Source organism: Rattus norvegicus, chromosome 19, assembly GCF_036323735.1.
Source record: "Rattus norvegicus strain BN/NHsdMcwi chromosome 19, GRCr8, whole genome shotgun sequence".
NCBI lineage: Eukaryota > Metazoa > Chordata > Mammalia > Rodentia > Muridae > Rattus > Rattus norvegicus.
Window position 1 is genome coordinate 35610916 of NC_086037.1, and position 143879 is coordinate 35754794.

The 143879-nt window shown below is 47.3% G+C and overlaps 2 protein-coding genes and 1 long non-coding RNA gene across 12 annotated transcripts in view; 2 read left to right on the forward strand and 1 right to left on the reverse strand.

The window, feature by feature from the left end:
- LOC120098541 (uncharacterized) overlaps positions 1–6836 on the forward strand; it is a 25140-nt gene extending 18304 nt beyond the window's left edge. For all 4 annotated transcript variants that reach the window (XR_010060132.1, XR_005496850.2, XR_005496851.2 and 1 more), the window contains one exon: positions 5825–6836. The gene's annotated coding sequence lies outside the window, so the exon portion shown is untranslated. The remainder of the gene's footprint in view (positions 1–5824) is intronic.
- Positions 6837–46729: 39893 nt separating this feature from the next.
- On the reverse strand, positions 46730–72104 carry C19h16orf78 (similar to human chromosome 16 open reading frame 78). 4 transcript variants are annotated; one of them, XM_039098307.2, is made up of 6 exons: positions 71803–72104; positions 67795–67902; positions 67103–67226; positions 53765–53800; positions 50494–50537; positions 46730–47511 (listed from the first exon to the last, which is right to left on the reverse strand). In XM_039098307.2, the coding sequence occupies exons 1-6, from the start codon at positions 71947–71949 to the stop codon at positions 47326–47328; spliced, it is 645 nt and encodes a 214-aa protein (XP_038954235.1). In that variant the 5' UTR covers positions 71950–72104; the 3' UTR covers positions 46730–47325. The 4 variants fall into 4 exon arrangements, with proteins under 4 accessions (XP_038954235.1, XP_006255384.1, XP_038954236.1 ...); XM_006255322.5 differs by having other exon boundaries at positions 50285–50537; XM_063278851.1 differs by lacking the exons at positions 46730–47511; positions 50494–50537; positions 53765–53800 and adding an exon at positions 66730–66877 and having other exon boundaries at positions 71803–72103.
- LOC102551322 (uncharacterized) lies at positions 69908–113387 on the forward strand. Of its 4 annotated transcripts, none has more exons than XR_005497074.2 (4): positions 69908–70125; positions 70493–70728; positions 96929–97454; positions 113157–113387. It is a non-coding gene; the product is annotated as an uncharacterized LOC102551322 (long non-coding RNA). The 4 variants fall into 4 exon arrangements; XR_597166.4 differs by lacking the exons at positions 69908–70125; positions 70493–70728 and adding exons at positions 79589–79774; positions 87901–88037; XR_001842261.3 differs by lacking the exons at positions 69908–70125; positions 70493–70728 and adding an exon at positions 79591–79774.
- Positions 113388–143879: the final 30492 nt, after the last annotated feature.

The window sequence follows — 143879 nt, forward strand, 5'->3', positions numbered from 1 at the left end:
AGGCCAGTCACAGTGGGTCAGGAGCAGGGTGCTTGCGGTCCAGCCCACCTTCCCAGAGAGTTTAGATCTCTTAGAAAATGTACGTGATTAGTTCATTGCGAGTGTAGATGGCTCTGCAAGCAAACACATCCTTCACCTGATGCCGGCGAGGCCATTAGCAGGTTGTGGGCTGCACATAGGCAAGAGGCCGGGTGGTAAGAGCATCTCCTGGCAACGCTCCCTGAGGATTCTGCCCTTCAGAAGACTTAGTCTTGGCCTGGAGCAGGACAGAGGCCATCATGGTGACAAGGGGCCAAAGGAGGGGACCTCTGTCTCCTGTCAAGTCAACAGCTGGAATGGAGCTCTGCCTGTCTGTGCACTGGAACTTTAGGGCAACACTGGTCCCCAGAAGCTGGTACCTGCCAGAAAGTACTGGTTTCACTGGAATTGGACCTGGCAACAGCTCCAAGAATGTTGCTCTCTCTCTCTCTCTCTCTCTCTCTCTCTCTCTCTCTCTCTCTCTCTCTATCTCTATCTTTATATCTATCTATCTATCTATCTATCTATTATCTGTCTATCTTTCTATCTATCTTTGTATCTATCTATTATCTATCTATCTTTCTATCTATCTATCTTTCTATCTATCTATCTATCTATTATCTATCTATCTTTCTATCTATCTTTCTATCTATCTATTATCTATCTATCTATCTTTCTATCTGTCTTTGTATCTATCTGACTATCTATCTATCTATCTATCTATCTATCTATCTATCTATCTATCTATCTCTTGGTTTCACTGAATATTACAGTTCCCCTGAGTCCCCCTTACAATGTCACCTAATTGTTTGGGGGCTCGACCACGCTTGTCTTGTATAACCTTGTAAACATACCTCTCAGATGCCAAGTGGCATGTGGAGACCTTTCCACTCACCTCAGTACTTCAGATAGCCCCCCTCACCCCCTCTTCTGAATAGTCCCTGGAGGCTGGAGCCATCTCCAGTGGCCCATTGTGGGCTCTCAGAACTTCCCCTGGGTCCCACAGCTGCTCAGGCACCCACCCTGCTGGCTGCACACCTGGGTGGCTTTCAGCTTTGGTTCCTCTTCCCTCCCTTGCTCCCGGTGTTTGAATACTTGTTTATCTTGCCCCATGCTAAGCCTTTATGTTTAGCTAAATTCTATCTTCTGGACGGAGGCTCTCTGTTCCAGGGGCTTCTCAGCTCAGCAAGCTGGAGGGCCACGTGTGTCTTGTTCCCCCTTTCTGTCCTAACATGTGCCTTGTTTTCTTTAGGACACAGGAGTAGGTCAAGCTGTCTCTCTAGTCCTAGACTGCTGAACGACGAGCTTCTCTGGGTAGCACTGGTGGACAGCTGCACCAGCATCTTCATTTGTTCTGCTTCTTCATGGTCTATCCCTCTTTTTATCTTCCGTTATCCTCATGTGGTCCTGGGAAAGGAGAGGACCATTGCCCCAGCATGACTTCCCCTTCTCTTTCATTGTCTAAAACCCCTCTTTAAGCCATCACTGTTGGTGTCATGGACAGTCCAGCCTCAGGGAGGAAGGAAGGTGATGAACCACACAAGTCCCTCTGTTCTCAGGCTTCATCTCCTGAAGCTAAATTGCCCCACACTTGGTCACTTAGAAAATAAAACTTAATTTTGTCACTATCTCGCAGGGCATAAATTAAAAGTCAAGGTGTTATTAGGGCTGCCCCCAGACCCCCAGGCTCTAGGGGACAGTCTAGCTTCTGATGACTGCAATAGTCCCCTAGCTTGTAGCCATGAGCCCCTCTTCTCAGTCTCTGAGGCTCCGTGGATACCCCCTTTGTTTTCTGAATAAAGCAGGCACATATGGGTATCCAAACAGAAGGAAGAAACGGTCACAAGGTAGGCTATTAGCACTGTAGTCTGAGAAGACACTTGTCACTGGATTAAGCTCCCCCTCCCCACATTGAGTAATCCACAGTGGCTTCCACTTCTCAAGATCCTTAATTTAATCTACAATGAGCAACCAATTTTTCAAGCCAGGCAGTATTCACTGAACCCAGGGGTTAGAGAGTAAACATATCATCTTGAGGTTCACCATGCAACCCAGGCCACTGTTCCTTACCTCTGTCAGCATCAGAGATGTCGGTGATGCAGACTGTTCTCCACTGTCAAACGACAAAATCCTTGAGTGTAATTATAGGGTGGGGGCTGCAGTGGCTTTGAAAGGTGATACTGTGCACCCTGGCAGCGTCAGACGAGCCTGGAGAAATAAGAAAAGTTGGGTCTGCTCCTGGGTTTACTCTCTCGGGTTCATTTTCCTACCCTCCCCATTTGGTCTTGACTACCTGGATTTTTGTGTGTGTGTGTTTGACTGCAGAATTCTCTCATTGTGCCTTGCCCGACATCTGAGAGCAGCAAGTGGCCTGCCTGGCATTGAAAAGGAAAAAGTTTCTGCAAGACCCACCTGGGGCTCTGAGCCTTGAAGTTGCTGTGGGTCTGGGGCTTGTGAAGGGAAGCTGAGACGGGGGAGGGCTGGATGAAGGTAAGGGCAGTCCCTTGAAGGCCAGAGAGGGTGGCCCGAGAGACAGGTTCCTGGACCGTGACATGGAATGGCACAGGTGTGAGGACAGGTGAGTTTCACACCAGGGGCACTTGTAGGCGCCAGCAGGAAAACACCCCACCCCTCGTGGCTGCCTTTCCTAAGCCCCCAGGCCTGAAAGCTGGAGCCCCAGGGAGAATGAAAGGGTCTAGGCAAAAAGGCTCCAAGGCAGTTCAAAGACACAGAGAGACTGAGGATGAAGTTTCTAGCCACATCCAAGGGGAGGGCTTTCATCTTCCAGCCTTTGAATCAGGAACCAAGGTGGGCAAAGTTACTACCAGGTTAAAGTTTAAATGGTGCAGAATGGGGAGACGGGAAGATGAAACACTGGCTGGCCGGCCAGGGGAACAAAGCCGGAGACCATCCTGGGCACCTGGCTGTAGGGCAAGCATTGCAGAGTCCCAGGCAGGAGGGGCCTCACGCCATCATTGTTCCACTGAAGAATGAAAGTAATTGAAAGGAAAGGTGAACCAGGGAGTGGCTCAGGCCTGAAACGTTAGGAGATGATTTAAAGGGAGCAGGCTCATCAAGCAGCTTCTCTTATGGAAATGCCTCATTGAAGGGCCGGGTAGGGAGGAGGGACCGAGCATTCTTTGACTAAAAGCTGCCGTCTCCCCACCCTCCAAAGCCCGGTCAAATACAGACCAAAATACCATTTGAAATCAGGTCATTTTGTAGACTTTGGTCCTCTGACTGCCCAGGCTGGGACCTCCTCCGTGACTTTGGGGGTTGGGGAGCCTGGAGTTCAGGAGGAAGAGGTGCTAGACACCCACAGAGTTTTCCACTCTGTGACTAGGTTCCCTGTTTGCCCGGGAAGCCCAGCCATCCCGTCCTCCTTGGTTCTGCATGGCACCTTTGTGTCCAAATTGCCTCTAGTCAGTGCTGCTTGACTGATTGCCATCTGTGACTTCTGGGGTCTCGAAGGCACAAATCGGTGAGTTAGTATCCTGTCTCTAGGTGCACATTATTAATCGTAAGTTTCCTGTCCCCAGGAAAGCCTGGGCTCACCCCCATGCTGTGTTATGGTCCGTTTGACTATCATCAGGCAACAGTAATACAGACCGGTAAGAGATATACTAGAGGAAGAATGAGGTGTCTGTAGGTAACTCCTGGGAACTTCTGCTTCCACCCGAGATGGAATGACATGGTCCAGATTGAAACAAAAAAGCTGGTGAGATGTACAGGACGGTGCACTGGGGGCTGGAGAGACGGCTCAGCAGTTAAGAACCCAGGCTGCTCTTCCAGAGGACCTGGGTTTGACTCCTGGCACTCACTCACATGCTGGCTCACAACCATCTATAACTCCAATTCCAGGGGATACCAAGCTCTCTTCTGGCCTCCTGAGATTCCAGGCATGTGTGAGGTACACAGACATGCATGTGGGCCAAACGCCCGTACATAAGAAATAATAAAATTATTAGAGCAAAGGTTTCTTTTCAACGTTGATATAGAAATGAAGGGCTATGTTCCTTGAGAGACGAGAGTCAAATGAAGCAAGTCCTTTGTCTGCCTCAGTTTTCTGCCTCGAGGTTGCCAGGGAGCTGGACGGTCAGAGCACTGTGCAGGGGCGGAGTGAGGAGCTGGGCTGCCAGAGCTCTGGGCACAGGCATAGTTTGAAGAGGCACTGTCAAAGTATGATGCAGCGGTGGATGAGAGCCCTGAGCACAGGGGTAGAGTGAGGAGCAGTAGATGAGCCCCTGAACGGAAGGTTAGACAAGCTAAGAGACCTTGCTGTGCTCAGAGAGAGCGCAGGTGGCCCTGCGTGTTTCACCACAACACCGATGAGCCTATTCATGGGAGGAGGCTACCCGAGGCCAAGGAATGAACACCAAATACAGAGAGGAGGATCTGAAGGCACAGATGCTGCCTGTTCTGAGCAGCTGGAGGGGAAGACCTAGGAATTCACAGGACGATGGGCAGAGTGTTCGGCAAGGCTGAAATGGTTTGGGTCTTTAGGTATCCCCATGTGGTAAAGGCTTGGCCCCTGAGGAGGCAGTTTACTGTGTGCTACCCACCACAACATTCATTGTAGACCCAGCTAACCAGGAACTGTGGTCTCCCAAATTGAGACAAAGTGAACCTTTTCACTTTGTAAATTGATCATCTTTTATTTGTTTCAGTAATGGGAAAGCTGCCGGGCACAGGGGTCTTGTCTCAGAAGTAGGTGGGGAGGAGCCCTAGGCTGATCTCTCTCTCTCTCTCTCTCTCTCTCTCTCTCTCTCTCTCTCTCTCTCTCTTTCCTTCCACTTAATGAAAGGATAAAACTGGTTCTAAGTACTTTAGCTGCAGCAAACCTTAAGAATGTGTACACACACACACACACACACAGCACCTAGAAGAAGGTTAAAATTCAAGTTGGTGTAATTACTTGGTATGCAAAGAGGCAGGAAAATAATTCCATCAAAACTGACACAGCATGGATACAGATGTTTGTGTCAGCAGACAAGGACATCACGTAGTTCTAATGACTGTATCCCATGTTTAAAAAGTTAAGTCAAGGCCCGGAAGACACACTAGGCACAGATGAAGATATTTCAAGTGGAGACTGCAAGTTTGAAGTAGAAACGTAGATTAGAGCTAGCGGGTGATTCTGTTCTGCAGAGTGAGAGAAGGGTTGACTTGCAGGCATAGTGCTAGAAGCTAGCCCTAAGTGAAGGAGCAGAACCAGAACGAGAAGCAAGGCTGTGAGAGCACACAGGGAAGCTGCAGGGAGTCTCAGCCTCTCCACAGCTGCTCTAGGCTTCTCCAGGGCGGGTCAGGAAGAAACAGTGAACAAGATTTTCTCCAATGTAATGAGAATATGAACTCACACACCCAAGAGCTCAGTGACCCTTCAAGGACAAGAAAACAATAGATGGTGTCTTTCAAATACTCAAAGGCTTTTCAGCCCATGGTTTACAGGTAGGATTTTTTTTTTGAGATAGGGTCTCTTTGTGTAGCCACGCTGTCCTGGAATTTGGTCTGTAGACCAGGGTGGCCTTGAACTCACAGAGATCTGCCTGTCTCTGCCTTCCAAGCGCTGGGATTAAAGGTGTGCTCTACCACTACCCAGTAGGAAATTTTTTTAAAATAATACTATTTAGACGGAACATGTACAGAACCTTCAACCCAAAATGTGTCCTGCCTACAAGATGGGCGGGGGTAAAGATGGAGCAGTGATTGAGGGGACAGCTAACCGATGTCTGGTCCAACTTGAGACTCATCCCATGGGAGAGAGCCAGCCCCTGACACTATTAATGATTCTCTCCTATGCTTGCAGATAGGAGCCCAGCATAATTGTCTCCTGAGAGGCTCCACCCAGCAGCAGATGGAGACAGATGCAGAGACAGCAATGAAACAACAGGCAGAGCTCCGGAGTCTTGTGGAAGAGGAGGAGGGGAACATTGAGGGAGGAGGGGTCAAGGACAGCATAAGAAGACCTACAAAGTCACCTAGCCTGGGCCCATAGGAGACTGAACCAACAACCAAAGAGCATGCATTGGGCTGGACCTCGGGTCCCTACACATATGTAGCAGATGTGCAGCATGGTGTCCATATGGGTCTCATAACAAGTAGAGTACATGGGGCGGGGGTGACTCTGACTCTGTTGCCTCCTGTCCGATCCCTTTCCCTGTCCCCGCCAGCGGGGACCCAGTTATTCAGGGTCCCGAAGAGGCTTTCTACCTGTGGGCCAAATGGGGGTGAAGAGAAGAAGGAGACCAAGCAAAAGTTCTGTTGTCAAGGTCTCGTTTATTGGGGTGAACGTTACAGCTTTTAAGGCTTTCAGGTAGGGGGAGTGTCCTTTGTGAAACACGAAGGATGGAGGGGCGAGGGTATAGGCAGTGATAGCAGGAGGCAAAGAGGTCAGGCGGTAGAGGCATCCCTTGAATGTTATCTTCCTGTGCCGTAAATTCATGGGAGAGGCTTTTGTCCAACAATCTTAAGACTTATGGCAGTCATCTTAGGGGTGAATATCTGTGGCCAAACAGCCCAGAGTCACCTAGCCACTTTGAGCCATGCAGTCAAAAAGCGGCCAGGCCCAAATCCAATACGGCTCCCTACATTTCCCCTGCTCTGTGTAGCCTTACTGGGAGAGGATGCATGTAGTTCTAGTGCGGCTTGATGTGCCAGGTGGGTTGGTACCCATGGGCGGGGAGGCTTCCTTCTTAGAGGAGAAGGGGAAGGAGAGATGGGGAAGGGGGATGTGAGGGTGTACCTGAGAGGAGAGGAAGAAGGGCTGTGATCGAAATGAAAAGTGAAGAAATAAATGGAGGAAAGATCCTGTTTGCTTATTCACTTATGTATTTATTCTACGTGTGCACTTGTCCTTTTCCTGTTGCTCTGATAAATCACCATGACCACCAGCAGCTAATTAGAAGAAGTGTTTCATTAGGCTTATGTTTCTAGAGAGTTACAGTCCATCGTGATGTCTGCACAAAGTAATAATGAGCGCTCCATACGCACCCTCTCGTAAATTGGAACGAAGAGTATCTCTGCCTTAATGCGTGTGGCTTAGGTCGTCGCCATGACGGTATCAAAACCAAACCAAGGCAATGCCAGCAAAGAAAGCTACAGGCTCGTTTTCTTCATGAACGTAGATTGGAAAGTTCTTTCAGAAAGGTGGTTTAAAGTTGAATCCTGAATCCATAACACATACAAAGGGTGACTCTTCAGCAGGTGGGTTATTAGTCTGTGGTGGTTGGATGGAGAAGTCATCCTCTCCTCCGTTCCCCCCCCACTCCCCACCCCCACCCCCTCCACCCCTCCCACCCCCCACCCCCCTCCCTCGATTCAGGAACTTGAGTGCTTGGTCTACAGTTAGTGGCTACATTTGGGAAGGTTCTGGGGAGGAACAACCTGGATGGAGGAAGTCCATCACCAGGGCTGGACTTGAGTTAAAACCCTTGCCCCATTTCCGGTTTGCTCCATGCTTCATGCCTGCAGTTAAGGCCGTCACCTCTCAGCCTCCTGTTCCTGACTCCATCTTGCCACTTTTACCACACCTGCCGCGCCATGATGGACTCTGACCTCTTTGGGACGGTAAGCCAAAATAAACTTTCTTTCCTGCAGTGCCTTTGGTCAGGCCGTTTTATCTCAGCAACTTTACAAAGTTACAAAAAGTAACTAACATGGCGTCTAGCCCGGTAATTCATTCCAGTCAAAATCCAGGAAAGGCGCTGGAGAGATGCTCAGCCGGTGGAGGTACAAACTGCTCACACTTGGCACCGGAGCGCAGGTCCCCTTATCCATGCTGTGAAGTCCACAACCAACCACCTATATCTTCGGTTCCAGGGACCCAACACCCTCTTCTGGCTTCTGCAGGTCTCTGCACAAATGTGCCCATACCCTCCAACAGAAAAAGATATGCACGAAATTACAAATAAAGTTAAGTTTTAAAAAATAGAGAAGAAAACCATCCATTTATCTCAACAAACACAGAACATCCTGACCACAAAGACCCACTGGTAACAGTACTCTAGTGACAACAGTTAGAGGATCCTGCCAAGTCAAGTGAAGCCTGGACGTCTCTCTCTGCTTTTATTCAGCATAGTCTAGGAGGTCCGAGCTCCCAAATGTGTGTGGATATAAAGAAAATAAAACCAAATAAAACAGAATACTTTTGTCTGCAGTATACATGCTTGTTGATGTAGGGATGTGATAAATCTATAAAACAACCATTACAACTAGTGATAATGTTGAGCCGGGTTGCAGGACACATGGGAATATATAGAATCCACTGTGCTTTGGAGACCAGAGAGGAAGAGTCAGGAACTAACACTAAAAGCACCGCTTATCACAATACATAATTTAGAATGCCGGGAACTCAATTCAAAAGAAAGCCTGAAAGAAAGTAGAAGTTGTCCCCTGAAAAGCTAGCATGATACTGAGAAATTAAAGAATATCTGGTAGACAGGCCTGACGTGCCCACAGATGCCAATTCAAAACAACCCTAAAACGAGGGCCAAGCCCCTGCAGGCTGGGGACTAACTAACATGATCTGACTTCGAGACTGACAGTGAAGCCAAGTGGTGAGCAGGGAGGTGTAGCTGTCAGTGTAGAGGTGGACAATGGAACAGAACCCAGAAGTAAGCTCCCCATGCATGGGAAAGCCGGGTTTCCTTGAAGTTTGGAGAATGATTGTACAGGTTGGGTTGGAGTGACTGGGGAGCTAGGGACAAAATAAACCAAGTTCTATGCATCACTTTACAGCACTGAGCACGGGCCATAGGCCCAGATGCGAAATGCAAAAACTATCACAGATAACCAAATAAACTAGGAGAAAAAAAAATCTTTGTGACCTTGAGGCAAGCAAAATTTCCTTACACGTAGCACCAGAATCATGGTCCTTCCAAGAAAAAAGCAGTGAATTTGGCCTTAGGAAAATCAAAAGCACCCTCCTGGAAAGATGATACAGTGAAAGTGAGAGGAAAGGAAGCAGAGAGACATTTGCAATCAGACATCAGGGGAAGGATTTGTCCTTAGGACGCATGTCTAAAACTTTCAACAGTAACAAAATAAAAAGATAAGTCAACAGAAAATGACAAAGAAGGGGAGGTGGGCTACTCAGGAAAGTGCCTGTCACACCAGGACTGTGTGTGTGTGTGTGTGTGTGTGTGTGTGTGTGTGTGTGTGTATGCTCTCGTGCGCGTGTGTAGATAAGTGGCTCTCCTGGGATCACTAAGTTGGTGAGCCCCAGGTTCAGGGAGAGATCCTGCCTCAAAAAATAAGGCTGATAGTGATTGAGGAAGACACCTGATATCGACCCCTGTCCCCTACACACAGGTGTACATATGTACACACACATCACACATGTATGCACACACTCAGAGGGACACATGCATGCAGGTAAGAAAGAAAATGGGAAATGCATCCGTAAAGTAGATGTTCAATGTGGACGCGAAAAGCTGAGGAGCAGGGGTCATCAGGGTGCAAACGTGTGTCACAAGTAGCTACCCTGGACCATCTAGTTAGTGCCTGACATAAAGCCCAAAGGTCTCACCGGACGTTGCTGAGAATGGGGACAAACAAGAGCTCTCTTAGACTGCTGAGTCAAAAAAAAAATCCCTCCATCTTGTTACATTCTGAAAAGTTTAAACTCACACGTGTTCCACAACCCAGCCACTCCAATCCTAGTATTTATTAAGAGGGATGAAAGCCTATGTCCACCTAAAACCTAGTGCATGAGCATTCACGGCAACTTTATTTTTATTATGTTGACAGTCCGCCAAGGGGTAAATGAATAAACTGTGGTACGTCCATAAAACGGGATATCACTTAGCAAAACAAGGGCACGAGCTACTGTTCTGCTCAACAGCTCGGATGAATCTCAGAGGTGAGAGACTTCATGCAAAAAGCCAGATATACAAGCATCATACCAGATGACTCCAAGACTACACAGCTGTAAAGGCTGTGAGTAAACTGTAGGCTCGGACATCCCGTCAGTGGTCGTGGGTATCTGGGGACAGTGGATGAGAGTGTTAACAAAGCATCAGGTGGCATAAGGACAGGTGCATTGACTTGACTGGTTTCATAGATAGATATGTGTGTGTGTGTGTGTGTGTGTGTGTGTGTGTGTGAAAATTTATCTCATTGTGCATGTTAAGCGTGTGCCATTTGTTGTGCACAAACCATATTGAAGCAAAAGGAAGAAAGGAGAGGGGGTAAAGTCACACCCACCCAGATAAAGGGACCAACTTGGGCAGGGGCCAGTTATCAGGATTCCACCAAGTAGGCCTGGCTGGAAAACGTGGGCATGAAGAGGGGAGTGAGATTCAGATATTGCTGTCCCCGTAGCCTGCTTTCAGTACATTCTGCGGTCAGTGTCTCTAAGACTCCTGACAGTGCCTAGCACGACCATCTCTGATCCTGTGTCACTCATCCTCCTGCTAGAGAGGTTCAAATGAACCCCATGGTAAGAGTCTGGGGTCCTGGATACTGAGGCAGGGCCTGAAGGAAAGAAAAGGGACTTCCAGAGAATCGGGCCCCACACCTCCCTGCAGCCAGAGGAAGATACGTATCGAGTCACGAAAGGCAGGGTGGATGAGTTGTTTGAAGACACGGTTCTCTCGAATGAGTCATCAGATCGACATATTATATACCGTCCAGCAGGGCCTTCTGCAACCATCCAAAACCCAGTGCCCATGGGGCTGGGGAGGCGGCTCAGTGGGTAAAGGTGCAAGCCACAGATGCATGAAGACTGAGTTTAGACCTCTAGCACCTATGTAAAAAGCTGGCCATGGTGGCTCCTGTCTGTAATCCCAGGCTGAGAAGACAAAGACAGGTGAATCCCAGGAGCCCCAAGGCCAGTCAACTTTCCTGAATTCATTCATGAGCTCCAGGTTCAGTCGAAACCCTGTCTTAACATGGATAGTGTTAAGTAAGGTGGGTAGTGACTGAGGAAAACAAATGAGGTCAAATTTGACCTGCACATGCACACATGGGCACATGAACACACACACACACACACACATACACACACACACATACACACACACACAAACACACACACACCCCACACACATACACACACAGGTACACAGGCATGAACACATACACATACAGAAAGAGAGAGAGAGAGAGAGAGAGAGAGAGAGAGAGAGAGAGAGAGAGAGAGAGACTGTCTTACAACCTACACACACAGGCATACAGGCATGAGTACACATATACACAAACACACACACAGAGGGACACACACACAAACACACATGCACACATTTATACTCACTCACACAAAAGCAAATTCAACAGCCGGGGATGAACGTAGAATCTGTGGACAGTTCATTGATTTGGAATAAGAATAGCTAGAAGGGTCCACTGAACACAGACTTCCAAAAGCAAGCCCAAGAGGCTGGGTCAGAGTGTCACCCGCTGAGCCGGACTCCTGCCATTTCTGCAGCTCAGTCTGCAAACTGCAAAGCAGTTTTCCGTTTCTCCTGGGGAAGCGGACAACTGTTGGTGTGGTTTTCTCAGGGAGAGCAGATGTTGAAGCCAGAACATGCTTTTATAGGGAGTGATGGGCGTAGGGTGTGGTCAGGAGCCTACCCAAGGTCCTTGGAGACAAAGAAGGAAAAGCCACACAGATCTGTCCCTGAGGGCTTCGGCTGAAAGTAATTCTTTGTGAACACCTTCTGGGGAGACGTGGGTTTGCAAGGTGAATTTAGATTTGGATTGAGAAGGGAGAAGAAATGTCCAGCAGGCGCTGTGTTCTGGGACATGCAAGCTGCAAGCCTTACTTGCTTTGAAATGTCCCTCGTGGCATTAAAGTCACCCTGGACAGGAGAAGTATGAGGTGGGTGACGGTGTTCACGTGCTTGCTGGCATCAGTGTTTGTCATGTGTGTTTGGAGCTCTCCATCACGGATATGTATTACCTGTGTGTTTGGAAAAAAAAAATGGCTCACAAATGTAAGCACTTTTCCTTCCAGTGGGAGGATGAGCCTTTCTTAGACAGTAGCTTGAAGACAGACGGGATCTCCTAAGAGATATAAGCCACAGGGTGTCCAGCCCTCAACGACTGGAGGCTACTCAGAAGTCCTGTGTGTTCTACCAGGCCATGGGCTCTACTGGACACGGGCCAGGGGTGGAAAGGACCAGGAGAGCACTGCAAGGTGCCAGGCGCACCTGAGCAGCTGGGCAGGTGTGACAGCTGCCCGGACTGCATGGAGCTGGCTGTGCCCACCAGTCCCTGTCTTGCCTCCCACCCCTACCTCCCCACCTTCCCGGCTAGCTCAGGTGTGGTGCATCTGCGGCCCGTTGGCAGCCCTCGTGCCTGCAGTGCTGGGGAACTGTCAGGTTAAAAGCTGGCTTGCTCGACTTGATCCCACATGCGAGCTGTTTTATTTCCCCTCTCTCCCTTACACAGCTTCGGTGTGCTTTTATAAATATTTCACTAGCCTTGCTAAAGTCTATTTCATCTCTCTCTTAAATTTATTAAATATAAATGCGGCGACAACTCTACCATAAGTCTCTCTTTGCTGTCAAAAATCTCAGGCTCCTGTGGAAGTAAATAGAATTTGCCTTGTTTACCACGTGTAGCTTGGAATCCTATCTGCTTAACAGGTTTCCCCCAGCCCCCCCAAACCTCCTCATTTTTGTTGGCAGGGGTCTGTTCCATCCCCACATAAGGTACAGGAACACAGTCCCATTTTGAAGATAGTACGACAAAGGACTTACCAGGGCCTCTTGTCTGCAATGTGGACTCTGAGGACCCGGGTCCATCAACCCCTTCATAGTCCCTTGCATCAGCAACCATGGCTGCCTTTTGTCACCAATCAGATTTGATCAACCCAAAGGCCCATCTAGGCAGAATTCTGCCCTCGCCTCTCCTTTGAAATAGAGGGCCCATTTGTCACAGCAGGATACCCAGCCACAAACCACACAGGCCCCTATGAAATGCCTGAGAGGGCTGACACCCCTTCCTACCCATCCGCATATCTAGAGCCAAAATAGCAAGGGGTGAGGCAGAAATTCCAGTCCCCCCAAAACAACCCACAAGCACCACCCCCGAGCCCCCTGCCACTTCCTTTGTTTTTTGTTAATTATAAAATAAACACAACCTCGCTCACCGACTGTGGGAAGAGTTGTCTGCCAGCTGGGGACCAGCTGGCACTGGGCAGACTGTCATACCTTCTGCCATTTGCCCTCTGTCCAACACATGCGATTTCATCACGGAGCCAGGGAGCAGGGAGTGAGGCTGGAAGGACCTAAGCTTCGGGAGGGCAAGGAAGAGAGCTCCTACTGTATTTGTCCCTGAAGCCCTGAAAATGATTTCCTTTTCCACAAAAGAACGTTTTGTTTTTTTTTTCCCCCAGGTGAAAATGATCCTCTTGGCATATCTTGTTTAACTCTTGTTTTGACCAAGGCATGGGTATTGGATCCCCATCATAAACAAACAAACAAACAAACAAACAAACATCAGAACACAAGGTTTAGGCCCAGACTCAGGTGACCAGAAACTTCTCTCAAATTTGCAGATTCCAGACAGGGGCTATGAAGTTTCAACCATAAGAGAGGGTGCTAAATATTTATGTTAAATGTTTAGAATTAGCTTCTGAATGCACCTGAGGGACACAGGTTAGTGGCCAAATCCTACAGTTCAGGGCTTTCCTGGGGTCTCTGGGTCCATTCTGTAGAGCCAGTGGGGACACTCTGTGGACTCACCTTGTGTCTGCCACACTGTCTGTGTAGATGCACTTGGAGGTGAAAGGAAGTTCATGTTCTGGGCTGACTGAAGTCAGGGGGCCCCTTTCTATGCCATGTATCAAACAGCTCAGCTCACACTGAGTGTAATAGTTCAATAAAATTATTTTGCTTGAAAATGTGAAAAAATAGGTTTGCACTCTTGAAATGACTAATAGTTTTGATTTTATAGTTTTCTTTCCATATTCTAAAAGCACAGCTCCCTAAAAAAGGATTTCAAGCTGTTTAATGGTCAGGGAGGGGAGCATTTGGGGCTAAGCTCACCCACCTCCCCACCCCCTCCCACCCTCCGGGCTTAAGATGGAGGACCCACAGAGGAGAAAGCTTCCAGAGCCCCTTACCACCCACTGCCACTCTGGCTCCCCAGAAGCTGGCTGGTGTCATCCCATCTTGGGCAATGTGGGCGGCCGAGAGTCCCCAGGGGAGGGACAGGGCAGTGGGGGTTCCCTGTGTTAGTCACAGGATAACGCTCTGCCATGGGGCTGCAGTTTGCTGTCTCTGTTGGGAGCGAGGCTATTTCAGGCCGGCACTGCTTCCCTCTGGCTTGGCAAAGGGGCGAAAGGGAAGTCTGAGCTTCCACCAGGTGTTTCTGAGGCAAATGCCCGTTTCTGCTGCCCTCTGCTGGTGGGATGTGTTTGTCACGGTGTCACTCTTTGGTAGGCCGCTAACACACTTTCTTCTTGGACTCAGACACAAGAACAAGCAGGATCTACCACTTGCTCCATTCAAGGTCGGGATGTGTCATCATGTAAGGTGAGGTCTTTCTGAATCGAAAATAAAATTCCTGGGCTCTTCAGGGTTTCATGGGTTCTGAGAATTCAATCTATTTTTGTCCTCTGAGCATTTTTATCTGTGGCTTCCCTTTCTCTGGGCAAGTGGGAGCTGGGAAAGACAGAATGTAGTAAATAAAGGCAGGTTGTCTGTCTGTCTGTTTGCTCATCTTTTAATCCCACCCCCAATCCACAGCCCCGCCATACTGTGTTCCTGATGTGTTGAACATGTATGGCTACTCCCGTGTACTTGTGCACAGCACTCCAACCACACCCAGCTCACTTGTGCACAGCACTCCAACCACACCCAGTGCACTTGTGCACAGTACTCTAAGCACACCCAGTGCACTTGTGCACAGCACTCTAACCACACCCAGTACACTTGTGCAGAGCACTCTAGGCACACTCAGTGCACTTGTGCACAGCACTCTAACCACACCCAGTGCACTTGTGCACAGCACTCTAGGCACACCCAGTGCACTTGTGCACAGCACTCTAGGCACACCCAGTGCACTTGTGCACAGTACTCTAGGCACACCCAGTGCTCCTATGCATCCCACCATTGCTCTGCAGCTCCTCTGGGAGGGTGTGGGTGTTCCCAGGATGGTAACTGCTGTCTCCATTTCTCACCTGATGCTGTAGAGCCGGGAGGAGAAAATCTGTTGTCCCGGCTGCTGGATGAGTCTCCGGCTTGGCGTAGTGTGCCCAGTCTCGCACTTCACACCACCAGTTTGGCCAGTCTTGAGATGGTATTTCCCTGTGAAGGGTCCTGGTCAGCTCTTGCCTCCCCTCCCATCTGTGGCTTCTGTGTGCCAAGGGATGTTTAGTGAGTCATGGTACAGGTTCTCAATGACAAGCAGATTTGTCCTCAGGGGACATTAGAAGGTGTTCCCCACCGGGCGTGGGTTCTTAGCATCAATTAAACATAGCTTGTTGAACATCCTCCAACCTCTGGGAACTCCAGTTCTTCACGGATACCCATGTTGGGTCAGCAGTGCCGGGTAATGACACCCTGAGGCTCTGATTCGGGAGGTTTAATTTCACGTGGCTGGTCATCCCAGCCACTCTTTCTTACTGTTCTCCGTGTTCTCAGACCATGCCACAGACACACAGACACACAGACACACAACACAGGGTTACCCAGTACTTGCTGCAGGCAGGGCTCTAGCCAAGGGATCACATGATTCTTGTGAAGGATGTGATTAAGGGGGTAACCTGTAACGGGTGAGAGTACTAGGGGTCAAGAAAGTCTTCTGATAGGAGGTGATTAGGCTTACAAGGGAGATGAGGGACTGAGTTAGGCCAAGGTGGTGCCTACCTCATCCCCCTGGTGCCTAGTCCTCACTGACCACTGGAGCCTTGGTGTACTCATAGTCCTATGGAGACAGCCCACATTTGGGTGAGGAACCGAAGCCCCGCGACATCACCCCTAGGTACGGGTCATCTCCTAGAGGAAGTGGTCAGATGCAAAGTCTGTTTTGGCAGAGGGCAAGGCCAGGACGTCAACTTATGCCAAAGCATAGCTCTTGACAGGGAGCATCTAGGTTTGTGAGTGTACCCCTCCCTCCCTCTCTACTTAGCATTTTTAACCTCTTAAGTCCCGGCAGGATCTGTCTCCTGTAGCAGGAACCATGAAATTTTATAGTACTGCAACACTCTAAAATCAGGAGGTCTCAGATAAAGTTCCGAATTCTAATTTTCACTGAACACCAGGAAGTCTTGTCATGTGGGGCTTGTCTGGCTGAGAAGGGGTGGTGGCCTCTTTTAGACAGAATGTCCCCATGACACTCAGCCACTTACTCTTGTCTTTATTTTCAGTGCAGCCCCCACTGGGTCCTGATGTCCCTCCCCCCACCAAGTGCTGGTGTCTCCCTTACCAGCAGTGGGCTTTCTGCGTTCTGACCCCAGCATTTCCCTCTGCCTCCTTTCCCACAGCGGACTTTGAAGCAAATGTCAGGAATCACAGGGCAAACTTCTCAATGAAAACTGATGGAAACCAATCTGTCCTTTGTTCTAGGACACCTTCCCCTTCTAGCTGACTCTCAGGGTCCCCCCCCAACCCCCCGCTCAGTCACACTTCTGCTCCTCCACGTAGCTGTGGGTTTTGTGGGTGATTTGCTATTGGGAGCCAGCCTGAGAGTGGGGAAAGAATTGTTGGCAGGCTTTGGAGCGAATGCTTCCGATGATACAAGGTAGCAGCTTCGTCACGGGGTGGAGAGTGACCCATATTTCCTAACGTGATTTCCCTGCTGTAACTCAAATTGAGTTCATGTTATTCTAATGATATCAGTTGACCTTGAGAATTAGACCAAGAAGCCTGGGGTTATTTCTTCCAGGTTCCACTGCAAATTCTTGCGATGTGTTTGGAAACATGATCGGCTCTTCATTGCCCTCAGTGGGCAGGGGGAAAAAGCAAACAAAGATCTGACCTGCTCTTATTTCTAGAAAATGCATCTGGGTGGTTGCAGATCATAGGAGGTTTCCTGTCTCTCATTAAGTTCTGCGCCTGCCTGGTTCACAGCTTGTGTTTTCTGCCTCCATGCGGCCTGGCCCTTGTCTGCTCAAGTCTCTCCTTAAGGCTTCTCACTCACTGTTTATTCCTGTTGGTGAAGCCCAGGCCCCTCGGTCTGGTGACTTGTTCACACCCTTGGTCCCTCTTGTCCTCGTAGCCCCTGCCATGCATGCACAGTGTGGCTGACTGACTTCTTGCAGCCCAGACGCTGTTACAGTCCACATGCTGTTCCCGGCACACCTCCATTTTGTGGTCCTTCTCAGAACCCACCAATCGCTTCTTGTGTCTTCTCTGTTCCAGGCTATATCACCCTCCTGTGCCCACATTGTGTGGCTCAGGGTACTTTGGATGCTGAGTTTGTAGCTAGGAAAAAGGCAGCTGAGCGAGGGAGCGAGCATCCGTTGCAGGGGAGGGAGCGAGAGAGATACAGAGTATCGAGGGACTTTCTCTGTGTAAGGAACACTGTGGTGTGGGGCAGCTTAGGGAGAAAGCTCTGAAGAGAATGTTTGAGCTGATAGCCCCTACACTGAGGGGAAAGGTCTTGGATGCCCTCCTAGGTACCAAGCTGGAGTGGGTTCCGTACAGTGTCCCGTGGCTAAAGGGAGCCCAAGTGCCAGCCAGAAGGGGCTGGAGTGTAACCCTGGAGGTCAGAACCCAGCGTGGATGGCTTTGTGACCCTGGCTAGCTGCCTGGCTTTCCCGTACCTCAGTTTCCTTGTCTACAGAAGAGGAAGTGTGAGGAACTAGCTGGCCACTCCTGCTGGTGAAGAGTTTAAAATCATTCATGCATTGAATTCACAACTGTTTCTGTTTCCCCCAAATTGTAACCAGATCCAAACACAAGTGCAAGCGCCGTGCACTCGATCTCAACAGAGCAGAGCCCTGTGTGAGGCCTGGGAGATGGAGCCGTCTACCCATGGCCCTGGCTGCCGAGCAGGTGAATTGTTTGGGGCTCCCCAATCTTCCAATCCAGGGAAGCAAAGCCATTGACAGGAGGTCCAGATGCATCCCCTCCTCGGGGAACTCCAGCCCTCAAAGGAGAAGAGAGCATTTGAGCCAGCCGGGCAGAGTGCAAGATAAGCCAGGATACAATGGGGCCTGAATCTTTGCCCTTGCTGAACAGGAATGCAGAATTAAGCATTCAGACCTGGAAACCATGTCCCGGAGGAGTCGCTCAGCTCATTTGGAAGATGCAACTCTCCTAGCACAAAGGAAGAGCAGGCAGACTCAGAGGCTGAAGGAGAGACTTCTTGTGGCAAAGGAGGGCACTGGGATCACAGGGGGAAGGACAGAGAGGAAAGGAACTGAGAGGGAGTGGGAAGGGAGAGCAAGAGGATAGAGCAGGATAAGACCCTGAACAGGACAGACAGACAGAAAGAATCTGAGAACAAAAGAGCCCTCTCCCCGACAGAAAAAGACAGCGGGGAAGATGGAACTAAGACAGGAGCAGAGGGTGAACCCAAGGCCAGGGTGGGGCACCCCAACTGACCCCCTTTGCCATCATGCACCCAACGTGGTTCTTGGAAAAAACTTCCCCTTTCATTGTCACATCTAGCACCCACGGCGGCAGTCAAGTACACATGGGTGTGTGTGTGCATGCACACTTACATACACTCCTACACATCCAAACACGTGCTCATAACACACACTGACACATACGCACACTGACTCACACACATACACTCTCCCATTCACAACTCATACTCAATTCACTCTCATACCGCTACAGAAACACGTTCATATATATTCAGTACATATGTACACTCACTCACATACACAGTCACGCACATGCAAACATTCTCTCAACTCACATAGTCATTCTTGTGCTCACACTCACACGTGCATCCCACTTACACACACACACACTAAAATACACATACACACACTCACAGTCACACATCGACACACATGCACACTCACTCACGATTCACACCTACTTCACTCTCACACTGACACATACGTTTTTCAATCACACTCACACACATTCGTTCACAAGCCATTCACACTCACCCATACTGACACATCCACACATACGAACTCGTGTAAGCTCATATAGACCCTCACACACATTCACTCAACACACATACATACACTCACCCACACAGTCAGCCATATGTATTCACACACATTCACACACACACGTGATGTCACATATCCATTCACACACACTCATATATACCCTCTTACACATATATAAATACACTCGTGTACTCTCACATGCATTCACACCCATTCACACACACATACATGCTTTCACACATGTTCTCACATACACACACACAAACACACGATGTTCCAAGAAGCCACATGTACTTCTCTCTCCTCCAGAGCAGTGGTTCTAAACCTTCCTAATGCTGCTGCGACCCTTTAAGAAAGTTCCTCATGCTGTGGTGACCTCCCTGCCATAAAATTATTTCATTGCTACTTCATAACTGTAATTTTGCTTCTGTTTGAATTGTAGTGTAAATATCTGATATGCGGGATATCTAATATGTGACCTCAAAGGGGTCAGGACACACTGACTGAGAACCTCTGATCTAGAACTTGGCACCACTTAGATGTCACATCTCCTCTGCTTCATCCAGCCTTGCACCTGGAGACTGCCGTTGAGCGTGGAGATTTTCTTCCTTTGGGGTCTGGATTTTCTGTGAGCCTTTGCTGCCCCCTGCCCTCCAGTGTGCATCCTTGTCCTCGGTGGCAGTCCCTGGGATGTTCCCGCTGTCACTGAGGGTCTTTCTCCCTGGAATGGTTGTGGCAGATTTGGCTGGAGGCATGGTCCTTGGGAATCCCAGAGCCTGAGGCAGGCAGAAGGACCAGATCTCACTCTCTGAAAGCCGATCCTGCTCTCTCCGTTTCCTACCAAGGTAGCTTGCCCTCTCTGGCATGACCTCCAGCAGCTGGGTTCCTGATCCTGACTGTGACCTTGGATGTAAGGCTCCATGCTGGGCTGGCTCAAGGAAACGGGACAAGAATACCTCTTCTTCCCAAGTATCCCCCAGCTCTGCAGAGGCAGTACATCCCTCACTCTTGGCTCTGACGTCACCAGGACACAGGTGCCCCTGCTGGACTGCTCTACAATGCACCAGACAGGCTCACAAAGCTATTGTATTGCCCAGGCAACCTTGATCTGAGAGCTAACCTGGGCTCCTCACAAATGCATCACAGCGACCGTGTCTGTGAAAGAATCCATCCTCGGAGTACCTGTAGGAAAGTCACATAGCCCTGGTTCATTCCTTGTTCTAGCTGCTGTGCTATGCTGGGGGTGGGGGTGGGGGCTCAGTGGCAGAGGTTTGCCTGGTGTGTATTAGACCTTTGGTTCTACCCTCAGCACTGACACACACACACACACACACACACACACACACACACACACACACACACACACACACACACGCTGTCAGGTTGTGCTCATGACCAGAATTGTACCTGACCCGCAAACCATTAACTGAAAAGGAAACGCTGCTTTCTGTTTGAAGAATAAGGGGCTTGAGACCCAGGCGTGGTCACCTTTAGAGTGGAAACAAAACCCTGGTCTTCAAGGAATCTCTGCGTCTAATCCCGAGACAATTCCCTCTTTGATGCAGATACCTGTCTGCCTGGCCCCCAAAAGTGGTTTTTCTTTTTTCTCCACAAGCTTCTAAAAGAATCTCTTGATGCTTCCACCTACCTAAAAGCTCTGTGGTGGTGGTGGCGGCGGTGAGGTGGCTTTTGTGTCAGGACGGAATCTAACCTGATTTCCTTTTGCTAGAGCTGGACTGTGACTTGGCTGCCCCAGGTCCGTTGTAGTTGGCACTGTGGCCGGAGTGTTAGCAATGGGAGGTGGCGTGCCACTCACTGGTGGGGATTCCACCCTTGGGATGAAGCTTTCCAGATGGAGCTCTCTGGTTCTTGTACACATTCCTACCCTTGTGATCTACCACAGTGTGACCAGATGTGAAGGTTCTGTTGGAGCTAAGTGGATGGAGGGACCTCACCCTTGAACCTTCAAAACAGCTGACCAAACCTCCATCTTTCCTAAGCCTCAGGCATGTTATTATAGACACAAAACGCTAGTCCACTTCTCAGTGGCTGCAGGCTCCACTAGGGTAAGGGATGCGTCTGTGTTGTTTAACAAGTCTTCCAGGGGCTTTATCTGCAGCCCGCTGTGCGGCCCCTCTCTCCACCTCCCCTGCTACCACTGGCCGGTCCTTGTGGCTGCTGACTTCTCTACCCCTCAGCTCTTACCCGCATCTGGACCTTATCCCGCAGTCCTAGCTTCCTTTCTGTTGCTGGGATAAACACCAGGAGCAAAAGGTTTATTTATTTATTTTTTTTGGTTCTTTTTTTTCGGAGCTGGGGATCGAACCCAGGGCCTTGCGCGCAAAAGGTTTATTTTGACTTGCCCTTTACCGTCTACCAGCATGGGAAGCCATGGCTACAGCGATGAGCTCTAGAGGCAGGAACCTGGAAGCAGGAACCGGAGTAGAGCAGTGGTTACTGGCTTGCTTCTCTTGGTTCTCACTCAGCTGGCTTTGTAACACAATTCAGGAACACCAGCTCAGGGGTGGTGCCTTCCACAGGGAGCTGGGTCCTCCCACGTCAACCAACAATCAGGACAACCAGGCTGGAGAGTTGGCCCAGTGGTTAAGAGCACTTGACTTGCAGAGGTTCCCAATGCCCACATGGTGACCCCCTACTGTCTCTAACTCCAATTCCAGAGTGTCCAACTTCCTTTCCTGACCCCTGTGGGTGTCAGGCATTCACACAGTACACACGCAGGCATGCAGGCAAAGCACTCATACACATAAAGTAACCGATTCTAAAAAAACAAAAACAATATGCGGATGAGGGAGGGAGAGCGAATGCATAACTAAGATCTCTGTCATAGAAGGAGCCAAGGGTCTGCCCTGTCCAACTATGACGTCATTGAAATGAGCGAGCCATGGGGGGAGGGGCGCATATGATAAAGTCACATCGTACAAAATTGTCAAAGGACTACTCACCACAAGAAAAAGATGATGAATCGCTTAGTGTGTTGGCTAGTTTCTTTTTTCTTTTTTTTCCAGAGCTGGGGACCGAACCCAGGGCCTTGCGCTTGCTAGGCAAGCACTCTACCACTGAGCTAAATCCCCAACCCCTGTGTTGGCTAGTTTTTATGTCAGCTTTATACCGCTGTCTGTAGGCAAGTCTGTAGGGCATTGTCTTGACTGATGATTGGCATGAGAGAGCCTAGCTATTGTGGGCTGTGCCGTCCCTAGACAAGCGGTCCTGAATGGTGTAAGAAAGCAGGCTGAGGAGGCCCTGAGAGCAAGCCAGTGAGCAGCACTCCTTTATGGACTTTGCATCAACCAGGTTTCCACCCTGACTTACCTCAGCTGAAACAACCCCTTTGCTCCCAAACTGGTTTTGGTCATAATGTTTTATCACAGCAACAGAAATCGTCTTTTTGCCCCTGTAGTCCTGGACTATCCCCCGTACCCATCACTCCGGCTCTAACCACACCTAGAACATTTACAGATGACAAACAGGGTCTGGTTCTGAGGGATGTGTGCTGGGTCTGGAGGTGGGAGTGGCCTCAGCCCCGCGCAGTTGAGATAATGGGCCCCCTTTGTCTTCATGGGCATCAGGGATGAGTACGTTCCTTAGAAGAAAGTGGTGAGGATTTCAAGTGTTGAGCTTAACACCCTGAGACTAGTTGGGGTCAGGCACAGAGCAGATACTTGGGCTGTGGGTCCCTCTGATAGGCTGGTGGGTGAGAGAGATTCTCTCTCAGGGTACTGCTGGCCAGCAGCCAGCTGTAGGACTATCAGTGTGGTGACCAGGTACACTTGACCCAAGATGCTCCTTCCTAAGGCCCCGAATCCCGATGGGAAGTGGGCTAGCCACAAGCAGTCCTAAAGTTTCTACCCTCAGAAGCAAGACGTAGTACGGGCTGATGTGGGAAACATCTCTGGCAGATTTCCTCTGGGGTACAAAGGTAGAGAATTCGATTCTTGCCATCTAGCAAATTAAAACAAAACAATTTCCAACGTCAATAAACAAACAAGACAAAAACAAATGAAAACACAAAGCGAAGGGAAACAAACAAGAGGAGATTAAAACAAAACAGAACAAACCCCAACAGGCCAGTGTGCCCACAGAGCCCGGGGCCCTGAGCACCGACATGCAGATGTCCTTAGTGTGGGTGGTCTGGGTTTCGTTTGGTTCCTCTGTATCTTATAAATATCTCTGCGTTGCTAGCTATCCGAGGAAGGCTTTGTGTGAACACAGCATACCCTGTAGTGCTTAGGACGGCACACACTCTTCTGAAATATTTCAAACCATGTGTGTCATAGGCCAAAAGTTCAGAGGCATGAGTGGCAGAGGTCAGAGTAGGTTTCCAAAGGAGAAAAGGGAAGGGAGAGAAGGGCAGGGGGGAAGAGGTAGCAGGGAGGGGGCAGAACCAGGGAGGGTTCCGTGTGTGGGGATATTCCAGTGTTGAGGAGCAGAGGCAGAGGCTGGCTTCCACCTTTCTGACACCTACACATCAAGTCCCTCTTTGCCTGAGGCCCTTTGAATGGTGAGAGCTTCTGGGGGACACAATATGTCTTCTCTGATGATGAATTCTGAGCGCGAGGCACAGAGCGGGGTTCCAAAAACATCATATATGGAGGAAGCAAAACTCCTGTCATGAAATTGCTAATCCAGATGGAATGGTTGGGTTGTACCCAGTCACCTGCTCAGATCAGTCACTCTGCCTGTTCCTGGTCTAGTCTGGAGCAGAGGGACACAGGCCTGGCAATGGCAGGCAGACTCACACCTGGTCTGACAGGACTGATGAAACTGTCTGGGGCTTAGTCCAGACTGATGTCAAGAGACCACAATGACCAGTCACTTTGGCCTTCATGGGCCAGGTAGACTGAACTGAGAACATCTGTTGTCCTCTAGGTGGCCCAAGCTTGGAGGATGTTTTTGGAATTGGAAAGTGGATGTTTCCCAAGGAGAACCCTAGCTAGGTGGCATTAGGTGTGGGGTACCATGATCCCCCCCAGGGAACTCTCACTGCTTTGTCCATGGTGTTAGCATTTCTCACAGGTGACAAGTCTGGGGTCAGGTTAGTCAGCAGAGAGTATGATCCTTTCCTGAATGGGAAGCCAGCTCCTTCCTTTACAACCCCGGCTAAAACTTAGGTGCCCAAGTTCCAGAATGAACCAGCCAGGCATTAAGCTAACAGGATGGGATAAGGCAATTACCTCCCTGCCCCCCACCTAATCTACCAGTAACATGGATCTTCAGCTATCTACACTGTGGGACCACATATATCATGCATGGGATAGGTTGGAGAACAAATCCCCACTAAGCTGCCACCTTCCTGCGTTGTAGAGCCCAGTCCATCCTTTCAGAACCTCTGCCTTGAGTGTGAGGGGGATACCAAGAGCCTACTTGCTGCATTGTTGACGTGAGAAAGTGAGAAAGACCACTGTGCTGCCCGAGGTTAGCAATCTGTATTGACCTATTCTGAAGGAGATGCAGCTTCAGGGTACAAAGAACACATAACAGAGAGGGACAGCAACAACCTTGGTACATGTGTGTGGTCACAGGGACCTGTGCACTCCTGATGCAGGGTCGCGTGGAAGTGTCTTATATGATGACTGTGGGGCACCCTGGGCCTGTCTACCTTGGGACAATGATCTGAATTAGTGAAGGAGAAGAATGCAGAGTTCACGGACTGAGCAAGACCCTGGTGTTGTATAGAACACTTGATCCACCTGAGTTCACAACGCTTAGGCACACGCCGAGCAGCATGTGCCTCTTAGTTGCTGTGGGGCAGCAGGGCTTCCTAGCCTGAGGGCCACATGACAGAGAACTTGATGCAGCCGGCCACTGAGAGCAGACGTTCCAGGAGGAAGAGGCTTACTAAGTAGCTGACTAAGGTGTCCGCAAAGGGGACAGGCAAGCACGGAGAGCAGATCGCAAGTGCCAACTGCCCTGTTGAGGTGTTCTCCACTGGAAGAAGGAGGGGCAAGAAGGAATGTGGCCTGGGAGAAAAGCTGAGGACAAGGGGAGGTTGCTAATGGTCCTGCATCCGCATCTGCTCTCGGCCAGACACGCGTGTATGGCGGTATAGCAATCAGCTTTTTGTGACGATTGCAAAATACCTGACATTAGCTACTTCATTAAAAAGAGTAAGAAGTTTGCTTTGGTGCATGGTTCTAGAAGCTCAGAGTCCCAGCAGCAAGCACAGGCCATCTTGCAAGGATGCATCCTGATGCGCCAGGACCCCATGAGTCTTTGTGGTTTGTCTCCCTCTCCCGGAGGCTCTACCCTAATGACCTAATCGATCTAACGAGTCTTCCAAGGCCCTACCATTAAACACCACGGTGGGATTAAGGTTCTAATTTCTTAACTTCTTCACATCAGACTCTGAGGACCAAATTTCAGGGGGAGTTTGGGGACAGTCATATTCAGATCCTAGCAAGCAGATGACCACAGATTTTTTTTCCTCACGGTGCGTCCACCTCTGTAGCCTGAGGAGCCCCTGTCATCACAGAGCCAGGAGAGGCTTGTGTGTGGTGTAGGACCCCTTTCTTGAGCTGTGCACCCAGGGCAGGGGTTCTGCTGCGAAACATTTAGTGTTCTAAAGCCGACGAAGTTACCCGGAGAGCACAACTGAGTTCTGTAAACTGGATGGGGAGGTGAACGGTTATGATGGAAGGAAGGTTAAGAGCAGCCAAACCCCGTTTCCTGTCCCAGGATGGAGCCCTGCTCACTGCAGCATCTCAAACTGTAGTTCCCTCTGTCAGACCTCCGCAAGGGCACCAGGGTAGTCCACAGTCACCACGAAGAGATGAAGGATATGAATATTTTATCTCCTTTCCCTTCCTGTCAAAAACCTATAATATTGCTTTCCATAAATCAATTTCACCCGAGCATGCTGTTCAGGGTACAGCATGACTTTATGCACTTAGTCTTTGATTTGGTCTCTGGTCTGCCTTATGAGCAGCGGCCTCTCAGAGACCCTTCAGGGCTGGGACATTCTGATGGTGAGTGGGTTGGTGACTTCTCGTCAACTTCATTGCTTTTACATTAAAATAATCATTTCTGCCGGGGCAGCCAAGGGCTGAGCACAAGCTTCTTAATTGCACCCACCTTTTAGACCTCTTCTCGGAGATTGATTCCACGGCTTCCTTAGCATAATACACGGCAGGATGTGTAAAAGCAGAAAGCAGCAGCCCTCTTAGCCGGAGCGGCAAAGCCAATTGACGCGTTTCTCCTGTTAAATTTACTGGCTTTATTGAAAGGCCTTTGGGGAGTTGCTTGCTCATTAAATACACCAAATACAAAACCTCGCTTAATATAGTATTATCTTGGTAATATGGAAGATTCCCCGGACGTGAGCTCAGAGAGATGGAATTGCCGATGCTTTAGTGGAGGTTCATAAGCAGCCCCGAACGGCTGCATTTTGGGGCATCGTATTCTGCCTCATCTAGTCCAGTATGTCACCTTTCCGCTGCCCTCTCTGTCCTCTTCATGGTCCCTGTCAAATGTGGCCGTGGTCTGGCAGCTCACAGAATTGTAGAGGGTTCTAGGTCAAATCTCCTGCCTGACGTTTTGAACTGAGCATGTGAAATGTCTTAGAAAGGGACCCACAGACTTTGCCAGTTTAGCAAGGGGTTGGTCAATGGTGGCAGGGGGTAACTGGGAGTAGGCGGTGGGAGTAAGAGGTGACAGTGGTCATTTTTTTTCTAACCCTAAATACCTGGGAGGGTCCCTAACCTCGGTGAGCATTTGAGGCACATGTGATCCTTACTGATCCCTGGTGCACAGAAGACATGCATGGTGCACCTGGGGTCAGGACGCCAGCCCCAAGGCAGGAGAGCTGAGCCTGTGGTCTGTCCCCACTGACACGCCATTCAGACATTTGTTAGCTCTGTCTGCCAGTTCCTTTCTGAGTAAAATCGGGTTAGTAATGCCTTGGTTTCTGTTGCAAGTTTGGCTCAAAAAAAAAAATTCCATCCGTTTTCTTGAAGAATATGGGTCAGTGAACTGCACAGGAAGTTTTGGATCATTTTGACAGAACAGAAATAGAAGGGAAAGCCTATCACAGAGGGGGAAAAGCGAGCACACAGTCAGCGGAAAGGGCACAGGAGTAGGAGGGATCTCCATAAGGGATGGTTGGAGCCGAGTGCCACATCTTGGCTCACGCAACTCCAGCATCTTTCCTTCCTCTCAGACTCCTGTTGGAGCCCCATTTTTATGTTTATAGGTTAACTCTTTGGGGACCCCTAGTCTATAGAGCCTCCGTATGGTTCCTTCCCTGACCGCCTGGAGTGGGCAAGTATCTGGAGTTGGACAGGAATCCATCCACTACTCCTCCTTCCTTCCAGCATCCTGCCTGCATATAGCAAAACAGGAAAGAAATCAACATTTACACATCAGTGTGATTCAGTGTGTGTGTGTGTGTGTGTGTGTGTGTGTGTGTGTGTGCGTGCGTGCGCTCGCGCGCGCGTGTGCGCAATTGTTATCTTAGCACTGCTTAGCAAAATGCTGGTACATTGTGACCGGAGGCATATCTTACAAATACGTCTCCCTGAAAACTGTGGCACGTTCATGGAAGGCAGGTCCTTGACGCTTGGCAGCACGTGTCAGAGGGAGCCAGCATGGTGACAGCAACAGGGGCAAGGGGAGTGAGGTGTATAGGGACAAATGTTCCAGATCCTGGGTCAGGAGGGCCAGCACTGGGGGACAGTTGAGGAACAAGAAGTTAAGGGAACCAGGGTAAGGGAATTAGCTGTACTGTGGTGTTGGCAAGGGTGGCGGGGCCACAGAGACCACACTGAACATAAGGGAGCAGAGACCCAACAGATCATGTGCTGCAGAAGCTTCTGTTGTGCCTTCTGGGGGCGGGAATAAGGGTAGGAAGCTATGTCAGACAGGTCAGGTTACTACTGACACCAGCCACTTCTGGTCATCAGATTAAAGACAGCAGGTTGCCTGATTGTTCTCACCCACTGGAGAAGGAGATCTTAACCCTTATCATGCCAGGGACCCTTTGGCAGTTGCAGAGCGATGCCTTTAAATGCAGGAATAAATGGAAGAGCATTGCATTGGAAGCACAGTTGCCTAGGTATTTTTTATTTTTTATTTGACATAGTAATGTGGGCACATTGCACAACACCTGTGTGGGGTCTGGTGACTCATGCCATTTGGAAGCTGTGATCTTCGTGGTGCCGTCTTGAGGGCTCTGTGACGTTGTTGCCAGTACTTCTCATCTGAGGGGATGGCAGCTCTCCCTCAGAGGTTAGTGGAAAGGAAGAGAGCTTTTTCTTGTTCGTGTTAATACACAGTGTAGCACCAGGCCTCAGTTTCCTTGATTGAACCTACGTATCATGGTATCATGCTTGCTTGCAGGGTAGGGACCAAAAGCCATCTCATCTCAGAGGCTGACACAAGCTTCCTCAACCCCAGGAGACATGTGGGCTCCAAGTTAGAGCTCTGCTGTCCTTTTCCTCCCCTCTTGGCTCAGCTCTCTGACTCTCTGCATGCTGCCTCTCCCTGGCGAGAGTCTACTGGGGCCCTGGCTTCATTTGATCCCTCGCCATCCTCGATGCTTGTCCCCAGACACTGCTGTCATCATCCTTCCAGCTTGCAGTCACTGCTTCCGCAGAGGCTCCTAGCCCTGTGACATGCCTTGGGCCCTTGGGGAGCCCACTGAAGGAGTCGAACAGCTTCGGGGAGTTAAAAGGACAGACAGGCAAAAACCCAGCTGCAAATCCAGTCTGTGAACAGGCTTGGCTTTCCAGAGAATGGAGGTGATTTCTAACTTGTGGGAGTCTCTGGTGTAGACGCATTTCAGTTTAGATACGCAGACATGTAGCATAGACACAGTCAGAAGGTGACCCTGTTTCTGATGGCACTGGCGAGGGACCCCAGGAGGGAGATTAGCCCACTGTGTGCTCTAGAGCCTACTATGTGCTCCAGAGCATATGCCTATGGCTTCTGTGTCTCTCTTTGCACCTTTTGGAGGAGCACTGGCGTGCACCCTGCTAATCCTCCTGCTGGGCTGGACTATCAGGAGGCTTGCTAGTCAAGTGAAGGCCCAGTCCCACTGTATACTTGCCTAGACTCTCTTCACCTGTGAGAGCTCAGATCTAGTATATAAATTGAAAAGGCAGTAATAGTTCACCTTCCTGCATCTTTAAGGTATCAAAACCCAAACCCACCCAACATGTAATTTTTGCCTTAGTTTTGTTTTTGAGACAGTGTCTTGCAATGGCACCCAGGCTAGCATGTAGTTCTCAATCCTCTTGTCTCAGCTTCCTTCAGTACAGGGTCATAGGAATATGTTATCACCATACCTAGCTCCCTCATTTGAACTTTTGATACAGCATCCGTGTGTCCATACCGGGCACGCCTTACTCTGTCCAACTGTCCTGGGCTTCCTATCATACTAAGACTCTTGAGAGTCCTTTGTGATATGAGCTAGTGCTCCCCTGCTGCTGCTGAGGCTAGCTTCTGAGCTCCTTTCTGCACAGGGTCCTTGTACCTGCTGTTCCCTCTGTCAGTGCCCTCCCCCCCACTTGCCTCTTCTTTCCGATCAGTCGGTGCTCCATGTCATTTCCTTACGGAGGCCTGATCCACTTGTCACAGCCTTTAGTTTCTCCCCCAAATCTGTCTTTGAATTGTACTCTGGTTCTTGTGGCTGTACTGACATGTGACCTCCATCTTCTAGACAATGTTCCATGAAAACATGGTCTCTGTCTTTCTCTGTCCTACCCTTGTCACATGCACACAACACACACACACACTCACACTCACACAGACACATACACTTACACACACAGAGACACACACTCACACACTCACACACACAGACACACACACACAGACACACACACACTCACACACACAGACACACACACAGACACACACACTCACACACAGACACATACACACACACTCACACACACAGACACACATACACAATCACATACACACACAGACACATGCATACACAGACACACATACACAATCACATACACACAGACACACACACATGCACACACTCATACATGCACACATACTCACACACATATACACACTCACACATATACATACACACATAGACACACATAAACAATCACATACACACAGACACATGCATACACACTCACACAGACACACACACATGTACATATACATACATGCACACACTCACACACACATACACATGTGAGCTTTGCTTGATGAAAATATGAATTCATGATAAAAGTGCATTGGGAAAAAATGAACAAGAACAGGGTGATAGGGATTGTTAAGAGATCCCTAATGCTAGGGTGGCCACCACCCTAAATCTCTGTGCTCAGGGGCCAGAGGCAGAAGGATAGGGTGTGAGGTCAGACAGGGCTATGTGATATCCAAAAAAGCAGTGAGGGAGTTCCTTCAGGGGAAGAGTTGAGAGAAGCCGGAACCACGAAAGACAACCCAAGTGTCTCTGGAGAAATAACTTCTCTGGCATTTGCTTTCGATATCCAAGTTTTAATGGAACCCAGGTTGGGGTGGGAGAACCAACACAAAAACTGGCCCAACTGTGGACACTGTTGAGCTAAGAGAGAGTACACCCAGGTCTCTCAGAGGTCGCTGTTGGCTCTCTAGTGGCTTCCAGCCTTTTCATAAAAATAGGTTGGAGGTGTGTGGAGAGTCACTAATGAGGAACTAGGTTTGGTACGGACTCATTGCTGACTGTGCATTTACTGTCACTGCCTTTTTACTCCGACGAACACGGAGACAAGGGAGCAGTAAGGAACCATATAGAAGAGTGTCCAGGTCTTCGGCAGTTTCGAGAAGCTGTTCTGGTGGCCAATGCCACCCTAGGCCAGGGAAGACAGAGGTCCTTGCTGGCCCTGTCACGGGTGCTAGGCAAGGCCGAGGCAGGACAAGATGGCCTTGGAAACAGACAGCACAGAAAGCTGCACCTGTCCAGCAGCCTTATCACCCTGATTTGCAGGCTGGGATCAGGGGGCCAGGCCCTGACTCCCCAGGATGAAGGAGTTTGCAAACAGGGCAGCAGGCAACGGATTCCCTCAGGGGGACTGCTAGGTACTGCCAGAGGACCGGGGCCTCTTTCCATCAGGTTTTCTCTGACCCTCACACCCCCTGGCCCAGATCTGTCTTGTGTGTGGGATTCCCAACAGTGTCAAAGCCCCACTGGTTCCTAAGTGTTCTCCTATAGCACAACTTTTTGAGCGCTTGATCCATGCTGACCTCAGGTTAATACTTTAAACACATGACTGTAATTTTGACAATCTCATAAATTTGGGCTTGTATGATTCCATTTCGGAAGCAGGGTGATTGAGGTGAAATATCTTTTCCTAAACCAAACCAGCTTTGCTGTAGTCTGTCTTGAGCTCCTGGCTCCCCACCACCTATTTGAGCCACAGCAGAGACTTGCCCTAGGGGGCTCTGACCTTCGAGGAAGGGCATTGACAGGCATGGACGTTGAATCATGAAGCTGGAAGGGAAAAAGTTGAAAACCTACTGGACTGTTTCTTCTGAGACCTGCTGGCCTGGCTTCATATAAGCAAGTCTGGAATGAAATGTCAGACAGCTGGCCCAGCCAATCAGGGGCAGCAAGAGGCTCTTTGAGTGACTAGGAAACAGAGTGCCAGCATTTTCTGGTCAGGCTGGAAGCCATTGGAGGGCAACACTGGGCAGTTCAGCTATTTTACTGTCCTCAGATACCTGTCTGAGAAGGAAGCTTGCAGAGGATAAGTAAAAATAGGAAGAGAACCCGGACCAAGCTAATTCTGATGACAGACAGGCTGTAGACTTTAACTACGTGACCCTGGTTGCTTAATCATTTGAGCCTGGTTGTCAAGTGCTGCTGAAGAAGCTCTGTTAACTACAATGTACAGCTTTTAGAGTTACAATGTAGACTAATACTTGGGACCTTGAAATCCCAACCCGGAGGGCCTTCAGGAGCCACTGAGAGTTTCTGAGTAGAGGAGGGGACAGCGCTCATCCTCACTCCAGGCTTCTGAAAGAAGGTGACATTCCTCATAGGGAATTGCCATGGAGGAGAAGGGTTGCGGGGTTGGGGGTGGGGAGTGGGGGGTGGGTGGGTGGGATATGACTAGAATCTGAGCGTCTAGCAGCCCCATATTGGCTTTGTGTCTGCAAGACAATAAACTTCACATCAGAGTGGCCGGACAGTGTTCATTCCTTAAGCAAAACCGCCCTGCTCCTCCCTGCTGCCTGGCCCAGGCAGGATGCCTCATTTAGCCGCCCACTAGTTTCCTTTCATGGTCTCAAGCCATTAAGGGAATGCTTTGATGTGGCTGGGGCCGGGTGGGAAATCATGTTCTATCATTGCAATTAACTTGTTAGGGACAATGACTCCCAACCAAGGCCTCTGTCTTGCTGGGTGTTGGGTGGGTGTGAAGAAGGCAGGGCCTACCTTACTGAGATCTGCCTCTTAAACTTTGTGGCAAGTAGCCCCACCTCAGGCTTTTTGGGTGGAGACCTCTGAGAGAGGATTTATGTAGGAAGTAGTCTCAAGGCTGAGGGCAGTCTGGTTGCTCCATGTTGAACGGCAGTCATCACCCTCTCATTGCTGTGATGTAGGGAGCCATTAGCCCATCACTGGCTAGACGAGCTTGCCTGCTCTGGGCTGTTTCAGCAAGGGTTACTTTCCTGAGCCTGGGTCTTTTTGGGTTGCAGCCTTGGATTTTACATCCTGGGTCCTGTGAGTCCCAGGCAGCGTTCTGTCACTAGATCGGTTGGCCAGTGAGTTCCAGGATCCACCCATCTCTGTGACCCAGGGCTAGGCCTGCGGATGTGTGTAACCACACCACACTCAGCTTCTTTCTATGTGGGTTCTAGGGATCTGAGGTTTCCATGCTCCTGTGAAACAAGAACGTTATCCAGGGCATCTCCCCAGAACACTCTTCTGTTTTCCAACTTCCGGAGGGGCCTCTCTCCATGGCCTTTGCACATGCTCACACACTGTTCTCACTGCTAGATGCTGCGTTTCTTTACTCCCACCATGCTGGGTCTAAAAAGTCTCTTCCTTGTCTTGCCAGCCAGCAGCAGGGGCCTCTACACCTTAGGTGTCCCCTCCCAGGCCGTACTGGCTCACATTCAGGCCCTCCCCTGCATGTCAGGAAGGCCACAACATTCCTGATCCAGGATCTCACTGGAATCTGGGGAAATCATTCTGGCTCATCTGTTCACAGGATTGCAGCTGAATATTTAGTTCTCTAATGAGAGAGAGAGAGGGGGGATCGGGTGAAGGCTTAGTTCCAGGCTCGGTGGAAACGAGGCTGTTCACAGAAGGGCCTCACCTTCCTAGCACACTCTCAGGTGCTCCCCACCATCTTGGTATAACCTTCCCCCAGGGCTCAGTCTCTCACCCTCCAGCCCCACCCCCCAGGGCAGCTTCTTGGTGCTGGGGCCAATCTGCATTGAGGGCAGCTTCTTGGTGCTGGGGCCAATCTGCATTGAGGGCGCGCTTCTTGGTGCTGGGGCCAATCTGCATTGAGGGCGCGCCTAGTCCTCCACCCTCATCCTCCGCGGCTTCTCTGACCAGGCAGGGCTCTTCCTTCTGCAGCTACACCAATTGGCGCAGCCCTTTTGGAAAACCTTCAGGTTCGCGAACGTGAAGACTTAATTGCCTTATGGACATCGGAAGAATGGAGGGGCTTCTCCAGGGAGCCAGTCCTCGCCTCGCTCTGCCTCTCTCCCCCACCGGATAATGACAAGACTTGCGGCTGATTAAAGGGGGGAAGACGAACTCCCCTCTAGGGGGCCTGTGACAGTTCCACCTACATTGAATGTCTATCCCCTCCCGGCTTCCCTCCTCCTCCCACCGACTTTCCAGAGGTGATTTTTAATTGCGTTTTCCCAGGTGGAGAGAGGAAGTGGAGATGAGAGGGGTGGGTCAGGGATGTCTCCCAGCATCCTCCTGCTTACTGGGGCGAGCTTCTGTGGGGCTCCAAGGCTCAGCCGGCTTGTGACCAGGTCAGTGAGGGAATTCATCCTCTGACCTCCCCTCCCTCCAAGAACCTCCTGGATCTCTGCTCTGGGCCCACTGGCTTCTTCCCTTCTCAGACCTTTGTTCTTGGGACTCCCTCCACACCCCAAGAAGTCATACTAGATCTCCCCACGCCCTTCTTTTCTCCTTCCTCGGACACTGCCTCAGGCAATCCTGACCCCAAGTCCTGTTGGATGTCAAAACATAGTCCAGGATGTGTCTGCTTCGGAAGGCTTCTTGGGACCACAGTGCTTAGACGCCTTTTATAATGTGTCAATGCATTTGTGTACAACCTGGGCATCTCCAGATGACTTGTAATTCATAATGCTGGGTAAATCCATGTAAGTCATTGTTTCTTTGCATTGTTTAGGAGATTATGATCATAGGGAAAGTTCGTGTATGTCCAGGGTAGACCCATTCTTAAAACAAAACAAACTTTTGTCCATGCATGTTTGATTGAATATGTGGATATGGGGTGAACGGGCACACAGGACTGACTGTGTGTCACTCAGAGGTCACACTGTCCATCCTCCACTGTCCAGCTTTGACTGGGCCCATTCACGCTTTTTTTTTCTGTTTGTGATTAAACATCAGTCAGCTCATGTTGAAATGTGAACCCCGAGATGCAGACTGGGGTGCCCCTGTGCCTCCCCGGGGCTTCATGCTGTGTTCAATTCACATTCCCTGGGGGAGACTTGAAGAAAGGTCCCCTTATGGACCTGTACACACTCTTTGGGTTCCCTAGGTCTAGCAGCAAGCCTTGCTTTGTCTGATCGGAAACAGGCCGCTCCTAGACTTTACCGTTGACAATGGTGCCTTCTGGAAGTCACCTCCATTTCCTAGCTGGCCCAGTGGGGCCGGGATAACGAAGCTGCTTTAACATAAATAATTTGCTTCCAAGGTATAAGAAATGGGGAATATTTTTAGAAGGCCTGCCCTCCTAGGGGACGTAAATGACTTTTAAAAATGGGATTTTTCAAAGTGGCCTTCAAGAGAGAAGGGGGCCGTGTGTGATGGCCAAATGGAATCCTGTGAATTAGTGCGACTCATTATCCTGGCCGTCTTCACACAGATGCATACTTGCTCCTTCCCTCACTTCTCCTCCTGCCTTCCATTTCATGGTCTTAGCTCAATCTGAAATAAAACCCCCAGCAGCCCTCCTCCCTGGCCCTCAGCGGCGGCCGTCTGATTGGATGCCTCCCACAGCCCCGAAGACCAGAGCTTCAAGGAGGAAACAGCCGGGGACACGCTGAGTCCTCGCTTCTTAAAGTGTGCGTCGCAAGTTACCTTGAAATGTTTTTTTTTTTTCAGAAAAAAAAAGTATTTTAGGTTCAACAGACACTTGGGTTCCCGTTAACAACTCATTTAAGGCAAAAGTGGGGGAAGGCGCTTAGATCAAGGCTTCTTTGACAACGTGAACCTCCTTACTTTGAACCCTTACAATGTGGATGGGATGAAAGATTCGGTGGCGACGTGCATGGGTAAACGCTCAGGTGAGAAAGGACAGATGCTAGTGACAGACGGAGACGTGGGATCTTGGGATGGGCTTTGTCTGGCCAATAATGGAGAATAGATATGGGCGGAGGCAGGGGGGAGGCCCAGAAAAACCAAGACACAAAACCTACTTTGTGGCCATTGTGTTTGCACAGGAGTCTTGATCTGGGGAAGACATGCTGTTGTGAGAACTAACAAGGTGGCTGGCTTCTTTGATGAGATACATTCTGAAAACTAAGGTCTATAGAGTCATCCATCACTGGTGCCCCCCGGGAGTCCTTCCCTTTCTTCAAAATCTGGCTTCTTGGAGCCATGGGTGTGTCTTCTGCCAATCTCCCCTCCCCCTAGAATCCCTGTCTCTAGAAAGTTCATGGTAGCTTCCTAGCACCCACATGCTCAACTTGAAACCACTCAAAGAACCGACGTCTTCCATGAGCTGGCTCCACTATGTTTTTCCCACCAGTCGCCCTCAAGGGCCTCCTGCTCCCCAAGGCTCCTACTGGCATCAGGCTGATCCCAATTTGTTTCTTCTCTTCCACATCAGGCTTCATTCTCTGAGACCCCCTTCTCCACTTGCACAAGGTCAGCCCGTCCTGAGTCTCTGAGCTTCTCCGTCTTCACCAAACCTGTCTCTGCTTTTTGATGCTGACCTGTGAGCATTTGACTGTCCATCTGATGATCTACCAGCTCCCCAGGAACACAGGCGCTGCCCACAGATGCTACTATGTAGCACAGGACCAATAAGAGAGGCTCAATAAGAAGTATGGGCGAGTTCAAACAAAGTGAAGTGATAGACTAGGTGTTGGAGGGTGTCGGCTCACCTTCCCCTGTAGCTCTCTCAGCCCCCAAGGCCTTGGGAGTGAGGCTCAAGAGGAATGGTTGCCATATGGCTTTCACCCTCTACCCTAAAACCCAGCCAATGGTGTGCGAGGCAAGGTCTACACTTCCAGCCCCTCGGTGCCTTCTTAAACCTTTCAGTCTTCTATCATTCAACAAGAAACTGGAAACCAATCCATTCCCTGTGGGGGTTGGGTATTTGGTGGTGAGTGTTGAGATATAGTCCTTAGACACCTGAGAGTCACAGAAAGGGTAGACTGTAGCAGTGACAGGGAGGGGCAGGAATGGTGAGAGCAGACTGACCTATCCTTCCTCCTTAAAGCAAATTGCTCAGACCCAGTGGACTTCGAGCAGGCCACCTGCATGTAGAAACACCCAAGGAAGCCAGGGGCCAGCATGCTGGTGAAGCACCCAATGGCATGTTGAGCAGAGTAGAGTTGGTGGGAGGAGGTCTTTCCTACTTGGCGGCCTGAAGCAGGGCTGGCACTCAGAAAGCAGGCGGAGAGGCTGTCGTGTGGATGTGGGCAGGCTCAGCTCTGTCGTCTTTTCCATATGCCCCAAGCCCGCTGCTGGAGTTCCTCAAGACTTGGCTACCATCTCGCTGGTGGAGAGCAGTGTCTCCCTCAATGGTTTCACTTCACTTCCTTGATTTTTCTGCTGACTAGGTGAGTGAGCTGCCTTGGCTCATGGTTCACCTTCTCTGTCTCCTCAGGCACTGTAAAGCCATGTCTAGTTCTTTCCAAAGCAAAGGTTCTGGAGAAGGCATAAAGCTAAGAAAGTGAAGGATTATTTGGAGTTCCCACCCACTTTCAAATCCAGTGACCACAGCAGACATTATTAATCGATCTCAGTGCACATCACTGCTATTCCTGGACATGGGTTAAAAAGCACCTGCCGGACAGTCCGCCCTCCTTCCTTTCTAAAGCAGCTGTCTTCCATTGTTTCCTTCGCCCATGACAACCACACATTTCAAAGGACTTACTTAGGACCTGTTCCCTGCTAAACCCTCAAAGCTCCTTCAGGTGCGATAGTGTATGAATTTGCCTTTCAGAGCCTCTGGGAGCTGAGTACCCGCCATCTAGGAAAGGCACAGTTGGTGGCTGCAGCTGGAGAAAATGGCAGTTGAAGGAGAGAGAGCCCAGGGCTCCTGTGAGAATTGCTCATTTGCCCTGTTCCTCAGTTTCCTAGTTGTGTACACTTGGGCAACTCTTTCCCCTTCTCTGGGCCTCAGTTTCTCTATGGATGAAATGAGGCTGAGATCACCGCTTTCTCAGAGTCACAGTATGTACAGAGCATGCCAAGGGGATGGAGACACATGGTGAGGTTGACCCCAGCAGAGCTATGTCACATCCCTTCTCTGTGTCAAGGCCAGGAGCTGGCCAAGCAGAGGTTTCCTGTTCTGGAAGTTTCTGAGGATCTGGGATAGAGCCGTCTCTCCTAAGTGACATCAGAAGTAGGGAGGTCTACTTCTGATATGTGACTTGGTTTATCGTGAACGTACAGTTTGGTGGCCAGTGTGGCGTCTCCTCTTTTACTTGGGTCCAGGGAAGCAGCCTTGGCTCTGAGGGTCCCGTATAACAGCACGGTCCTGTGGACCTCGACCCCTCTGTGGGGGCTGTTGAACGACTTTCACAGGGGTGGTCTAAGGCCATTGAAAAACAGAGGTATTTGCATTATGTAGCATAACTAGCAAAATTACAGTTACAAAGTAGCAAAATAAAATTAATCTTATGGTTGGAGTCACCACATCATGAGGAACTGCACCAAAGGGTAATAGCGTTAGGAAGGTTGAGAACCACTGCAGTAGAGAATGGGCCCTAGCCCCACCTCCATGCCCGTAGCATCCTGCTGAATCTTAAGTTTTATCTCCCGGCACCCCTCCTCCATGCCTCCCTCCTCAGGCCTCTCTTCTTCCCATTGTGAGGGAAGAGGAGGAAGGCCCTGTGGGCCCCTTTGTTGTTTCTCCAACCGGTCCCCATGGCCTCCCCACTGGGATGGATCCTCCAGCGTCTGTTTCTCTGGAAGACTTGAAGCCTGCTCTGCTCTGACCAATGAAGCCTACCTAATGCATCCCGGGGGTGTGGGGGAGGGGTAGGTGGGCAGACAGATGCCTCGGGCAAGGCGGTTTGGCCTGCTCTGAGAGCTGAGGGCCCAGCAGCGCAAGCCCTGGGAATTCTGTGCTGGATGCTGGATGCCCGTCACTAGTCCCAGGAAGGGCCTAAAGTCAGAGAAGCAGATTCACTGCCCTGCCTTGCACTCTTAGCTGTGGAGATGTCCTCTCGGGGGGTTAGTGAGCTGGGGAAATGGGGACTTGAAGCCCAGAGACCTTGGGTTCTAGCACTGGGACGCTAAGGAGGGCCCAGAGAGCATCAGCGATCAGGTTCAAAAGGGCCTGGGGCTTTTCAAAATCTGTTAATATTCACCACTATCCAGCCTCATTAAGTTGTCTCAGAAGAGCCCAGCACCAGGTCTGCCTCTCTACAGTGAGACCTATCTCTCTACCTAAATCTAAACCAGATGCCAGCACAGTCAAGGGTCCCAGGGCCCCTCAGGGAAACTGCTAACCTCTGTGCTTTCTCTGCTAGTGAATTAACAGCATTCCTGACTTGGGCTTTCTCCAGGCCAGGAGTTCAAGGGTGTGGTCACCACTTCTGCAGCAATCTCTTCCCGTTTCTCTTAGACCCCCTAGCTCTAATAGCTAGTCCCCATTGGTGGCTCCATAGGTGGCTTTTGGGTCTGCGTGCCATTGTTGTGTTAATTCCTTTCCCATTGACTGGCCCAGAGTTGTGTGACAAACAGGACACCACAAATGTGGTGGTGGTGACCAGTAATCTTTGAGGCACTCCACTTTTTAAGCTGCTCCCAGTGGACTGCTTAGCCTGAAGAAGACATTAATTTTAATGTCTGTGCAGCCCAGTGAAGGGGACCTACAGAAAGTTTCTATGTGTATGTATATGTGTATATGTGTGTATGTGTGTATGTGTTTTTATGTGTGCATGTGTATACATGTATATGTAGTTTTACATGTGTGTATATGTGTATGCATGTATGTATATGTGTTTGTGTGTATGTTTGCATGTGTGTCTGTGTGTATATGTGTTTGTGTATATGCGTGTGTGAGTGTGTGTGTTCTCTTCTAGCCAACCCTGAGACCTGGATTGGTAGGCAAAGATCCTCCCCCACAGACAGCCCCTAGGGCAGTGAGCAGTCTGGAACAGTAGATGAACACACACACACACACACACACACACACACATATACACACACACACACGCACGCACAGAGTGACAGAGCTGGAGTCCCATGAGTCTGAGGGTTCCTCACTGCTGTGACATCCAGCCTTAGATAAAACTAAGGAGCTCCAGTGCTCTTTGGTTCCCAGCTCCCAGCATGTGGCTCTGATTAGGAATGACCCTCAAACCATTAGGCCTTTCTTGAACCAATAGGTAGAGGCTGTCCTGCAGAGGACATTCAAGAATTCTCCCTGGGATTTGTACCTTGAGCTGATTCTGGAAACTACTTGACATCACACAAAAATGTATACACACACCCACACACACACACACACACATACACACATACATACAAATACATACACACATATAAACACATACACATACATGAACATACACACATAAACACATGCACGCATATGCACACGTACACACACATATATACATACACATAAACATATACATTCACACATATATTCACATACATATATATACACATGCACATATATACACATACATATACCCTGAGTATATGTGTATGTATGTGTGTATGTGTGTATGTGTGTGTATGTGTGTGTATGTATGTGTGTATATGTGTGTGTCTGTATGTGTGTATGTGTGTATGTGTATGTATGTGTGAATGTGTGTCTGTCTGTCTGTATGTGTATATGTGTGAATGTGTGTCTGTCTGTCTGTCTGTGTGTATGTGTGAATGTGTGTCTGTATGTGTGTATGTGTGTATGTGTGTATGTGTATGTATGTGTGAATATGTGTCTGTATGTGTGTATGTGTGTGTATGTGTGAATGTGTGTCTGTATGTGTGTATGTGTGTGTATGTATGTGTGTATGTGTGTATGTGTATGTGTGTATGCGTGTATGTGTGTATATGTGTGTGTCTGTATGTGTGTATGTGTGTATGTGTATGTATGTGTGAATGTGTGTCTGTCTGTCTGTATGTGTGTATGTGTGAATGTGTGTCTGTATGTGTGTATGTGTATGTATGTGTGTATGTGTGTATGTGTGAATGTGTGTCTGTATGTGTGTGTGTGTGAATGTGTGTCTGTATGTGTGTATGTGTGTGTATGTCTATGTGTGTGTATGTATATGTGTATGCACACATGCATGTGTATGCTTATTCAGAAGCCAGAGGAAGATGTGGATTCTTGCTGAACCTCATGTTTCCCACTTCAGGTAGGCTGAGCAGCCAGCAAGCTCACAGGATTCGCTTGTCTCCACCCCTTGTCACCCCCTTGGGGCTACAGGCACGCCATGCCTGGCCTTTTAATGCGGGGCGCTGGGGATTTAAATTCAAGTTCTCATACTTGCCCAGCAAGGACTCTTACCCACTGAGCCATCTCACAAGCCCCAGACTTCCCACTCTGGCCAAAGATAGGTGTATGGCCATTGCTAGCATCTCCTTCAGATCAGTTGCAGTCACAGAACCCATCAAAGCCGGGGACATCCGCTGTTCAGTAACATCAGTATGCTGCATAAATTAGCCGTCTAGAAGTGCGACTGATACGAGGGATGTCTGTTGCCATTTTAATTTGTGTTTTGTTCACAATTTAAAAGCTGTGAATTCTCCCCAGCTCCGAAAAAAAAGAACAAAAAAAAAAAAAAAAAAAAAAAAGCTGTGAATTCACGGTGCTCAGTGCTCTGAACCGCTCTCCCACCTCCCCCAGGGCAGCGGCTTCACGCTGGCTCTACTGCGACTGCAGAAAGCTGCTGCCCCAGGCAGGGGGCAGACTTTGGAAGTCAGTCTCCTTGAGGCATGCTCTGGCTGAGAGGCAGGCAGAATCATGGAGACAGACTGGCAGCAGGGTGGCTGGGAGGTGCTGTCTTTGTTGAGCTGTGTGGCCCCCAGGAGCAATGTCACAGCCATGGTGAATCCTGGCGTAATCCTAGAGGCAGCGCTAGATGGTGACTGGCAGAATTTGGGAGTCCCTTGGGACGGGTGCCAGATGGTGCTCCTGTCGAGCTTCAGGGATTCGAGGAGTATATCCAGGTCGCATTCTGGATTTCCCACTGTCCAGTAAGACTGGGCACAAAATCAGACGGGTCATCATTAATGGGGAAAGGGTGTCCTTTTCCTCGTCAAGAGTGGAAGAGTGCTTAAGGCTGCAAACACGTCAGCTGCAGGGTGGTGGAGTTTGATCTCTGTTGTGTTCGTGTCAGTGCAGTATATGATCCCTGCATGGCTCAAACATGGTAGACATTTAAAAACTGCAGGTACCTCATGGCATAGCAGGAAAATAGTCACTTACTGGGTGATCACTGCCTGCTAGAGAAGCTTCCTCAGACTTCTCACGGAAGCCCTGGACTGAATGCCTACCCATCTTCCCATCTTTCCTCCCTCCTCCCTTCCCTCCTCCTTCTCCCTCCCCTCTTCATTCTGGTCATCCTAAGGCATCTATGCATATAATTTATTGTAAGCAGTGTAGTGGTGTGTGTGTGTGTGTGTGTGTGTGTGTGTGTGTGTGTGTGTGTGTAGGCTAGAATGCTATTTGTCCTACTTCTTTTGTCATCCAAAATATTTTTGCCATCTACATGATTCCGGATATAAGTGGCCTCTAGGACCCCACAGATCCCATCTGTCCTGGAGTTAGTACCTACTAGTAAATCTGTATAGTCCTTTGCTGTTTACAGAGTCAGGGCCATGTGGCATATCTCAAAGGCTGGGGTTTACCTCGGAATGTATGCCCTGCTGTTACAAGGCACCCAGGACTCCTCCTTTGGTGTTAGCTGCTATAATATCCTTCTCTTTTTTTTCTTTTTTCGGAGCTGAGGGCCAAACCCAGGACCTTGTGCTTTCTAGGCAAGCACTCTACCACTGAGCTAAATCCCCAACCTTTAATATCCTTCTCAATTTGCCTTAAACCCTGTCTAGTCTGTTTGCATGGATACCACCTTGTTCTGAAATACATGTTTTGATCCTGTTTTGAGGGAGGAATCACAGCCTCAGGGAAGCGACATGCCCAGAGGCCCTCAGCTGGGTTGTGAATAACTTCATGCATGTGACACCCTGAGCTCAGTCTGAAATGTCCAGCCACCTTCCAATGGGCCTCCAGCTCTGGCAGCCGCTGAGTGGACATCTGTGGGTGCCTCCGGCAGAGCATCTTGTGCTGGGATCGAGCGCCACCTGGTGGCCGCTAGAGGGAAAAGATGTGGGAGGGAGGCAGGAAGGAGGGAAGGCAGGTAGGAAGATGACCTTAAAGGTTGAGGTTTTTGTCTTTCAAACATAAAACCAGAACAGCTACCAAACGTCTGAGCATGAACCCATTTTACTTAATTTTTTAGCTCGACCTTGACAGTGTGGTGGGGCACGGCACAGTAGGAATGTAACGGTTAGAGAAGAATCCTGAGTTTTCATCTTTCATTTTGTTTGGACAGGGTCTCTTTTGATGTTAACTGCTCTGTACACCAGGCTAGCTGGCCAGAGGGTTTCCAGGGACTCTTCTGTCCCCAATCAGGAGTGGCCCTGGGATTACACATGTGCTACTGCATCCAGCTTTCACACAGGTACTGGGGATTTGAACTCAGATCCTCAGCATGCTGGGTAAGCACTTTACCACTGAGCCATCTCTCCTGCCCAAGTGTTCTACACGAAAAGGCCAAAACTTCCAGGGGAACAGCTTACTGGGTCTTCTAGTCTTTCCCATCCTGCCTTTCACAGGGCAACCCTGCTCTGGCTTCTAACACTAAGTTACTGAGAGGGAGGCTGTGTTAAGTAAGACTCTGAGGTGCAGTTTTGCGACTTTTGCATGATGCTGTTCGTACATTTTGACCTGGTCGATTTCTACATGGGTTCTGGTTCCTCTACGGCAGTCTGTTGTGTGAAGAGACCTCAGGTCTTTCCTTGTGTTGATGGGTCCCAGGCCTGATTCCAGTCTTTGGCTGCACCGAAGATGGCAGCTATGAACAGTTAGTATATCTCTAGTGCCCACGCGAGTTTGTACGTCGAAGTACAAACGAATCAAAAATGCTAGACTGTGGGGTTGTTGAAGCTGGCCTCAGCACGTGCCACATTTTTTGGCATTTGGTTAACAGTATCCAGGGCTGTGCATGAGAATTCTGGTTGCTCCAAAAAGCCCACTGGCAACTGTCACTGTCATGCATGGTTGTTTCCTCTGGTATACCTTTGTACAAATTATACATTTGTACCCTACTGTTTGTACGTCCTGAGGACTGAATTCTTTAGGTTTATCAGCCACTTAACTATCCTATTTTGTGAAATGCCTGCATGGTAGCTAGATTTTTGACCATTTCCAGTTTGGTGAGCTTGCTCTGCCTGTCAGACATACATTCCCCCTTGGGGCAGTTGGTTTTTTTTTTGACTCTAATGTTCTTTGTTGAGTAGAATTTTTCATATTAATACAGGCTGTGAATCTCTCTCTCTCTCTCTCTCTCTCTGTATGTGAGTGTGTATATGAGTGTGTATGTATGTGTGTGTGAGTGTGTGTGTGAGTGTGTGTGTGAGTGTGTGTGTATGAGTGTGTGTGTATGAGTGTGTGTATGTGTGTGTATGAGTGTGTGTGTGAGTGTGTGTGAATGTGTGTGTGTGTGTGTTTGTGTGTGTGTGTTTTCTCCTTCTCCAAGGTCAAGTTGGTCCTCAAACATTGCCACCGTCTGCATCTCTCTGGAATTGAATTTCACTTATGTGTCGTCCATACACATTTTCCATTTGGATATTGAAGTAGCCTGCCTGGTCTGCTGGGAAGATGTTTGGGTTCTGGTGTGCCATGACAGAGCGACTCTGTGTCTGATGTGTGTCTATTTCTGAGGAGAGTGACGTTGCTGTCCTGTTTGCAGGAATTTCCAAAGTTTACGAGGTTCTGGGAAGACCTGGTGCACTGTGGGTGATGCTGAGTCTGCCTCGGGGCTGGCCGGGGCATCTATTCCTTTCAGTGCTCTCTGTTCCGTGGACTTGGACTCACCGTGAGCTGTTAGGCCAGGTTATCAGGAAACTGAATGTGCGCTGTGGGATCCTTCCTGGAAAACCTCTGGCCTCACAGAGCATCCATGGCGCCTCCTCAGTTGCTGGTGGAGCACAGCCTGTCTCCTTCCAGCCCTAGCCGAGCCCCAAGGAAGTGACAGGCTTGACTGTGTCTGGCAGATGGCTCCCCATCGCCCTCAATATGGACTAGAGGCACAGTGAGTCCACTGGGGATGCAGCTCAGCTTAGCAAGAGTTACCAGTGAAAGCCAGTTCACAGAGATTCTTTATGGAGGAGAATTCCCTCAGAGATGGGGTGACTCAGGTGAGCCCTAATTGTACATGACCAATGACACCAAAACAGAGAGAGGAGCCTTGTGACGATGGAGGTGGGACTTGTGCTCTGCTGTCAGGGACACCCATGGCTTAGGCAATGAGAGGAGGAAGAGCTCTGTCGCTCCCCACAGTTTCCCTGTCTGGTTCCTTACTGACCATGGTAGGGGCTGAAGTTGACTCTCATTCAACTGATCCCAAGAGACTCAGTTGCTCTGGTCTTTACTCTGCTCTCCCTCAGCTAATCTGTGGCCCAACAAACCATTCTCTGGCTCAGGATGACTCAAGCGTCTCCTAGAAACCTATCCCTTATGTCCATGCCTCCTTGAATGATGGATTGTCCCAGCTTCGACTCATTTGCTCTCAACTCGATTACCCTGGTTTAAGTCTCCAACTATTGTTAATCTCAACCACGGCTGGTCTCTTACACTGCTGACCCAGTCAGGTCCTTTGGAATGTTTCTTTATGATTCTTTCCTTCTATGGATACAGGCTAGTCTCAACTTTGGAATCTGAGCTGACCTTGGTATTTGCTCTGGCCACTATAGACCAGCATGAGCTAGAACACAATATAAGTTATGTCCTAGTCCTGAGCTGAGTCTCTTAGGCTTGCTGCCTCTTAGAATAACATTCCACTAACACGAGCTCAGGCTTGTCTGTTAGGCCAGAGAACAGCCATCCTGAACAGGACTTTCCAGAACCACCCTGCCCTAGCTGACTCACTGAGTCCAGACACAGGCAGACAGCCTAGATCTGCCAAGGCCACTCACAGCACCATGGCTGAGGCGTATAGAAAGTGGATGCTCTAAATTGTGCTTAGGTGTGGTTTGTTACACAGCCACAGTTCACTGATACTACTCCTTAGTGAACTTGTAGATGATCCCTTCTTTCCATGAACATTTTCTCCAAGAAGCCAGAGGGCTTGTCTCTTCTTCTTCTCCTCATGGAAACTCCAGACAGAGGCTTGCAGGCCTGATCTGTCCTGCCTCTCCCTTCTCTCCCCTCTTCAGGTATGAGAGGCTGGTTCTTGCCCCTGCTGATGCTGGGCCGTCTCTGAAGTTCCCTGTGATTGTGGTCACATCATTTTCAGTCTTTCCTCCCTCCAGAGTTCAAGTTACCCAGAGGCAGGAGCATGCCTGTTCTTGTTGACATGTCCTCAGCCTTGTGGCAGCAACACACAGTGGGTACACTCTGTAAAATTGCAAAGCTTATGACTCTCACATCCCTGGTTATTTCCTTTTGATGGCCCTTGCTGTTCCGGTCCCCTCCATCCAGACTTAACTACAGCTTCCTAACTACAGGACTGTCCTAGCCTCTGAGCACTTGCGTGCTCTGTCCTTTCTGCCTACTCTTCCCTCTCTCGTACATCCTGGCATGCTTGTGTCTCAGTAAAAGTAGCATCCTCCTCCAGGAAGCCTTTCCTCTTCCAGAGTTCCCATCTGCTCACTCCTCTGTCTTAGGAGGGAGGACACTATAATTCCTGTGGGTTGGTGGGTGGGTGGGATAACGGACTAGTGGAATCCCAAGCACCATCTTGGGATTACCTGGCCTGTTTACTTCCCTGAGAGTGTGGTTCCCCCCTGGGAACTTTGTGTTACACTCAAATCCCAGAGCTTGTGGGATGGAGCATCTGTACAACCAGATCTAGCTCTGTGGGCGGGACCTGGGGTCTTAGTGGACTCCAAGAAGAACCCAGAAAGCCATGAAACACACTTGGTAGGCAAAGGATAAATAATACAACCTGAATTGTCATAGTCCAGCATCTGCAGTGGCAAGGGCCAGCCTCTCATACCTGAGGAGGTGAGAGGAGGGAGAGGCAGGACAGAGATCGGGCCTGTAAGCCTCTGGCTAGAGTTCCCATGAGGGGAAGAAGAGACAACTCCTCTGGTTTCTTGGAGAAAGTGTTCATCAAAGGAAGGGATCATTTGCAGGTTAACTAAGGAGTCGTGTCAGTGAGCTGTATAGCAAATCGACCCTAAGCACAGTTAGGGCAGCAGGGGACTGGGACAGCAAGAGCAGTTATCATGAAGTCAGTTCTTGCAAGAGAGGAACTTCAGCCACCAACCTCAGGCCTATACACGAGGGCCAGTTCTCCATACGCCGATGTCCTTCAGAGGGCAGTGATAGGTGTCTCCAGACAGCTGCTCAACTTCTCCTAGGGACTTGAAGCCCCATTTTCTTGCTCAAGAAGAATTCTCTACTAAGAATTAACAAAAACTTTGTACTCCCTCTCCCCACTTTGGTGTTTTAGACAGGGTGTCATGGAGTCCCAAGCTGGCACTGAACTTGAACCCTCCATCCCCCTGCTTCCACCTGCATTGGAATACAGGCGAATGCCCTGCAAGGTTCCTCTAAGGGAGCTCTCTTCCCAGTTACAACCCAGTTGATGCAAAGTAAAGCTGAGGACAGAGCTGACATCAGCTAGTGGTGATGCATTTGACTTATTCGCTTGGTATGGTCTACAGAAACTAGCTAGCAGGGTGCTCAGCCTTCATGAGATGATTCTCCAGTGGGCAGTGCAGCTAGAGTGCTACACTTAATCGATGTCCGAATATCTTCTTTGCATCTATCTCGGCCTCCACCATGTGAGGGTGGATGTCCACATCCATCCCCGCATCCTTGCACAGCTTGATCAAGGTCTTGATGTTGTTCTTGGACAAACGCAGGTACCTTCAAGAGAAGGTAGGGAGAGGTGACAAGGAGCTATAGGACCCAACTTTCACTCAAAAGGGATTGGTGTAGGAGCCTGCACCTTTAATCCCAACATCCTGGAAAGCAGAGACAGGCAGATCTCTGTGAGTTTGAGGCTAGCCTGGTCTACATAGTAAATTCCAGGACACTCAGTGCTACACAGGGAGACCTGGTCTCAAAAACAAAAACAAACCAGAAATAAACAAAAAACCAAAACAAGCAAAGAAACAAAAGAACTAGGTGAGGCAAAGGGGTTGGCTTTAAGCAGGAGGCCAGGCAAGAGACCTTGGCCTGGCTCCTCTGTGTGTGTGTCCCTGAAGAGTAGTACCCTGAGGATGGCAGAGGAGATAGGGGCTCCTGGTGCTGTAACTCTTGGAAATCAACCTGCCAGGCATCACCCTGGCTATTACCAAAGAAGACAGGCTAACTTTCATCGATTCAGCCGTGACACTCAGCTCAAAGTCCCTGGAAGTCAAGAGAAGCTAAGCTATGGAAAGACAGGTGTTCATCTGGGAAATGGGGTGATCCATTCAGAGCGACAGCCAGGTACAGAATGGCCACCCTGTTTGGAAGATTCTGTTAGAATGGCGTCAGGAGGGAAGAGGACGTGGCTAACGTGGCGTGGGGAATGTGTGAGAGGGTGGATCGTGGCGTCTTGCACACTGCTTGCAGGCAGTGAATCTGAGCCGAGGCTGGAGGCCCTTGAGTGTGTACACACAGAGTTTCAGGAGCAGGCATGCATGCCCTTCCTTAATACACACACAGTTAAACAATGAGGCCATTGATTTAAAGTGTTTTCTAAAGCCTTGTAATCCTGCCTTCTGCTGAAGAGTGAAATTGATCCCATCTGTGCTTTGGGGTCCAGACAGAGTTCCTTATTCCACTGCCAACCTTGACCTTGGGGCCAACTTTATATTTAATTACTTCATTTATCTAGTTATATCGGGACAGGATCTCATTCTGTAGCTTAGGTGACCTCAAGCACAAAATCCTCCTGCCTCAGCTCCTGAGTGCTAGGAGTATGTTACTCTGCTGACTTCTTGGCCCCAGCCTCCATAGAGGGTGGATGCTACTAGCCACCTGCTGGCTGGTTCTGGGTGACAAGGGGGAGCTGTATTGCTCTCATCTGGCTTTCTGCTATGCCTGTGCCTGTGCCTGTGCCTTTGCCTGTGCCTGTGCCCGTGCCATGCCTGTGCCTGTGCCTGTGCCTGTGTCTGTGCCATGCCTGTCCCTGTGCCTGTGCCTGTGCCCGTGCCATGCCTGTGCCTTTGCCTGTGCCTGTGCCATGCCTGTGCCTGTGCCTGTGCCAGTGCCATGCCTGTGCCTGGGACCTCTTGGGCTCTGAACTGCCTTTGCTTATGGCTCTAGTCCTCCCCTCCCAGGACAGTCTGCCAGGGTGGTGGGGTGACCAGCACTTTCACATGTGGCTTCTTAAGACCCCACTGCACCATCTTCACCCTGGTCTTACATGCCTTCCCAGTGACATCACGGATGTCATCTGTCTCCATGCTCCTGCTGTCAGTGGGAAAGAAGCCTCCATTATGGAACCAGGCACGCTTAGAGCAATACGGTTTCTTGTTCTTCTAAGGGTGTTGCTTCTCATTGCCATTCCCGCCGCTTCTCTGAGTCTCCAGGAGCAATGGGGTAGCACTGGTTGGTTTCTAGGCCCTGAGGGCAACTTTCACCTAAGATGGTTACATTGCTGCCAGCTTGGTGAGAGTGACCCTGTTATCCTGTTGCCTTGACTCCTCCGCTAAGGGTTTTAAACTTCGCCTGGCAGGTAAGGATGCCATTGGCCTGGAGTGTTTTCAGAGTAGAGAACTGGCTATGAGGTATGGATGGAGAAGAGTCAAGAGGTAGGTGGGGCTTGTGGCTCAGTGGTGGGACATTGCCTGGCTCCTGCAAGGCCCCGGGTTCCATTCCGGCAGTGAGGCAAGAAGAGGGTAAGTTGACAGCTTATGGTTGTCTTGGGAATCTAACCCCCAAACACCTCAGGCCACGGGGGACAGTGACGCTGTGAGAAATGTCCACCGTAGGATCTGCTGTTTGACTCCTGGGTGCTCCAGTTGATGGCACAGTTTGGGGAGGTCGAGGAGGGAGTGGTCTCAGTAGAGGAAGTGCATTATTCAGGGGATGGGGGGGTGCTCTGAGAAAGTCTCACCCTACTTCTAGTTTGCTTGAGTTTGAAGACATGAGCTCCCAGCTTCTCGTTTCTGCTGACAGGCCTGCTGCTTCTGAGCTCGCCAATGTTCTTCCCTGCCACTAGGGAACTATCCCTCTGGAGCTAAACACCCAAAGAATCTCCTTCTCATCTAAGTTGCCTTGGTAGTGGTGTTTGCATAGCAACAGAAGAGTAACCAATGTGGACGAAGTTCTCCAAGCTCACCAGAGTAAAGGAACTCAGGGCAGTTTTCTTTGTGAGCAGAAGGCCACGGACAACCTGCATTGTCCTTCCGACGAATCTCTAGAGCTTCTGCCGTGAAGCAAACGGGAAGTGCGAATTTCCAGAGGCAAAGCCCAAAATGTCAGCCCCCACCTGGCTGTCCACCAGGGGAATTTGAATAGGAGTAAATACGTTACTCATAGCCTCTGGCAGGAAAGACTGCTGGGGAGCCAGGTAAGGCTGGGCTGGCCCCCTCCATGTCTGGGCACGTGTCCAGAGCCCACTGACCTAGGTCTGCCCTCTCCATGTTCAGGCACACATTCACACACTGCTGTCTTGGGCCAGCCCGTACACCCCAGTGCTCCTCACCGGCAGCTCAGCACCTCCTCTGGCTTCAGCATCTTGGCGCTCTCCATCTTGGGCTCGAGGCCCTTCTCCATGAGGCTCTTCAGCTTGCGTTCATAGTTGTTGTCAGGAGCCTTGCTTGACCATTCTCTCAGGAGGCCTGCCCTCCGGCTGCCAAACATACTGTCCTGAAATGCGGGATCTATAGTGCTTTGTCTTCGGAAAGAACTTACCCGACTGTTGGTTTCTAGGGCTATGACATCCTTGATGTCTATGTCTGAAATTAGAAGATGCCCCCCAGGAAGTTAGATCACAGGAGAGGTGAGACTTGGGTGGGGAAGGGTGGTGGTAATGAGCACGGTGGAGCTAAAAGAATGGACCCTTCACAGGGGATGGTCTCGGCAAGATCTCCTGCAGGGCTGCACTTGACTTTAGCCCAGCATCCCTTCTCACACCCTTCCCAACTGCCTTCCTGCTCGACTTCCTTCTGCCCCTTTCTTTGAATCTTTTCTGTCTTCCCTCCCCCAGAGGATGGTTATCTAACAGGAATTAACCCAGAAGAAGAAATCAGAAGAGAGAAGAGTTGAGCTGGTTGAACCACCCCTTTCATAGGGGTTGCATAGCGAATGTCCTTCATTATGATTCACAACTGCAGCAAAATTAGTTATGAAGTAGCAATGAAAATAATTTTATAGTTGGGGAGGTCATTGCAACATGAGGAACTGTATTAAAGGGTTGCCTGGTATCAGGAAAGTTAAGAACTACTGCTCTCCATATTTTGCAGAATTACCAAAGGGCACACTGTCTACTCATTCCATGTCTACTTGCCGTGATTGGTGCAGAGCAAAGTCTATCACTTCAAAAATATGTCATCAGTTAGAATGCCTTGAGTTTTGCAAATAGTTTGGAGGAATGAAAGTATCTTCCTCCCAGTTTATAAAAACTACATATTATTCTTGGCACAATGCACTTGACCGTCTAAACGGTAAGGGTGGCAGGCTGAAGCCATACCCGTTTTGGTCTAGATTTTTTTTTTTTAAGGTTTATTTATTATATATAACTACACTGTCGCTGTCCTCAGACACACCAGAAGAGGGCACCAGATCTCATTACAGATGGTTGTGAGCCACCATGTGGTTGCTGGGAATTGAACTCAGGACCTCTGGAAGAGCGGTCAGTGCTCTTAACCACTGAGCCATCTTTCCAGCCCTGGTCTAGGCTTAAATTAAAGTGACTTTGGTGTCCCATCATTTCCAATGAGATTGGCCAGTTTCATTTATTTTCTAATTTTTGTTAATAAGATCTCTTGGTTTTACAAATGGCTTCTTTTGTCTAATGATACCAGTGTGCGACTTCTCCCTTAGTTGGTGGCTGTGAGTACTGACTATTCAGGGTCCCTCACCCACCAAATGTGGCCTGCTCAGTCATGGAGTGCTAGTGTTTACTTCTGACACTGGGGTGTTTGATGTATTGTCACAGGTTAGGTATATTTGCAATGTATTTTTAGCATTCCTCGCATCTGTATGACTGTGAGCTTGTCGTAGTGCTTTCTGGCATAATGTTATGGTAGAGTTATAACGCTTTGTTAAGTGAATGCCAAGGTGTCCGGGTTTACATGATCTGCAATGCTAGAGCGGCAGTGGGCTATCTGTCCTTCACAGGCCAACACCAACCCGCTTTCATATGGCTGCACTCTTTATAACAGCGGAGATGCAAAAGGCTTAAAGCATGCAAGTGCTCTCGGTCTGAGCACGTGGATTTTTCCTTATGTTTTCTTGTTTCATGACACCTTCCTGTTAGTCAAACTTGCTTTTCCAGGAAGCATTGTATTTGGCTTCCCTGCTATCTATCTATCTATCTATCTATCTATCTATCTATCTATCTATCTATCTATCTATCTATCTATCTATCTATCTTACTAATCTCACCTAGGATTTACTCTCTCTCTTACATAGTGATTCTTTTGGTACTTACTACGGTATAAAAATCCAAGTTACCACTCTTATTGTTTGCTTTATGTAGGCAAGAGCCATTAATTCTGTACTTTGTTCTTTGTGTCGGTTTCTCTGTGTAGAGAGGGGTTGGAGTCAAATAGGCTTACTTGTATGATTAGTTATTGATATGTGGGTAATTTTGTTATGCGTTTCTTAGTCTCTTTTTTTAAGTTGAAGAGTATCTTTTACTTCTCATGATTATTTTAGGACAAGATAGATCTCTCTAAAATCCTTATGTTTTAGGAAGCTGAAGAGATGTCTCCCCGTTTAAAATTCTGTATTACTTTTGCAGAACACCCAATGTCCGGTGACTCACAACCATCTGTGATTCTAGCTCCAGGTATCTGACACCTTACAGCCTCTGAAGACACTGTTCACACGTGCAAAAAACCACACTCAAATACGTGTGTATATACATATGACAAATTAAACATTTAAAAATAAACAAAATTATATCTTATGCTTCTAAGTGAAAGCTTTTTTTCTTTTGTTCTGGCGAACTATACAGGTGATGTTGACACACAATTTAAGATTTACACTGTTTAGATGTGAGCCTACAGCGTCTCTATACTGCACGGCTGAAGCCTCTGACTGACTGACTGAAAGGTTCTCTTGGATTCCTTCTGTGGTCTCTACTCAGTTGCATTTTTGCTTGTGGTTGTAGAAGGGTCTTACTGACCCTTTAATCTTTAAGAGTAGCTATCTCGGGGTTGGGGATTTAGCTCAGTAGTAGAGCGCTTGCCTAGGAAGCGCAAGGCCCTGGGTTCGGTCCCCAGCTCCGAAAAAAAGAACCAAAAAAAAAAAAAAAAGAGTAGCTATCTCAGCTTCTTCCTAGTCTGGGCTACCTCAGCTTATTTGCATTCCCTTGTTTTTATCTCCACCTTAGCCTCTGCTTCCATTTATTTTTTTTAATCATTCAGTTTTAAGGATGCCTCTGAATTTTGACTCTGAAATCCACTCTTTCCTTACTGATAGAATTGCTTTCTTCTGCGGCATTTCCTGCAGACAGATGCCTATGGCCGTGCATTTCCAAACTCGCAGATACTAGTCACCCTGATGCAATGATGGTGTGTTTGGTGGGGGTGGGGCTTATAAGTTGTGGACTTTTTTTGTGTCACCTAAAGCGGCTTTGAGCATCAAAAGTTGCTCGACCACCAGGTTGACTCTTTTCTCCTCATGAGATTCTCCTCATAAGCTTCCTTGTGAGTGTTCATGTTTTAAAACATCCAGGAATCTTTCCAGGCTAGCCCTATATCCCATGGGTCCAGACTCTCTGTGGATTGAACAGAGAGTGACAACTTAGCTGGATACAAAGGAGCCTTAGAACAAACACTTCATGCCTCATCTGGTGTTCTGGCCTGTGGCTGGTCCCTGACAAGGTGGCTGGGTTGGGTGGCCTCAGCCGTTTCTGCTTGGGCATGGTGGGGTTGGTGCTATGTTCCAGGAAGGGGGCACCTGTCACGGTGTCCCTCTGAAAATCAGGGATTTCAGAGCAACAACATATACTTTCCTGTGATCTCTGAGGCTCTTCTGGATCCAGATGCACCTAGAGAACAGCAACACTATTAAAGGTTACAGCAATCCAAGGGCTTTCTTTGGGGGGTGGAGGGGGTCACTCTAGTTTCGCAACCATTATCATATACATTTAGCTAGAGAGCAAACTAAAGGTCATGCACCGGAGACCCCATTTCTAATTCATGGCGAGCCTATGGTGTGAACCCAGATGCCTTTCCCTGAAGCCTTTCCTGACCATTGTTTTGGGGGAAAATTATCCCCACTTCTGGAATATAACTGAGCAGAAAAGTTAGACTTTTACTGGGCCACATCTGGGACTTGAGTGACTATTCGTGTTGACAAAGGGTGTGTATGTACGGCTGTCATTCTTAGCCTTTCCCATTAGAATGGACACCCTTGACCTTGAGAGCTGCAGAGTCCATATAGGTGCGCCCAAGGAGGGTGGCTGCTAGAAGCCTCTTGTTACTGGTATTTGGACTTCACCACGATCTTGGTCATGGAGTATGTTTCACGTTTTTCAAGGAGCTTTCTCTGACTTCTATCCAGGGCGACCATTCTAAAATTCAAACCCAACCTTGTAGTTCCCTTTTTAAATCACTCAGTGGCTTGCTGTTTTATTTTAAACAGGGTTCTCTTCTGGAAAAGTCAATGGGAGATTTACTTTCAGCCAAAAATAAACCTGGACATTGTGAGAGACCACAGCATTCAGACTTTGAATAACAGGAGGCACAAGGCGTTGAGAAGAAAAGATGTATGCTCCATGATTGTTCAGGTTGCAGCAGGAACATCTATTCAGGTTAATACAGGGAGAGCTCCCCCAAGTTGAGTAAGTGTGGACCATGTATGGAAAACCAGGCAGCAACAGGAGATGTCTCTCTAGCCTGTTGCAGATGGTTGAAAAGCTTCTTAGCTCAGTGTTGATCAACCAGTGCAGGAAAGGATGAGGCATAGCAGTAGAAATGGCAGCTTAGTGCAAGAATGTACCTATATTTGGGAGAGGGAGTCTCATGTAGTCTAGGATGGTCTTGCTGCTATGTAGAGGATAGCCTTAGATTTCATATCTTCCTGCCTCCAGCTCTCAAATCCTGGGATTACATGTGTGTTCCATCATGCTTGGTTCTATGTGGTGGTTCTGAGGATTGAATACAAGACTCTGTGGATGTTAGGCCAGCCCCCTACTGGTTAAGCCACACCCCGAAGTCTAGAAATGTCTATTTAAATGTACCGTTATGCTCACCAAGACATGAGCAAGCAAGGGGGTGGGGGCACAGAAGATTCAAAGTGACTCAAATTGAAGTTGCAGATAAGAGTGTTTGAAATGAGTCTCTATGGGAGCAACACCAGACTGGGCGTTGCAGACCAAGACAAGAGGTTTGGGGGCGTAGCCTCAGAGATGATACAAAATGACTCATGGAGAGAGAGAAGGCTGAAAGATGAAACTAGAGACCTGAGGAACTTCATGTGTGGTTAGGGTGTCTGGAAGACGGAGAAGAGAGTAGGAGAATAAGAATATAAAATAATGGTTAAAACTGGGCAAAACTGATAAAATGCAGAAACCAAGGAACTCCACAAACCTCAAACACAAGTGTATTAAGCAAATGACACTGAGGGTCACCACTGGGCAACCTCTTAAAGGAAGACCTTGAAAGAATGCCTAGGGATGAGGTGTTCCAGGATTCAGAGGCCAGCCAGCTTCCAGATTCCCACTGGCAACTCCGAATTCAGCAGGGGAGGGGCTGGTAGAGACCTGGGACAAGAAAGACCCCCCATCCCCACAGCCAGGACCACACAAAGACCTTTTTGGATGCACAAAGGCTGCAAGATCTTACACTCTTTTTCAGAGCTGTTAAAAGAAAAGCTAAGGGAAGGGAGATGACTCCAGGCAAAATTCTGGATCTATGCAAAGGAATGAAGAACACTTGGAATGCAGGTAAACGTGTGTGTGTGTGTGTGTGTGTGTGTGTGTGTGTGTGTGTGTGTGTAATCCCAACAATGCACTGTGAACTTTTCACATGGGAGAGTTATGGTACTGGCAACACAACATGATGGGGCAAGGCATGGAAATGTCTTCTCATAGGTCCCTTATGGGGGCAGGAAGAGAAGAGGACTGTGAGAAGTGAGGTGCAGGCTCAGGACAGCGTGACAGGGTTATAGATGACAAACCAAGAAAGAGGAGACAGGAACAAAATCACCCACAGGGGTAGAAGTAAAGGGAGAAGGCAGGGATAGAACTGGAGAGAAACAGATACCCGAAACAGCAGTTTGTAGACCCAGCCACACCAGCAATACCAATGTGCTCATTTAACGCAGCGTACTTTGTATTGCTTTGTTGAGATATAATTGACAGATAATCTTGCTTGTATTTAAAGTTCATACGATGATAATTTGATGTACTTGTGAATTGGAATACAACTAAGGCCATCATGTTAACGCATCCAACAGCATACTTACACTCTGTGTAGCTGCTGGTTAAGCTCAATTCTCTTAGAAAGTTTGAAGTGTGTAAGACTGTCTTGGGCAATAGTGTAACAAGCTCAAGCAGGTCATGCGGGGCTGCTAACTACACTGACTTTAAATACATTGTATTAGATCTCAACTACACCTCTAGTTACATTGACTATAAATATATTGTATTAGATCTCAACTACACCTCTAGTTACACTGACTATGAATACATTGTATTAGATCTCAACTACACCTCTAGTTACACTGACTATGAATAAATTGTACTAGATCTCAACTACACTGTTAACCACACTATGAATACATTGTATTAGATCTTAACTACACTGCTAACTACACTGACTCCTTTATATATTTTAATGTATGAATATAGTATATAATACAGAAATATGCACACAATAAATATTAAAATATATTATAAACATATGCAATAAAATATAGACACATGCATGATATAGGCATGTAGGCATATATATTACACAAACATATATATATACATACACACACACATATATATACACACATACATACACACACATATATATGTATGTGTATATATATATAATGTATATATATATATTTATGATTTACTAGAATGGCTTACAGGCTGTGGTCTAGCTAATCCAACAATGGTTGTCTACCCATGGAAGGTTCAATAATCTAATAATTCAGTCCATGAAGCTGGATGTCTCAGTTGGTTTTCAATATACTTCAAAATCCTGAGGAAGTAGTCTCTAATGCTGATGAAGGAATGAACTTGCTAGCAAAATTGAGAGCAAACAGGCAAAGGTTAAAAGCTTCCTTCTTCTGTGTCCTTTATATAGGCTGTGACCAGGAGGTGTGACCCAGATTAAAGGTGGATCTTTCCACCCCAAAAGATCTGGATTAAAAGTATATCTTCTCACCTCAAAGATCCAGACTAGAAGTGGGTCTTCCAACTTCAAACGATTGAAGAAAAAAGCTGGCACGTCTTCCCAGTCATTTCGATTTTAGTTTATTCTGGACATCGTCACATTGACAACCAATAACAGCTATCACAGCTCTTGATAGGAATGAGGTGATATTCTTGGTGAATTTGGCTTCCCTTCCCTTATGACTAACGGTTCTGAGCCTGCTCTTATGGGCTTGACTTTTATCTGTGTATCATCTTTGAGAAAACATTGTTTGCCAATTATTTACCTATATTTAAAAACGTTTGGGCTCCTGCTGTTGCCCATGAGTTCACTGCATGTGTGGATTTATTTAGTCTTTTGGCACTGTGTACATCCCTGAGGAAATTAACAGAGAACGAATTTAACTTTTGGTGAATGGCTTCAGGCAGTCTATGGTCAGCTGGTTCCACTGTTTCTGGGCCTGTGGTCAATGGAGCCTGGGTTGGAGCATCCCTGGAGAGCAAAGGAGGTCTCAGGACCTCTGATGTCCGGCTCCAACAGCTGGGATCAAGCCTTCACCACACAAGTCTTTAGGGGCCACTTTATCTCTAAAGCACAGCAGATATCAACTCTCCCCTGACAGACAGGTTGCTAACACTCCCTCCCTCCTGGTGTTATTTACTTTTGCAGATTCAGTTTGCTGCACAGATGCCTTTTAACACGGTCCTTTGGTTTATATCTCCAATTTATTAACTGTGTGTGTGTGTGTGTGTGTGTGTGTGTGTGTGTGTGCACGTGTGATCATAAAGTCGTTGCCAAGACCAGTGTTAAAGCGTTTCTCCCTGTGTTTAATTACAGAAGTTTGATAAGTTTCAGATCTCACAGTTTAATCTTCAACCTACTGAATTCTTTGCTTTTGAGTTTTGAGGATTTTGAGTCACGGGGTGCATTCCTTTGTGTATGTTTGTCCATTTTCCCAGTGCCATTCACTGCATGGATCATTCTCTCTTGTACGTTCTTGGCTCCCTCGTCACTGACTGTACGTGTGGGATTGTTCCTAGGCTGTGTCCTATTGTTTTGACGTCTCTGTTTTTAACCTGTTTGTCACATTGCTTTGGTTACTACAGCTTTAGAGAATAGTTTGAGATCCGGAAATCTGGTTCTTCTGACTTTTTTCTTCTTTCTTACTATTTCTTTGTGAAAAATCCAATGGGAATTTTGACAGATCTTATAGGCCATGTTGGATAATGTAGAAAATCTGAGAGCATGTTTTCCAATCTGTGAGCCAAGGTCCCTTGTCATTCATCTGTGGCTTCAGCACTGTCCTCTGGTTTTCAAAGCATCTGTCTCTTACCATCTAAATATTTTATTGTTTGGATGCCAGTATAAATGTTAGTCTTGGAAACTTCTTTATCAGGGCCTGGGGAGATGGCTCAGTGGATAAGGGTTCTTACAGTCAGGTTCCCAGCACACACAACTTACAACTGCCAATAACACCAACTCCAGGGGGTCTCATGGTCTCTTTTGGCTTCTCTAGGCACCACACACATTTAGGCATACAAGCACACCACACACACACACATACAGACACACAGACACACACATAGACACACACGCACACACATACATGAAAATAAAATCATAAAAATTTTCTTGTTAAGAAATGGCAATAAATATGTTTGTTGAAGTAAGCCAGGCTAATAAATACAAGCGTTTTCTCTCATGTGGATGCTAAATTGTGTGTATGTGTGTGCGCACACATAAGTTTATTTATGTTTAAATAAGAGTGAAATTAAGTGTGGAAGCATCTGGGGAAAGCAAGGAAAGGGTTAATGAGGCCAAAATACACGAGACAGCTGAGTATTTGTGAATACGTGAATTGCCGTGCGTGATGAATGCCTGCCAGGAAAAGAGAAATAAAATCAATTTTAATCTGTTTAACTTTAATTTGCTCATGAATTCTGTTGTGTCTTGTTTGTTTTTGAAGTCTTTAAAGCTTTGTGGCTATGGCATCTAAAAACAAATGACTTTATTTCTTCCTCTCTAGTCTTGGTCTCTCGTATTTCTTTTTCTCTCCTAATTGCTCTGGCCAGGGCATCCAGTGTCAAGGGCTAGTGGCCACCCTTGCCTAGTCCTTCATCTCAGGGTTTCACAGTGAGTGTGACGTCAGCTGTAGGCTTGTCATGTGTGGTCTCTGCTCTGCTGAGGTGAATTTCCTAGGGTTTATTGAGCCCGTGAACCGATGTTGAATCCAGACAAAAACTTCTGACCTGATTTCTGCTCGTGCAGCACACTCTGTGTGTGGATTTTCCTGGGTTGAGCATCCTTTTCATGTCAGGGGTGGCTTGTGCTTGGTCATTGTGGTACAGTCATTCTGGTGTGGTGCTAGACTTAGCTAGATTCAGCTGCTACCACGGGTACTGGCCTGTGAGGTTCTTTTTCCTGCAGTCTTTTTAATCTAACGTTGGTATCAGGAAATGGGGGTCCCTTGTAAATAGGCTTGGGAATATTCTCTGACCTCCGATGTTTAGAAAAGCTCGAGAAGGATTGGTGTTGACTCTCATCTAAACATTTGATGGGGCTCCCCGTGAAGCCATCAGGTCCGGGGCTTTTAATTGATGGGTTTTTGATTTTGATTTAATCTCCTTCTATTGGTTTGATTCTTTATGATTCCATTTTGACAGGTTTCGTTTTTCTAGGGTTGGCTTTCCTTCAGATAGTGACTCATCGCTATGCAGTCAATTCTAACAGTGCCTTCTATCCTTTGCCCTCCTGCGGCTTCTGCAATGTAGACATTTTTATTTACAAAGTCATTTTTCTTTTCTGTCTGGCTAGAGATTTATCAATTGGCCACCTCGTTGAAACATCAACTGTCAGTTTCATTGGCCATTTTATTGTCTGAGAGTCTACACAATAATATCTTTATTATTTATTTTGTTCTGTTAGCATGAGCTTAGGGTTTTTATTATTATTTTTATTTACTTGCAATTTTCTATTTCTGTAGGGCACCTCCTGTAGTCATGGACATCATGAATGCAGTCCCAGGCCACCCTCTGCTCCAGCATGTAGGGCTTCCCCTCTCACAGCTCCAGTACCTTTGGACTTCTGGGCTACCCTGACTGTTCACCACTGGCCATTTTCCTTTGAGTCTGGTTGAATGCAGGGAAGACATTGTCATGAATCTGAGGCCTGATGTGTGCTCTCTCCTGGAGAGTGCCCATCCTTCTCGAGAAGCATGCACAGCGGCTGCTGTCAGACAGACGGACGTTCTGTGTGTATCTGTTAGGTCCACTGGTCGTTTTTCCAATCTGCTGTTTCCCCGATTGATTTTCTGTCCGGTTGATGTATCATTTCCCCTCTCTCAGTTATTGAGTCCTCTACTATTATTGTCTTGCTATTTATTTCTGCTTTCAGTGCCGTTAACATTTGTTTTATCCATTCGGGCGACCCAAGGTTGGATGCATAGATATTTACAACTGTTGGGTCTTCTGATGAGTTGACCTCCTCACTGATGTACAGTAACCTTCATGGTCTATCTCACCTGATGCCAGTACAGCCAACTCCTGCCTTCCCCATTTACACAGAGAATCTTTCTTCTGGCCCTTTATTTTCAGCCCACATGTGTTTTTAAAAGTTCAAACGTGTCTCTGCGGTCAGCATAGCTAGATTTTTAAGCTTTCCAGCTCTTCTATTTGGATTAGCGAATGCTATAGTTTGCACGTGCCCCTCAAATTCACATTGGAAACGTCATCCTTGATAGGGTGGTATCGGGAAAGTGGGTTGTTGGGGGGCTGCCTGACTGATATTGCCGGGAAAGCATATTGTTGTGTAACGAGTCCATTCTCCACACTTCCTTTCCTGAACACACTAGCTTCCCTTCACCGTCAACTACTTATGATAAAGCACAAAAGTCCTTGGCAGGTGCCACCGCCAGCATAGCCATGAGCCTTGTATTCTCCAAAGTGAGGTAAATACGCCTTTCTCTTAGCCTGTGTACGGCATTGTCACAGCATCACAAATGGATTGGGGAGACTTTCCTTCTTTGTTTAAAGGCAAGGGTTTACTGTTGCTGCGCTGTCTCCCATGACTTGCATGCTTTCGGTTTCTTTCCCCGTCCTCCCGTTTGTCACTGCATGACGTCCTGCAGTGGTGTTTTGACTCCTTTCTCTTAACACCTTGCATATTGACTACAAGTTTTTCTTCTGTGGCTGCCATGAGGCTTACTCGAACCACGTGACACTTACCACATCCTATTTTAAGCTGGTAGCAGTTAGCCTTGATGGCATAGAAATGGCTTCCATTTGTGGCGCTAGGCATTGGATTTTGGCCTCCTGTTCTAGGCAAGGTCTCTACCCCTGAATAAACCTCCAAGCCCACAATTTAAAAAAATTTTAATCTTGTGTATTCATAAGCAAAGTGGTATAGTTATAGTTTTTTCTAAATATATTTAAATTATTAATCTTTTGGGGAAAGTAATAACCCCAGTTCATAATTATAAATAGCTCGGAAAATTTGCTAGAGGGCATACAAGGTAACAAACAGATGATTCACAATGCACTCGCAAAATATTTTGGTAAATTCCACAATTAGTGTAAATGCGTACCAATATTATACAGTCAATTATAAAAGACAAAAAAAATTTAAAAACTTTTGCCCTTACTAGATATATCTCATAGTTAGAGCTTTTAAGGTGTTTGATTTTGGGGATACAGGCATACCTAGTAGCTAAGAGCACATCTCGCAGAGGACCTGAGTTGGTTCCTGGAACCCAAAATCAGGCGGCTCCGAAGTACCTGTAGTTCCAGGAGATCTAACACTGGCCTCCTCGGGTACCTTTACTCATGTGCACACACCCACATACAGACTACACACCACAAAGTGTGCATAATTAAATCTAAAAAACATGTGTTCTTTTGAATATGGTTTATATAAAGCCATTTTATCACATTACAAGCATTATGACGCCACAGAATTCTGAGTTTGACTACAATTAGTTACCAGGGAGAATGTGACATTCATTAGTTTGTATGTCATTAATACATATCCTCTTAGTTCTGTTGAGAAACACTCTTCTCGTTGTAATACAGATGAACTCCCTCCAGTTTTGCCTGTTTGAGAAAATACTGACTGCCCTCACCCCCTTTTCTCTGAGTCAGGATCCCATGCAGTCTAGGCTGGCTTTGAATTGTGACTCTGCAAGTTCAGACCCTGAGCGCTGGGACCACAGGTGTGTGCCGTCATGTCTGCTTGTCTCTTCCATTTCTAAAATACAGCTTTCACTTGGTTAGTATTTGAGGGTGTCAGGTGTCCCTTCTTTCAAAATTTTGAGTATGTCATTACCTGTGTCCTGATCTACAGCATTTCCATTGAGAAATTTAGTCTTTTGGAAGCTCTCTCTGTGTGAAAAGTCACTTTTCTGCCTTTTTTTTTTTGCTTAGACTTGGGATTTAATGTGTCTTGGTATAGATGTTTTGGGGGCCTCATGAATCTGGAAGATTTCCTCTCCCCTCTCCCCAAATTATGGAAGTTTCCATTCATTCATTCATTCATTCATTCATTCATTCACAGACAAGGTGTCTTCAGGCCTTGACTACCCTGAAACTTTGTAGACTAGGCTAGCCTTAGGTTCACGGAGATCACCTACCTCTGCCTGATGAGTCTTGGGATTAAAAGTGCACACCACCATGACCATGCTGGTTCACTTATTCCTTAGATGATCTTCCTCTGGTCTTTCTTCTCTTTCTTGGACAGCCACGATGAGTGTATTATTCTTTTTTTATTGAAATTATTTTGTCCCTCACTGGATCATAGGTGTCTTTGAACTGAGGCATCTTCTGTTTGATCGGCTGGGCTGTCAGAGTGCTCACTGCAGGTCTGCTTTCAGACAATGTGATCTTCAGACTTTTAGATTTCCTGTCTTTTTTTAAAAACGCGATTCTGATCATGTTTTCCTCTCCCTCATCACAGACCCATCCCAGATCCTCCACACCCATCCAAGTCCATGTTCTCTCTCTCTCTCTCTCTCTCTCTCTCTCTCTCTCTCTCTCTCTCTTTCTCTCTCTCCCCCCTCTTTCTGTCTGTCTCTCTCTTTCTCCCTCTCTCCCCCTCCCTCATTTCGTCCCTCCCTTGCTCCCGCCCCCTCTAGATATCAAACAAGCAAAACCAAATAAACAGAAAACCCAGAATTTAAAAAAAAACAAAAAAATGCATAAGAAGTGCACACATGTGCACACGCACGCGTGAGAGCACAGACACACCACCGCTACCGCCACCACCACCACCGCTACTACCACTCAAACAGAACTCATAAAAACACAGGAGCAGAAACCGTAACATACAAAAGCAAAAGAGCAGCAAATTCCAAGACAAAGCAACAAGTATAAGACAACAAACAAACAAAACCCAGAAATAAACAACCACCACAGACCTCCAAGAACACCATGGAATTCATTTTGTGTTGATGAATCTACTCCTGGCATGAAGTTTTCTCCTAAGTGTGGTCTAGGTACCCAGTAAGACTTCACTGGAGACAACTTCTTTTTCTTTTGCAAATGGTTGTCAATTGGAGATGGCTTCTTGGTTAGGGATGGGACCTCATGTTATGTCCTCTTTCCCCTTTCTGCATTGAGACTCCACCTCGCTTGGACCTGTACAGGCCCTGTGCGTGCTACCACAGCCTCTGTGTCGGACCTGCCATGTTGGGAAGGCCTTGTTCCCTTGGTGTCCTCCATCCCCTCTGGCTATTCAAATCTTTCACCTCCTCTTCCATAAAGCTCCCTGAGCCCCGAGGAGAGGGATTTGATGGAGACATCCCATTTAGGAGTGAACTGAGTGGTCCAAGGCTCTTTGGGAACATTGTCCAGTCGTAGGTCTTTGTACCAGTTCTCATCTACTGGGGGATACTTCTCTGATGGTGGCTGCCTTATAGTTCATTAAGCTCTAAGATTGTTTTGAATTAGTTTTCAGTCAGTTCACTGATCTTCAATTCCTTTGTGCTAATTTACCCATCGCATGAGGTTTATTATTTTCTGTGGCAACGCTGTGAAGAAAACCACATTAAACACAAGCACACAAATTAGGAAGGTAAATGTGGCAGCCGAAACTGCAAGAGACTGGCTCAGCGGAGGAATAAGTGCGAATTAAGAGAACAGTGGGATAGGAAAAGGGAAGATAAACAGACGAAGGCATAAAGACAGGAGAAGCATCAGACCAGGCCATGTAGGTTGAAGGAGGAGGGTACCAAGAAGACGCTCTCCCTCTGCGTCAGCAATTGCACCGTCCTCTGAGGCGGGCAAAGCTTGTTGAGCCTGTGTAGTTCTGAGTAACATTGGGAGTTAGGCAGGTAACTGGCTCCATGCCTGATCTCCATCTTGTCTCCCAGTTCAGATCTTGCCTGCTCCTCTGAGGTAGCTTGCAAGACTGCACAGGAATATGTCTTTACTGTGGCTAAGCTCGGCCTGACTCAGTCCTGCATGCCAAGTGCGGACAGGGGCAGGTGCTTCTCTAATGCCTCCTAGCACCTGCTCCTCTGTTTGCATGGAACCCTTTACTGCCCTCTGGTGGCCACGGGCTGTTTCACACCAAAAGAAGCAAGAGATCTGCCTTAGGTGGTGAGAAAGTCAGCCTTCAGGGCTACATCTTGTACAGCGACGTGAAAACCATCACTCCACCGACAGGAGGTTCAGCTAGGGAAGAGACACATTTTGTTTAGGAAAATATCTTGATAGCACTCTTGAGGAGTGAGACAGAAGAAACAAAAAGCAGATTAAGTAAAAAGCCAGTGGCACTGCATGGGGTGGAGAGTGAGAGTTGGAGGCAAGGAAGGAGCGCCTCCAAGAAGTCTGACTGAGGAAGGACCCGGAAGCAGGCTTTTGCTCTCCGCTTCCTGCAAGCAGAGCTGGCAACGATGAACCCCAGGGCTTCCGGTTGTCTAACTCTAAACTCAGCCTGAAACTTTCAGAAAGCCCCAGGAAGCTTTCCCTCCTTCCAAGTGCAGCCAAGAAAGTCTTTGTGGGGCCAGGAGACAAAGGACTCTGAAGAATGAGAGTGGGGTCTCATGATCGGCCTGATTTGTTGGCGGCGAACCTCTGTGATGTGGATTCTTACCCTCGCTGCCCCCGGAAGTCTCAGGAAAGTCTACTCTCACACAAAGATTTCCTGGGAGGAGTCTGGGCAGAAATCACCACGGCAAGATTTCAGGAAGCGGTGGGATTCTGCTGGAAGCAAGATCTAAGGAAGCTCGTGAATCCAACAGGGCCAGCTCGGTGGTAACAGTGATCGCCGAGCCACAGAGCTCGGCTGGAGTACGGAGCTTCCGCCCCATCTTGACTTTATTTCTAATTAAGAATGTATATAGCGTTATATAATAAGAACAGTTAGAAGAGGTTCAAAGAAAGCAAACAGGGCTTCTATTACAATTCACTCACTTTTCCTGAGAGATAACATCTCATAACTGTAGTGCTACTTTGAGAATCCTGGGATTTTGATTTCTTTAAAAAGCACAGACATAGTCTAAGAACGTGCTTTCAGCTTAACCCCAGGTGTACGGAGGTGGGGCTGCTTTGGACTGTCCACAGCAGCTGCCCATGATTTGCCTCATTCTCTAGCAGAAGTGTAGCTTAGCCAGCCTCAGATAACGTCTGCAATTGTGTGGTATTTGGAATCCTGAGAACTTTTCAGAGAGTCCACAAATGGTCGGACCCCAGAAGTGGAGGAGGTGGTAACTGCTGGTCTTGGAGGGAGGTTGGTTGTGGTTTGTTAGTAGCTGTGTGGAAGAAGAAACAGAAAGAAATAAGATTCAGGGCTCTCTCTCTCTCTCTCTCTCTCTCTCTCTCTCTCTCTCCCTCTCTCTCTACACACACACATACACACACACACACACACACACACACACACACACACACACACACACACACAATTTCTTCTCTCCTATGTAGTGTTAGGGGAAGAAACCAGGGGGATAGGAAAAGAAGTACCCACAAAGTAGCAAAGATCAGCCACATAGAACCACAGGCTGTTTACCACAAGCAAGGTATCTATGGTTGTCCATTTGCATAGCTTCTTTGAATTAGATGAGTGTCCTGCCCATGTGCTCCTATAGGATCAACAATGTCCCACAATGCAACGTCTAGTGTCCCACAATGCTTTTAGCACTGCAGCCCTCAGAGAGATCCTCAGTCATACTGAACTGTGACAGACCAATTTGCACACCGTGGCTTTCGTGTACTTAATAGAAAGTTGGGGAAAGGATTTCCTTTGGGACACAGGGGGAACAACTTAGTGACCCCTGCTCTAGGCTCCCACCAACCTTCTACATGGGTAAGTAGAAATTCCACTTGCACCTTAAGCTTGTCTCCCATGAGACTAAGCACAACAAAAGCTCGATGTATCTGCTTCCCAACCCTTTACTGGCATTTCTTTGTGCCAGGCTGGTGATTTACAGGCCCCCCATCACTGCAGCCTCACAGCCACAATACAGAGAAAGTAGAGTTACTCTATCCTTTTCTATGTGGCTAACCTAGACCCAGAGCTGGGAGCATGGCCAGTATGATACAGATGAGTTGGTTATGGTGATGGAGCAGGACTGTGAACTGTAACCCAGGCCTGTTCCTCTGGGAATGCATACCACTGACAGATGTCAGGTCACCAGGATGGCACCTTCTGTAGTAGACAATGTCATGGTGTTTAGTTCAGGAAATGTGGAAGTCATGAAGGCATCGTCACTGAAATAGTTCAGGAGCATGTATCGCACTGTGCTGGATTCCTGGCAATACCTGAGGATAAGTAGAGCCCAACGACCATTCCCCTCCTATCCACAGTATGCCCGCATTGTCAAATGCCACCCTGGGTGATTCCCTAAGACCCCTGCAGATGCTGGTTTCTGGCTCCTATGGACACAGGCTGGATAGGCATAGATGATGCAGCTCTTCCACTGTCTCTTAGAAAGTGGACAAGGGGAGGTCAGTTCTGGTATCCCAGGGCCCATGTATTTTCCTTACCAGACTTCTTCATGTCCCTGCCGTAGGAGGTAGAGATTAAGCTCAGACGCTTGCCCTTCGTGTCAGTTTCACTCCCCTTGCGGGAACTGATGATGTCCTTCTTACTGACAGGGCGTAGGAAGCTCTTGGAAAGCAGGAGAGAAGTTATGCGCTTGTAGGGCCTTGCTCAGCGTCCTCTGACCCAAACTGAGAGGTTTCCACAGCTTGCTCAAGGGCCTGTCCTGAGCCCAGGAAGAGTTTAAGGGGGCAGACGTGCCCTCCATGTTGACTTACTGAGTTTTCACTTCCTTCCTTCCTTCCTTCCTTTCTTTCTTTCTTTTTTTTTTTTGAGATTTTACTTTTATTTCTCCTTGTCTCATAGGGGTACAATGTAGCCCGTGCTTGCAGGCAGGTCTGGGATACCCTCTAGGCAGAGGGCTAAGTGTTCCCATGGCTCTCCAAGCTCTGTCACCATGGAGTGTGGAGGGAAGTGTGTGGAGGAATGTGAGACGCTTACCCTTAAAGTGGACTTTAGGGAGGCAGGGGTTGTTGGTGAAGCTGCAAGGAGGATTTGTGTGCGTGTATGTGTGTACAGAAGACTCATCTGTTTTGGGGTGTCACTATGGGGCAGAGAGGTATCTTGGGGTCTTCATAAGTCGTGTGGTAGACGGCGTAGTAGGGCAGCAGCTGTGGGGAGGTGGAGAGGTGATTACCTTGTTGAAGGTCACTCTGCGGCTGCCTTTGTCTGGCTTCTTCTTGGTGCCTGTGGTTTTTTTGTCTGCACCCTTCTCTTCTGCACCCTTTGCCTCCTCTTTCTTTTTCTGAAAAGGCAGGATAAAGGGCTCTGCAGCCAGCCAGCCTGTGAGGGTTCCACCCACTGTCTCTAAACAGGAGGACCTTCCTGGCAAGTGGGAAGCCAAGTCTTAGTACAAATACTGTAGAGCCTCTTGTCTCATCACTGTCCCTTGGCCTCTGGACCACCCTGACATCTATCCCTTGTGTCTGTGACAAGACCCCAAAAGGACCCTGGATCCCCAGGAGCTGTCTTCCCTGCTCCCACTAGCAGATATGTTTGGCGTGTTTGTGGTGTGTGTGTGTGTGTGTGTGTGTGTGTGTGTGTGTGTGTGCTTACGTGTGTGTGCAGATACTTACTAATGCTGGTAAATGTGGGAGGCCACAGAAGTTGACCTTAATTTTGAGACAGTTTCTCACTGAACGTGGTTGGCTGGCCAGCAACTCCTCAGAACCTGTTCGCTTCTAGTCCCCTGTGCTAAGATTTAAGGGGGTCACCATGTCTGGCTTTTTATATGGATGGGTTCTGAGCTCTGCTCTTGAATGAGTAAGCTCTTTTTTTTTTTTTTTGCTTTTTTTAAAAAAAGATTTATTTATTTATTTTTATATGAGTACACTCTAGCTATCCACAGACACACCAGAAGAGGGCACTGGATCCCATTACAGATGGTTGTGAGCCACCATGTGGTTGCTGGGATTTGAACTCAGGACCTCTGGAAGAGCAGTCAGTGCTCTTAACCACTGAGCCATCTCTCCAGCCCGAGTAAGCTCTTGTGAAGTGAGTTGTCTGTGGCCTGTGATGGCTTTGCTGTTCCCTAGTGGGAGCAGAGAGGAGGGTTCTGGGAATCTCCAAGTTCCAATGGACAAAGAGCTTCTCAGAGCACTTTTAGGATAACAGTGCATGGGAAGTAGATGGTTCAGCCTTATCAAGGTGGGGAGAGGATGCTGAACTATCGTGGGAAAGATCAGGCTGACCGACTTCAGAGTATGCCACGTGTGGTTCCTAGGGTTGGATGGCCCAGGCTTTCATTTCTGGGTCACCCTGCCCAGTCACTTGGGTAGTGGATGCACTACCCTGAGCAAATGCCTGCTCTCTCTCTGGTTCAGTGTAGGATCCATGAACAATAACCGCTCTCTGGATGTGTCATGAAGACCCTGAGAGGGCAGTGATCTGATTGCTGAGCTGGCAAGGGGCACCAGAAGATCCAGGGTTATCTGTTTCAGTTTGGTTTCTATGGTTTTAATAAAACACCATGGCCGAAAGAAACTTGGGAGGAGAGCATTTATCTGTCTTATAGGTCCTGATCACAGTCTACCATGAAGGGAAGTCAGGGCCGAAACTCAAGCAGAGGTAGGAACTGATGTAGAGACCATGGAGGAATGTGGCTAATGGACTTGATTTCCCTGGCTCGCTCAGCCTGCTTTCTTAGAGCATCCAGAATCCTAGTGCCTAGGACTGACAACTGCCCACGGTGAGCTGGGCCCTCCCACCACAATCAATCAATAAAATGTCCCATGTACTTGCCTATGGTCTAGTCTGAAGGAGTCATTTTCTCAGTTGAAGTTGCCTCTACCCAGATGATCCTAGCTTGTTTCAAATTGACAGAAAAACTACTGGGCACAGTATTCAAGGCCAGGAGTCATAACGCTACCTTCCACGGAGGGCAGCTGGATCATGTCAGGATGATTTTGTATGGCTTAGTGGCCAAAGGAGTCAGAGTTTGGGCCAAGGCTGGGTGTGCAGGTGGAATAAGGGATAGGGTATTTCCTCCCCTAGGGCGCACTCTGGCACTCTAGAACCAGTGTCCCCACAGCAATACTCAGTTCTATACAGTAAGTTTGGGGGACTGCTGGGAATGTGATGACTTAGACCCCAGTGATGTGCAGATGACAGGAATTCAAAGTCCTCTGTGACCGAGATAATTCTGGATCTCAAGGGCTCATCAGCCCAAGTGCCCATGGCCGGCAGCATCATAATGAGTCTGGAAGGGAATTGTGCTGATCAGTCAGGACTGTCAACTTGACGGGACTGAGAGTCACCTAGGGGGTGACAGAGCACATCTGTGTGTGTGTGTGTGTGTGTGTGTGTGTGTGTGTGTGTGTGTGTGTGTGTGTCTGATATTTCCAGAGACAATCAGATGCCGAGGGATCTGACCCAGTCAAGATTCATCTCTTGATGAATTCATAACACAATGACTGAGCGGTGAAGAGAGTTGGGGGTAGGGCCCATTGGGAGCACTAGGTTCCTGGGGGTAGGTAGTAAGGGCAGAATCCTACCCTTCCCTTTCTGGTGCTTTTTCTTCTTCCTGCTGTCATAATGAGAACTGCTCTTCTTCATTGCACACACCCTATTACGAAGGCCTGAACTCACTGGAACCATGGCCCAAAGAAATCTTCCCTCCCTTAAGTTTCTGTTAGGTCTTGCCACAGTGCACAGGGAGCCAATTAATTAGGGACAAAGTCAGGGTTGCATGTGTGACCCAGTTGAAGAAGAATGGAGAACCAAGAGTCTCCTCCCATGAAAAACCTGTCACCCTTCTTCAGAAATCTAAATGCTTCTATGGCACATGGTGATAGATGGAGATTTGTGTTTTAAATATAAATTTGTTTCCTCTCTAGGTTTCAAATTATTTATACTGAAGCCACACACAAGGCAAGGAGGCAGAAGCACAAGAATATAATCTCTCTGAAAGGAGATGGGGACCTATTAACCTTGAAAAACAGAGTTCCCGAGACTGATACTGAATTTTAAGAGATCCAGCAACCAGTCCTCCACCACCCTCAACCCCAGATGATGGGACAGGAGGTTCTCAGAGGTCCTTCTGGCTGTATGAGAGGAGCGATCAAATGAACAGGTGAGCATCTGCTGAAAGCAGAGTATGGAACTGCAGAGAGATCAGAGGGAGCTGTGGGAAAGCTCACACTGACTAAATCTGAATTTGAGATATTGCCTCATCCTTTTCTAACACTGTGACTTTTGTTGACCTAGTTTCCTTGTTTTTAAGCTGGGGATAATCATTACCCTTGTCCATACAGCCTGGCTAAGGGAAGTTGCAGGACAGCACAGAGTAGCTACAAGGTGACTGCCATTCTTAGTCATGCTGTAGGCATCGATAAACTCTGGGACTGTAGGCTCTAGGATCCAAGCATCCTTTCTGCCTGGGAGATGTTGCATCTGAGTATCTTCAAAGAAGGTACCACCTTCTGTAGGACTGACTTCATTTTCATAGATGATGGGCCCAGGGGACCTAAGCTCTGAGGAAAACCAAGGCAAATTTGATATCTAAGAGTCCCAGAGAAAGAGGAATGGACTGGTGAGAGCAGCCCCTGAGGTGGGGGAAGAGGGAGGTATATTTTAGTAGGAGTCTCCATGTGGGAATAGTAGGAATGTAGGAAAATCAGTAGAAGGGGTCTTGTCCTCACATGGAGAACCCATAAGCCAATGTTCATGACTTTCTGAATCTGAGAGATATTAGCAATGTCCACAGTTTGATCTAACATAAGAGACTTCTTCCCCCAGACTCTGACTCAAGTGCTTTCTAGAGTGTCTACTTCAGATCTTTTGTATTTGAGCAACCTCTTTCTCTTTCCCTCTGAGATAGAAATCTGTTAGCTTCATCGTAAGATGAATGTAAATTTTCCATAGAGAAGCATCTTTCTCAAGGATCAGGAGCCATTCTCTAGATATGGTCACTAGTAAAGACTATGATGCTGTCTTTGATAGGATAGGAGGAGCCCAATCATGATGACTGCTGTTAGGAAACCAGGACAGCCTACTTATTATGGTGAGGCATCTCTCTTCTAGGACTTGCCCTCTGGCTTACTCCGGGGTTTAAAAAACGATCCCCCTTTGTTTGGGGGTGTTGAATTCTAACTCTCTTATTAGTAATTTAGCATACTCTTCCAGTACATTCTTCTACCAGACACACCTGAAGGGCTCGCTTCTTGCCCTGCCTCCGTTCCAGCCACTCCAGCACCCGGGTAAGGTCAGACATCCGTCTCTCCTCAGGTGTCCTCCAGAAGGACTTCCTCTCAGTGGGCATCAGATTCTCGGTGTCTTCTATCTCTTGTGTCATGTTGATATCTCAGCTATGCCCTACAGCAGAGTTTGTTTCTCTGGATCCCTGGGTTGGCTGGTGTGGGAGTCGGAGGCAGGACGTGCCTCTGGATGTAATGACAAAGGACAGAGGCAGGTAGCAAATGGATGTTGGCTGTAGAGATAGACAGTCAAGAGAGTGATTGTGAGGTCACCGTTGACTTAGTAACTGGTCCCTAGGTCAGGGGTCAGAGTGGAGGTAGGATGTAAACTACCTTCATGAGATCATGTCCTATCTCTGAGTTCCTCTTTCCCCTGCATTCTACTGTCTCTCAGTTCAAGTAATGTGAGATTTTTCCTGAGGCTATGTAACACAAATATCTATTCACCCAAGAGAAGGAACCAATGACAGACCAAAATAACAATTTTACCAAAGTTTAAATTAGCTAGCCAACGAGTTCTTTAGGTGTATGGGTGAGAATTTCCTTATAGGAGTGGGTAAGATTCACAGATAATTTGAATCACTAAAAGTCAAGCCCACCTCAGCACTTGTTTGTGACTGACAGCTCATAAGCATGGCAACCTGGAAGTTGCCTGCTCAACCCCTGGCAGGTTGTTGACAGGTCAGCAGGCCTCTTCCGGGCAGCTCTGCCTCCTCTTTGTTCCCCTCAAATTACTCTATTTAAGGTTTAAAAAATTAAAGATAATATAGTGAATCATTTCTCCCCTTTCCTCCCCCAGACCCTCTCACATACTCCCCAATTACTCTATTTCAAATTCATCTTTTTTAATTGCTGTGAATATGTTCATAATATTTTCCTAAATTACATACACATATATCATATAAATATAAAAATATAACCAGTTCACTGTATCTTGTGTTAATAGCATGTTTTCAGACTAACCATTGGAGTTGAATAACCTATTAGTGGGCTCTTCTCTGAGGAAGACAATTTCTCCTGCTCTCAGGAGAAATTCTTTGTGTATGGTTAATATCCCATGAGATTTCCCCTGACCATGTTACGTGTCTATTGGTGTCATTCTTGTCCTTGTTTTGCTCACATTAGAGCAGTCATATTGGTGAGACCTCATGGGTATAGAGTCTGACATTTCCAGGAAATATAGTTGTTATGGGTATATTACCAGAGATGACCATGTAGATACAACTTATAGCCAACTGAAAGTCTTTATTTTAGCCATCTGGGACTACATTCAAATAAGTAGGGACCTTGGTTTAGTTCTGAGTATGTAGAACACATAATTTTGGAAGGCACAAAACCAGATTCTGACATCTTGCTCTGTAGCTCAGGGGAGTTTTGTAGAAGCAAGCAGTTTAACAGAAGCTAAGATAAGCAGTTAACTGGAGGGGATTCTGCACAAACATGCGGTTTAAAGGAAGCTAAGATAACTTAGCTAGGGCAACCTGGCTTGGGTTCCTAAAGTAATTCTTCCATGGGATTCTTCATGAGGGAGATAAAATTCTAGTTAAACCTGAAATGGCCTCCATCAGAACACAAGATAGAGGAACCTCTGCACTGTCTTGCCCCACCACACAATTTCACAGCTATCTGCCTGATCCCCTGGCTCTTATAATCTTTCTGCTCTATCTTCCACAATGACCTCTGAGGCTTAGTGTCACAGACCACCCAGGGGAGTGTGTCAGCAGAGAGACCAAGGCTTGGATTTCAGGTAGAAAATGGATTCGGCGGGACAGACAGACACAAACTCGAGGTGTGTGCTGTTGTGAAAAGCTTTACTTCTTGGCATAGATTTAAGCAGTTAGAACAGATACATCATAATTGGCAATCATCCAGCTCTTATTCATCACCCCACCAAATGTCCCTTGCAAGGAGGAAAGCTGAATGTACAGTCTAGGAAACAATTCTCAGCTGCAAACAATAGTTTAGAAAACTGCAGTTATAACTGCCAGACTTGTGGGCACCAGGTATGCATTCATCATTTATCTTCGTCATAATAAAGTTTAAACTCTATATTTATGGCCCCTCAAAATAGTAGGGAAACTTTTGTAACCATAGTTAACTCTTGATAAGAGTGTTTGTTCAACTTGTTGGAACTTGTCTATGATCTTTTTAAAAGAATCATTACTATTTTGAATCATGCTAAACAAAACTTTTCCAAAAGGGGGGAAAGGCTTTTCTGGAACAGTCATGTTGTTAGTAACTGCAATTAATTTCTCTCCTATTTGCTGGGAATTAATGGGTGTAGCAGTTGAATTCATCGCAGCCGTTGAGTTCATCAGGATCATGATGGTGTGAGACATTTCTGTCTCTGAACTTTCAGTTCCTGAGATATCTAAAGGTACATGGCCATCTTCCCACACTGCTATGTTCTTAAAATCAGATATTGTTGACAGGCTTAAAGTTGCTAAGATCACCAAGGCTAGAACACAGAAGGCACCTCCACCGCAAGCATAGACCCCAGTCATCATCTTTTTGTAGGGAGACGGCCAGGACCTCCAGGAGGCCAAGCCATTCCAGGCACAGGCCTCTGTTCTGGACAGAAACGAAGCATAAGAACTACAGGTCACACAGACTCCAGTGGAGTGGGTGTGACACTTAGATTCAATAGTTGTATTGTAGATGCATGATTTGGGATTGGGCTCCACAAATCTGCATTTTGATCAATTGTGGTTGCTTTAGTAAGGGTCTCCATTTATTTCAAAGAGAAGCTTTCTTGATAAGAGTTTAGGACTCCTTAGCTGTTGGTATAAGGAAAAATTATTTAGAATAGGGTTAGGAATTAGGCTGGTTTAAGTTGTAGACTCTCCTCTATGATCTATGACTTTACTAGCCTTGGCTAGGTTTCTAATAGTAGGCATGATTTAACTCTTGTTGAGCACGTTGTAAGCCCAATTAGGGAGATGTTTGCTACTGTCAAGGTATACATCCCACTACTGCACCTTTGGGGTCACTGAGTAGTGCTAGTCACTGTTACAGTTCATAAGCATCGTAGCTGGGTAGGATTATTGGTTTTTTCCCCTTCTTTGAAAGCTTGCATAATGCTTTCTGGCACCCTGAAAGCTAGTCTGCAGAAAGAAGGCTTTCGGAACAGATTCAGTTTAAGGGAGGAATCTGGGCCATAGATCCGAAGTACAAGGTCTCTTCAACCATAGGGACTTATCTTACACTTTTGGGAGGCGAACGAGGGCAACATCAGTAGCCTATAGTGTTTTTGGAGTCTCTCAGACAATACTTAAGACTGGTGTTGGGGTTTTTGTTGGATGGTCTATGGCTTTGGGGGAAGCATTGTCAACCTAGAGGGGAACATTTATTTCAAATATTTTTGAATATCTATACACTGTCTTATGTGTACCACAGCTATTTTAGGTAGGCAGTTAGAGTATGATTCTTTTTAAGACTTTTTCAGGCAAACCTTGCTATTATTTTACCCTCCCCATTTCCTTTTTCGGCATTTATCTCCCTCCTCCATATAATTAGAGTCTGCCAAGATCCAGCCTTGGCTAGGTTGGGGTTCCTGAGAGAATCATGTCTGCAAGTAGTGAAACAAAACAACTTGGAAGTCAAATTGTGGGTCCACACTGACAGCTTGTGTTCTGCCCAAGATAACTTCCTAGACAGCTCTCTGTAGATAGCTCTTGGTTCTATAGTATGCTCCAGATAGCTTCCTGCTTGAAACAGCTCTTTCTGGAGATAGCTCCCTGTTTGAGAAAGCTCCTTGCTAGACAGCATTCTCAGGTTTGAAACAATTCTAAATGTTCTCTGGATAACTCATGGGTTTTCCCATCACAGTCAGAAAATCTGCTGCAAAAAAGTTCTTGGATTTTCCGACCAAGTCAGAAATTTCATTGGAAAAATTCTAACAATAGCCCTTGGGTTTTCCAATCAAAATAAAAAGGCCAGAAAAAGTTCTAAAAGAGCTGTGTTCCCTTTCCATGGATTTTCCGATCAGAATTAGAAATCCTGTTATGAAAAGATTGTAAGAGAGCTATGTTCACTTTCCAGAGATCTCCAGGCAGCTCAGGTCTTGCTAGGAAAATTCTAAGAAAGCGCTGCTATGGCTCTCTGCTAGCTCCTCTCATGCAGACCAAAGGTTTTACATATCAACTCAGTCATGAACTCCATGACTTCAAGAATTCCATGAATCAGCATTTCCCTCTCTAAGATTACCATTCTGACCATGCCTAGACTTAAATTACCTTTCTTCCTGGGCTGACCTTGAACTCAGGAATCTGTCTGCCTTCATAAACAAAACAAAAACTTAGCTGGGTGAGATTTTGTCTTGTGGTCAGCACTCTCCAAACCTCTTTATCTTCTTCCTTAGTATCTTTCTGACAAGCCGGCTCATAGAGCAGCTGCCTCTGTCCCTTTTAGATCTGTGAAACTCCTTATACTATTCATATTGAATTTTGCATAGTTGAGAAATTTTATATGTTTGAATTCATGTTTTCAGAATTCTTTCCCACAGCCTTAAGGGCTGTCCTGAATGTCACAGTGTTGTACCATTTGACTGAAACATTAGCTACACCCTAGATTTCCAGACTCTTGCTGTCTCTGATTATCAAGGAGTCATTAACCTTGGCCAGAGAGGACATTCTTTGGATGAGGGCAAAAAGCAGCCACCATTCTTCACCAAAACCCCACAAAAACAGTCTCTGGGTCACATGCTGAAATTCTTTTCCAGTGAAAACAGTCTGTACAGTTCAAATCACTCTCAGCAACAAAGTTTCCCAATCCCATATTCCCTACTAGAATAACCCATTATACCTTACTTAAAGCATCCCACTGCTTTCCAAATCCAAATCCCCCAAATCCACATTCTTCCAAACAAAAGCCTGGTCATGCTTATCACAGCTATACCCCAGCCCCTGGCACCAACTTCTGTCTTAGTTAGGGTTTCATTGCTATGAAGAGACACCATGACCAAGACAACTCTTAGAAGGGACAGCATTTAGCTGGGGTTGGCTTACAGGTTTAGAGGTTCAGTCCATTTTCAAGGCAGGAGCATGGCAACATCTAGGCAAGTATGGCATTGAAGGAGCTGAGAGTTCTACATCTTCATCTGAAGGCTGCTAGGAGAAGACTGACTCCCTTGTGGTTAAAAGGGGGATCTCATTGCCCACCCCCACAGTGACACACTTCCTCCAACAAGGCCACACTTCCTAATATGCCACTCCCTGGGCTTCTTTTTCCTCTAAAGCAGGGGGTGCAGTGCACTTGTACTCACCTCTCCTTTCAACCCTTTGGTGAACTTCTGGTCAGACTTGAAAGCCTTTGAAAAAAGTCCCCAAGGAGCTGGAATCTGGCTATCTGTAATTTATTTCTCCTAGGAACTCCAGCTCAACTCATGTCCCAGCATGGTTGTTCTTGAGTCATTAGGACAGGACCCACCATCTTGTTTCTCAGTTCTCCATCTCTGCTGTGCTTTTGACTTGGTTCTTTGCTGATTTGGATCATTCGGGTGTGCCAAAGCTTCTCTTCCTTCACAAAAATCACATCCCACCACAGGATCTGCAAAGTCCACACAGCTCTATCACAATCCTGGGGCTCCTAGTGATCTGACCTCTCTCTCGATTCTTGTGTAAACACAGTTCTAGCTGGCTTGATGGACTGGCATCAAACATTGTTTTACTTATTTGTAGTTCCTGTGTCATCAGTTAACCTCCCTTTTATTATGTAACCCTTCCTGTGGGTCCCACGGCTTTGGATCCCAAGGAAGGCTCTTCTGGACAGACCTAACTTGTTCTTTCCCTTTCAGGCCTCTTACAGCCATAAGCTGAGAGCCAACAGGTCTATTTGAATCTCCCCATTTCTATTTTCCTTTCCAGACCAGAGACACTAAACAAATCTCCTTTGCTCGCTCTCTCTCTCTCTCTCTCTCTCTCTCTCTCTCTCTCTCTCTCTCTCTCTCTTTCTCTCTCTCTCTCTCTCTCCTCCCCTCCCGACTCTGGACCTATTTTGGCCTCCATATAGATAACCTCTGTGGCAGCCTACTGATACTCTTGTCTCTTATGCGTTACTCTTATAGACTGTGCTGTGAAGAGACCATGACAAAGATAACTCTTTTGAGGACAACATTTAATTGGGGTTGGTACACAGGTTCAGAGAGTCAGTCCATTATCATCAATGTGGGAGCATGGCAGCATCCAGGCAGGCAGGCATGGCACTGGAGGAGCTGAGAGTTCTACATCTTGTTCTGAAGGCAAACAGGAGAAGACTGGCTTCCAGGCAGCTAGGACGAGGATCTTAAAGCCCATGCCCACAGTGACACACCTGCTAAAACAAGGCCACACCTACTCCAACAAGACCATACCTCCCAATAGTAACACTCCTTGGGCCATGCATATATAAACCATCACAGCCATTCTTGGGTATCTCTGCCCTCACATGGTGGACCCCACTCATAAAGCAGAATGGCACACCATTCTATATTATATAGTGGAAGACAGCTTGCCAGGATTCTCCCAGTGAACCCCCTACCAAGATTTCCCCTTTGGTTAAAGGACTTAGCCTTGGCTTTGTGTCTCATCACTCAGTTCAAGGCCAATGCAATTGCAGCCACAATAAAAATGCACACTACATGCACCCAAGGGATAAGCAGCCATATTGGGATTTTCCCCATCTGAGGCTCTCGTCTCAGACTGTTCGGCCTCAGAGGTGTGCCTTGTTACACCATAACCAGGAACGTGTAATCACTCTCTAGAGTCTAGACCCATCTTCTGCTCAGTGTTCAGGTGCCAGGCTGTTGTGTGAAACATGACACAAACATCTACTTATTATAGACAGGAAACCAATGACATAACAATTACACTAAGTTTATTGAGGTGATCTAGGAATATGAGTGAGGAGTTAGTAGAAATACGAATGAATGGGTGAGGGGTTGCTTACAGGAGCAGGGACAACTCAAAGGCAGCCGTGTCATGGAAAAAATTTCACCCCAAATAGATGCTGACATATGAAAGCTGAAATTTCTAGATCTCTCTGTTCATTTGCAGGCAGATCAACATGTTGGAGAATCTCCTCCAGATAGCTCATCTCATGGAAAAATCTCCTGCCTGAGGGGACATACTATGTGTATAGCCTCAGATAGGGACTTATGGATATTGTTAGCTCTCCATGATTTAACAACATAACAAGTTAAGTTTGTGAATTTCCATTAGTCTTACCCCCTCCTCCAAAAGGACACATTTCAATTTGGAGAAAATCACTATACAACCTCCTCACTCAACAAAGGTCAGAGTGGGAGATCCTTTCCTCAGAAGGCATCAAGGGCTGCTTGTGTCCTACTGGGAAGCATCTGAGGTCTTCACTTGGACATCACAACCTTTGGGGTAGGTACTGATTAGAGTGAAGCTTTTAATAAGCCTCATTATGTATTGGTGGGAGGGATGTTTCTCCCCTTTCCTCCCTTTTCTCTTGGAGTCAGGCATGGCAACCTAGGTAGCTTCAGCTGTCAATATAACTCATGTTACAGTTATATGAAGAGTCTCATTGGAGGGAAGGCCCAATCAGGTTGGCCAGTGAACATCGGTAAGAGACTGTCTTTACTGATGACTGATATGGGAGGGCATGGCCCACTGTGGGTAGCACTATCCTTAGGCAGGTGAATCTGGGTTTCGGCTGTGTAGGAAATCCAGCTCAACGTGCTGGCAAACAGCATTCTTTTATGGGTTCTGTGAAAATTCTTGCCCTGACTTCTCTTCAGTGGTGGATTGTGACCTGGAAGTATAATTCATATGGAGGGACAAGAGGCAGACAGATACCACATTAACATTGAAGAATGATGCAACAAAGAAAAAGAATGTGATTCAGTCTCTGATGACAGGAGCAGAGATGGGCTTGGAGGTAGAGTTGGATGGCTTCCCCTTAAGTACACAGAGTTAAAGGGTAAGTAAACTTTAGGGCTGATCTGGTCTGAATCTGTTTGTGTTTCTCAAATTCAAATTCATTTATTAAAACTCTAAAGGGATGGCATCAGGAGGAGAGGCTTTCAGAGGTGATTAGATCTTAAGGGTGTGTCTTATGAGGTCAGACTCTGCCTTATTTTGATTTCTCTTGCTGTGATAAAGACTATGATAAAAAGAACATTGGGGAGGAGAGACTTTACCTCGTTTTTCAGGCTGCAGTCTATCATAGAGGGAAGACAGGACAGGAACTTAAAGCAGGAACTGAAGCAGAGACCTTGAATGAACACTGCTTACTGGCTTATTTCCAGTGGCTTGCTCAACCTGCTTTCTTATGTCACTTGGTTCTACCTGCCTACAGGTCTACAGAACAATCTGAAGGAAGCAATTCTTCAAGACTCCTTCTTCCCAGATAACTCTGTTATGCCCAAGTTGCAGGGACCCCCAAAGACCACCGAGGAGCCAACACCGATGCAAACATACAAGGTCTTTTATTAAGAACTCATGAGCGAGGTCTCTCATTGTCCCCATCACAGCTGGTCAGAGTGAGAGCCCCAAATCTAGGGGTATAGGCTTTTTATTGTGGTTACAGCAAACGAGGAATTTCCATACAGGTCAGCAAGTTAATATTTTAAAAACTAGTTCTGGTGTCATCGGAAGGAACTGAACACCAGTGGCAAAACAACCTGACAAACAGGATGGCCAAGAGATTCTCTGCAGAACCTCTTATGTTATCTATATGTTCCTTGACCTTGCTATTGTATTGACTGGCTGTTGCTAGGCAGGGGAGGGTGCCACGGAATGATTTGCTCACTTGGATTCTGTGGCTTTCTTCCTGGAATTGGAGTTTAGTCCCTGATTTCATACAAAATGGAGTTTCTTCAAAATTGTGCTTGGTTGGGCTTTACAATTCCCCCCTTTTTCTGGGTCCTTAGGAGGCCTAATCACTGGGCTCCCATTGGGTCAGATTATTCTTAGCTTTGCTAGTGAGCTGGCAGACTTTACAGCTGGCCACCATTTTATCAGTTTTGGAACTCGCATCTTTTATCTTGAGCTTCAGGATGAATCAGCCCTTGCATTCTCAACTGGTGCATCTTGGTTAGGATTTGATCCTCTAGATCAGCAGGAAAGATTAGCTTTCCTTCCACTGGCCTCCACCATCCCTCCAGGAATTGACTCATGGGGCAGCTGTTTGACCATGGGAGGTCCACTGCTGTGTATTTGGGATCAGCTGGTAATTGGGGATCCCCTGGATCTGGAAAAGTGATGGCTAACACAGGCTCTGCTTTCAGGGCTATTTCCTTAGCTGCTAGAGGATATTGCCTCTGGGGATGGAATCGTCTCCTTTCCAATGCCCCAGGCATGGATAAAGGGGAGTCTTTTGGGGGAGCCAAAGAGCCATTAACAAGGCCAAGATTTCTTCCTTATTTTTAATAGTCTTTCATTCTGCAGTCAACAGTCCCCTTCCTCTGTGTATTACCCCATGAGCATGAGCAGTTGCAAAGGCATACCGACTGTCCGTGTAGATATTTAGCTTTTTGTCCTTCCCTAAAGTCAGAGCCTTTGCTAGTGCAACTAGCTCAGCCCGTCGAGCTGATGTTCTAATAGGTAAAGCCTCTGCCCAGATGAGTTCTTCCTTTGACACTACTGTTGTCCCTAGATACTTTCATCCACCCTGCATGAATCTGCTGTCACCTCTGCATCCAGGAGAGGCATGTCTTGTCACTCTGAGTTCTGTGCACATGTGCCAGGATGTCCACATAATCATGAAGTGGTGTCTTCAAGTCTGGGTTAGGCAGCAGAGTTGTAGGATTCAGGGCAGTGGGGCTCTGGAAGGAAGTTCTGGTGGGGTTCAGCAGTAGAATCTGATATTGTGTCATCCGGGCATTATTAAGCCAGTGGTCTGGAGGTCGCTTCAGGTTTCCTTCTATGGCATGGGGGAAAGGTGATGACCAGGTTTTGTCCTAAAGTCAGCTTATCTGTCTCCCTCATCAGGAGAGCAACTATGGCCACCATTGGGGGGGGGGCACAGGGCATCCTGTACCTACTGAATTGAGTTTTTTTTGAACAGATAATCTCCCGGGCAACACCATGGTCTCAGATGTTACATTAGGACCCCTTTGGCTATTCCTTTATGTTCATATACAAACAGGTGGAAGAGCTTAGTTATATCCAGTGGGGGTTGACAGGAGAGTTTATTTCAGTGCATCCAGGGCTTTCTGCTAGCTATCAGTCCATGTGAAGCCTGTCTGTTCCTTGGTGGCTTCATATAAGGGCTTGGTCAACTTGGCAGACCCAGGGATCCACAGGTGGCAGAAACCTGCCATCCCCAGGAATTCTCTCAGTTCCCTTGCATTTTGGGGTGTGGGGATTCTCAGGACTGCTTCTTTTCTGGTTTGGGATAGCCATCTCTTACCTCCTCAGAGGATGTAACCCAAATATTGTACCTCCTTTTTGCAAATCTGGGCCTTCTTGGCTGTTGTATGGTACCCTCGTTTCCCTCAGGTCTGTAGAAGTTGTTCAGTGCCTTTCAGGAATAGTTCCTGTGTGCTGGATGTGATGAACAAGTCAGCTACATGTTGTAAGGGGTTATTTGGGGGTGCAGGGAACAGAACTCACCCAAGTCCTCATCGAAGATGGTTGGAGAGTTCTTGAAGCCTTAGAGGAGTTGGGTCCATGTTAGTTTTCCATTAATTCCTTCATCAGGGTCATACCATTTGAAACCAAAATAATCTTGTCTTTTGATGGCTAAAGGGAGGCTAAAGGAAGCATCCTTTAAGTCTAGCATTATATGCCAAACGTGGTCTGGTGCTAGAGAGATCAGCAAGATATATGGGTTAGGGACTGTGGGGTGACTGTCCATCACCCTTTCTAGTTCTTCCCTTCTTGGGACCTTTTTTGGCCCAATAGCCCCCCTTTTTTTGTTTACAATAGGCTCATAGTTTTTGCCTAGCCGGGGTCAGATGTCCCCCCTTTCTAGGTCCTGCCTTACTTTCATTTTTAATCAGCTGTTCTTGGTGTCTCCTCTGATCCTCTGGCATGGCCATTGCTGCTAACATGATCTTAGCCAGGTTCTGATACTGCCTCTTCTCTGCCCTTATCTGTTTTTCCTCAATACTTCCCTTATTGGTAAAACCCTTTTTCCTGACATGACCACTAAATACTGGAGACTCTTTTCTCCATGTCTTGCAAGTCTCTGAAGCAGGTTAGTTAATAAAAGCCAAAGCCACTGCTGCCTTTGCTTCCTGAGACTTGGGATTCATAAGAGAGTGTGTTGTCTAAATGCTTCAATGACTCCAGGAAGGCAGCTGGCTCTCTTCCAGTCCTGCCTGATATTATATTCCTTGGCCATATTGGTTGGCTTTCAAGTCGCAGCCTTAAAATCCCGCAACAGAGTCTGGCAATAAACACGGAGTCTTACCTTCAGAAGTTTTATAATCCCAATGGAGGAGAAAGGAGGGGACCCCTTGTTCTGAACTGGGTTGTTGGTAAGGACCCTGGTGTCACCAGGAACCAATTTCCTCTGTTTGGACTCTCTCTCTTCTCTTGTAAAGAGAACCTATAATAGGCATCCTAAGTGAGTTGATAGGTAAAAAAAAAAAAAAAAAAAAAAAGGCAGCTTTTAGCAGAGTTATCAAGGTTCTCTGAAAAGAGGACATTTTGAGAGTTTTAATTATCTAAGTCACTAGTAGCAAAGGGCTAACAGAGATGAAGCTGGCTTCCTTGGTCATGGGGGCAGGCTGTAGAGTTGGGCCCAACTGTCCATTCTTCTGGGGTGTCCCCTCATTCCTTGGGCAGGTCCTGTTCCTCTGAGGAGGTAGGGAGGCTCTGTGGCCAGGGCCAGGATTCCACTGCTCCTCCTTCTGTGGTAGGGTCCTATATGGGCTGGGAATGGGGTTGCTAGGGAATGGGAAAATTGAGGTCTCCATCTTTTCTTTTTTAATCTTTACTATCAAATTATGTCTGCAGAACTTGACCTTTTTAAATGTCCTAAGACCAAGTCTATTGGGGTGGAAACAGTGGGTCTCATTTTGTACTTCCCAGAAATTAACCCCAGGGGCACTCCGTCCCCTATGTCTGACTCTGGAATATATTCCAAGCCCCTGAAGCTATGACCTTCCAGTGTGTCTGCTGTAGTGGGGCTCCACATCCACTTTAATTGTCTCCCTCCATGACGAAAAATCTGACCACCAAGGCACACAGACACAAATCTGAGACAAGGCATTGACGTAAATCCAACAAAGTCACTGACATAAAGACCAGCAATGAGATGTTTCCTTACCAATTGGCCTATCAGCCCTCTGGTTGGGAGTCCTGGAGGTCTTGGGGTTCCCGGTCAACACACCGAGATGTTTTGCCCAAGTTGCAAGGACTCCCCAAAACCACCGAGGAGCCAACACTGATGCAAACGCACAGTGTTTTATTAGAACTTCTTTTATTAGAACACTTCTCTTATTGAAAGCTTGCTAGCAAGGTCTCTCGCCGTCCCCATCACAGCTGGTCAGAGTGAGAGCCCTGAGTCTAGGAGTGCAGGGTTTTTACTCCTAGATGGTTACAGCAAACTTGAGGAATTTCCATACAGTCAGTAAGTTAATATTTTAAAAAGTGAATTTCTGTCATAATCTGCAGGAACACAGTGGCAAAACCACCTGACAAGCAGGATGGCCAAGTCATCTATTCTCTGCAGGATGTCTTTGGTTATCTCTGTTCCCTGACCCTGCTATTGTAACTTGACTGACTGTTGCTAAGGGGAGGGAATGTTTGCTCACTTGGAATATGCTGTTTTCTTCCTGGAATTGGAGTTTGGCCCCCGGTGTCACACAAAATGGAGTTTCTTTAAAAATGGGATTGGTTGGGCTTTACAACTCTAGATTGTGCCAAGTTAACCCCTAAGCTAGCCAGCTCAGTGCTGTTATAGAAAGCAACCACAGCAAGCTAGAGCAGCTCGCCATGTGCAGACACAGAGGGAAGGTGCCCTTCCCAGACACTGGATCTGCCCACCCGAGCTTTCAATTTCTTGGCTTCCAGGCTGATGAGAAACAGATGCTTGGGGTCTGTAAGCTACACAGCTTTTGCTGTCACAGTCCCCATGATAGGTAGCAAGAGAGAAGGACAGGGCTACTTTTATAATGTACACTGTAGGGGCCCATTTGTACTCTGCACTGCAGGATGGACACGCTATTGATAGCTTAGCCTATACACACAGTGAGGGGTTTGTTCCAAGTTAATCACTCCCCTCTGTCCAACATGCCCCTGGAACAGTACAAGACAGGCACAAGCAGACACTAATTAGACCCAGCATTTCAGGAAGGAATCCAGGAAGTGAGGCAAGATAGCAGAGGATGCTGGTGAGAGGTGAAGGAGGCAAGTGGAGGCAATAGCTTAGCAGCCAGGGACACTTAGCTTGGGCTACATACACACAGACCCCTCTTCTAACCGTGCACTTGGCAGCCCGAGAGCATCACCTAAATGTACTACTCACAGTCTGAACAACGCAGCCAGCAACTTGTTAGCAACCTGGGAGCCTACATTGAGCTACACTACTCACCTCGCTGAACAATGTCATAAGTTCCTTTCCCCTTAACAACCACCAAACTTAGATCCTATTCAGTCCAAGTCTGAACTGGTTTTCCAGGAAGACAAAATAAAGTGAGCTGTCCTCAACTTTTAGGGAGAGTCACCTATTTACCGTCTGATGCTTGTACATGAAGAGGCACACATTGATTAAAATCAGATACATTATGGAAATGGGTTTATGAGGTGGGGAAATGGTCACAGAACTTAATCTGTCAATCAAAATAGAGAACCACCTACTGTATTCCAAGTAACCAAGCTCCTAGCCCCAAGAGCTCCAGAGCCTGTGAGTACTGTCACTCAGGAGGCCTGCTGTCAGTCTAGACAGTGTATTGCTTTCCAATATGTTCAATGACTTATAACATCCTTGTGCCATTTTGTGATCTATATACTGAAGTGGAAACGTCTAGTTTCTTTGGAAATTTATGTCACATGATGTCTTGCTGGGGCACACAAGTGAAAAGATGTCTTGCTAAAGCAGACACGTGAAAGAAAGTTTTCCTGATGCAGAGACATGTGAAAGGACAGTTGATGAAGGAGTATAAATACGACCCCAGAGACAGTGGGAGATGAGCGCTGAACATTGGTTTGGTTTGCTATGCCTCAATATGCTTTGCTAATGACACCCATGCATTGGTTCACCTTATATAACATTGTTGAGCTCACCTTGTGGTAGCACCGCCGTTGAGAGAAACTCACCCAAGAACTGCTTGAGAGGTTCTTGAGGCAGCTTGCCGATACAGTGGCCTTCCCTCAGGCTGGTTGGTGAGCCTGGTGGTTTCTTCAGGATTGAACTACAGTTGCTGGTTTATGCCTGGTGTCTGCCTGCTGAAAGGACTGAACTATATAGCTGCTGTTCATGTATGCTCTCTGCCTGCCTAGAGCACTGGTCTGCAGCTGCTGACTCGTATTTGGTGTTTGCTACGGGACTGAACTGCTGCCCAAGAAGATCGAGCTCGCCCCCAAAGAACTATTGTTGAACAGGTCTACTTCCCCCATGTCTTAATAACTTTTGTCTTCCACTGCCTAGGCTGGTGGTAGGCTAAAGGAGAGGTCGAACCCTTATTGAAAGTAGGTTGCAAAAAAAAGTAGGTTGCAAAAAAAATTCATGCCTATAATATACACCTTTATTTTAATTCCTTGAATGAGAGGCAAAGAAACTGACAGCATCCAGCCCAGACCCCGACCATATTGGTAGCAGAATTCTAGAAGTCTGACTGACCTCATAACTAGCGGCACAAGATTGAGCTGTAGAATAGCCAGCTTCCTCTGCCCCTCCCCCTGCTTACCCATGAGTCTGCTGGCCAGAGATATGACACATGGCAACATTAAAAAAAATAGTAACCTGTTGATGTCTTGTGGTCTGTGCTGCTGCCAAGGGCCATGTTGATGTCTGTGGGATGTTCTACCACTGGAGAGCATCCCGAGGTCCATGGTCCATGATGACACCAGAGGCCACGTGGAATTCCATGCTGCTGCCGACGGTAAAGGTCAAGGAAGCTTTCTTTTCACGGTGATCTTGATGACTGCAGACTCACAGTTGAGAGTGAGAAATAGAAAATGTTTCTGTGACAGCCTCCCCCCCCCCAAAAAAAACCAGTCTAGACAGGAAGCCATTGAAGAGAACTCTTAAAAATTGTTCTGAGGATGCTGAAGTGTAACTTTCACGGTTGATGGCTTCTGGTGGGCGTAGGGAAGAACTCAGTTTGCTTTAAGGGGCTGGCTACTGGGAATTTGACCATACTTCTCCTCCCCTTCCTCCTTGTCCTCCTCTCTTTCCTCTTCCTCCTCCTCCTTTTTCCATTCCTGGGGGAGGTCACAGGGTAGTGGGTTGAATCTGGAAGAACTTGGAAGTGAGTGTGAATGGAGTGTATTATGTGAAATTCCCAAATAATCAACAAAAATATGTTTGGTGAAAAAAGTATCAACCTGCTACTGAGGCTGTGGACATGTAGGGCAGACTATGAGGGAGCTTTTTAATGGCTTCTTGGGTCCAACATTGAATTGTCCATTTCTTGGTGGCTATTTGTCTCCAGCAATAATTTTCCATTTCTCTGAAAGGTAGCCCAGTTCCCCGTACATGTAGTGATTTTCCCTGTATCTGTTACAGCACACAGAGTACAGGAGATTGGGGAGCCCACCCCTATCCTGTCAAGCAAGTTATTTTTGTGTTCTGACAGAGACAGAGACCCATCCTTGCTATAGAAAGGGACACCTTTAGGCCAGTGGAAAAGGAGAGAGAGAAGAGGATCACAGTGTGGCTCACCCTAAACTCAAATGAAAATCCAGACTCCATCAGAGTTGGTGTTCTTCCCAGTCTAAAGGGCGGGAGGTTTGTTTCCCTACTGGAGACATCTGTAATACTTGCTAATAAACTTGCACTCTTGCCCAAGGGTTTTCCTGTCTTTGAATTCTTTAATTGATGGAGAATAGAACCCTCCTGTTAGCTGCTATTACTGCAACCTCAAGTTGTCATCCCTGAATAAAGTATGATTTAAAGAATCCTTTGTTTCCCCCACTCCTTACTACCTGCAGTAGTCAGGAGAGCTGGCCCCAGGGTCAGGAGAGCAGGAGAGCTGGCCCTGCACCTTGACGGCTACAGCACTCGGAAGATCAGGCCTTGTTCCTCGCCTGGGCAGCACAGTAGACTTGGTCCTGATGGTGAAAGCCAGGTGAGGCATCCAGAGGGCACATGAGCCTGGTTGAGCTAGCGGGGCAGTCCTGGAGAGCTTGCCCTGGTTGTGTGGGTACAGGGGAGCTGATGAGCCCACCAACTCAGTGACCACCCAGGCCTAGATCCAGGGTTTTGAGTTGGCCTATCCCAATATCTACCTCGTCTATGAACTGCTAGAGCATGTGAAATGGCCAGTCCTGCAGATCCAAAGCTACAGGACAACAACAGGATATCTGAGAGGGAGTCCTAGTGATGATCCTGTATTGATGGTGTGGCAGAAGCCAGAGGCCTTGAGTCCAACCAATGACTTGTTGCAATGACCATATGCAAGTAAAGAAGTGAGAACAGAAGCATGTACTGTGGGACACACGGTGACACAGGACAGCTTCCATGATGAAATGTGTGTGTGTGTGTGTGTGTGTGTGTGTGTGTGTGTGTGTGTTGTTTTGCTTACTTTTTAAATTTTTGTTTTTTATTTTATTTTGGGGGGTTACAAGGGTGGAGGGTGAATATGAACAAGACGGGGTGGGGAGATGAGCAGGAATGGGGTGCATTGGTTTGCAAAGAATCAACAAAAGTTTAAATATATCAGTGTAGAGAGGAACCTATATCATATCAGACAGAATTAAGCCAGGTCTCATTGACTCACCACTATACTTGCAGGTTACTGTACCTCACGACCCTCATTGGAGAAGCTTCTTCCTATAGTAAATGCTGATCAATACAGAGAGCCACACCAGTCAACCCAGAGACTAAGACTAGAGAATACTTAGCCCTAAGTGGGAAATCTACCACATTCCCTCAGGTTCTTTTAAGGGTGTGGCTTCTTATATGTCAACCACACTCCAGCAGGTGGCCACCCACCCAAGAGTAAGTCTACCGTTTGGACTCGATAGGGTTTAAAAAGGGAAAGGAGGACACAAAGTGGGGTGGGTGGTGAATTGTGAAATTCTCAAAGAATTCATTGAAAATGTTTCTGCTTAAAGGCATTTGTGGTATCAGGCAGTGTCAGTTCTGGTATTCTGGTTACACCAATACACAATACACATCCCAATGGGCGAGCAGTGTCCCTGGGGGAGAATAGGGGATGTTATACTGAAGGGACAACGAAGGCCATAATGGCTACGTGAGAGATGATGCAGATACAGGACCTTGGAGGTGGGAAGTTCTGAGCAGATGGGAAAGGCAGGGAAACACAGGAAATGATAAGGTATCCCAGTGGGGGAGGGCTGATAAGATCAGCTTTTTGAGTAGACTCTGAATGTAGTCAGTCGGCCAGAATCATTAATGGCATTCACACCTTGACACCTCCCCTGGCACAGGACTGCCTTCAGGGGTCTGAAGGGCTGCCTTCAGGGGCATCTAACTTAGTTACCATGTTTGGCTGTTTTGGACATTGTATAAATGAGCTCATAGGAAGAGTGGCTTTTGTTTTTGTTTTTGCATCTGAAATTATCCACTTTATGAACATTGATGATGAGTTTTGTTGCTACTTGGCAATGCCGATTTATGCCCCTCCCCCTATTTTTAAAGAAAACATTGCTGAGCAGTGGAATTCTTGGGTCAGGTGTTTCTGGAGTCCCCATTAATGTCAATTTCCAGCCTGCTTACCACTGCCTTCTGCCTTTGTCTTCATGTTTTGGGCGTTGATGTGCCCTGTACACCACTTCTTATTCTTTGGGGCTTTTTGGAACTGCTTAGATCTGCATTAGAAGTCACGTTTTCAACACTGTGGCCAGCCGCCTACAACAAACAGCTTTAAAAGGAGAGATTTATTTTGGCTCCTGGCTTCAGACTTCCACTCCATGGTCCTTGGATCCATGATTCTGGGCACATTATAAGTTGGTGGGAGTAGGGGACACTTAGAGAAGGAACCTTTCCAGCCTCACCCTAATGACCTGCGTCTTTCTGCTACGTCTACCTCTTGTGTTTTCTACTACGTCTACCTCTTGTGTTTTCTACCGTCTCTCCAGATAGCACAGCCATCTGGACACAGAGCACTGAGTCTCATGATGCTGTGGGAGACAGTTTCATTTAATCTGCAACAGTATTTAAAGTTGTCTTTGTCAGATCTAGGGAGTTTTGAACCATTGTTACTCTCCAACATTGCATTTCTTCTTTCTGGGACTCCCATCATACCTTGGGCTGCTTGATGCTGTCTCATTGCTTCTAAGGCTGCTAATTTTTCTTGAACTGGGTTCTTTTTTTTTTTTTTTTTATTAACTTGAGTATTTCTTATTTACATTTCAAGTGTTATTCCCTTTCCTGGTTTCCGGGCAAACATCCCCCTCCCCTTCCCCTTCTTTATGGATGTTCCCCTCCCCATCCTCCCCCCATTGTCGCCCTCCCCAATAATCTAGTTCACTGGGGGTTCAGTCTTAGCAGGACCCAGGGCTTCCCCTTCCACTGGTGCTCTTACTAGGATATTCATTGCTACCTATGAGGTCAGAGTCCAGGGTCAGTCCATGTATAGTCTTTAGGTAGTGGCTTAGTCCCTGGAAGCTCTGGTTGCTTGGCATTGTTGTACATATGGGGTCTCGAGCCCCTTCAAGCTCTTCCAGTTCTTTCTCTGATTCCTTCAACGGGGGTCCTATTCTCAGTTCAGTGGTTTGCTGCTGGCATTCGCCTCTGTGTCTGCTGTATTCTGGCTGTGTCTCTCAGGAGCGATCTACATCCGGCTCCTGTCGGCCTGCACTTCTTTGCTTCATCCATCTTGTCTAATTGGATGGCTGTATATGTATGGGCCACATGTGGGGCAGGCTCTGAATGGGTGATCCTTCTGTGTCTGTTTTAATCTTTGCCTCTCTATTCCCTGCCAAGGGTATTCTTATTCCCCTTTTAAAGAAGGAGTGAAGCATTCACATTTTGATCATTCGTCTTGAGTTTCATGTGTTCTAGGCATCTAGGGTAATTCAAGCATTTGGGCTAATAGCCACTTATCAATGAGTGCATACCATGTGTGTTTTTCTGTGATTGGGTTACCTCACTCAGGATGATGTTTTCCAGTTCCAACCATTTGCCTACGAATTTCATAAACTCGTTGTTTTTGATAGCTGAGTAATATTCCATTGTGTAGATGTACCACATTTTCTGTATCCATTCCTCTGTTGAAGGGCATCTGGGTTCTTTCCAGCTTCTGGCTATTATAAATAAGGCTGCGATGAACATAGTGGAGCATGTGTCTTTTTTATATGTTGGGGCATCTTTTGGGTATATGCCCAAGAGAGGTATAGCTGGATCCTCAGGCAGTTCAATGTCCAATTTTCTGAGGAACCTCCAGACTGATTTCCAGAATGGTTGTACCAGTATGCAATCCCACCAACAATGGAGGAGTGTTCCTCTTTCTCCGCATCCTCGCCAGCATCTGCTGTCACCTGAGTTTTTGATCTTAGCCATTCTCACTGGTGTGAGGTGAAATCTCAGGGTTGTTTTGATTTGCATTTCCCTTATGACTAAAGATGTTGAACATTTCTTTAGGTGTTTCTCAGCCATTCGGCATTCCTCAGCTGTGAATTCTTTGTCTAGCTCTGAACCCCATTTTTTAATAGGGTTATTTGTCTCCCTGTGGTCTAACTTCTTGAGTTCTTTGTATATTTTGGATATAAGGCCTCTATCTGTTGTAGGATTGGTAAAGATCTTTTCCCAATCTGTTGGTTGCCGTTTTGTCCTAACCACAGTGTCCTTTGCCTTACAGAAGCTTTGCAGTTTTATGAGATCCCATTTGTCGATTCTTGATCTTAAAGCATAAGCATTGGTGTTTTGTTGAACTGGGTTCTTAATCTCCATCCTTTAAACCAGATAGTTTTTAACCACTCTGTCTTCAGGCTCACTGGTCCTTCTCTCTGACACGTAGAATCTGCTCCATAATCTTTCTAGTACTCATTCTAGTAAGTGCCAAGTTTCAATAGTGCCTTTCAATTCCAGAATTTCCATTTATTTCGTAACTTCTATCTCCTTGTTTTAATTGTTCTCCATTGCGTCATTATTTTTTCTCTCTCCATCTTTATTAACTTGGGTATTTCTTATTTACATTTCGATTGTTATTCCCTTTCCCGGTTTCCGGGTCAACATCCCCCTAACCCCTCCCCCTCTCCTTCTATAGAGGTGTTCCCTTTCCCATCCCCCCCCCACTACTGCCCTCCCCCCAACAATCACATTCACAGGGAGTTCAGTCTTGGCAGGACCAAGAGCTTCCCCTTCCACTGGTGCTCTTTGGGTAGTGGCTTAGTCCCTGGAAGCTCTGCTTGGTTGGCATTGTTGTTCTTATGGGGTCTCGAGCCCCTTCAAACTCTTTCAGTCCTTTCTCTGATTCCTTCAATGGGGGTCCCGTTCTCAGTTCGGTGGATTGCTGCTGGCATTCGCCTATGTATTCCATTGTTTCATTATTGATATGATTTTATTTAAACTTTAAAACATGATTTACTCTAATTCAAGTGTCCTTGCTAAACACATTTGGGAACACTCAAGAACAAACTCTCCTTGCAATATTCCCCTAAATACATGTCCCTTGTTCACGCTCTTCTACTTAAGTATTTATTTTTTTTAAATTTATTTTATTTAGAGAGGGTCTCACTATGTAGCCCAAGTTGGCCTCAAATTAAGATCTTCCTGTCTCAGTTTCCCAAGTGCAGGGGTTCCATGCAGGTGGCTGGGGTAGGGAGTGTGTTCCTACACTGAGGCTATGCTGCACATGCTTGAAGTTGATCCACAACCAGTTGCTTGTCTGAAGGCTGAGACAGCCTTCCGATGGAGTCCCTTAGCTACCTAGGTGCTTCCCATCCCACATATACTCTTTCCCAAGATTCAATGTCACCCCACCTTTGCTTATTTTTAAATTATTTAATTATTTGGATTTCCAAAATCCAAATTCCACCCTAGTACCTCTTTGTATTTTTGCCATATCAAGCATTGAGCCTGCCTGGAACACAGTTGATGCCTGACAGCCCACCTTCAATGAAAGCACTGGAGAGGCCGAGGCAGGCAGATATCTGAGTTCAAGGCCAGCCTGGTCTTCAAAGTGAGTTCCAAGACATCTAGGGATACCCAGAGAAGCCCTGTCTCGAAAACCAAAACCAAAAACCAACCAAAAAACAAATAATAATAATAAAAAAAACCATAACCATAATTTGTTGTTGTTTTTTAAAACAAAAATTTCAATTGTTAGATTTTACCAATGAAGATTCAGGAGTCAGATGCTGGATGGAAGCCTGCTATCTCAGAGAGGCAGAGGAAGCACCCAGTTGACCTTCCTCCTCAGTCTACATCCCACCAGCAATGCCTTTCTCTCAAAAAACTCCTTCAAACCGAGTGCCCCTCCCTTCTATGGCCTGTGTGTCTATCTCTATCCATCCTCCTGGTTCCTTCTCGATAGCCATGCTTTTTTTTTTCTTTAATAATCCTATGTTCATATCTTGTCAACTGGTTGTATGCCTCTTGACCCATGGTTACCTATGGTAAACAGGTTAATTTAATCCCGTTTACAATATTCAAGCAGAAAGCTCTTCATGGTTACCTATGGTAAGCAGGTTAATTTAATCCTGTTTACAATATTCAAGCAGAAAGCTCTTGGGTTGATGGCATGGGCTAAGGCTCAGCTGCACCCCAACTTAAGGCAGATCTTTCCAGTAAATAATACAATCTCAGGGGGCTTCGTGTGATCAAATATCCTGAAGCAATTACTTGAAATAACAAAAAGTTAGTAAGGAACTATGGGAACAAAATGAGTGACTCAACTATCCACATGAGACATGGAGCAAAAGAAGTCAGAAGACTCTGTGAGTGGGCTGGGCTGGGCCACTGTGTCACGACAAGGGCCAGTCAAAGCTTTTTGGATAGAAGAGCTCAGAGGCTGACCAGGACTAGTTTAAGTAAGATTGCAAGGAGAGGCTACATTGCTCCTGGTGGTGGTGGTGGTGGTGGTGGTGGTGGTGGTGGTGGTGGTGGTGGTGGTGGTGGTGGTAGTGGTGGTGGTAGTGGTGGTGATGGTGGTGGTGGTGGTGGGGTTAGGAAGAGGAAGTTCCCCAACTGCAAATGAAGCGGGCTGGGCCATTTAGCACCAAGCCAAGAACCAGCATTAGGTGGTACTGAGGATGCCAGGACCGGAGCCTCAGGACAGGATATCTGGGGTTGGATCCAGAAATCAGTAGGGCCAACAGGGGGTTCCATGACCCGCCCAGTCTGTCTCTTGCCTGCCCTCTTTCCTTTGATTCTGGATGCCTGCTTCTCTTGCAACACCCTCCTCACAGACGGTCCAGCTCAGAATCTTAAGACTTACATTTTCCCTATCCAAATTTCCAGCAAATCCCCAAACCGGCCAACCAATAAAACAAACCAGAATCAGGCTCCTATTCCACTTCCACTGGGTCAAATCTGGCGTTCCTTGGGACAGCTGTCACTCCACTGTCACTGAGACAGAGTGGGCAGGGATAGGCAAGCACTTAGACCATTCCCATGCTGCGGAATTCCCAGGGAAGGCCATGATGAAGAGGCTCAAATGCCAAGAACTGAGTGTAGATGTCCTGGGATAGCACTTACCTTGTCCATGTCAGGAGAGGCAAGCAGTGACTTGTTTCCAGAAGTCTGCCTAGCAGGGAGCAGGCTGTCTAAGGGTAGGTAAGAGCTGGGGGTGGGGGGTGTACCAGAACTGTTCTTATAAAGCCCTGCATTAGTTCTGTCATCTGGATGGGAGAGAAGAAAGGAAATCAAATGGAGGAACATTGCTGGGAGTGTGCTGTGTGCCAGGCACAAGAAAGGAGGACGGGAGATGACGTGGAGTGAGCCCTACGTCAGTGAGCTCTAGGTTTCTTTGGGAGAAACACAAAGCCTAGGGACCTTGTAGTCTCTAGCCAAGATCTCCATGGCACTTTGATTATTGCTTGTGGTGGGATAGACATTGTTCCCATTTGAGGGGAGATTCGGTTCTCCCTGAGACCAGGTCGCTTAAAGCCAACCTAGAGCTGCGTGTAGAAACCCGGGCTCAAGTGCTTGGGATGGAAGAACAATCCACATGAATGGAGACCTTTCCCTTGGCATGCTGGGAAAGGCTCTCCTTTGTTCAGGTGGGCTTGTGAATGTGAAGCTGGTGGCCATCTGCCTTGAGGCGGGGGGGGGGGTGAAGCTTCCCTATGGATGAGCCCCCACTCGGTGAGGGAGAGCTGAGGGCTTGCTGGAAAGAAGCCAGTGATAGAGTCAGTGCTGTGGGACAACTGGAATTGGGTGTTCTAGTTGCAGCCGAAGACTTCTGTGTGATGCAGACAACTGCCAACTGTGGTGGGGACATCATTGAAACCACAGGGTAGGCAGTCCTTTAGGAGGATGATTGCAACTACATGTGGGGTAGTCATGGCAACCACAAGGATGGGGTTAAGATAACACACAGGTGGGGTGGGTACCACAATCACAGGGAGGTGGTCATTGCAACCACATGTGGGGGTGATCATTACAAATACAGGTGGGGTACTCATGGCAACCACAAGGGGTGTGGGCATCATGATCACAGGTGGAGCAATCATCACAACCACAGGCGGGGTGGTCATTCTAGCCATAGGGAGGGTAGGGTAGTCATGGAAACCACAGTGAGGGGATCATCTAAACAACAGGGTGGGTGGTCATTGTGGCCATGGGGGTTGGGGTCATTGCAACCACAGGGAGAGTGGTCATGGCAACAATACGTGGGGCAATTATAACAACCATAGGTGGGGTGGTCATTGCAGTAACAGAGGAAGGAGTGGTCATGGCAAACACAGGAGTGGTGGTCATGGCAAACACAGGAGTGGTGGTCATGGCAACTATGGGGGAGGGGCATCATCACAAACACAGGGATGGCCATAGCAACCACGGGAAGGATGGTAGAGCTCAATGTTGCTACAGACAGTGTAACAAAATGTATAGCATTTCCTGGGAAGTCAGCTGGGAGGGGTCAGAGAAGATCCCATGAACTAGGCCTTGAAGAATGCTGAGAACACAGCCAGGAGGACTGCCAGTGCTTGAAGGTGGGCAGTGTGGAGCAAATACACTGAAGAGGGGAGCCCCTGGGACAGAAAGTGACCTGAGTGGGATCCAGAAGCTGAAGGTGGGTGAATGCCTGGCTGCTCTGGAATACGGCAAACCAGGATACTGTGAGCTTTAGTTTACTTAGCTTTACAGTCGGAGAAGTCTAAGACAGAGAGAGGCACATGGTGGCTGAATATATAGCCGCTTATGACATCTGACCCACTGACTCGTTCCTGAGAACACAGCTCTTAAAACCTAACCACGGCTCAAAGCCTCCTACAGCTGCTGCCGAGGCAAGTCAGTCTCATTGTGAGTTTGGGAGGGAACATTCAGACCATTCAAGGCTCGTTCATTCATCCAGTGAGAGGTTCTTGAACTCTTTATGGGCCGGGAGCCTCTAATGACGAACAGAACTGAGGGTGGGTGGAGTGGAGAGTGGCGATCAAGTTAGAACCACACAGACAGGATACATCAAGTTCAGCCACGCTGCCAGGGAGAACTGGAGTGTAAGTGCAGACTGGGTCCTGAGACTGCAGTGAGGGCTGAAATGGAAGTGATGAGAGTGAGGAAAGAATGGGAGCAATGAGGTCCTCGCCTCCATCACTGACTGGTCCTCTAGGAAACAGCTTTCGCAAGGCAGGGCATCAATATGATGCTTGGTCTGAGGAGAACCAAGAGGAGAGAAGGAGACGCCATGGGGGTAGGTGAGTCATGAAAGCATGGCCACGAGGGCTGGCCAAATGAAGTTACAAGCAGTCCAGATGGAGCATGGAAAGTAGTAATTTGGGGTTATTAATGGGGAAATAGGTTCTAGTAGCTTAGAGGGTAGATATCTGCCCAAATCTAATGCTGATTGAGGCTTACAATATTAATAAAAGTTGCATGTCTTTTACCCAGGAACTGAATGATCAAAGAAGGGGTAGATTGATTTCTACAACGGAGGAGAGAGGATAGGTCAGTGAAGACAGGAAGCATCACTGGATCCTTCGGCATAGAGGAACCCTTGAGTGTGTGTCTTCTTTCTGTTTGCCTCCTCCTCTCTGCATCTGTCTGAGGTTGAGCTGCCTAGATTCCTGCAGAACCAAGGTCACGGGAAAGGTCTTGAGGCTCACAGGGTCAGAGCTGCACACCTCCTTGGAAGACACCAGGATTTGCTCTCATTCCACAGATGACCCAAGAGCTCCTAGACTTGTCTAGAAGACACGTGGAGAACCAGAATGACAAGGCCTGCTCCTGTGTATGTGTCCTAAAGGCACTTCCTGTCTGGACTAGTGCAGGAGATCAGAGTCTCAAATTCAAGAGCAAGATAAATAACCTATAGAGGGGGAACTTCTTGGATGAGGTCAACAAGCACCCACAATTCCTTCAAAGGACAATGATCATGGTTTGGACGGTCATGACTTTTTGTGGAACAGCAGAGCAGGTATGGTTCAAACCTTCAGTTCTTCAAATGAAGCTAGAAATCATGATCTTTATATAAACCTGGTTGAGGCCAAATTTTAAAAGAAACACTGATGGTAACTCCTGTGGCTATGCTCCGCCCCCCTCAGCCATACTCCCAGCCAGCTAGGAGGCATGCCAGGCCAAATGTTGAGAATCTGAAGGGGGCAGGGAATAAATCCCTCAGTTTTAGTTTCCTGCTCCCCAACTACTCTGTGGATCCCAGGAGAGGTAAGTCTGAGAAACAAGGTTTATGTAAAGGGGTCCTGTGTCCCCCATGTCCAATCTCGGGGGTACTTAGATAAGGCTTAGGTTTAAACAGAGGAGAAGAGGAGGTGTGTGTGTGTGTGTGTGTGTGTGTGTGTGTGTGTGTGTGTGTGAGAGAGAGAGAGAGAGAGAGAGAGAGAGAGAGAGAGAGACTAAGCAGCCAGCCTGCCACTGACCCATTTCTGTCTCAGCTCCAATTTCTTGAGGACCACTGTCTTACTAATCTTATAGAAGACAAATGTCCACAGTGTCAATCTTTAGTTTTAAAAATTATTTCTTTTACTTTTAAGATTAAAATATAGTTTCGTCATCCCCCCCTTCTTTCCTTCCTCCAAACTTTCCCACAGGGTACTTCCTTGCTCTATTTCAAATTTACTGTCTATTTTTTTCACTAATTGTTGTTACGTGCTTTTATGTATGTGTATATACATATATATTCCTAAATGTAACCTGCTCAGTCTTTATAATGCTACTTGTATGTACGATTTCAGGGCTGAGCACTTGTTATCTGATAACCAATTAGTGTGCTCTTCTCTTAGCAGAGCACTGCTCCTACTCCGAGAATTATAGAAGGACTTTCTCTGTCCTGCCAACGGTATAAATAGTGACAGAGCCTTCTATATAGTTTAAAGCTTAGGCCTTCCTTTTGGGTAATCTCCTTGCTAGTGTTTAAACTTTGCTGGACCTGCCACGTGGCTAGCTCTAGATCTCTTTATTCAGCTGCTGCGGTCTGTGTCTGTTCCCCTCCAAGTTTGCTCTCTGAATCACCTGCTTCTCCTTTCTTTCCCCTGCAGCACTCTCTCTGACAGGAAGTTCCACCCCCTAATTCTTGCCCAGCTATTGGCCATGAGCTCTTTATTACAACCAATCAGCAGCGAGACAACCTCTAATACAATTCTAGACTGCCTATAGGCAGGATGGACGAATATTTACAAACTATAAGGCCAGTTATGGACCATAGAAATGACAAAACCAAGATCCTGCCAGCATTTGGCTCTCTTCTGGTACAGAATTAACAATTGAAAACAGAGAGACACACCTTCGCACAAAGTGAAAACAGTTACCGCGATTGCCTGTGATTGCTGTAGTTCTTTGTACAGACCTGAGGTCTCCTGGTCTTTCCCTCATCCACATCCGCACACCTATTGTTGTCCTTGCTCGGCTCGTGTCTAGGCTGTTATGTTCTTGGAACGTAATGGGTGTAGTTTTTGACTTACTCCAAGACAAAAGTCTCACAGCAAATTCTGTGGCTCTTACAATCTTTCCGCCCTCCCTTCCACGACGTTCCCTGAGCCTTAGGTACGGAGTTGTTCCGTAAATGTACCCATTGGAACTGGGCTCTACAACTCTGCAGTTTGATTGGTAGTGGTTTTCTGTAACGGACTCCATCTGCTGCAAAGGTAAGTTTCCTTGATGAGAGTTGAGGACTACACTTTATATGAAAATAGAGAGCTGGAGCCTCTGATGAGAAAGAACATGAGACGTTTGTCTTTCTGAACGGTCTGGGTTTCCTCACTCCCTATGATCTTTTCTAGGTCTATCCATTTACCTGTAAATGTCATGATGTATTTTTTTCTTTACAGCTGAATGGTTTTCCATGGGCTACATGGATTACATTTTTAATACCTATTTGTTGTTTGTAGGACATTTAGATTGTCGCAGTTTCCTAGCTTGTGTGACTAGATCAGCAGCAAACATGGCTGAGAAGGTATCTGTGACGTTGGATGTCAAGTAGACGCCATGGAGTGGTATAGCTGGGTCATATGGTAGACGTGTTTTTAGCTTTTTGAGAGTTGAGCACACTGATGTCTATAGGGATTGAACCAGTTCCCAACCCCACCAACAGTTAATATGATTTTTTCCCCACACCCCTCCAGCATCTGTTACTTGTTTTGTTGGTCTTTGACATTCTGACTGGGGTAAGATGAAATCTCAAAGTTGTTTTGATTTGCATTTTCCTGATTGCTAGGGATGATTAATGTTTAAAAAAAATACAATTTTTAGACATTTTTTCTTCTTTTGAGGACTCTTTGTTCATGTTCCAGATCCATTTTTTGAATGGGTCATTTTTTAAAAATCGTCTTTTGAGTTCTTTATGTGGTATGGATATTAGTAATCCTCTGCCAGATGTAGAGGTGGCGAGGATCTCCCATTCTGTGGGCTTCTTCTTCACCTGGTTGCTTCTTTAGCTGTGCAGAAGCTTTTCAGTTTTATGAAGTCCCTCCGGTCATTTGTAGATTTAATTCCTGAACAGATGGAGTCCTGTTCAGAAGTCCCTTCCTGCACCTGTATCATGCAGGCCACTGTGTCTCTTCTCCTCTAGACCTTTCAGTGTCTCATGTTTAGGTCTTTGATCCACTTAGTTTTCATACAAGGTGATGGAAACAGGTCTAATTTTATTCTTCTTCATAGGACATCCATCTCTTCCAGCACGATTTGTTGATGATGGTGTCTTTCCCTCAGTGTGTACTTTTGACATCTTTGTTAAGTATTAAGTGACTGAAGTTACAGGTACTGATGTTCACAACACGTCGGTTTTGTACCAGTCCCACATTGTTTTTATTGCTGTGGTTCTGTAATCTGGAACTGCAATCCCTACAGAATTGCTTTCTGTTCAGGATTTCTTTTGGCTGTCTGAGGGCTTTTGTGGGTCTGTATGAATTTTAAGATAGTTTGTCTATTTTTGTGAAGAATGAGGCAGAGGTTTTTATCGTATTGCACTGAATTTGTAAAAGGCTTTTAGTAAAAATGCTCATTTCCAAAGCATTAATTCTACCAATCCATGAGCAGGGGATATCTTTCCATAGTTTAGTGTTGTGGTTCTCAACCTTCCAAATGCTGTGACCTTTTAATACAGCGCCTCATGTTGTGGCAACCCCAACCATAAAAACATCTGATATGCAAGATATCTGATATGTGACTCCTGTTAACCCCAGAGGGTCATGACCTACAGGGTAAGAACTGCTGGTCTAGTGTCTTTCTCTTTTTTCAGAGTTTAAAGTTTTTGTTGTAGAGGTCCTTCACTTCCTGGGTTTGGAGTGTTCCTTCTGTATCTGTTTCTTTTCCTTTTTGAATAGTTTAAGGATGTCTTTGGACATCTGGTAGAATTTTACTCTAAATCCATTTGGCTCTGGATTTTTTTTTAAGCTGAAAGGCTTTTTATTACCATTTCAATGTACTTATCTGTTTGGTGTCTGGTTACGTTGCCGATTCTTCTTGGTTTGTCGAATCTAGAAATTATCACACACCCCCTTTCCAGCTTCATGGAGCACAGATTTTAAAATATTCCCCGATAATATTCTGATGATAATATTCTGAATTTCTTTGCTGTCTGTCATGATACTCGTTCATTTTTGATTCTATTTATTTGTGTCCCTACATCTCTCTTTTGGTTAGGTGGACTAAGGATCTGCTAATTTTGTTTATCTCATCAAGAACCAGCTTTAGATGCATTGAATCTTTTTATAATGTTTTTGTTCCTATTTCATTGGTTTCTGCTTTGATTTTTATTATTTATTGCTGTTGACCGGGTTTGTATTTGGTTTGTTGTTGGTTTTCCAAGTTTTTGAGTCGCACCATGAAGTCATTTATTTGTGCTCCTTCTGGTGCTTTTTAAAACATAGGCACCTGTGAGCTCCCCTTTTAGGGATGTTTTCATTTGTCTGGAGGTTTTGTTTTCATTTTCATTTAATTCCAGGATTTAAAAAAATGTTTCTTGATTTTTTTCTCCTTTGAAGAAATCATCATTCAATAATGAGTTCTTTACTCTCCATGAATTTGTTTGTGGTCAATTTTATGTTTTATCACATTGTGAGTAGACAGGATCCAAGGGGTTATTTCAATCCTTTTGAACTTGTGAAGATTTTTTTTTGGCATCTCAGGATATGGTCTATTTCAGAAAAGACTTCATGTCATGCTGCATACGATGTGTATTCTTTTGTGTTTTCTGGAGTATTCTATAGCTATCTGTTAAGTACAATTGATGTAGGAGGTCAATTAATTCTGATGTTTCCCTCTATATATTTCTGTCCATATGACCTAACTATTTTGATCTTACTGTCATGTTAATCTGTGTTTTTAAATCTAGTTGAACATCCCCCCCCACCCGAAATTGGGTGTGCAGAGTTTTGTGCATATGTGCTGAGCACAGTAATGTCTCCTCAGTTAAGTGTCCCTTCTCACTTCTGCTGGCTACTTTTAGCTTTATTATGGCTTCCCTGAAGAAAGGCCATACTCAGAGGGGCCCGAGTAATTCAAATGATATGGAGCCTTCTACCATCAGATGGGCTATCCCAGGCAGAGTAGTCGGGAGCAGACCCCACCTTCAAGTTTTAGTGTTAAAAGGCAAAGGCTGCATTGGTGTGATGTACACAGAAAGGCAGCCTGCACATCTGCAGAAAAGAAGTTAGCGCTGTTACAGAAGTGCAAATACAGCAGGTAAGCTGTCAGACTGTTCTGACCATGAAGTCAGGGACACACTGGATAGAAATTTATGGTTGGCCCATAGTAACCAGTTTATCCAAGATAATTTTACCACTTAATGGTTTTTTCTTAAGAATACTTTCATGAGGTGGTGTAACTGTAGGTCAGCAGCCCACTATAGTCTGAAGTCTATTTTGTTAAATACTAAGAGTGGTGCCTTCTTGCTTTCTGGTCCCATTCATTGGGAATAGGTTTGTTTATCCTTTTACTTTAAGCAGTGCCTATCTTAAAGCTATGGTGCTTTTCTTGTAGACTGTTGATAGATAGATTTTTGTTTGATTTTGCCTGTGTCTTCTGATTGGAAGACACCATTCACATTTAAGGTTATTAATGAAATGTGTGTTTATTGTGGTCATTGTTGACTTTTGGTATTATTTGAGTTCTGAGTCATACTTAGTGTTTTAATAACTGTGGCTCTGACATTCTTCTCACATCCTCTCTTTTATGCTCATTTTCTTTCTCCAGCCCAAAATATTGCACTTTGTATTTTCTTTAGGGTTGGCTTATTGATTATAACCAATAATCAATGTTATTTTAGACCATATCACAGAGATTTCTCTTTCTTCTTCAATTATGGTGAATAGTTTTGCTGGGTATATTAGTCAAGGTTGGCCATCACAGTCCTTTAAGACTTGAAATGCATTGTTCCAGGCTCTTTTGGATTTCAGTTTCCATTGAGAAAACAGCTGCTATTCTGATGGCTTTTCCTTTGTGTGTGACTTTTGCTTCTCCCCTTACAGCTTCTAACACATTTTCTTTTTTATGTATACTTAATGTTTGAAAGATGATAAATAAGTCACAGGGATTTTCTTTTCTGACCTTGTCCATTTGATGCTCCATGTGCTTCTTGTATATGTATACCTGTCTTCCCTTAGTTTGGGGAGCTTTTCTTTCTTGTGGGAGATCTAGTCTATACCCTTGGCTTGGGATTCTTCTCCCTCATTTGTGCCCAGAATTAAAAGGTTTCATCTTTCAGGATGTCCCAGATTTTCTTGTTTGTTCCTTTTTCTGTGTTTGAAAAACACTTTCTATATCCCTTGTTCATTTGGTCTGTATGCTCCACTCGGTCTCATTCTTTCCTTTGAAATTTATAGATGAATTATTGGGTTTTCCTATTCCATATTCCTTCTAGCTTGACTCCTCTCCAATTGTTTCTATCTCCTTATTAAATTTTGTGTGGTAAAGTGTCTGTCTCTAAGCCAACTCTCCTTCCATTCTTGCATCAAGAATGGGTTAAGAACCACATCATCCCTGGACTGACTGCACTGATGACTTCTTCTCCTCTTGATGTTATTAAAGCTTGGACACATCCTGTTTTCCCACTGGGAGGAGTGAAGAAGTGCCTAGGGTAGAGTGGGGATCTCACAATTCTTCATGAATTTTCTTGCTAAACAGGAGGAGAAGACCTTTCCATGGTGGAGTTCTGTGGAGAGGTCAATGAGACACTTAGCAAGTTCATAATGGCTGTCCATTCTCTTTTCTGTCTTCCTGTTCCATGAACTCAGGTAGGCTAGGTCTCATAGACCTGTTTCCTCATCTGGAAAATGACACTTGTGTTAGTCTTATGTCAATTGAGGTGGTGTGTTGGGAGGGCTTACAAAGTTGTAGAAGCCCAGGCTCCAGGATTGTGCTGTGACAGAGAGTGTTGGTTCTAGAAGAAAGAGCTATACAGCAGCATGCAGCCTTTGTACCAGTTTCTTTAACATCCTGTGACTGTTTTCTGTAAACAATAGTTCTAATTGTGATCACTCCATAAGATATTTGGATAATGTGCTTAGAATTGGTCCAAGCAGGCAGCAGCTGCTTCATAAGTGGCAGGTGTGAGCATAGCATAGACAACAGAGGCCTGTGGTGGCTGACAGTGTGTGTGTGTGTGTGTGTGTGTGTGTGTGTGTGTGTGTGTGTGTGTATAACTGGAATGCATGAGAGATACAGAACAATGACTCCGGGAAGGCTTGAGTAGATCCCAATGGGTGTCTCTGTGTTTGTGAAGGGGACTTTGTAGGACAACAGAAACAATAACTGGCAATTTCAGGCATCTGCTTCCTCCACCTTCTGCTCCTGCCAGTTCTCAGTATCCAAGACGGAGACAGGAGAGCCACCAGGATCAGCTTTGGAGCAAGAGCTTGTCCAGGTGTTCATTCACAGCTCCTAGAGGTGAATGGAGGAGACCGATGGAAGGTGGTGGGCTTCTTGATCAAATGAGGGTATTTAGGGCTGGCCACAGTGAACTAGTGATGCTCCGGGTGGAGCAGGTTGCTTGGGAAATCTGTTATATTTATTGCGACTATAATTCCAATAGAAAAAGACTGGGGACACACAGGTCAGGGCATGCTGCATGCCTGGGGTGTGCACTGTGCACCAGCCACTTTGTCTGTGGCCCAGTCTGTTAGGATTCAGCTTGGCATCTTGTTTTTTTTTTTTTTTTTTTAATTTTTTCCATCTTTATTAACTTGGGTATTTCTTATTTACATTTCGATTGTTATTCCCTTTCCCGGTTTATGGGCCAACACCCCCTAGCCCTTCCCCCTTCCTTTCTCTATAGGTGTTCCCCTCCCCATCCTTCCCCATTACCGCCCTCCCCCAACAATCACATTGACTGGGGGTTCAGTCTTGGCAGGACCAAGGGCTTCCCCTTCCACTGGTGCTCTTACTAGGATATTCATTGCTACCTATGAGGTTGGAGTCCAGGGTCAGTCCATGTATAGTCTTTAGGTAGTGGCTTAGTCCCTGGAAGCTCTGGTTGGTTAGCATTGTTGTTCATATGGGGTCTCAAGCCCCTTCAAGCTCTTTCAGTCCTTTCTCTGATTCACTCAACAGGGGTCCTGTTCTCAGTTCAGTGGTTTGCTGCTGGCATTTGCCTATGTATTTGCTGTATTCTGGCTGTGTCTCTCAGGAGAGATCTACATCCGGTTCCTGTCAGCCTGCACTTCTTTGCTTCATCCATCTTATCTAGTTTGGTGGCTGTATATGTATGGGCCACATGTGGGGCAGGCTCTGAATGGGCGTTCCTTCTTGGCATCTTGTCTTAAAGAGAGTCCTGGTGTGGAGCTTTCATACCAGGTGAGAATGGAGGGTGGGTGACACACATTCACAGGTGTTATAGCTCTCTGTCAGGGACCTGGTGATAGGGTGTGGGGCAGAGGAGGCTAGAATGGGATCCAGGGTAGGGGAATGGCTTGGGTGTGGCCTGAGGATCTTTGATGTTTCCTGAGTCCTGTCACTCCTATACCACCAGACTCTGAACTCATTTCCAACTAGTATTTAGGGTGTTGTCACCCCTCGTTACAGCTGGAGAAACTGAAGACTTAAGAGCTCTGGTTACCAATGTACGTCCTGCATTGCCAACAGTGGTGCCTAGGATTCCCTGCTCCCCAGGAAAGTGGGCATTGCTTTTCTCTTTTATATACAAGGAGACTGAGGCTGGGAAAGAGAGGTCCCACAGAAAGCTGTTTGAGAATTTAAACAACGGGGAGCTGCAGAGGTGGCTTGGTGGTTAAGAAGACCAGCACCAACATGGTGTCTCACTACCATCTGTAGCTAGGGCATTGTCTTAGGGTTTCCATTGCTGTGAAAAGACACCATGATGAAGATAATTCTTGTAAAGGACAACATTTAATTGGGGCTGCATTACAGTTTCTGAGGTTCAGTCCATTATCATCATGGCAAGAAGCAGGGCAGCACCCAGGCAGACACAGTGCTGGAGGAGCTGAGAGTTCTACATCTTGATCTGAAGGCAACCAGGAAGACACTGTCATCTGCAGGCAGCCAAGGGAAGGCTTTCTTTCCACACTGGGTAGAGCATGAGCAGTAGGAGACCTCAAAGTCCATCCCCACAGTGACACACTTCCTCTAACAAGGCCACACCCCCTCCAATAAGGCCACACCTCCTAATAGTGCCACTTCCCATAGGCTAAGCATATTCAAACCACCACAGAGATCCAACACCCTATTCTGGCCTCTGTGGGCACTGCATAAATGCTGTGCACAGATATACACGTAGGCAGAACACCCATACACGTAAAATAAAAATAAATAAATCTTTTAAAAATATTTAACAAAATAATCTAAACACAGTAAATGCCAAAGGACCTGTGACTGTGTGGAATGAGGGGACTGAGGCTGGGAGAAAAGGGAAAAGGGAGCCCAGAGATGCTAAGTCACCGTAAGTAAGAGGGGCATCTTCCAAGATGTTCCCAATTGTAGCATTGTAGTGAATATCTTGAAATAGCTTTCTAGGAGTGAGGAATCTGAATTTCTCACCCTGGAGATAAGTATAAGACATGGATATGTTGATGGCCCTCGTATACTATTATACAATGTATGCCTGTGTCACAACAACACGCCAGACCCATAAATGTGTAATAATTATATGCATTAGGAATAAAATCTATAAAATTTAGAGAAAAAATTTCAATGGGCTTCAGACTTGGCCCTAGCTAGCCGAACTCCTCACAGAGAACTGGTAGCCCCTCCCTCCCGAGTTCGCCTGGACTCGCACACAGATTCTTGGTGCATGATTGGTGAAGTATGGGGAGACAACAGCTGCTGAGTGCTGGAGCGTCAGGTACGAGGTCGGGGAGAAGGAGGACACTTTAGTGACCACTGCAAACTTCATATTTCAAAAATGATTTTAAAATATAATTTTATTCCTTTTTTGAAGATTTATTTATTACTCATCTCCCACTGAGGCCAAACAAGGCAACCCAGCTAGTAGAACATATTCCACAGGCAGGCAACAGCTTTTGGGGATAGCCTCTGCTACAGTGGTTTAGGACCCACATGAAGACCAGGCTGCACATATGCTGTATATGATTAGGGAGGCCTGAGTCCAGCTTGTGTAACGTATGCTCTTTGGTTGGTGGTTCAGACTCTGAGAGCTCCAAGAGTTCAGGTTAGTTGACTCTGTTGTCTTCATGTAGAGTTCCTATCCCTTCTGGGGCCTGCAATCCTTCCTCCTGTTCTTCTATAAGAGTCCCCAAGCTCCATCCACTGTTTGGCTGTGGGTGTCTGCATCTGTTTTAGTCAGCTGCTGGGTGGAGCCTCTCTCCGTTATGCTAGACTCCTGTCTGCAAGCATAACAGAGTACCATTAATAGTGGCAGGGATTGGCGCTTGCCTATGGGATGGGTCCCAAGTTGGGCTGGTTACCGGTTGACTACTCCCTCAGTCTCTGACAGGATAAATTTTAGGTTGAAAGTCAAAACTGATTTTTTTTTTTAAAGAAAGAAGCTTTGCAGGTTTGACTACTTCCTGTTCCCAGAAGGACCTTAGACAGTCCTTCAAAGGCTATGGCCTGTACTGGGGCCTTCCCTGCCCTCTGGCAGGGGCTGGTGAGGTACAAGTTGTGAATTCAGGGACCGGCACACTGGGACTGGGTCCTGATTCTACCACATGGCACCGAGTAAACTGTAAAGTGGTACCCAGGAGACTATACTTAGCACTGACTCTGGGACTCAGCTACTGCGATGTGCTTCCAACAGTGATAGGCACCTCACATTGCTGGGGCCATGACTGTGGAAAGCAGCCATGTGGGTGGCAGGAGATCACCTTTGCCTATGCCCCAAGCTTTTCTGTGTGTGCTCACCATACACTCAGCCCCAATCCCAAGCCTACCATGTAGGCCGGCCACATGAGTGTCTATATGGGATGTGGCTTGAATACTGAGTGGTCTCTTGAAGCTCACAGTATTGGGAGGGACTGCAGAGCACGAATGGTCCTCGGGTGACTGGGTATATCTTGGGGATGGGAATTGAGGCTGGGCCTCTCTCCTCCCGTTGGTTCCAAGTGTCAGAACATTGTTTCTATCACAGCAATGGCCACTGGTGCATCTGCCTTACCAGTGCTAATAAACTGGCTGCCTGATTTTAGACTCTGAGCCTCCCAAACCTCGAGCTGATTAGACTGTCTGTTGTGCTAAGTTGCTGTTTCAGGTAAGTTTTGGTGAAGATGCCGTATGGCCCTCCATTTTGGTGCTCACATGCTGTACCTCAAGGTGCTAGACCTGTGCCGTCAGCGGTCCATGTGCCCAAAGCTCCACTTGCTCCTGTCTGCCTTCTGGCCTCTGTTTCAGGGCACCACCAGCATCCCACTGGAGGCAGGCCCAAGGGATCTCTGGCTGTATTTGGGGGTAGTATTTTGGTGTCACCATTTTTCTAGCTGAAACTCCAGGGGCATCCAGGGGTAGGGATGCACAGGACAGCCCAGGAGAAAGACTGAAGCCTAGGATGTCAGTAGTACTGAACTAGACGGTTCTCTGCGGTTGGATAACAGGAACGTCTGTCCGAATGGTTCAGATTCAATCTGATAAGGCGATGGTGGAACTAAGGCCAGACCTATCCCAAGGTGCGGAGGTGAGCGAGCATAGGCTTATCAGAGGGAAGCAAAGAGAAAGAGGCCATCTTACTGTCTACCTGCACCTGTGGTCAGCTAACTCATGCCGGGGAGACAAAGGCAAAGCTCTTCCGAGGGGTCAAACCCAGCTGGTCTGGTAATTTTGCTTTCCTTCCTGGATCCAGCCATGCCTGAAGCCTTTTACTGTCTAGCTAGAACTGGGTCCTTTCCTCTCGCATTTAGTTGAGCTAATTAGAGTACCTGGAAAGACACTACAAGCCTCACCCATACTGCATAGACGTCACCAACCTCTCAATCTTTCACACATGATGACCCTAGGATGACTGTCTTTTCTCCTTCCTGTGGCTGGTGGCTCCTGTTAGGGCTGTAGCTGTGGCAGCAGCCACCTCTGAGGCATCACCGCATGCAAGCATCCGGGCACGATGGAAGCGCTCTGTCAGCTGGGACTGGGACTGAGATCAGATGTGCGTGGAACAGCTGCCCGTGCAGGGCTGGTGGTTAATTAAAAGCGCCACGCATTTAGAGATTAACTAATCACAGCGTGATGGCAGTCTGTGGCTACGGGCGACTTCTCTGCTGGAGTCAGCAGAGATGGTGCACGTGTCTGCCCGAGGCCACCGGAGGCAGCGGGAGGTCTGGGAACCCCTAGTGTGGCCGTCTCAAACAAGTTGCCAGCAGAATTCCCCGGGTGCCTCGCCACCATATGTACACAGGAGGGCCCAGGTGGGAGAGGGGTTTTCCTGTTCTGCAAGGTACCTAGTGGGTGGGGCTTAAGGGGCAGGGTCCGACCTCCAACGCTTTGAGAGGCATGCGGCACGGAAGGAGCTGCCCCTGGGGACAGGCAGACACCTAGGATGAGCTTGGGGGTGGGAGAAAGGACACAGCTCTCTCTATTTTTTGGCAGCAGAAGACTCTAGGTGTGTGGAGGAGCCAGGCTGTGGACTGATGGCGCTTCTTCATGTTGCCTACGTTGGTGGGATTTTTAACTTCTCTGCCTCAGTTTCCTTGGACCTGTAAATTCTAGGGTTCACCCGGCCATTCTGAGGAGACAGCCACATAGTGGCTCCAAGCTTGGGATTCTCTGTAGAAAATGTTAACTGTCAGGGGCAGCTGACCAGCTGGTGACTAATTCCTTTGAGGCTGCGAAGGTACACCATGGCCATGGCTTTCCCTCCCTGTATTCCTTGGATGCAGAAAGCTGAGGACTGACTGATCCAGGGGTGGGAGGGTGTTACCTTCAGCCAGGGCCCATCTCCTTCCACTATGGCACCACCAGCTGGAGACCTGTGTTCAAAATGTGAGCTTCTGGGAAAGGGTGTTTCAGATTCCAACTATCTTACCATGGAAGGGCACGTTTCAAGGGTGTGAGTAAATCCACACTTTCGTACAACCAGCACCACCATCCCATGCTGAGACTTCGCCTTTCCTAACTGAGACTCGATCTCAAAGCACCCAGTCCGTGTTGCTCACCTCTTAAAGGGGAGCAATAGCAACACAGGCTGCTCCCTGCACCGTTAATAAAGGGGCCTCATGGGGCACACGCCAGATCTAAACTACAGCGGGTGGGGTCATCCCGCTTGGTGTAGTGTCTTCAAGGTTCATCTGTCCTGCACTGTGTTAGCATTTCCTCTCCAGGCCTGAACAATACTCCGTTGTTCTACCACACTTCCTTTCTCCATTCATCCCGGGTGGGCAGTTTCCTTCACTTTCTGCTACTGTGACTTGGGCTGTGAACACAGATGTTTAACTCCTGTTTTCATTAACGTGCTGTTTTCAAAATAAGAAACAGGGGAAGTAAGCCCAAGATCAACAAAACACCCACATTTCGAAAACAATCTGGGGTCAGTAAGGACAGTGTGAGCTTTGTCAGACGCTCCGTTAGCATCCCTGGATGTGCTGTCACCACAGCCACAGTCTGGCTGTTGGCCTGGGGTCCTCTCAACTCCTCGTGAGGCTCTGGCAGATGAATGGGGGGAGGGTAGTGATGTGCCTTCCTTCCTTTGGAGTTAGTTTGCTAAGTGCCAAAACACGAGGCACAAATCCGGACTTAGTGTATAGCAGTACACAAGGCAGTTCAGGGAAACCAGAAGCTGCTCTTGATCGCCGCCTGTCGGTCCATCAATCGGGTGAACCTGACTAGAAGAGAAGCGTGACCTCCCACCTAGTCCAGCTCCCATTCTGAGCAAGGGGGGGGGGGGGCACAAGGGCCTATGCCCATTCGCTGAGGCCAGAGTTTAAGACGTTTAAGTCCTAGGCGAGTATTCATGTCAAGAACTCAGGATCCTCAGGATGAGTAGCTGGGGGAGAAAGGCGAAAAAAGCAAAGTAAGACCACCACGCGTGCTTGCTTGTTTGTGCCAATGTGGGTACGTACACCGTGTGCCTGTGTGTTCACGTTACCAGTGTGCGTGCACGTGTGCATGTGGGCCTGTAGGTGCACACTGACGCATGAGTGTGTGTGTGTATGTGTGTGTGTGTGTGTGTGTGTGTGCGCGCGCGCGCGCGCGTAGGCGTAGTCTCTGCTCAGATTGGCATAGAAGCGGCGACGGTCCCAAGTGCAGACTTGTTATTCCACCACTGACCAGCAGATGGCGAGAGTGCAGCGGGAAAGTCAAGGCTGCAGGCGCTGTGCTCCGGGCTGGAGAGGAAAAGGGAGATGCAGACTGAGAGAGCACTTAGGGCTGTAGTGGCCAGTGGGCAGTGTGGCCCACACTACAGGCAGCTCTGAGGATATCTACGGTCATCTCCCCGCCTTTCCTGGGAGACAGACAGTCAAGGCCGGTTTCTACAACCCCCTTAAGCTCCAATTTTCCAAAGATCCTCTGTCCAAGTGTATACTTCGCTCAAGCACTGTGGCTTGGATTTAACTAAGAAAGGCGGACGCAGCTCAGTCATAGCCCGGATGCAAGGGTGAGGGGAGCTGGATTGGGACAGCCTGCCTTGGTACTGGATTCTATTGTGACCTTGGGACTCACTGCTTTTATTGCCATTTTCTAGCTCCAGAGGGAGTTGCGCTCCACCATCTGGCTGACCCAGGCACCCAAGTGTCCAAAGCAGCGCTCAGGGTACACTTTGAAGGCCCCCAACCATGGCTCTAACTTCCCTTCCCAGAGCCTCATGCAGAAATTTCACTCTCTTATGAGTGTTGACTAGGAGATCAATGAGAGGTGATTAGATCTTAAGTTCTGTAATTCCCGGGATGCATTATGGTCCACTGCATATTGTATAAGCCCCGCCCCCACACTCCCCCCTGTTATGGGTGCTGCTGCTCGGGACTTGCTAAATGTCCATGCCAAGCTCTGGGGCTTCTGACTTCAGCATGCAAGTGGAAGAAATTTTTCGATGCCTTCTCCAGGCTGTTCAGTGCAGTAGCAAGAAGAAGAGTAAGAACCCCCCCCCCACCAGTGCTTATGCTACGTGCCTTTGAGATGGGATTTAGCAGCACTACCATCACCAGACTAGGAGATCTGAGGCCTGGTCAGAGGAGTTAAGTGCCAGCCACACACCAGGGATGAAATGTAAGATCCAATCCTGTGGCACAGCAGTAGAGCAGAGACAGCGCGGCTGGGGGACAGGACTACCTGACATAGCCCTTACCAGAATGGTGGTGTCCCTTTATAAAGCTAGGGGGAGGGTAGATTTGATACACAGCCTGGCAGGAAACACCAATTCTGGAGCTGAGGCCTGGGTGTGGACCCAGGTGACCCAGGAAACCCTGCTGCAGAAGCAGGGTCCCAAGTATCGCTTCCTCTACCTTTGCTGGCGGACAGGCCTGTGCAGAGAAACCAGGCTCCGCCTCTCTCCCAGCTCCGCGAGAGGGACGCCTAAATCTAATAAGTTAATCTAGACTCCCAGAAACAAGATTAAATTTTCAAATAAAGGCAGGCTCCAACAGCTAAGGCATAAATCTTTTATTTAAAAAAGAGGCAAAGTCATTCAAATGCAATCAGCAGTGACAGATGCAGACAGAGGCCGACTCTGATAGGACAGGCACTCGAGGATTGGCTCCCCCTCGGTGACACATCGCAGAGGGTGACCTGAAGGACAGTCAGTGAACGTCAGCAAACAGTGGGGCCTCTGTCTGTTTCCATGTTGCTTGTTGGCCGGAGGTGCTGAGACTGACAGTGTCTTCAGGAGGATGTGGGAAGACGCTGGTGTAGAGGAGAAGGAATTACATTCCCATGCCACCCAGCTCAGACGCCACAAGAGGGCAGGGAAGAAAGGACAGCACCTCCTGGAGGTTTCCTGATCACCAGCAAAGCCCTATGGGTTAGGTAGATGGCTGTGAGGGCAGAAGAAGCCAAGAGCAACCTTTGTCTCAGCCACTGGGTGGGCTCTTCCATTTCCCAGACACTGTCCACTCCCCACCTGGTCTGGTTCATCCTCTCTTGGGGAGAAGGCTGCTTAGAAGGAACGAGCACCCTGCTCGAGTTTGCACAGCTCCTGAATGGCAGGCAGAACAGTGACTCTGCCCAAGGCATGCAAGCCCCAGTACCCTTGTGTCTAGCACTTCTCAGTTCCCTGACACCCTGAGATGCCACCAGCTTGGTGAAAAACACTGACACCTCATTTGTTCTAATTCAGGGAAAGAGTATGCTTTCTGCTAAAATCGGCAACATCATCTCCTCTGGGAACTCTTAAGAAGCCTGTTACCTGACCTCTTCACAGCCGCACAAACCCAGTCGCCAATATTTGCATACTTTCTCCAAGGACGCAGTTCCCCCGGGACAGTTCATAAATCCACATCTTGGGAAATGTTCATAGGATGCTACAAACTAAACAGGGCTTTGTTAAATAAAGCTGGGGTGTACTGATGGCATCAGTCTGCTTCTTTCTAGAGAAGTGTTTCTTGACCTGTCGGTTGCAACTGCTTTGGTTGAAAGACCCTTTCACAGAGGTCACCTGAGACCATTGGAAAACACAGATATTAACAGTAGCAAAATTATAGTTATGATGTAGCAATGAGAATAATTTTATGGTTAGGGGTCAGCACAACATAAGGAAGTGTATTAAAGAGTCTTAGAATAAGGGAAACTGAGCAGGAGTGGATCTTGGGCAGAGAAAAGCGCTCGCCCTCTCTCTCTCTCTCTCTCTCTCTCTCTCTCTCTCTCTCTCTCTCGTGTGTGTGTGTGTGTGTGTGTGTGTGTGTGTGTGTGTGTGTGTGTGTGACTGGAAGGAGTAGAGGAAGGGGAAACTGTGTCAGGATATATTGTAGGAAAGAATAAAAATAAGGGTCACGCATTAGGAAGGCTGAAAACCACTGTTCCAGAGTCACAAAACACATCAGAACATTATAGGATTGAAGAAATCCTGCAGGGAAAAAACCCTAACTAGTTCAACATCTCCCCAACTCACATGGACACCAAATGCTTTAGTTTCTCTCAGGATATAGTGTCACACGAGTCTGTACTGTGGTTTGACGTGGTATGTCCTGCTAAGGATTCATGTTAGAGAACTGGTCCCAAGTATGGTGATCTTAAGAGGTGAGACCTAAAAGGAAGTCATTAGGTCACTGATCTCAGAAAGGATTAAGGTGGTCCTGGTAGGATTGAGTTCTTGTGAACGGAGATTGTTTTAAGATCGAGTTTAGTCATTCCCAGCCTGACTTGTGTGTACAAGCTCTCCCCACAACATGCTTGTGCCGTGATGCCATCAGCGTATGTGATGACACCAGTGGTCTTTGCCAGACCTGACACTTTGCTGGTGGGCCTTCCAGCCTCTGGAATTGTGAACTGAATCTTGTCCTTTATGAGGTAGTCTGCCTTTAAAGGAACAAAAACTGACTGCTGCACTCCGTGTAACAAGGAGTCCTCTTTGAGAAACGTTGACAAAGCTATCATGTCAGGTTGACCCAAAGCTTCTTGTTTCTCCACAATGCAAACTGGTGCATGGAATCCTATCATCAAATACTTGAAGCATCTATCTGGATGCTAGAGAAGCTGCCCCTGGTGCTGCTGACCCACTTCAGGATGGGCCTCCTTGGGTGGTTTAATGAAGGCCTTCACACTCACATATCCACAAAATGATGAACTGATTTCCTGGTTCATGGCTCTTGAGGTCCGGAAGGCTTTAGGAGTTGTTATCTCCTAAGGTCTCTGAGGGGTTTGGAGGCATGCTCTAACCTTGCAGGGTGTGGTAAAGATATTGAGAAAGACTTCTGGTGGAGTCTATGCAAAGGGGCCAAACACACTCCTTGCCTTCTAACAGGAACCTGGAGAGCTGTGCTGTCACATGACCAGTGAATGGGTGAAGCACGGAGAGGATGGGTGGGGAGACAACCTGCTGCTTCCACAGCTCTGCAGATAGCTTCAAGCCTCACATGACTGCAGCCCGCCCACAGCCATCGTGAGGAAGGCTGATGTGATGGTGTCAGTCCAGGCTTGCCTGGCACCAGTCTTCCCCATTGGGAGACAGCAGTAATGGTGGCTTCCAGGGGAGCTGCCTGTATCTGTTTTAGCTTGTCTGCATTATACAGAACAGGCCTCTCCCATATCCAGGGCTGCCATGGCCTAGGTCTGGACAAGGGCACCATCTTTTTGATCACATGGAATATGGGACCTAATTAGGACACTTAGTACCAACAGGATATACCATGGAATTTTTATGGAGGGGAAAAAAATCTCTTAGGATCACTGATAAAAACATATGCCAGGAGCAGTTGTCAGCCATATTGAGTGGTGGAGGAGCTTGTCTGAGAGCAGTCATGGAGGACACGAATGAGAGACAGTCCAGGTATCCCTGGGAAGATGTTGAAGTCTGAGTCATGCTGTGATCCAGTCTTACACACATGAGCCAGTGACTTACTATCTTATTTAAGACTGGTGAGCCCTTTCTGTTTCTTGCAATGGAAGGAACTATAATTTCCATATCAAAATATTCCTGAGAGGGGCTAGACAGAGACACTGTCAAGAGCATTTCTCTTCCAGAGTACCTGGGTAAGATGCTCAATAGCCACAGGAGGCTCATAAACATCTGTAAATGAAATTCCAGGTGACATGACACCCTCTTCTGACCTCTGGAGGCACCAGAGATGCACACGGGTGCACAGATATACATAAAAAATAATTTTTAAAAATCTGCAGGCCTTGGCCCAATGGCTAAACAAGAAATCCCAGCACTGTGAAGACAGGCTTTGATATATATCCATCTGTCTGTCTGTCCATTCACCCACCCACGTATCCATCCATCATCTACCTACCTATTATCTATGTACCCACCTGCTCACCCATTTATCATCTGCCTGTCTATCTATATGCCTAACTATCTTCTCTATATGTCTATATATGCTGAGGGCTGAGTTCTGGTCTGAGTAAAGGTGACACGTGCCTCTCCAAACTTAGCTTGATTAACTATCTGAGCATTTGCTCCTGAGTTTCCTCCTTTATTTCGATGTGATAAACACAGCAACTATAGAAGCCAAGTCAGAAGGTGGCCAGCCACAAGGAGAAAGGAAGCATCACCATTTTTAGAAGCAAGGAGTCCTGCTGGAGGCTACACATGAGAAACAGCCACCCATCTGCTAGGCATGGAGCTCCAGGGTTTTGCCTATTACTGGTGCTTCCAAGAGTGGGTTTCGATGGGCTTTAGATAACTGTTCCTTTCGTCTACTCTTACACACATGCTGGGTGGCTGTTTGGGAATGGCATTGCATATCCTCTGGATGGGAGGACAGAAGAAATTCTGAAGAGCCCAGCGTGATGCAGGCAGAATAAGTTATGGCAATGTGTCGACCTCACTCCAGCCCCCTTTCTCCCCAGAGAGACAGCACCCACTCCCACGCTCTTTACTTCTCTGGCTCACCTAGAAGACGCCAGACCCCTGCCTCTGTCCATGGTTCTGAACCCAGCTGTCGGATTGGTTTTACGTCAGTTGTTTTTGGTGAATCTTTTACTCTCTCCAAACAATAATTTTGTCATAAAAGGAGAAAAATACCTCTCTCACTAGACTTTTGAGACAATCGAGTAAGGAGAAAATGCTGATGTGACCGGGCAGTTGTGTAAGCCTCCCCCTCTCTTCCTCCCACTTAGCAGATGAAAAAGCTGACGTCATACTCAGGTGTCATACTGACTTTAAGGGCCAGACTCTTCATTCACAGTGGTTTGATTGAATTAAGAAAAAAATAGACTCTAAAAGAGACTGTCTTTTATAATTCAAGATACAACAGGCAACCGTAAACTACAGAACATTCTAAAAGTTTCAGAGCAATTTGAGGCTTGAGAAAGTGTGACTTTGTCCCGTTTCTCCCTCCCAGAGGGTGGTGGCCTGGTGGTTCTCAGCTCTGTAGGATAAAGTTTAGCCTTATTACCACCCACTGGTCCTTGTCTTTGTAAACATTTTGTTAACTAGACACACTGTATTTATTAAGGAGTAACAAATTTGGACTCTCCAGTGTGATTAATAAAATAGCTAGAAAGTGATTGGACAATAAAGACAGTATTAGATATTAAGCTTCCCAGTCTAATGGGGAAGTCTGTGTGGCTCCATTGCTGGCTAAGGTGTGGGTTCCCTGAGGGTTTTTATTTACTTATTTTTTAAATTTTTACCAAAAATTTACAGACTCTGATGTTATTCCTGTAAACCCTGGGACAGAAGTTGTTTTTGCTTTTTGGTTTTTTGGAGAGGTTTGCTGTTGCATAGGGTGGTCTCAAGCTTACAATTGCCCTTTAGCCTTCCAAGATGTGTGCTACCCAGCACAGGAGTCATTTCTTTGGGTGGATCTTGGGTGCTTACCCACCCTGACTCAGCTTTAGGGCTTCCATGTGCCAAAGGGGTGGAATGAAACCATGGAGGCTTTGCCTAGGGATTGGCTCAATCCATACCTATGAGATGGGACTCACAATCTACATTCTATTCACCATGGATGGGGACCTGGAGCATTCGGAGTCCTTGTGAGTGTGTGTGCCTGTGTTTGTGTGTATATGCACATGCACATGAGACCGGAAGCTTGGCTTTCTAATAAAAAAGAAAAAGGGTACCACAGAAAACAGCCCATTGGCATCCTTTCTGTTCACATGCTCTCCCCTGCTGCCCATGACATGAGAAGCTAACTGAAATCAAAGAGTGTTTGCTGGTCAGAGAGCTAGAGGTAGGCCCTTAGCCGGCTCATCTTAAAGACACTGACTTCTTACCATGATGGCTGCTACAATGTAACCTCCCAGCAGAAAGAAAAAAATCCTCTTCTGCACCAGATCACTGTAGTTGGTGGCGTTATCTTGCCTGGGATCCTAAGCCAGTGTGCTTCTTCCCTGCTGTGGGGTTAGTGACAGTTGAGTCTGTGCCCTTGGTGTGGTTGAGCCTTGAACCGGGCATCTAGCATTGCTCCAGGGAAGGCAAACTCCTTTCATAGGTTGCTGGGCTCCTTAAGGAAAAGCCTTGGATCTGGATGGTGACCATGTGTGACAGTTCAACAGCTATAGATGACTGTGCTGGTGAGGTGTGGTGAGGCCTACACTTCCTGAGGGCGTTCCCTCCTCACATCCCACCTGCCAGACAGAATGTTGTCACCTTGGGGAGGTGAGGCAGGAGATAAGAAGTCAAAGGAATGTCAAGAGTGTGCCGCCCACTCAGAAGTGGGTCTGCTTCCTCCACTCAGAATCTCTGCCCACATCTCAGACCAGGGAAGATGAGCTAATGCTGCCTCATGTCACCAAGGATTTGTTGCAATTTGCAGAAGGCCACACACATAAAGTGATGAAACAGATGAGGTAGTCAGGGCAAAAAAACATTAAGATCAGGGAGATAAAATGGGGCCAGGCTATCACTGACTAATCCTACAGAGAGTAAAAACTTAGGTTAGTGTTGAAGTCTTCTGATCACAAAGCTCTGCGAGTCATCTGTAGTGGAACCAAGCCTCCTAGTAGCTAACACTTAGGAGAAAAAACATGTTTGGCTCTGGCCCTCTGAGGCTATGTGGCAAGTCTTCCAAGAAGGGACAACAAGAGAGTACGGTTGTAGGCATGTGGAGGAAGGATCCCTGACTGGATCTAGTGAGCTTCCTAGAGGGGGCAACACTCCTAAGAGTCCAGGGAAGAGACAGCTGTAGATAGCATTTGTTTTGTTTTTGGAGACAGATTTTACTCTGTAGCCCAGGCTGATGTGAAGTTCACTATGTAGCTTAGGCTGGCCTAGAACTCACAGCAGTTCTTCTGTCTGAACTTCTGAGGACTTGGAACTCTATACACATATTTGAAGACAAGGTTTCATACAGAGCAAGTGGCTTCTGTGGGGGCTTTGCAGAGAAGTCCATACGTGGTGTGGTGGTGGGGGGAAGACCTCACGTGTGTTGTCTGAGAAGTGACCACATCAAGATGAGACCTGCTTGGAATAATTGTCTACTGCTGTCTAACAGTTCCGCTGACACCAGTGTCAGGGGAGACTGCATAATGGACACCCTATCTTTTGCTGGGTATAAGTTCAGGGCAGCAGCAGCGGGTGGCTCTGCCTGGAGAGCCTGCAGGCGCAGGTGTACCTGGGCTGCTATCATTCAGAGGATGAGTGGGCTGGGAGGATCCCCTTCATCATGGTTCACCCACATAACTGACACTTCAATGCTGGCTGACACTACGAGGTATAGCTTTGTTGGAAGAACTGTGTTACTGGGGACGGGCTTTAAGGTCTTAGATGCTCATGCCAGGACCAATATCTCTCTTTCTGCTCATCTTGGCTGTTCTTGCTTTCAAACTGTTGCATAAAGGGTCTTATGTCATGGGCCACACATAATGCTCACAGGTGAATATTGATCTTTCCTGGGTGGGGAGTCTGGGCCCTGTGTTTGCCTTTCAGAGGATAACCTGTGGGTTTCTGTCTCTCCAATACCTTGAACTGAGGTGTTAGGAGAGCCTCTGATTAGAATAGAATCTTCTAGAAGTACTGTGCAGACCTTAGGTCTTGTCCTTGGGTGCATGGGGTGGGGTACTCTGGTAGCCGGTGTTGGAGCGGGCATTCTTAGTCAGGGTCTGGATGGTTGAGAGAGCAAAGGCCACCCTCACCCAGCAGACGTGTTGATGGAAACCAGGAGGACCTGTTTCTCAGGCCAGGCATCAGATGAGTGGAACAATATCATTCTGACACTTGAAAATTGCAAATTTGAAATTTTCTTCTCACCTGCCACTGCTGTAGGTTCCCTGTATAGACAGACTCCAGACTTTGCCCCAAGGCTAGGGTTTCCCAGGGCCCCAGAATTAGCCAATGGGAGGGGGTGTCTTTCTAACCCCACCACAAGTTTCCCAGGCCTCAAGTTTGTATGTCTGAGTCCAATCAGGACACTGCTAGTTACAAGTGGCTTCTTTACCTGAAAACTCCCGGGCTTGTTGCTCCCTGCCAGCTGCGTCCAGGCTGCTGTCCTTTCTTGGTATACTCTTCCTAGAGACTCTGTGAGGTGCAGGCGGGGTAAATGGACTGCAGGAAGCTTAGTCTCATTCTTCTAATTTAACCATGAACATTCAACTCACTTCATCCCAGACACTCATTTTTCTTCAAATAAGTCAGGCACATCCCTGCCCGAGTGCTTGCCCCCGTAAGTGCCTGGAAATTCCTTCCCTCTCCTCTACAGCTGTTCCTCTGACTCCTCTAACCCTCTCACAGTTTGGTTCAGATTTAAGCTCTCTGTTTAAAACTGGAACTTTCAGTCTTATATTGCTTCCTCCCTTCTAGTGCAGTGGCTGACTAACCCAGTCTAGCCAGCCCTTAATAATTACAGCTATTTCTTGAGAGCCCACTTGAATGCCTGTTTGGTTCACTGGTAAATCCCGGAGTCCTACTGCACTGTCACAGCTCACTTTGTGGGATGAATCAATGAAGCAGATAGGTAAATTTATCCGGCATTCAAACATTGGGCATTATAAGGAGTGAATGATGCTAAGATCTCTGAGCCTCTGTGTCTCCCTTTCTGATGGGAAGGAAGCAATCCTTTCTGTAAGGCTAGCAGAAAAAAATCCCGACACCCACTGGATCACCAAACCAGTCCACACACACACACAGGCATGCCTGAGCTGACATCTGTGACCTTGAAAAGGGTCACACCAGTTTTACCACACTATTGGTGGCTCTCACCGTGCAGCCTGGGGACATAGAATACTCTTCAGCTCTACCATTACTGCAAATACAGGTAATGCTTATAAAATTCATACCCAATAAACAATTTAGAAGTAAAAAAGAAAAAAGATTTGAAAGAGGTTACGTCTAAGATTCAGGTGGCAATACCTGCTGGGTAGGCAGTCAGGGCAGACGCTCAGAGATGGTCCACACTTCCGCTCTTCTATCTTGGAAGCAGAAGACACGCAGTTGCTATGGATGGTGATGAAGCTCTCCCAGATTTGTTTATAAGTTGTGTTCGCTTTTCTTTTCATTCTCTCTCACCTGGAATGCCAACTCACCATTCCTTGATATTTTTCACTCACATGGCTTAAAGAAATATGCAGACTGACCAGGAGCTGCTGGAGGTTGGAAGCCTCTCTTGGAGCCGCCTGGTGTGTGGAGAAGCAGACCCCAGGCCAATAGCAGGAGTTGGCACACTCTAACAGGAGTGTCTTTTTATTGACAAAAGCACTTTAACAAAATTCATCTCAGGGGTAGAATATCCATCTTCATATTGACTTAAAATACAGATAATGCAGGGTGGGCCTCCCGTTCATGTGCCATGGACCTCTGCATGTGGCTGTCAATAAATAATCAATATTTTATCATCAAATTATGAGCTAGGTTTCAATGTTTTGCAAGAAGAAACTGGAGATGCATAGCTAAACACAATGATGCTTTTGATATGCAAAGTGTGTATTTTACATTTCAATAGAGTCCATCCTGAGCAGGCGGCATCCCCTCTGGTCCTAGGAAGGATGGTGAAAGGGACAGCAGGTCTGGAGGCAGCCCTGGCTTTGCTGTCTGTTGGATACTGTGCTGCCGGGCACTTTCTTGACTGAGAATTGGAGGGTCCATCCCACTGTGGGTAGTATCACCCATGGGAAAGTGGTCCTAGGTGGTATAAGAAAACAGGATGACAAGCCACGAGCGAGGAACAGGCAGGCCATAGGCATTGTTCCCCTGTGGCTTCTGCTCTAGGTTTCTGCCCTGGCTTCCCACAGTGATGGAATTCTGAGCTGTAACGTGAAGTAAACCCTTTGCTACCCAGGTTGTTTTGGGTCATGGTGTTTCATCACAGCAGTAGAAACCCTACCTGAGACAGACAGACAGTTGTACTGACAGACACAGTGCTGGCGCCCCACCTAGGTCCTCGCTGCTTCCTGCTATTGCTTCAACACAGTCTGACCAGTGTCGCTTGCGCTGCTCTGAGGAAAGGCCTGGGTGCCTGTGTCCCTGGAGAACGCCATGGCCTGATACTGAAGAGTGGGGGTGAGGACAGCCCAGCTCCAGTGCTGTCCCTCACCAACCCTTGTCCTATATCTGCTCCCTTATTTGTGTCCCCTGGAACACTCCCTTCATATGACACATTAAGTCTCATTGCCCGGTCTGCTACAGGGGACACCGACACACTACACGTTCACAAATATTACACACTTACTGCACAGCAAGCACAGAGGGGAGAGATGGGGGTGCAGCAGAAACGGGAGTAGATCTGACTGGCTGTGTTCAGCTGGGAGCCATGAGCTATGGAAACGCTCCAGAGAGCCCGGGGGCTGGCAGCTTCAGCTCCTCAGCGGCCTGAGGAGAGCAGTTGTTTCTCTGTTCACTGGTATATGGTGCGGCTTTGCCTGTGGGCTGGGATGCCCTAGACATCACACTTTGATGAGGTAACACACAGAGGAAGTGGAGAGCAGCCTTCCTTATGGCTTGCTCTTTAAATCTGGGATGCTGCCCCTAGATTTAACTCCCTAGCAGTGACCTTTGCCTCACTGGCTTGAGAAAGTACCACATTTCCTCGTGAGGCACTGTGGGCAGGGCTGCAAGGACCCTTGGTTCTGTGAAGCCCGCCTGGGACCAGTAGGTTGGGGGTATATATACTGTCTTGTAGGTTCAGGGGTACCGAATGCCTTTGGGAAACCTCTAGGAAGGGAATGGTGGTTGTAGCTGACGGGGAGCTCTGTCCCTTGCACCTCTGACTTCTGGCTACATACCTTGTCTGTGATTTGATGTGGTCAGCTTCCTCTGGTGTAACAAGAGGGCCTCTTGTCTGTCCCACTCAGTGTGTTGGGGGATGATTATGCTCAGCTAAGACCTGGTGAATACAGAGATAGCGAAGACGAATAACACACATGAATCTGTGTAGTGTGACACAGATGCTGAAAAGGCTGGGGTGGGCTGGTTATCTTCTCAGTGCCCTGTGAGGATAGCAGGGGTGTGGGTCCCTTCTTGTCCAAGGAGCCCAGAGACCACCGGTAAGGGCAGCAGCTTGGGGCAGAAAACCTCAGCTCCTGTTTGGCTCTGATCCTAACCCAGCAAGTTTTGGTTTTCCCTGCTCTTACTGTTTTCTCGGGACCCAGATGCTAAAAAGTATTTTGAACAGTAATTATATAAAGACACCGGGGGCTGCACGTCATTGAAGGACAGGTATTGGGCAAACACGAGGCTCTAACTCTAAGCCATGTTCAGGGGTGTATAGGCCTAAACTGTGTAGAAAGGGGGTGCAGGTAGAGACTGGGCAGGATTGGAAACTCCATAGTCTTACCTGAGGAAAACACAGCTAGCAAGGCTGGCTCTTGAGGGTGGGGAGTATCCCATGAGAGGAGAAAGAGAACAGCTGGGGCCAGACGAAGGCAAGCTGTACAGGCCACACACACCTAAGACGTCAGTGAATGTGGAGATTCCAGGGGTCTGTGGAGCATCAGCCTCGGCAGAGACACTGCCACAGATGGCCAGACGAGGGCTTCTGCAGTTGAGAAAGGAAGAAGTTTGCATGGCAGCATAGTAAGGTACAAGAGTAAAGTGAACAGGCTAGGGAATCTTGGGCTGCAGACGGTGGTTGAGGACGGCTAGGCAAGGCCATGTTTCCCCACCCCTTTTGCTGAACAAATAAGCCAGTTATCCCAAGCCAGGAGGCTGCACCCCAGGCTCTGGAGAGGGAATTCTTCACTCTGTGCTCGGGGAATGGAACGGAACAGGAATCATATAGTTAAAGACCATGCAAGCAATCACATTGGCTTAAATTAAGTGTGACGTCCAAGTGGGTTGCCTGGCAGTGTTCCACGGCAGAGGCCAAGGTGGATTACCAGCCAATCTAGGCTGTTACCCTTCGAAGCTGGAAAAGTGTTCAGGATTTTGGGAGATATGGACAGTGTGTGTGTGTGTGTGTGTGTGTGTGTGTGTGTGTGTATACGTTTGAGTGTGTGCCCATGGGCTAAGCACAGTGTTTGGGGCTTAGGTTCTAGAACAGTCTAGTAATGTCGTGTAATTCTGCAGACTAGAATTGCCTTTGCTGCTCACTGGCTGTGTGACCTTGGTGAATCAGTTACCCTCTCTGGCTCCTACTTTTCTGTCTAGAGGAGGGCAGTATCAATAGTTGCTCGGAAGGCTCTTGTGGGTTCAGATCAAAGTGTTTTGTCAGCTTCTAAATACAGTAAAGCCAGGGGCTAACAGGAAATCTTCTTTTAAGCCAAAGGCCCCAACTGGGTGATATTGTTGAATCAATATTTGTTTGGGGATGTGAGGCATGAAACTATCTTCATCTTCGGGACAGGCATGCTAACTATGTAGGAGTGAACGACAAAAACAAAATGTCCAAATGGGTCCAAACAAGCAGCACTTTTTAGAGAGAGGCAAGGTCTTCTGTAGGTTCCTCTCTTAGTAGCCTTCTGTTGGTTTTTCTGGACAGCTAGATTTTATGTCATCTTGACACAAGGTAGGCTCATCTGGGACCTTAATTTTAAAAATGCCCCATCACACTGGCCTGCAGGCAAGTCTGAGAAGCATTCCCTTGACTCATGGTTGATGTGGGAGGGCCCAGTCCACTGTGGGCAGGTGATCTTGGGTTGTATAAAGAAGCAGGCCAAGGGACTGAAAAGCTGGCTCAGCAGTTAAAAACGCTGGCTTCTCTCCCTCAGGACTCAGGTTCAATTCCCAGAACCCAGATGGTGGCTCACAACCACCTGTAAGTCCAATTACAGGGAAGAATCTAATGTCTTCTCTTGGCCTCTTTGGGCACTACATGTATGTGATGCACATGCATACATGTTGGGCAAACACAAACACAGAAAATAAAAATAAATCACTTAAAAAAAAAAAGTAAGCAACCAGGCTGAGCAAGTCATGAGGACTGGGCAGCCTCCTCCATGGCTCCTGCTTCAGCTCCCGCCCTGACTTTACTCAGTGATGGAGCTGTACGCTCAAACAAGTTCATCCCTTCCCTAGTCTCTGTGAAGTTTTCACGGTGTTGATCACAGCAACAGAAACCTAACTAGAACATCCTCTCAATCTAAACGTGAACTCAGTCTATAGTCTGAAGGAATGATAGTGTCTGTCTATCTGTCTGTCTGTCTGTCTGTCTCTCTCCCTCCCTCCCTCTCTCCCTCTTCCTCCTTTTCCTCCTCCTCCTCTTCTTTCTCCTCTTCCTTTTCCTCCTCTCTTCTTCAGCCGATGCTTCTCCCAGGCTCTGGATTAGACTCACGTCCTCACGTGTGTGTGGTATTTTACTCAGTGAGCCATCTCCTCAGGCTTGGTAATGCCTGATCTTGTCTATGGGACTGGACGGAGAGATGTCCGGAGGACTGGTGGAGTATGACTGTGTGTGAGAGGAATTTCCAGATGTGGTTAGAACACGAGGTGTGCTAACATGATGCTGTTACCGGGGGGTGGGGCAAGAAGGAGGTGGGGCCTGGATACAGGAAGCAGGTCACTGGGGAATGGGCTCCGGACTACATCTCACCTGAATCCTTCCTGAGTGGCCTCTTTCCTGTTTCTGGCACACCACTATGTAAACTGTTCTGCTCCACCATACCCCTCCCCTTGATGTCCTGACACGCCTGAAATCAGGACCCAAGAGAAACCCTTACTCCTTTAAATTGTTTCTGTCAGGTCTTTTGTCACGGTGGTAAAAGAGTAACTACTGCCAAGCCCAAGGGCAAGGATAAGACCCGTAATGCCAGCCTCCATGAGCCTGGAGCTGGCAGCAGGCTAGAGAGAGAGAGAGAGAGGACCAATTGGAGAAGAACCTCCTTCCACAGGGGCTGGCGGACAGAGAACACGTCCAGTTCCCCAGTTCCTCTACAGCTACGTAGGAAGGTGTCACATCTTGGACAATTCCCTCCTTTGTTGCAAAGTTAAGACAAGTTGCTCTTGGAAACTTCGTCCTTAAAGTATTAGAGATTTTCTCCCTGTGACTTTCCAACATAAGCACACAAGAATGACGTCAGGGCTACTGTCACATCGATGGCCTCCACACAGAAGGAAAGTCAATGGGTGGGCACAGCCATACAAGAACACCCTTGAGGCCACTTCCCATTCTGAGGCCCCTAGGATAGGAGAGGCTGTCTTGTCTCTGACTACCGGCATCTCCCATGCACAGTTACGGACAAAGTGGCCTTCTTTATTCATTTCCTTAGCCACATCTTCTTCCTCCTCACCTTCTAGACTTCCCCTCTGTTGATAATGAGAAATAAAAACCAGTGGAAACAAGGAACTGACACTGAAGAGGCGGAGGGCCTTGACAGGACCATGGCCTCATGAGAGAAGGGCGAGGTGGAAGCCCACAGTGTACACTGTCTACAGAAGTCCAGATGCCTGCTGATAAATTTTTGGAGACATGTTTGGCTGTTGGAGCAAACATGATCTGTCCTAGCAGACCATGGTGCCTTTGATCCGCTCTGTACTCACTCTCAGCCTGTGATGTGTCACTGCTTACAGACAGCTCCTCAGGGCCCTGGGCCTGGAGCCCAAGGTTGTGAGAGGCTTACACTCAGGAGATGCAAACACTTCCCCCTATTCTTCCCTCCTGGCCTGTGGTGGAATCTCTGCTCCATAGTTGAAGCTACCCCAGGTCAGGACAAGCCCTGGAGTATCTTCCCAGCTCCCCTCACGGCTGTTCCACACTCCCTTATGGATCTGTTCCAGAGCTCTGGAGAAGATGGAGCTGTGACATCCCACGAGTGGTTTAGGACAAATGCAAGGCTTCATGGGGCTTTGCAGTGAAGCCCAGAGCACAGCATCTGAGGCTCTCAAGCTTCCCTGCAGGTGCTCTTGTGGTTGAGCCGCACTGGCTTAGCTTCTGACTCGGGAGGGACCAGAAAGCCAGGTGTGTGGCGAAACGTCGGGTCTGCACTCCATGGCTACTTGGTCCTGCTTTGTGTCATTTCTGCAGGGCTAGGGATCAAGAAGCCAAGAAAGGGATGGGGTGTGTGCTTGGGCATGGGTTCGTCCTGCCACTGAAGTCCACTTGGAGTCCTCGCCCTTTGCCGACACTGGGATTCGTGGGGTATGTGTTCCAGGTGACGTCCCTTGTTATCTATTTCAGCCATTCACCTAGAAGACGTCAGCACTCCCTGGCCGTGTGACACATGAGATTCACCACAGCGCACACACGCTCAGCCTCAGCCTCATCCCCACCCCCCAAGCATCTTAGACAGGCGTGTTTCCAGCTCCTGTGTGACTGCACCATACAGACAGCTATACATGCAGAGCTGTTCTTCACAGGGAGCAGCATGGCCGTGAGAGCCTCCAACTGGCAGATCTTCCTCAGGAGCCATGCTCTGAGAAGGTCTTCCTGTGACCCTAGCTTAATGGCAGCCTCCACTCCCAACCAAGGCCTGCATTACACACATGGCGCTCCTCCTATGGCCCTCTTGGGTCATCTTTAGATTTGGTAAAATGCTGTGTTCTTTAATAATTACATTCAAGGTTTCTCTAAAACTATGGTTCCTGCCATTTGATACCGGTGGCTTTCAAGGAGACCAGTGGGATGGAGAGCTGGCAATCCAACATCGCTCGCCATGATGTCACAGGTGAGCCGTGAGTTCCCAGGATGGAAGCACTGGCTGAGGAGGGCTATTCCTCCTGTGTGTGGGCTGAGGAGGGCTATTCCTCCTGTGTGTGGGCTGAGGAGGGCTATTCCTCCTGTGTGTGGGCTGAGGAGGGCTATTCCTCCTGTGTGTGGGCTGAGGAGGGCTATTCCTCCTGTGTGTGGGCTGAGGAGGGCTATTCCTCCTGTGTGTGGAATTCCTTAGCGGATGCTAGGCTGCCTCTGTGAAGAGCGTGTTGGTCTGTAGACAGTGCTCACAAACACCACAGCTTATCACTCTGCTGGACCATCTTCACCTTCAAAACTCATGGTGAACTGAATAACATAAACTCAGCTATCAGACCTGTTTGCTTCCTTAATTAGGAAAGGCTATTCTTAATAAAAATTCTTTATTTGATGAAGAGTCCAACATTCAATACTTGGGTTAAAAGAAAGCCACAGCCTCTCACTTGGCCCCAGAGAAGGAAAGTAATTGTTTGCTGAATGCTATGTTCAATTTTAAAATCAGTTCTTTGGAGACAGGCAATTGGGAATTGCAATGTTTATCTACTGCCTGACCAGCCTCGGCACTCTATGAACTCTGTTTGCTGTGCACAGTTATACACCAAGGAAACATGCCTCCACTGCGGGCTCAGGCCTCCATCTGTGGCAATTCTCCAGGTGGTTTGTGATTGGGTCTTTCTGCAGTCATTCTCCTGACAGGCCTGTGGCTCTCAACCTGGTTGTGTATAAGCAGAGCTTAGAACTTAAAAACCATTCTAGAGGGACATGAAAGCCCTTCCCCAGAGATCCTGACTCAGCTGACTTGAGATAGGGCCCTGGTTCCAAAGATTCTAATGGAAGGCTGGGTGCAGGAACAACTTCCAAAGACTGCCAGCTCTTACCAGCAGCTGAGCAGCATGGCCTCCTCCACTAGGCATCTCTGGCACCTGCTATGGGGCCAGGAAGAAGACAGACTCACAAGTCCACTGTGAGTTCTATGACAAAGAACTTAGAGTCCTGTACCATCCCACCACAGCACCTCCTCCTGCCTCTGACCAGGCGCTCTGCACAGAGCAAGTTCTAGACAACCCTGTACAGCAGGCTCGCTGTGTTGCTCAATCCCCGTGCCTCAGCTGGGTCAGTCTCATCCTGTAGACAGTGCCACAGCGCTTTAGTCATGTGTTGAAAGTTGAAGCCAGCCAACGTGTTGAAAAGACCTACTATGGGGCTTAGAAGGGTATGCCAATAGGTTGTACCGTCTGAAGCCACACAGCACCAGTATCAATGCCACCTGGTCACCACAGAGAACACTGAGCAGAATGAAAAGCCACTGCTTCTATGTGGGTCTCTGGAAAACATTTAAATAGCTCTCTGCACACAAAAGCAGGTCTCCAACGGTCCATGCCTTTCCCATCACATGGTCCTTCATTGATTCATTCCAGCTTCCCTAGGCCCTCCGAGGGGCAGGCATGTTGTAGGCATGTAGACACAGAACTGTCCTCGGGGCAGGCATGTTGTAGGCATGTAGACACAGAGCTGAACTTGAGAGTCACACACTGGAGTTCATGGCAGTTAGAACGCAGTGCAGAAGATACAGAGAACTGGGTTTGCAGACAGCAGTTATTGAGGCTGTACCAGACACACCGAGCAGAGCAAAGCAAAGCTCTGCTGAGGACCTGGGTGGGCATGGAGCCCTGGAGGCTGGGGCTCCCTGAGGTGGCGGCTGGGGCACTGAGGACTGGGTTTCTAAGGATCACAGAGATGTGGGGGTAAAGGTCAGACAACCTGAAGTCGAGACAACCTAAAAGTGGGAAGAGGGTAGTGTGGGCAAGAAGCAGAAGCTTCTCATCTCATCTGTATGCCCTGGTTGAGTGCAGAGGATGTGATCAGAGGTCAATGAGGTCATGTGTTCACTTAAAACAAACAGCTATGACAGAAAGGTCCACCCAAGGGAAGTGATAGGGTGGGCGTTCTGGGCCCAGGAAGCCATCCCATTGCATTGAATTTCACCTATGCCCATAAGTAAACAAAACAAAAACAAACCCTCACACATCAGTTTACGAAGGGGCTACATCCAATAATCCAAGTTAGGAATATCTTAGGAAGCCTTTGGAACTCTTACTCTATAGACTCCTGGCTCTCATCTTACGACAGAGAGCTTTCCTTAGCCTAATGCTGGGCGGAGCTCTCCAACACAAAGCCTCTTTTTAACAAAGTGTTGAAGATCTCACCAGATTTGTGGAGCGCTCGTGTCTAACATGCTCCGAACATGTGTCTTCCTGGTTACATGGCTGACTGTGGAGCGCCGTTACAGCCCAGCACCATGAGGGATGGCGGGGCCATTCACCAGCCTGAAAAAGCATTAAACCCAGAGGACTTTCTACCACATAATACTTAGTACTGTAAAATCTGAAATCCCAAGTCAAGCCATTGTCGTCAGGTGCTATCTACAGAAATTCTCTTTCCTTCTTTAATGGTGGGTGGGGACTGGGGTGCCGGACCCAAACCTTCTCACCCTTAGATCTTCATTTTAACTTTCCTTCAGACGTTGCTTCCCGATAGACTCCTCCCAAGCCATCACTTAGGCACCTCCTGTTGGGCGTTGTGGCCTTATGCTAAGGGGACTCACACTGTACAGCCATCAGTTCTGAACACCCCGAATGTCATCCCGAGGTCACAGATGGCACCTGCATTACTTTCTGCTGTGTTCACCAGAGCCTAGGGCTCATGGAGTTTGCTCATCCATTATTTGTTGAGTAAAATGGGAACAAATAGCATCTGGCTTTGTTGCATTCTTCTGGGCACAGAGGATTGAACGGATCCCCAGTGTTCTTGGGCTCCTGTTCCCAAGCACATTCCTGTCCTTTCTAATCTTCCTGCCTTAATCACTTTATATGGGCTGACAAGCACAATTGACCAATTAATAGTGCTTCTGCTCTTGCTACATCATTTGTAATCCGCGGTGCTCCTTCTATTTGCAATGGCCTCTCAATTTTTCACGACTCAAAATGGAGGACGTGCATCACGGATACAGAGAGCAAATTGATTAAATGTAACGCACGCCCTGCTGCTTGCTGGGTTTATGCCTGTTATTAATGACAGAGATCCAACAAATTCTCATGAAAAGCCAGATAACATACAACCTCAAATGCAAGGTTTTGGAGCAGTCGGGCCCTAAATTTTCCTAATTACGGAGCAAGAGAAGACATTAATTTCTCAGACGGCAACCTCGGTAAACAAGAACGTTGCCGTGGCTTCTTTGTCGGAGTGCTGGTGGCTGAGCGCATACTGATATGCAGCCCACAGACACCGTGAGTCTCACAAATAAAAACAAGCCACTCTTGAGGAATTGCCTTCTGAGTGAAGGATAAAGGACACTTGTGTAGAATCGAGTGTATTGTCTTCTACCAGGATTGTATTCTCCCCCAAGGTTAATCTGCTCTGATCCAGTCACAAGGCCTCTGCTGATGTCCTGTGTGTGAGCATCCAAAGGTGATAAAGTGAGACAATGGAGGAGAAAAGAAGGGGTCTGGCTGGATATGTAATAGGGCCTTGGGCTGCCCAGGGACAGGGTGGTAGCCTGGTAGAGGCTGCAAGGAGTACCCCCATTTCTTAAGGTAATTTAAGGAAAAATGTGATTTACCCCATTAGTGGGAACTGTGGGAGGGCAAGTGCTTTCTCAGCCTAGAGCGGCACTGGTCCACTCAGGCTCCTGTTAGAAAACAGGAGGCTTTTGTTACCTAGGCCTGAGTGAAGAAAGGGCTTGGCATGGTGGCTCCCACTTGTAATCTCAGCACTCAGGTGGCTTGGGAAAGGAGGACTCCTATGAGCTTGAGGTTCGTCTGAGCTGTACAGGGAGTTCCAGACAGGATTACAGAGTGAGTCCCTGTCCCAAGAAACCAAACCAAACCAACTAAGTACTCACCTGCCCACCCCACCAAAGGAGATACAGCAGGTGAGAGGGGTCACTGGGGCTATCCATGCTCAGAAAGCATACACTCACAGCGGGCTGGCATACCATGCCAAGTTCCTGGTCGTTCCGTCCTCCAATACGACCTGGGTATCCTGAATTGCAAGAGGAAGAATCAGGGAGGGAACAGGTAGCTATGGCCCAAGATCATCCCCGCCTAAGAGCTACACATTAACAGATATGAATTCATGATGGGCTTAGCTCTGGATGTTTGTCCAGGAGTTTGGCAAAATGTGTCTTGTCAACTTAGGGTCCACGATGAACTTGGTAAAACTATACTAAGACTTCTGTTGTGGGAAGTGTACAGTCTTAAGTTGGAAGCCCCCAAAGAGATCTAGAACCAAGCACTTTGAAGTGAGAGGTTGATCGAGAAGTAGAAGGTGCTGGGGGAACTCAGGGAGAAGACACAGGGACAGGAGGTGGCTGTGAAGGAACTCAGAATTACTGTAGCCCCACAGGGAGGGAGTGGGTTCATACTCACCTTCCTGGCAGTGGCTGGTTAGGGCTGACTCTAGAAATGTGATTCGGGGGTTTCTAGCCACTCTAGAGACAAAGTGGACTCCAGAAGCCTGTAAGATAAAACACAGTGAACGTGGATGAAGTATCAACAAAGATGGCTTCCAGAGCTACCCAAGGATGTGTACTCCTCTCTGTACGCACAAGTCGGCCCCATCTTATACCTTTAAAGCCCTCGCTGTCCTCAGGACAAACGCCTGATTGATGTGTGTGGCATATTGAACGTGCTACTGAGACTACTGGATGCTCCTCCCCAAATTTCCGCTCTTTGGAGATAGCAAGACAGATTCCTTGTGAAAATTTAGGAAATATGCCTGTTCTCCTCCCCCACTGTCATATGTCTATGTGAGAGAATAAAGAATTCACAGCTAGATCTAAAAACAGAGCCAAATTAGGAAGAGAAATACATTTACAGACCACAGCATAAGAGAAAGCAACATACTGAGACAGGAAGGAAGGGATGAGAACTTAATTTATTATAATTAAAGAAACTCCACAACTCTTGGTACATTTAAGCGTCTTCCCCAGGTAAGGCATACGCCTGGATAGGAGCATCCTAATGTCAGATAGCGTCTGACTGTCAGCTGGGATAATTCTGTCCTGGAAGTCACCTTCTGAAGCCAAAGAAGTCGCTAGTGTCTCCACCTCTTTGATATTTCAGTTGTAAAAATATTTTCTTAATGCCTAAAATAAAAACGCCACAAGTTGGCGTTATTCCGTGCCAACTGTGGGTTGTTTTTATATTCGCGAACTCACTTACCAAGCCTGTGAGGAGGTCTTGGTGTCCCTGTTCACAGACAGGGAGCTGAGGCATACAGGGGTTGACTACTAGCCTGGTACCACCAGAGAAATAGAGCTGGATTTGAGCCCAGGGGACCAGACCCCACCAGCCGCAGGGAAGGCTTGGTCCTGGAAATCTGGCTGGGGAGGAGGGAGTGAAGAAAGCACAGACGCATGGACACATGGACGCACAGACAAGCTGGGATCAGGTGGGTCAAGCTCTGCTGGAGCAGCACCAACTACACAAGAGCTGTAGCCTCACTGCATCATGGGTAGCACAGTGGGAGGGGTTAGCTAGTCTCAGTCAGACAGTCTTAGGCTGCAGTCCCTGGGGAGGAGGAAACTACGGTTCACAGCTGCCAACATTCGAACTCAGACCAGAGGAAGGGTTTCTCTGAGCCTCATGCCAAGGAAGGCTTTATCTGTTCCCCAGGGTTTGAGGCAACAGGCCCCTGATATGGCTGTGCTCCTGTCAACAACACGCTCTCACTCAGGGCTTCCCCAGACTCCCATAAACAGTTTACATGTCTGTATAACCTTTCTTCCCTGTGCCCTATTACTGGACTTGATAATCAAATGTTTTTAAAAACACAAATCCTGCTATAACTTGTTGGATGTGTCTTCATTGGGACGGTCATTGGTCATACCAGGACGACACAGGAATAACATCTTAAAACAAGAGCCTACTTAAGTGGCAGAGACACTGACATGCCCAGGCTGTCCTAGCAAGGCTGTGGACTTCTCATCTCATATCTATCTTAGAGACATCCACTCTCTTAATACAGGGAAGGCCACTGTGGCTTCCAGGAGATTGAACTTGTTTGACTCTCTGGTCAAGCCTGCTCAGCTGCTGGACTCCACCCTGGGTGGTGGCATCATGCAAACGGCATTGCCTCCTCCTCAGCGTTCACTGGCATTTACCAAATAAAAGAATGCATGTGACTGTAGATGCGAGGACTGCTTAGAAAGCACTCGCACACTTGCTTACACTCACATTTATTACAGTGTGATCCGGAGCCTAAAAAAGAATTGACATTTTACAGCAAGCAAGCTTAACAACTCAGACCGGAGAAGCCTCTTGTTCTCCTAACCATCTCCCCGGGAGGGACGAGAGAAGGCAGTCTTAGCCTCCACAGCGCTGAAAACCCATGGTTTGCTTTTCCATGGTGTTTCTATTACCTCGTAAGTGTGGCTGTGGCAAAGCACATATGTACAGAAACGCTCTTTGCTAAATTTAAAAGAAGCATTCTTTCCCCCACTTACCACAGCTAAGCACTTACAAAAGATAATGTCTGAAGAGCAAGCCAAACCCACCACTCTACACAGATAAAAGACCCTCTCTGTTTTGCTAAACACTAGAGAACCGGTGGGGCTTGAACACGGCAGCAGCTGTTGGGCGACATGGTAGGGCGCATCTTAAGGGCAGCGTACCTGTGCCCATCACACTCTGGAGAGATCCAGCAACAACGCTAAGGCAGGCATTCAAGAACCCTATTGTCTTGTCTTGTTTTTCTCACATGCTCAGTAATAGCAACAGCTTTGGCAGTGTCAGGCCTCAATCAGTCAGGAAGACTCGTTTAGAAATTGTGACCGGTCACAATGTACCTTTGCTTAATTTTCACTCTCACAACAAGTCGTTTTTATTACTCAGGCTGCTGTTTGGTGGAGTGTGGCCTGCACAACTGAAAACACCTCCTCAGACACCCACGGAGCCACTGCCACAGACGCCTGCAGAGCACTGATGCTCCCGAGTGGGAGGTGGGGTGTGTGCACCTCTGACACCCCTTTCACGGTTGCCACATCTCCTGGTGTGGCCCAGGCCTGGTCTGTATTGACAGTTCAGTGGAAATGAGTAGTTTAGACTCATGGGCTTCGTCTCCCTGTGAGGTTGACAAACCCTCCTATAGGGCATATATTAGGGTGAGACAGCGTGAACAGCTGTCTCCCAAGGACAGCATTATCGAGATGGCTATGGTACTGACTGTTTCTGTGATAAAATACCAGGACAAAAAGCAACTTTGGGGGGAAAGGAGTTTATTTTAGCTTTCATGTCCCAATCACAGTCTCCCTCAAAGAAAAGCAAGAAAGTGGAGACAAGAACCAAAGCAGAGGACACAGAGAGAAGCAGCTGACTGCCTTCTCCCATGGCCTGCTTAGCCTGCTTTCTTATAATAACTGCTTTCATATACAACCGTGACCAATGGGCTCAGGGGTGACACACAGTGAGCTGGGCTCTCCCACATCAATCATCCATCCATAAAATGAGCCAAAGGCTTGCCTGCAGGCCAATTTGTCAGGGATGCTATGTCAACTGAGGTGCTCTCTTCCCAGATGACTCCAACTTGAATCAGGATGACATAAAACTAGCTAGTACATGACTAAATTAAACAGTAAGTTAACATTAATTTCAAAAGCCTATTAGCCAAGACATAGCTACAAAACACGGCCATCCATGTACTGCTGATTAGACGTTTTTAATGGCTTATGCTCTTAACAGAAGCACAACATGTGAAGATGGTAACAATCCAGGCAGATGATGCTAAAGAGAAAAATTTCCAAACACCAATAATAAAACAGACTGAAAAATGGCAAAAAATGGTCTGTCTCTAACAACTTGGGATATTCTATATGCCACAGATGCTTGTGAAGCTGGAGTACTACAGAACACAGGGATACTGAGGTAGGAAGGAATACAGTAAGGCTGCAAACTTCACTATTGGTGTGGAAGCATTCTAGGAAACAGCCCCAGCACAAGATGGCTGTTGTTTCACAAGCTCTCTAGCAGTCCCTTGGTCTGGGAGAACACAGTTTGGAGGTAGAAATTAAAGCTGAATGGAAGAAAACTGTACATTTTGTCTAAAGTGAGATTCCAGTACAGGGGTAGACATTAGCTGACCATGACCCAGGGAGATCAGTGGGAAGGTGGCACCACGGCTGTCCTGAGGACCAGGAAGCAGCCAGGAAGGTTTCACTTTTCTCACTACTCACCTGTCTTCCAAAACCACAGAAGGGCTAACACTGTCATTAACAATACAATGACAAATGTTTATAGAGGGGGGTTTTTTCCTCCTTGGAAAGGGTAGACTGGATAAAATGCTGAAGGATCGAATGAACCTTATTTTTATTTGGTTTGATGGCTTTCTGAGCTCACACCAACGCTTACTGCACTCACCACAGAAGAGGGTAATTCACAGCATTTCATAACACCAGTTTTATCATCTCAACAGCTCGAGGACATCCTGTTCTGACAGCACTTTATGAACAGGACACCTGAGGCCTGGTGAGCTGCAGTTTCCTGCCCAGGACCACATGGCTAGCAGGATAGGGCTGTGCTCTCAGCAACCGGGCTCCCTGGAACCCCAATTCACGGTGTGATATTGCCTTTCCAAACAAGAGGTGGGACTTGGTTTGACTTTCTTACTCTAATTTCTCAGCTCCTGAATATTAGAAAGATTAAGTCAACCTATGAAATAACAGTTCTAATGCTTGGGAAAAGAAAAATAGTGAGAAAACTCAACTTTAAAATGCACCTATTATCTTCATAATTATACAATGGATTTAAGAGAATTATGCATTGTACAATATATGTGTATACAATGACCCTAAGGTCCAATGTATAATCATGTATATATACATGTATATACATACATAATTATACATTGAACATTAAGAGAATTATACATTGTGCAATATATATATATATATATATATATACACACATTGACTCTTTAGGTCCAATGTATAATTATATACATGTACATAAGTGTATTTGCATATTAATATGTACACATATAGACATATATGTATATACATATAGATTGGACCTTAAGTGTCCTTTAGAGAATTAAATTGCACAAAAATGAAACCAAAAAGACAGACAGCTGGAGGGACATTTTTCTACATAATTCTATGATAATTTTCACACTGAGATCAGATTAGAAGAAGACTGGGACACATCACCAAGGGTAACCCCCCCCAAGTGACATTCAGATGGATCCCAACAGAAGGAGGCATGACAGCACTCTTGTGGAGTGTTCCCTGTCACAAAGGCAGGGCAGGCGTAATGCTAACAGCTCCCAGAGAGCTTCAAGTCCTGTAGGGCAAGCTGCCCTTCCCTGTAAACACTTCAAGAAACACACCTTCACCTGTAGTCTTGATTACCAATAGAGCAGTTTTGCTCACTCTAAACAAACATCTCCTGAGCTCCGACTCAGCCCTCCGGTAATTCTCCAATTGACGAGATGCACCCTCTACTCGCCGAGAAGTCCACTTCGAGGACATGAGTTTGGATAACTAATTACAGTCATGAGCTCAGCATTACCAGTGTTTCCATGAGCAGCGGTGTCTTTAAAAACTGGACACGAATCTTCAGCACCTGATTAAAAAAACAAAACAAAACACCACGCAAAGCGAGGAAAGGAGAAAGAGGATGCACAAGAAGAGCGATGAGTCAAACGGAACAAATGACAGTGAGCACAAAGGCTCAGAATGGTAAGAGCACACGCATGCGCACCCCTTCAAAAGACCTCAGTGAGCCACTAGAGATGAAGACCATAACATTTAATCTAATATATATATATGTATACTAATATATATAATCTAGTATATATATGTATATATACTGGAGATGAGAGAGGGGAACATCAGTGAACAGGAAGTAGACAGGTTATAGAAAACATTAGCCATGAAAGACGAGTGAGGAGGGTTTTATAACTCAGACAGCAGCACAGGTTTTGAGGAAACTCCTCTAGGTTTGAAAATAATGACCCCCAAATTCCGACTGTAGCTAAATAATAAAACCACAGATTTATGAATTGCAACAGATACACAACAAGTTCCAGCAGGGTATGCCATCGCCAATTTGCCGGTAAGCAGCAAGAGAGCCAATCTTTCTGCTAAACATGTGATTTCCAGGCAGAAATAAGAGCCATGAGAAGACAGTGGCCCCATATTCTCCCCACCCCTTATGGCACACCGATAGATACTCAGTAGGAAGAACTTACAGAAAATGATTATTTTTTAAAACACCCAAACAAGTTAGGTATGAAATTTTACATCACTGTGCAATTTCTGAGCCACAGAAATTACAAACAGGACCCAGAATCCCCACCCGTCCCTGAGAACAACCGGACCACTTACAATGGTCTGAGGACTACAGTGGCATCAGACAGATGTCTCCGTAGGAAAACCGCAGTGAAGGAGAAGAAGCAGAAGGGGTGATGGTGTTCTGTGAGTTCCCGGCTGACATGGGGAAAATGTTTCTAGACATTTAAAGGTAGGAAACAATGAAATAAAATTGTAAGCATTTTATCTAATATAAATAAATAAAACTCAAGGTCGGCCCATAGAACAGGTTCAAACTGCCTGCCTTTGGGAGGGTGCCCAGAGGAGAAGATGGGCCAGGGGATAAGCCAATAATTAAAAACCTACTTACACGACCTGTTTGAAGTGACTTCAAAATGCCCTCCCCTGATGCCATGGGATGATCAATGAGCTGTGCACCATGTGTCCTGCTTTGATGCCTCAGCCCAGGGCAGAGGGCAGCAGAGTTAGCTGACTGTGGACTGGAGTCTCTGAAAACATAAGCTAAAGCTAGTTTTCCTTCCTCACTGCAGGAGGATTAATGGGAAGTTGACTAGGGAAGGTAGCCCCTGACGTCAGCACTTGCAGGGAACTAGTCAGTGGGATGTTCGCACACTCACTCGGAAACCAAGGATTCGGGATTCCACAGATGTTCCAGTCACTGTCTGTGCTATGTGCTCCCAAGGGCATTCTGAGACTCGATTTTGACACTGTAGCCACATCTGTCAGGAAGCAAGGTTTCCTTTCAGTTCTCTCAGGAACCCTCCTGCGGCTGTTCTAGAACAGTACCTTTTGTTACACAGCATGGCTCTGAAACAAGATCCCCACCTCAGAGTATCTCATACCCTTGTGATTGTGTGCATTTTGCCCACAGCATATCTATATATGACAAATGGCTTTCTGCTGCAGCAGTGATAAGGGTTAAGCTTTTCAGTCCATTCGTGATTAGAAGTAGGTAATGGGTGGGGGCTGTCATTAGGTGGTTTCCAAACTCCACAAGAGGACACATCCACCCACAGCCCTATCTTTGCTCCCCCCTACCGTGCAGCTCCCAGCAGGACAGTGGACCTGAGAGAAGGTTGGTCTCATTCAAGCCTTCAAGTTGGACACCAGGGCATTTTCTGGGTGAGAGTGACTGAACTTGCTCGAGGTTTTTAATAATCACCCAATTAAATGCAACTGTTGAGAGATAGCCCAATTTAAAGTGCACAATAAAAACCTGGAATACAGCCCTGGGAGTGTGGAACAATTTCTGAGAAGTAGACAGCAGGGAAACTGCTGAGCCTGGGTTTTTCCTTCCCAATTACACACACACACACACACACACACACACACACACACACACACACACACACACACCACACACACTCGTGCGCGCGCGCGCCCGCCCGCCCAGACTCCTCCTGTGTATAACGAACACACGCGTCATTTCCACATACCCTTCCTATAGACTTCTAGCCTGCGACCCAAACAGGTGTGAGAGGAGTTTGACACTTCTTGTGGCTTGAATAGGAACTGTTCTCTTCAGATTTATGTGTTGAATACCTCGTCTCCAGTTACTGCTGGTGTTTGAGAAAAATTTGGCAATGTTAGGAGATGGAGGTCTAACTGGAGGAAGTAGGCAGAGGGGGTCACCCTTTGAAGGTACCCGTCCACAGCTTCCTCAGTCTTGAACTGCTTTCCTCCTTATGCTCCTGTGGACACCATATTCTGCCTCTCCACAGGCCCAGAACCAAAGGAGCCCAGGACTGTGTATCGAATCCACAGAAATCATGAGGAAAAGAAACCCTCCTCCTTTCAGTTGTCTATATTAAATACCAGAGCAGGGAAAGTCTAACACAATGCCCGGCTGTTCTGCCACTGGGCTGAGGAAAGGGGTGTTGGTGACAGATGCACCCCATGTCTGCAGGAAGTGCTTCCAGCACCCAGTCGCAGCTCCAAGCTTCAAATGAGCAAAGCCATTTGGAAGCATCACCCACGTACGACTGTGGCACCATATGCGTTCGCAAGGCAGTTTGGGTAAAAGAACAAGAATGGGAGGAGTCAAGCCAGGTCAAGCTCAGTGGGGTCAAGAGAGAGAATAAATGGATCTAAAACACAAGATGTGATCTGGGAAGCGGTTAGGACATGCGAGCCGACACGGGATCACAATACAGTGTACACACGCCACACAAATACTAATACCCCACACTCCACCACATGCATATCATAGGAAGGAAATATCAACAGCCAATAAACATGAAAAGTGGCTCAATCTCCCAGCAATAAGAGAGGAGGTAAATCCTGCTGTTCAGCAGCTGTGAAAGGCATAGATGTTTTAGTGTCTAAGAATATTACAGGCTGTTGAGGATGCAGGGAAACGGTGGGAACGCAGGCTGAAACCTCCATTTTGGAGCAGTTTACCATCGCTGTCACTTTCTTATATGGCGAGCTGCGCGTATTCTAGGACCCAGCAATCCCACCAGTGGGCACACAGCTAGAGGAATGCTCAAGGGCTCAAGGAAATCACAGACGTCAGAGGTTTCTAACAGCAGAAAACTGGGAGAGCTAGTGGCCTGGGTGGGAGAGAAGCTCAGCAAACTGTAGCCCAGGCATGACGTGAGAAGTAATATGAACAAGTGAGTCTGGCAGATTAATTACCATGGAACGGACGAAAAGGGCCGGTTGCAGAAAGACACACAGACAGTATTCATAAAGGGGGCAGGACCTTTAAAGAACAGTTCCATCCAGCTGCCCAGGGCTATTGACATTCACACTGTGCTCAGATGTATAGAAGTGTCCAGGAGGATGCAGACAAGTGATTGCAGACGGGGATGGATAGCATGATAGAGGAGACAAAATAGCCATTTGTCTTGGGAGGAGTCTAAGTGACTAAGTTCTCTGTAATGCTTCGTTATTTTTCAAGGGATTGGTATTTATGCATTATTGAATAATTTAAACCATACACCACAAAGTCAAAGTGAACAGCAGGAGTGCTCTAAGAAGGCAGAAAGAAGAGAAAGGGGTGCCCAGGGGTGTAGGGTCTGTCTATTATCTCACGGAATTCCTACAAAAATGACTGTCCCAAAGCCATCTTTGGAAGGCTGCTTGCATGGAACCCCTTCTCCCCCATCTGCACAGTCCTAGGCAACTCTGTAGGGCTCACAGGGCGGGGAGGGGATGTGCCCTCCTCTCTCCACAGAAGGTTGTGTTCCAACCCAAAGGACTCAGGCTGCAGTCTAGGGACCTTGGTGGGAGGGAGCTCACAGGAGGCTACACGGTGGGTAAATGACTCTTTATCAGCTCTTGATTAAATGGTTACATCCACGTTAGCAGCCAAAATAAAGTCCCCAAATGTAGTCTCAGGGCAATCATATTGCAAACAATACAAAACTGCAATAATTCTGGCTTTTTAAGGCGGAGATCTGAAACCTACAGTTTTCATCAAGAGCTCCAGCTTGCTAGAGACGCACAGCCGTTCGAGAGCAGATCTCCTTCCTAAATGTTTTGAAATCCATGTCCTTTTTAATTGCCCAGAATTCATGTCACTTGTGTGAAAAAGCTATAAACATACACAATCATAAAAACACACTTAGACATCCTGCACAAAATCAATGGCGTATTATTGTACTTTATTATTCCTCGTGGAGTTCACTCTGGTCTTCCTCCTTTGATATTTATTTATAAGGAAGAAGCGAAAGAGCATAAATGTCACACTTGGGACAGTTCTAATGCTGGAGCTGAACAGAATACAGACAGCAGCTGCCTTAATTTGGGAAAGTGGAGTGGTCTCTGCGAATCAACCCCCACAATGGAGGACAAAACTGAAGGTCACGGTATTATTCATTTAAAAAGACACTGATAAGGTGGAGAATTGAGGTTCTTGAGATCTGAAGTACGGTTTGCTTGCTTAAGTGACTAGTTCCTTCATGACTGGTATGGTGAGGCAGCAGGGGGGTGGGGTGGGGATAATAAATACTGTGAGAAAGAAGACAGTCCGTCCCTGTTTGTTCCTGGGGCTTGTGGTTTTTCTCTCCTCAGGGAAGGTCTTCTCAACTTTACTGCTCTTACAGAAAACTAGCCGTAACCTTCCCTTTAACAGAAAGGCCTCATTTTACCCAAGATTGACAAAGTGTCGTCATCGGAGCAGAGCAAGTCCCTCTGGGGAAGCATCCCGCACACCGACACACTTACGGCTGAGGTTCTGTTAGTTCAAGGATGGCAAGGAAACACCATGCAAGGCCTGGCACAGGCAGAGAACAAGGGCTAGTCCTGCCCACAGAGTGGCCAGCCCCGTTCCACTCTGCCCTGTTCCTGACTCTTTTACATGTTAGACCTGCAAGCCCTTGTCTGGCAGGCCAGGAGAATTCTGTGGAGATGGGAATTGATGACTGGTTATCTCAGAGGCCATCACTTCAGCTGAGCCACCAGTACAGAGGAGAGGAGCTGGAGGAAAGAGTGTGCTTGCTCTAGAGTGATGGTCAAGATGAAGAGAAAGCAGTTCAGGCCCTAGTGCATGGATGCTGATCGTTGTTCTAACTCAGCTGTGGTGGTCAGAGTAATTCATCTCAGCATTCTCCTTTTAAATTTTAAAGTAATTTTAAATTACTTTAGATGCTAACTGCCCTCCATCTTGAATGACGGCTTCTTCCTTAGGGTTGAAGAAACAGAAGTGGAAGTTTTGAGTCCCATGCCTGACTGAGCTGCAGAAGGGAAGCCTCATATAAGGCTCCAGGTACCCTCCAGCCAGGAACTGTGCAAAACAAATGACAAGACGTTTGCTAACAGCTGTGGGGGCCCCTTCTCTATCAGAATCATTGCTACACAAAGGAAGATCACAGCTGTTAGGTAGGTTGTAGTAAAAGGAACCTTTGCCCAGCGCCTAGAACGAATGCCAATCAGGACATCCATTGTGGAAAATAACACTGAACAACCCAGCAACTCGGTTGCTTTCTTAAGGAGTGGGGATCAGAATACTGAAGAGACATTTGTAACCCATGACCACTGAAGCATCCGACACAAGAGCCAAGACGCAGAAGCAACCTGCATCCTTCAAGTGAATGAAGACGGTGTGCACGTAGAGCGGTACAGACGCAGCCTTTGAAGGGGGGAAGTCCTGTCATGTGTGATGGCGTGGATGAACCTAGAAGATCGTATGTTAAGTGAAACAAACGAGGCGCAGAGAAGCCAGTACTGGGTGATTTGGTCACATGATACTGAAAAATAGTGAGCTCAGAAGCAAAACAGAAGGGCAGGAGCCAGGGCAGAGCAGAGGGAAACAAAGGTAAATATCAAGCAAAAGCCAGAAACTTTCAGCAAGGAGGAATGCATTCAGTGCTCTGTTGAAAGGCTACATGGCAGAGTGGATTCAAAAGCTGATTAGAAAGCAGATTTAAAATAGTTTTAAACCATAAAAATAATAAGCACAGGAGGTAATACATTTGTTACTGTGATTTAATTACCAGCAATTCAAAAAATACTGCCACATTTTATCACACATATATTAAGAGATACAATTACTAGCTGTCAGCTAACAAGAAGAAGAAGATGGGGGGCTTCCTCTTCTCTGAGAAGGAGGGGAGGATGAGGAGGAGGGGGAAGGGCTTGTAAGGCAGGACTGGGAGATGAGGAGGGAGGAGAGGCTGAGATTGGGATGAAAAGTGAGTAAATAAATAAACTAGTGGGAAAAAAAGAAAGAAAAGAATAGCCACATACCTGATCCTAAATGCATATACTGCCTGGGGCTACACAGAGCTTGTCAACCAGCAGGAGAGGTGAAGCCAAACACATCTTCTTCAGCTAGCTATACAATACATGTGTGAAGGACTTTAATTTGAGATCTCTCACCTTCTCTCTGTATACATAGATACATACTGCATATCACATTCCAACACACACATACACACACACACACACACACACACACACACACACACACACACACACACACTCTTCCCCAGGGTTTTCCTTCATTTTCCATTTACTGTGTTGGAAAGCACTGAGCGTGGATGGCTGGAACTGTGCAATGGGATCTATCGGTGAAGACAGACACGTGTGGGTCAGCTACACCCAGCAGCGCTGTGTTACCTACAGGCTG

Excerpts from the sequence above, each read along its gene's own strand:
- C19h16orf78 (XM_006255322.5), bottom strand. The coding sequence starts at position 71,949 with ATGACACAAGAGATAGAAGACACCGAGAATCTGATGCCCACTGAGAGG. Across the intron at positions 67,903-71,802 it reads GCAAGAAGCGAGCCCTTCAG|AAAAAGAAAGAGGAGGCAAA; the intron begins GTGTGTCTGGTA and ends CTGCCTTTTCAG. Across the intron at positions 67,227-67,794 it reads GCAGAGTGACCTTCAACAAG|AGCTTCCTACGCCCTGTCAG; the intron begins GTAATCACCTCT and ends CTGCTTTCCAAG.